Source organism: Emys orbicularis, chromosome 18 (assembly GCF_028017835.1).
Source record: "Emys orbicularis isolate rEmyOrb1 chromosome 18, rEmyOrb1.hap1, whole genome shotgun sequence".
In the NCBI taxonomy this organism is placed as follows: domain Eukaryota; kingdom Metazoa; phylum Chordata; order Testudines; family Emydidae; genus Emys; species Emys orbicularis.
This window is the reverse complement of record NC_088700.1, coordinates 16,121,936-16,266,114: the sequence shown is the minus strand read 5'-3', so window position 1 is coordinate 16,266,114 and position 144,179 is coordinate 16,121,936.

Genomic DNA, 144,179 nt, shown 5'->3' with positions numbered 1-144,179 from the left:
CTATTGCAGCTCTGCTGTTGACCTACAGCAAATCACTCCTTTAGACAGTAAACTCTTCAGGGCAGGGGTTACCTTGTAGGGCTTGTCTACACACAAATTGTACACTCTTAACTATACCAGCATAATAAATTGGTACAACCCATCCCCTGCAAAGTGCAGATGCAGTTTGAACTGGTATAATGCATTTTCCTAAATTTGCAGGAATAAGCAATTGGGATAAACACCTTTCTACCTGTATATGTGTAACCATGCTAGAGATTGTACAGATTTAAGTATTTAGGGGAAATATATCATAACCTTAACTGAAATAGCTCAACTGGTACAAAACTATTTGTTGAACAAACCTCACTGTCTTTGTTCAGTGCTTTTGCACAATGGGACATTGACTTTCGTTGGTGTATCTAGGTGGTACGATCATATACATTGTAATAGGAGAGCTTTCCTTTCAGCATCTCACCCGTCCTTGCTTCTGCTTCCAACTTGAACCTGAACATGTTGGGGCCACCACAAACAATGAAAAAGTTATTTGAACTTTTTTTTGCTACTCCAGAAATGTTCCCTAGGAATCTGGTTTGGGTCTCTTCTCTGGATAAGGTAGTTGGGTTTTGGTAGGGTCTTGGTTTCCAATAAAATTTCTGATTGGAGCTGGGTCAATAATGGAGAAGGAAATCTGTCAAATAGGGTGAAATTCATGCAATAGTTGATTTGATTAATAGTGTTTGACCCACCCCATATGAGGTCATTGAGAGATTCAAGGGGGCCCCAAAACTGGCATGACTCTACCCACTAAATTCTAACCCAATTCGGAGGCAAGCAGAAGATTTGAGTTGACCTTGAGGCGTAGAGTTTACATCCCTGATCTCAAACATTCCAAGGTGTGGGGGGGGTCTTTGGATCCTGGGTTTTGGTTTAGGTCCAAATCCTGGATCCAAGAAATTATCAATAGAAAACAACAATTGGGTCACCTTGTCCATTCCGCATGTGTGCAGAATTGTTCCCTAGTGTGGGCTAGTTATCCAGCTGGTAGAAATTGGTGTAGTGACGTTGAAATCAATGGATTTAGATTCATGTAACCAGCTGTGGACCTGACCTGGAGTGGTTTGTTCAGTCCAGTTCTAAATGTTCCAAATTATGAGGCTTCCACTACTTTCCTTGCGTCACTGTTCCATAGCCTAAATGGACCTCGCTGTTCAGAATTTTCCAAACATGCCTAAGGGATGTGAACATCCAATTTCCGTTCAAATGAATGGGAATCAGGTGTCCCTTAGCAATTAGGAGGCTTTGAAAATTCCTGGGATAGGCTTTAATGTAATGTCTCCTCTAGCAGCCAGGAGTCATAGTTCAGAGCTGCGGTGTATGAGGATGCAGGAGGAGGATGGGGGGTGGGGGAGGAACACTATTACCTGGGATCAGGAGAGGTGGAGGCTTCTGTACACAGAGTTTAAGTGTTGGCTCTGGCGTGTGAGAAAATGTAATTCTGTTTGAGCAGTTTGTAGACATTTTGCAGCTCGTCCCTGTGAATTAGGGGCCCAGTGAAGTCATTAAACCCTAATCAAAAGCAGCTAATCAGGAATCAGTGGGAGATCTTCCAATTAATCAGGGCTGGTGCTCTATGAAGCTGAAGTGCTGGAGGCTGGGAGAATAAAATTAATGAAATTAACGGGAGCGCGGTGCTTTGTGGAAACCCTCTTTGAAAGCATGGTGCGGGGCTCACTTGCCTCTGCCACAGATTGTTCCGTGCCTAGCTATCCTTCAGGGCTGGGATGTGGCCATAGAAACAGCCTGGAGCTCTGGCCAAAGCCGGGGGAACATGGTGGGGCTATTCTAGCACATGCTGCTGCTTGTGAAATGATGGGAAGGAGTGTACAAGGCATCTAAGCCACGTCTGGCTTTGCTTTTGTCCACAGCCAGCCACAGCAGGAGGTCAGGACTGTATTTTACTGATAGAATGGCCTAGATATGTCATAATGGCAACGCTGTGCTCTTCAATAGCATCTTTTGTGGGAGGAGGCGCTTTACACACTTTACAGATCTGGTCAATAGCATTGCCCTTTTTACAGGTGGAAACTGAGGCACAGGGAAGTGCCATGACTTGCTCAAGGTCAAATAGGATTTGTCTTCACTGGAGATGTAACTTGGATTCAATGGTGAGCTTCCTCCTCAAACACATTCCAAGTGCACAAACCGGCACCACTCAGCCATGCCATAGTCTTGCTGTGTGGTGAGGCAGCCACCCGACCCTGTCCTGAGGTAGAGGCCAGTCCCTGAGTTAGCTTATCTTGTGTTTTGCTAACTCAAGTAACTGCAAGGAAGATGCCCAACCACAGCCAATCCCAACAAGCATTAGAAGATGGTCCGCTAGAACACTGTCTTGCCATCTACCTGTGCTCTGACCCCTGACTGGAGCTGCTGCCTCCCTCTTTTCCAGGCAAAAAGCCACCTCTGATACACTGCCACCATTTCTTGATGGCAACTTCTACAAAGGCACACCAAGAAAGACTGCCTCCATGAAAAGCAGCCGTTGTCTGTCCCAGATGCTACAACGAGCAGGATCCATAACTTCAGGGAGCTCACCACCACACTAGGTCCTGCTAGGAGATGAATTTCCTGGGCCTCGGCCATTTCTGTCCCAGCATGGACAGACAAGTTGTCCTGCAGCCCCCTGTGAAAACAAGCATAGGGGCGGTACAGTGAATTGTCATTAGGAACTAGGGGATACATACCCAGATATTGGTATTGTCCCTTGCGGTCCCTTCTTTGATCCTATGGTTCTATAATTCTATGTTGCTATGACACAGTGCTGGTGTGGCTGTGTGGTGTGACAGCAGCACATGCAACTTGACTGTGTGCTCCTGCTCTAGCCAGTTAAATTATTGTGAGGTAACTAAGGATACGTCTACACTACAGCAGGGACCATGCTTCTCCCACTCAGAGTTAGCATGCTAAAAATAGCAGTGTTGTTGTGGGTAGCACAGACAGCAGCTCAGGCTACCAGCCCAATTACATATCCAAGGGGCCTGGGCAGGTTGGTACTCAGGTAGCTAGTCTGGTTTGCCACCCAGGCTACCACTAGCTGTATTGCTATTTTTAGCATGCTAACTCGAGCAGAGCTAGCAGGTGTCTGTCTGAGCTGGGAAGCATGTTCCCAGCTATGCTGTAGGCATACCCTATGTCACTGTTGCTCAACTTGTAATTAGCCTGCAGTGAAGACATACTCCGTGAATAGTACAGGAATAAATTGCCCAGGGGGTGTGTGGAATCTCCATCATTAGAGGTTTTTAAGAGCAGGTTAGACAAACACTAGTCAGGGATGGTCTAGTTCAGGGGTCGGCAACCTTTCAGAAGTGGTGTGCCGGGTCTTCATTTATTCGCTCTCATTTAAGGTTTCGCGTGCCAGTAATACATTTTAACGTATTTAGAAGGTCTCTTTCTATAAGTCTATAATCGATAACTAAACTATTGTGGTGTGTAAAGTAAATAAGGTTTTTAAAATGTTTAAGAAGCTTCATTTAAAATTAAATTAAAATGCAGAGCCCCCCAGACCGGTGGCCAGGACCCGGGCAGTGTGAGTGCCACTGAAAATTGGCTCGAGTGCCGCCTTTGGCACGCGTGCCATAGGTTGCCTACCCCTGGTCTAGATAATACTTAGTCCTGCCTTGAGTGCAGGGGACTGGACTAGAAGACCTCTCAAGGCCCTTCCAGTCCTAGAATTCTATATATCAGTAGGACAACCAGGGTGCAAAACCAAAGCTGTGTGAATCCCGGTTCATAGCATTACACTCCCTCCTGGAGCTAGAGTGAGGAGCAGAACCCAGGAGTCCTGACTCCCAGTCCCTTTGTGTACTGCTGGATCAATCTATTGTGTATGTGTATTTAGATAAGTTAGATCTATTCAAGTCAGCAGGGTTTGATGAAATTCATCCTAGGGAACTTAAGAAGCTAGCTGAAGCAATCTCGGAACTGTTAGCAATTACCTTCAAGATCGCTGGAGGATGGGTGAGGTCCCAGAGGACTGGAGAAGGACAAGCATAGTACCTATCTTTAAAAAGGGAAATAAAGAGGTCTCAGGCAATTATAGCTCCATCAGCCTAACTTCAATACCTGGAAAGAGACTGGAACAAATTATTAAACAATCAATTTGAAAGCACCCGAAGGATAATGGCATTAGAAGGAAGAGCCAGCATGGATTTGGCAAGAACAAAACTTGGCAAACCAACCTAATTTCTTTCCTTGAAAGTGTTACTGGCCTATTGGTTAGGGAGAAAGCAGTAGATGTGGTATGTCTTGATTTTTAGTAAGGCTTTTGACATATTCTCTAGTTTTGCTTATAAGACCATCATGTGGGACCATGGTTTAGATGAAATCATTATAAGGTGGGTGCACAACTGGTTCAAAAACTGTACTCAGAGTAGTCCTCAATGGTTCACTGTCAAACTGGGAGGGTCCTGCAGGGGTTAATCCTGGGTCCTGTATTATTCAATATTTTCATTAATGACTTGGACAATGGAATGGAGAATATGCTTATAAAATGTGCAGAATACACCAAACTGGGAGAGGTTACAAGCACTTTGGAGGACAGGATTAGTGTTCAAAATGACCTTGACAAATTAGAGAATTTCTCTGAAATCAGCAAGATGAAAGTCAATATGGATGCTCCCCGACTTACGCAAGCGTTCTGTTCCAGAACGCCTTGCGTAACTCGAATTTTGCATAAGTCGGGAACGTATACCCGACCATTACGGGGCGGGGGGGGGGGGAACTTTCAAGCTTATGGAACTTTTTCCGTAAATGCGGATTTGCGTAAATCGGGTTTGCGTAACCCGGGGACCATCTGTACAGACAAGTGCAAAGTACTTCACTTAGGAAGGAAAAATCAAATGCACAACTACAAAAAATGGATCACAAACTGAATGAGTCAACAGTGTGCTGCAGTTGTAAAAAAGGCTAATATTCTGGGGTTTATTAACAGGAGAGTAGTATGTAAGGCCTGTCTACACTAGAAGATTAGGTCAGCATAACTACCTTGCTCAGGGGTGTGAAAATTCCACATCTGTGCAGCGTCGTTAAGCTGACCTAAGTCACTAGTGTAGACTGAGCTAGGTTGACCTTGCCGGTGGATTACCTACACCGATGGGAGAACCACTCCTGTTGGTGTAGGTAGTGTCTAACTGAAGAGCTGCAGCTGCACCGCTGTAGTGTTTCAAGTGTAGACAAGCCCTTAGATATGGGAGGTAATTGTCCCCTCTACTTGGCACTGTGAGGCCTCACCTGGAGCACTGTGCCCAGTTCTGGGTGCCACATTTTAGGAAGGATGTGGACAAATGGGGGAGAGTCCAGAAGAGAACAAGAAAAATGATAAAAGGTCTAGTAAACCTGACCTTTGTGGAAAGGCTAAAAAAACTAGGCATGTTTAGTCCTGAGAAAAGATGAAGATGGAGGCTGGGGACCTGATAATAGACCTTCACATATTTGAAGACTGTGGTTAAAAAGGACGGTGAACAATTGTTCTCTGTCTACTGAAAGTAGGACAAGAAGTAACGGGCTTAATCTGCAGCCAGGGAGATTTAGGTTGGGTATTAGGAAAAACTTCCCAACTATCAGGGTAGTTAGGCTCTGGAATAGGCTTCCAGGGGAGGCTATGGAATCCCCATCAGTGGAGGTTTTTTAGAATCGGTTAAACACACCTCTGTCAGGGATGGTTTAGGTTTATTTGATCCTGCTTCAGTGCGGGGCGCTGGACTTTAAGACCTCCGGAGGTCCCTTCTAGCCCTCCATTTCCATGATTCTATGTGGTCTCCAAGGATGCTTTCAAGAGGATCTGGGTAGCAGGAAAACAAAATCCAGGGGAGGGGAAACTGGATGTGTTGAGGAAAGGATGCCCTCTAGGGAGCTGGCGGTGCCATTCAAAGCCTTGAGACTGCTCATCTTCCCCTTCGGATCAGTTGTAAGCTGTGGCTATTATTGTGGATGAGACCAGTCTTGCCTTTTTTTATCTGTTCTGTTTTAAAAACTCGACAATCCTGTCCTACCACTGCACTCACCAGAGGAAAGAGCGAAGATGTGAGAACAGCCAATTCCCTCCCCGCTGACCCCCACTCACTCACCTCCAGCTGCTGAGAAACGTCTCGTTCCATAAATCTTACTGTACTTTTAATTCCCTCCTTTTCTCTCCAGCTTCTGCTCAGCTCTCTCTCTGTCTCTGACGTTGCTGTGCCACTGTTACTTTCAGGATGCTCTATTGAAAAAAATAATAAAATGAAGTGCATTGTGTTTTGGATGCAGCTATAAATTCTCTTCAGGTTGGATCTGGCACAAATTGATTTTTGTTGTGCCTGGTTCAGAGGTTTCCCTAGTACCATTTAAACTTGCCAAAGTGAGGAAGCAATTTAGGCTAAGTAACCAAAGTGAAAGTGAAAAGGCCCATAACTTTGTTGCCGTGCATTCACCTCGGAGGGTGAGGGCTGAATCAGACAGGCCTGGTGCTGAACTTGGAACTCCCCATTGTAAACGATGAATCAGGCAAGCAGCAAAATGTACAGAGCTGGTTTTCATCCCCCTCCCTTCAAGGTTTGCCACTTAGGACGACATTTCCTAGGGACCTCACCTCTCCACTAGGCAGCAAAATAAGTTCCCTGAACAAGCTCAGTGCAGTGGGTGCATGCTGGCTGCTGAGCTCTGCTGACAATTGGGCCATCAGTGTTTCAGCGGGAGCTGCTGGGGGCTGAACACTGGTGCAAACTAGGCCCCTATTTAGGTGCTGAGCATTCTTGAAAATCAGCCTCTGAATGTGGGAGCTGAGCTCTTGAAAATCTGACCCTTAAGGTTTAGTGGCATCACACTGGGGGTCAGGACACCTGGGTTCTACCATTGATTGTCTGTGTGACCACAGGCCAGTCACTTCCCTTCTCTGTGCTCTAGGTTCCCTATCTGTAGCCTGGGGATCATTCAACCCATGTTTGCAAAGTGGACTGAGGTCTATGGTAGCTAATAGTGTTTTATTACTACAAAGAGAGTCTCTTGGTGAAATTCAGAGCCTGGTTCAGATTCTCGTCTCTATCCCTCCCTAATGCTCAGGGGTATTCAGATTTGGTGGAAGAGGTTTCCCATTCAGGCCCGTCTCCATAACCAGCTTCATTTCCTCACCATATCCTCCTCTCCTAAATAATTCTGCTGAAATGTTAATTTCTGGCTTGCTCATTTTGTAGAGGGTTTTTTTGATACCGCAGTGGGAAGGTGGAGATAAATTGTCTCTGCCTTGGATCTTGTGCTCTTTCCTTGAGGTCCCCATCGCTGTCCTCTTCTTGCTGCAATTTCACTGTCAAGCACCATCCTGGCCCTCTCCTCAGCTCCCAGGAGAGCTATTATTTATGGCTGGTGGAAGAAAACCAAATGACGTAAGCTTGTTCCCAGCCTCAGAGAGGACATTCATCAGCAGGGGCTTTCAGAGAAAAGTCCTTTGTTTAATTACTGAGTCACTCAGGGTCTTTCCAATCTGGTTTGATTTGCCACATACTATCTCTGAGTAATCCATGTGGCACTTCATCCTCCATAGGGGGGAGGCAGTTTGCATGACAGCAAGTGATCTCTAGATACCACCTCGCTGTTCAGCTATTGGTACAAATGTTTCTTTGCTGCTCTGAATATTCCAAAACCGGGGAGAAGGATGCAAGGAAGCACGGCTTTATATTCAGAGCAGGTTTGGAAACAATAAATATTGTCCAGGAAAAATGTCAAGACCGGAAAAAGTTAAAGTTTTCTGATCTTTTCCACCAAAATTTTGATTTTTTTTTTAAAGGGGGGAAACCGAACCCCTTTTTCATTCTTAGTACAAATGTCTGGTTTTTCATCACAGAATGGGAAAATTTTCCATGACATTTTCCACTAACTAAAAAAAAGTCCAATTTTCATTGAAATAAAGTTGTGAGGGGAAACGTTTGCCCAGCTCTATTTAATTGACTGGCGTTTGACTGGTGCTCATTAAAGCAAGGAACGATATATCGGTGTCACTTGGAGTAACTCTGACGCAGTGAGGGTAGAGGCTAAGCAAGCTTCATCCATTCAGCTTTGCCAGTCCACCTCTGTCCTGCCCTTCGCGGCTCCCTGCTGATCCCGTCGTAGCTCTTTCATAGCTTGGGTAGAGGGTGGCCATATTTTCCCAAAGGGAAAATGGAACACTGCACAGGACTGGCCCGAGGCCCCCCTGCTGCCGGCGCGGGGCCCCCCCATCCCCTTTACATGGGGCCAACCCAAGACCCCTTGGCCCCTACCCGCACAGGGCTGACCTGGCCTGAGCCCTCCCTCCTGTGCAGGGCTGGCATTTCCTTTGCCCCTCCCTCCTCCACACACATTCGTCCATGCCACACTAGGGGTCGCACCCCACTTCTTTGGCAAAACTGGGCATTTGTCCCGGTTGCTCTTGCCAACTGATGATCACTTGGCAAGAGCAAACAGGACAAGTGCCCAGTTTTGCCAAAAAAAAAAAAAAAAGCCGGGACAGGACTTTAAAAAAGGGACTGTCCAGGCCAAAATGGGACATATGGTCACCCTGGCTAAACTGGGTCACTAAATGGTAGGGTGGTTTTGTCATGTGAAATATCCACGAATGCCTTGGGTTAGGGCTCCAAAACTTATCATGCGCTAAGCCAGATTTGAACATGTTGCTTCAGAGAGAGAAGACCCATTGGTCTCAAACCTACTGCAGCACCTTTGTACCAAGTGCTCTTCTATTTACCATATTTCCTTTGTAGAAGATGTGGCAGGGGTAGTCCAAAATCATAGCCTCACCCATTGGAAACCTATCTGAAGGCGGACTCCAATTTCCCTTCTGTTCAGTAGTAGCCATGGCATAGGAGATGCTAATCCCCTGCCCCCCAATTAAAACATCTGTTTAAAACCATTCATGGTGTAGCCCATCCAGGGGGCGGTTACCACAGAGAATTGAACCCAAGATTTCTAGTGCCCTGGCTTGAGATAAGTCCACTAGCTGTGAGCAGGAGCATGCAGTTCTACTCTGGCTCAGCCCTGGCATGGGGACCAACACCCATGGCTGATGTGCTGTGATGTGATGCAATGAATGGATAAGGCCTGTCCAAAGAGAAGCTATCCGTCAACCATCCGCAAAGCCTTGAGGGTGATCATCAAGTGCCTGGGTTCTTGCTTTACTGGCTCGTAAACTTCAGTATTTCCCAACTCCATTGACTATCCTGCTCTTCTGTGGATCCAGAGCCATTCGGCTGTCTGGGATGGAACCTAATACACTCCTGGAAATAGGCTATCCTAGACCGTCTTGGGTTCTGGGGTGGGCAGTAAAGTCAGAAATAGTAACAAACCAAGCAATTATCTCAGAGTTTGGTGCTAGGAAGAAGAAAGGGATCATTAGCCGGTGGGAAGGATGGTGTGATGCGGTGAAAATGGGTAGTGAGCTAGGCCCTAGGTCAGCTATTTATTAATAAATAGTAGTAATAATGACAGGAATCAATGTCCCAGGACCAAGCTGTCTAGGGTCTTCTAAGGCTCCCATCATTATAATGCCTGAGCATTTCCCAAGCATTAATATATTTCCTCTCACAACGCCTATGTGGGGTAGGGAAGTATTATTCTCAGTCTACACATGGGGAACTGAACACAGGGAGATGAAGTGATTTGCCCAAGGCCACACAGGGAGTCTGTGGCAGAACCAGGAACAGTACTCAGACCTGCTGAATCTCAGAGACCTCAGCACAAAACCACACTAATAAACATGGTGGCTACAGCTGAGCAACGTGCAGAATAGAATCCGCTTTAGCCTTGTCTAAATTTACAAGATTTGCCAGTATAGCTTCATCTGCCAAAGCCACTTTGCCACTATAACTGCATCTACCCTTAGTGCTTTTGCTAGTATAGCTTGATTTGGTGAGCAAAATACCAGTAAAAGGACTTTTTTGGGGTCAATAAAACTGCATATACATTAGGGCTTTTAGCAGCAAAATTAAGTTGTAAAAAATAGTTTAAAAAATCATCCCCTAAACCATCATAACTATGCCAGCAAAACTTTCACATGTAGACTTGGCTTGTGTCCTGGACTACTTTTTAAATACAATCATAGAGCGTTAGCAGGAGGATGTCAGAGAGCGGGGGGTGAGCTGGTGAAACACAGGAGAATTTGCAACCATCTTGTCTTGCATAACCATCAGACACACTGAGCGGTTGTCACATCCACCTATGGAACACGCTGTCACACAAATCAGAAGGGATGGAGCCTGTCAAGCTGTAGAATGTCAATCAAAATGTCTGTTTCCACCCCCATCCCAATTAAATACGGGACAAGGGAGTTCATTCTCATTTGCATAAGGGGAAGAAATACATGTGAAGTACTTTAATGCTTGGTGCATTTTCAGCTCAGAGCATGTGCATGATTTGGCTGTTCTGTACCCACAGACAAGACTTGGTAATGGGATTTGAGGGGCTAACTTACTACACGGTATCTGGAAAATGTAGCCCTTAAAGACTAATCATCTACATCGCTGGCCTTCCAAAGGGTGAGTAAGGATGCCTCACCCCCAGCTTGTCACAGGGTGGTTTGGTTCAAAGCATGTGGTCAGCGAAGGTATTGCCACAAGAGACTTGTGTAGGCAGTGTGGACAACACTTGTGGTTTATATTACAGGGCTTCTGATAAACCCCCAGCTGCTGACATCAAGAGATTGCATAAGAATCTCTGCTTCCATTTAAAAGAAAAAGGAAAACGTTAGCAATCATGCTTCAGGAGAAAAGCTTGAAAAAGTGAAGCAAGGACTCAGAAATCAGAAGGCAAATAGGCTTAAAAATCATGAGCTGTATATACATGATTTTTAAGCCATCTCATGATTTTGAGATGCCTGATTTATTACATTTGAACACTCAGGGTTAGCAATGCTGAGACTGGTGCCATCAAAAACTGTGCAGGCAATCTGATCTCCTGCCCTCTTTCTGGCTCCCAATTGTGATGAGGGCAAGTCTACACTACAGAATTGTCGACCTAAGTCACGTTGATGTATCGCCACCTAAGTTCCCTCTAAGCTGCGTGGCTGCGCAGCAGGCTATAAAGGGCCACACAGGCATGCAACCACAGGGGCCTGGAGAGGAGAGAGGTAGGGGGTGGGTGGGGTGGGGCTACCATGGGGAGAGGCGCCTCAGCCCTGGCCCTGGAGCTGCTGCCGGTGTAGTGGCACAACCTACAACTGGCACATTTATCCCACCAGTAGCAGTTACCGCCACGTAAGGATGGCTGTCTTTGCTTACCCAGCAGAATTTGGTACCCTAGTGGTCCAGGGGTAGTGAATTCTGAGGGATAGGGGTTCTGGAGCTGCTGCTGGCAGGGAGAGGTGCCTCTTCCCCAACCCAAGCCCCAGGGCTGCTGCAGTGAGAGAGGGCTGGGGGAGTTCTCTCTCCCTGGGGCAGCCTGCACCCCAAACCCCTCATCCCCAGCTCCACCCCAGAGCCCACACCCTCCTGCACCCCAACCCTCTGCCTCAGCCCTGAGCCCCTTTCTGCACCCTGAACCCCTCAGACCCACCCCAGAGCCCTCACCCCTAGCTGGAGCCCTCACCCCTGCACCCCAATCCTCTGCCCCAGCCCTTATCCCCCTCCCACACTCCAAACCCTTCGGGCCCACCCCTGCCACACATCATCTCCATATTGGTGCACATAACAAAATGCATACCACACGTGGATGGGAAAAATTAGAGGGAACATTGATCACCACTGCAGTGATTAAATCGCTTTTGTATGTCCATGCTACGCTTCTTGTGTCAGCAGTGCACATCCTCACCGGGAGCGCTTGTACCGATTTAACTGTCAGTGTGGGGCATTGTGGGGATGGCTTCGGAAAGGCAGCAACAGTCTATGTAAGCAACGGGCTGTCTACACTAACACTGCATCGACCTAAGCACTACGCCTCTCACGGAGGTGGAGTTAAGTTGGTGTAGTGGGTGAGTTACCTCAGTAGGAGTGACATTGTAGTGTAGACGCCTACAGAGTTAGGTTGACTGCCTTATGTCGACCTAACTCTGTAGGGGAGAGCAGGGCTGAATGGGAGGTCAAGTTTTCCTTAGAACTCAGGGGTGGATTTCTAAGTGCTCAGAGCCCACAGTCAGGGCTAGACTTCTCCAAAGTGTTCAGCTGCTATTGCAGCCTGAAATAAAAGGGCCCGATTTTCTGACTGGCTCGGCTCCCACTGTGAACCCAGCATGCTGAGCACTTTTGAAAATTGGCCATTTATTTAGGTGACTAAGTGGGAGCTGAACACCAGAGCCATTATGCTGCAATTTTGAGTGATCCTGGATTTTTAGAGGCAGAAAACTCCCCTATAGCGTCAATTGCTGCCTGCAGGTGTAGGATGATCTCACAGCTCAGCTACTCATTACTGGGGGACCTTCCTGTACCTTTTGGACTCTCCTGAACCAGGACCACCCAGCTACCAAAAAAGTTCCCCTAATTGTTTCTTGGTGTGGTCCACTTTCTTCAGCTATAGTCCGTTTTGGCTCTGTCGCAGAGACCCAGGGCTGGGTTCATAAACCTTTGTAGCATGGCCAGGTTAATAGAAATAACTAAAGCTGGTCAGAACATGGACTTGCTAATCCACAGGAACTTCTGACACTTCAAAATTTGTTTTCATTCCAAATCTGAATGAAAAGTTGAAATTTTGAAATTTCCCATGGAGTGAAAATTCAAATAAATAACTAGATAAAAAATTGTTTTGGACCATTGAAAGGCTTCATTTTGACATCTTCAAATATTTTTTCTTTTGTTAAGGTCAAAATGTTTAATTTCTCTAAGATAAAAATATTTCATTTTTGATCATGTCCAAATAAAATATATTGGATATAATGTAAAATTAGTAATTCCCTATAATATATAAGCCAAACCAAACTGAATCACAAATGAGTCGAAATGAAACATTTTGACATGATTCATTTTGACTTTCTCATCAAAATCTTGACATTGACACGTTCCCGTGAAGTGGTTTAAATAATTTCTACAAAACTGCATTTTCTGATTGGAAAAAACTGTTCTGTCCAAAATAAACCTTCAAGCAGCGTTAGAAATATGAAGGCCACAACGTGGAGAGGTCTCTATCAAGAAGTAGGTGGAAGTGTTCTGAGGTTTACACATTACCACTGTAACCCTTCTGCCCATCTAAGTTGGCAGCAACAAGGACCGGGTTCTGTATCTAGGGGTTCCGTTTCAATAACGCAATGCAAAATCGGCTCGAGCCCCCACCCAGTGACCTGGGACAATTATATACCACCCCCCTGGGTACCTCTAAGAGGCAATACTTCCCCTCTCGCAAGCACGGAGTCTGAGTGTAGCAGAAAATGTTTAATAACATGAGGTAAACGACATCAGCAAAAAATAGGAAAAACACCACAAACAGGATTCATAACACAAACCATGAGCAAAACCCACCCCAGCAAATTGGGCTGTGTCCTTTCCCTTTGGCTCTTGAATCCAGCAACCCAAAAATCACCCAGAGTCCCAAAAGTCCAATAACCCCCAAAGTCTCTGTCCCTGGTCAGTGCAGCCCCAGAGTAAAAGGGGGGGGGGGGCACGCAGGGTGTTAAGGGGCACCTTACGTGATCCAAGGCTGGCCAGCCGTCTGTTTCTCCGTGGGGGTTCTGCCGCAGCCTTCACCACGAGCCAGTCCACTTTCCTGCCATCCCACGAACTGCTCCGCTCTACAAGCTGCTCCGCTCCGCTCCCCGACCTGCGAGCCGTTCCAGCCATCCGCGCAAACAGCTCCGCTCGCCGTTCCTTGGGCCACTCCAACCGGCCCCGCAAGGCTCCACGCCGCTCGCTGCTCCTCCAGTCGTCCCCACAAATTGCTCCGCCAGCTGCTGAGCAATATAGCTTCAGGCTCCCCCAGTAGTTAACACAGCACTCAGTGATCTCAGCTCTTAATAACGTCAGCTCTTTGGTGATTTCAGCTCATAGTATAGGGGAGCCCCAGTGCTGGTGCACCGTTGGCCCAAAGTGAATTCAGCTCAGCAGCCTGTAACTAGACTCCTAATAGAATCAAAGTTAGCTCTGACATTCAACAGTGGAGAGAGGAGGTGGTACAATTGGTGTTTCAAACCCTCAGAGGGGGGCCCATGCCATCAGGTACAAACACCTGTCCCCATCCTCTCTCAATTCACTGGGTTTTGTAACCCATGCCCCTTGTCAAGCAAGTGCTACTTAGGTAATGGTGAAGGACTCACTCAGTCCTTCTGTCATACAACAGTTCCACTGGCCTTGATTCACAGAATCAGGGTAACAAAACTTTATTCTTCCTGCCCCAATAATAGAGAAACTGGGGATCCCACACCAGCCAAAGTAACCACTTTCAGTTGCTGTTGTTTCCTGCCAGGCGAGTGGGTGTGCCTATGCAAACAAGATCAGCCCCTGGAGTTCTTTTCCACACTCGCCATAATTCACCACCAGATGTCAGGGTAGAGCTCATCCTGACTCTGCTTACACCACTTTAAACCTTCCACCCCCATCACTCGCTGTCTAGTTGAACCAAATCACTGCAGTTGTTACGTTATCGTAACCTCACTTGAGATCAGGGCCCCCATGGTGCTAGGCGCTACAAAGATACATAGGTAGTCCCTGCCCAAAAGAACATAGAGCTGGTCCACACTTTGGCCTGGTCTACACTGGGGGAGGGGGGGTGTCGATGTAGGATATGCAACTTCAGCTACGGGAATACTGTAGCTGAAGTCGACATATCTTATTCCGACTTACCTCCTGTCCTCACGGCGTGGGATCGATGGCCGCGGCTCCCCCGTCGACTCCGCTACCGCCACTCGCTCCGGTGGAGTTCCGGAGTCGACGGGGAGCGCGTTCGGGGCTCGATATATCGTGTCTTAACGAGACGTGATATATTGATCCCCGATAAATCGATCGCTGCCCGCCGATATGGCGGGAAGTCTGGACGTACCCTGAAACGTTACAGCGGCATAGTTACTTCTCTCGGGGATGTGAAAAATCCACATGCCTGAGCGACGTAGTTAAAAGCCGACATAAGACCTGGTGTAGATGTTGTGAGGTCGATGGAAGAATTCTTTTGATCATGTAAAAAGCAACAGAGGGTCCTGTGGCACCTTTAAGACTAACACGGTTACCCCTCTGATCTTTTGATCATGTCAATACAAAATATTATCTGTAACACATCAGATATAAGAATTTTCCCATCGACCTAGCTCCCAGGTCTCGGGGAGGTGGATTACCACTGCTGACCGGAGAACCCGTTCTGTTGCTGTAGTGTCTACACTGAAGTGCTACAGGGGTGCAGCTGCAGCGTTTTAAGTGTAGGCCCAGCCTTACTGATGCAGGATCTGGGCCTTCGAGTGTAACTTCTGCCAAGGTTTTCAATGCAGGATGGGAGCCTAAAAATGCAGTCTGGGGTTCCCCGGATTCCTAGCTTAAATCTTTGTGTTTCCATCTCCTGTTGGGGTTCAGCCCGCAGTCGCCTGAGAGAGATGTTGGGGAGTGAATCCAGCCATTAACAGAATCACAGTAATCGAGCCAGAACTGTATTATTATTATTAGTTTTTCATTTTATTCTTTCCCGTCTGATTCCATGGCAATAAATCCTCCCTGGGCTTGCAGCCTGCCAATCTCCCCCTCCCTTTAAGTTTAATTCAATTTATGTGCCTCCTCTTCCTTGTACCGCGGTGAAAAATAAACGCTGTCTGTCTGTGTCTCTCTCTTTTGGTTACTGGTTCCCAATCACACACACTGTGTCTATTCTGCTGCAGTCCTCAGAGGAAGACCTATAAAATTTGACTGATGAAGGGAATGGAGGGGGGGAGGGAAGGAAAGAAGAAAAGCAAAGCAAACCCAGGAAGGGAAAGTAATAGGGGCAAAAAATAAAATAAAAATGAAAGATTTAAAGCAGCTATCAATCGGTGGCTGTTTCAGCTTTAAGAGTCTGTTGAAACAACATAATAAAAGGCAATAAAGGTAGGATTTATGACCTACCTAGGGGAAACGGCTTGCTGCATCCATTGTGCGGGGTGAACCCATCATATGAGTCCTGGGGGGCTGTAATACCACCCAGCACACTTACATCGCTGGCACATGCAAAGGACCCAGTTAACCACTTTAAAGGGCTATGAGCCAGTCCCTTGCCTCGTCCCCCTGGCCTTAAGAGGCCCTGTATTTATGGGCTTGGCATTTTGTGTTTTAAAGACTCTGTTTTGTTCAGTTTGACTGGTAAACCCGCTCTGATTCGCAGCGATCAATGGCGCCGTGCTGGAATTTTAAGGGCCAGGTATTTTACCACCGGGGTTGAGCCCTCGAGCTAAATCTTGAAGGAAGGGAAAGGGGAAAGCATGCAGATGGCGGAGGGAGGGCGGGAGTCTCATAAACCACCGGTACATGTTTAAATTGCAGTAAAATCACTGGGGGGAATAAATCTGCAGAAATAGAACAAAACAGGAGAGCGGAGGTTTTTACTGCCGCCTTCAGGGACGGAATGACCCTTTCAAAATGCGGGTGATCATAACAGCCGCTACTTAAGGCAGAGTGTGGCCAATTAGGGGTGTGGGAGCCTTTATGGCTTACCTTTTGGGCTGGTGTAGTTGGTATTCTACAGACAGAGGGAGGAGCAAGGATGCAGGCTGGAGCCCAGGGGAGCAGCCTGTTTTAGAGCAAGAGCTTGGTGATGAAATCCTGGCTCCACTGAATCTAATGGCAACACTCCTGCTGGCTTCAAAAGGGCCAGGACTTTCACCCCTTCTGGGTTCTATTCCTGACTCTGTCACAGACTTCCTGGGTGACCTGGGGCAAGTCACTTGACCCCCATTTGTGCCTTAGTTTTCCATTCTGTATAATGGAGCTAGCGGTGGTCACACTTCTTTGTAAAGAGCTTTGAGAACTAAGTGTGGAAAGCTCTACATAAGTGCTGAGTAATAATACAGGGGGTTGGTCCTGGGAAGTGCTGATGTAACAGAACCAGCCACTTACATGGAGAGGCCAGGGGCTGACAGCAGGGAGCAGTCCTGGGGCTTTCCGCTCCAAGCACACGAGCCCCTGGCCTGAGTTCAGGGGGCTACTTGGCAAGCCACAAGCGGTTATCGTTGATGTGAGTCAGCCACTAGAGGGGCTCAGGATCACGTGCGCCTAGGCAACGTCCTACACGGAGTGCTCACAAGCCGGCACTTTCAAGGCACTTACTGATTTCAGGTGCTTCTATTTTGGGGGCACCTGGGGCCTGAATCTGAGAAAGGGCTGAGCAAAGTGCAGCTGACGTCGACGGGAGCTGCGTGCGCTTGGCACTTGCTGAGCATCAGAGGCCTGGGTGTTGCAAGCTGGCCACCCAAAAGTGGTGGCACCTCATGCCAGAAGGATGGCCCAGTGGCTAAGGCACGAGTCTGGGACTTGGGAATTGAATATAGATCTCCCTGCTCTGCCACGAGACTTCCTGTGTGACCTTGGGCAAATCACTAGGTCTATCTGTCCCTCAGTTTCCCCACCTATAAAATGGGGATAATACCACTGCCCTACTTCTAAGACTAGATGCATTACAGATTGTGAGGTGGTCGGATACTGTGGGAAGAGGGGGTCATATTGGTATCATGGATGGAGGCCTCTTTGGAAAATGTTGGCCTTAATTCCCATTGGCTGCCATGAGAGTTGTGGGTGCTCAGCACCTGCTAGGATTGGGCCCTGCATGCTGTATCCTGAGGTTCTGGCATGGAGGCTTCTCTCATCATTTATCCCCCTGCCTTTCCTCCTAGGAAGGAGTTTTAGCCTTCTCCCTGTCACTCTGCTTTCCGGCCACAAGTTACATGCTTTTGTTTTGAGAAGTACAGTAAATCTTAACTCCGGAATGAAGAGCCCTGCCATATCCGATGCCGTTTGTTCTTTTAGAGGAAGGGAAGAGGATGGGGAGGGGGGAGTGAGGGGGGGAAAAATCAATCTACTATATAAAGAGAGCTGTCGCATGGCACAGCACCGTAATCCAATGGAGCCGGGGAGAGCGAGCGAGCGAGACAGACAGATCTGGGACAGAGGAAGGAGGGGCGGTGGGGACGCAGCAATCTGCAACCCTCTTAAAACCCCAGCGTGGAACAAAGCCCTCATTAGTGGCAAATAAGGCTGGGGGAGTGGCAGTAATAGGCTAAATAAATTCCTATAAAATCAGGGATGATAACTGCAGTGAGCTGACACCAGAGTTGTGCCATAAGCACGCCAAGAGGAGATGGTTCTAATTGTAAAAGCCCAATCAGAGGGTCCAGCGGGCATGAAATGATGGATTAGTTCAGGGACATTAATGCCAGCCTCTCGCAGGGAAGCTGCATGTGCCCCCTACCCTCCTCCTCCTCCCTTGGAAGGGTTTGATTGCGCTTTAATTGGCCACCTTTTTGAAATTTGCACTTAGCGGCGGGGGGAGGCAAAGATCAAGGGCAGAAACCCCCGGCGTCAGACCTGCTGCTTGGCAGTAAAGCATACAGGACCGTGGCTTTCCCCTGCATACGCTGGGGCCTCTCTGGGACATGTGCATCCATCCTTGTTAAGGCCGAGGCAGTTCAACCCAAGGGGGAATGTGGTGCGCATGTGAATGTTTACATGCATACGTGACAGGAGCCATCTGGGCTGATGCACCGGGGCTTGAACTGGGGAACTTCCAGAACTGAAACCATGCGGGGTTACCGCAGCTTGAGCTAAGCTCTGTAGCTGGGCACGGTCCCGGACTTTCATCCTTTGTGGACTGGCACAGAGGGAGACCCACACCAAACACTCATAAGTGGGTCACCCGTGCACCTCTGTTTGGGTGTGTGCACACATGCCTTAGTGTAGGAATGTGTATGTCTGAGCAAGTGACCACAGGCATATTTTCATTATAGTAGCAGTGGCACAGTAGGATCGAGGCGCTCCCGTCACTGTGCTAGGTGCTGTACAAACACGGAGCAGAATAAAAGATGGTCCTTGCCCCCACGAGCTTAAGGAAGGAATAAGCTAAGTAGACACGGGTGCTGCAGCTCTTTGGGAGGGGGTGTGGTACATTCGGTGGGGTGCATGCATGTGTGTTTCCCTGCACATCCGTGTAGACACAGGCACGTACATGTGAGCGTGTGGGTGTGTCCGTGTGCACGTCTGTGAGTGTGTGGGGAGATCCTCTGCAATAAGCCCGAGCACATATGTACATGGATCACGCTTACACAGGCATCACACAACCTACTATTCCATTCAGCACCTGGTAGTGTTGAGCCTTATTCTGAATACAAAGCACAATGGCTTCTGAGGTGCACAAGCTGCAGAAGGCTGTATATGCTGCAGCTGCTTGTCTGGGGAGCTGACCTATCCAGGAGAAGATCCTTCTGGTTTAAAAGAGGGGAAATACATTTCTTTCACATCCAGGAATAGCAGAACTATTCAGGGAGGGGGAGTTTTTATACATGATCGCCAGGATCTCAGAGCAGATCCACTCCTGATTCAGGGAATGGTCACATTCTGCCTATTAGGTCTCTGTAGTCTGTGAGAATTACTAGGTGGGCAAAAGCCAGACCAGGTTTGCACTAAAAAGATTTGCTAGTGTAGCTCTGCCAGCAACACGGCTTAGACTCTTACAAAGGAGTTATTTTGCCAGAACAGTTTATATCAGTTCCCCAAATGGATTAAGCTAAACTGGTAAAAGGATTTTTTTTTGCGGTACAACTCGTGTCCACACAAGGGCATTTTATGACATTTTTATAGCACCAAAGAATCACACCTCTAACTGACATTATACCTACAAACGTTTCTCGTGTAGACCTGGCCCAGACATAGCTTTAGTTGTGGAAAACTTTGGCAGTCAGGCTGGTTCAGAACCAAGTCCCAATGTATCCAGGTCTGAGGATGGGGGAGTCAGGAAGATGCAGGGTTGTTGGATAAATGCGTTTGGATCTATCTCATTAGTGCAACCCCAGAGCTGCCATAACTTCATCTGCATGGCTCCAGTTGGAGAGAAGCAGATGCACTCCTGTGGTGATCCTTTCTAAAATAAAACCAATTGCATATCCCAGTTCCCCTGTGGTATGGCTCCTTTCCCAAGCACTTCACTGGATGGGGTTTGTAAAGCAGCAACTTCTCCTAGCAAAGGAGCATTTCTTTAGTACTGTCCTTTGCAGTTTCTAGGTACCCAAGTTAGAAAAACATTGGCATGGATTATTAAAACTAAAATTATTTTACAATCTCATTTATTTTTCATCCTTTATGCTGTTTGTTTACTTTTGGAAGCGCATTCATTTCTGGACAAGGAAAACTGACTAGTCAATTTCACTTTTGCTCCTAATCAATTTCACCCTCTGGCTCTCATGGTCTCTCACAACCCTGTTGCAAACACTCCAGGGAGAAGGTTAATTTTTTTAAATGCCACGGACACTGGCCTAAAAACCAAGTAAATATGAGATCGTTTCCATTGGGTGGAGGGTTGGTTTTGCGAAAGCTACCTGTGGGACTAGTGCTGGTTAACACCTGTGGGACTAGTGCTGGTTAACATTTTTTAAATTTCAAATTTCGTCAAAAATACAAAATAAAAAATAATCAGAAAAAAAAATGACAAAAGGCTCACAGATGTTGCCCTGTTTTTTTCAACCAACTAAGGAGCTGGTCAAATTTTGTTGAAAATGTTAAAAAAAAAAAAAAAAACCTCCCTACCTCCCCACTTTTCAAGCAGTTCTATTTGGACCATTAGTTGATCTGTTGTCTCTTTAACAACTAGGAAAAGTCCAGACCAGCAAACAGAACAATAGCAACTTGCAGCTGAACTTCAGACTTCTCAATACAGTAGAACCTTCGAGTTACAAACACCTGGGGAATGGAGGTTGCTCGTAACTCTGAAATGTTCGTAACGCCGAACAAAACGCTATGGTTGTTCTTTCCAAACTTTACAATTGAACATTAACTTAATACAGCTTTGAAACTTCACTATGCAGAAGAAAATGCTGCTTTCCTTTCTTTTTAGTAGTTTTTGTTTAATAGAGTGCTGTACTTTATTATTATTATTATTTTTGTCTCTGCTGCTACCTGATTGTGTACTTCTGGTTTCAAATGAGGTGTGTGGTTGACCGGTCAGTTCATAACTCTGGTGTTCATAACTCTGAGGTTTTACTGTACAGCAGAAGATAATCTCATTACTTCTTATCCATTTTATAACTTGTCACAATTTACAATAGCAACGGTGACCGCTAAGTCTGTACATTTTAATTGTTTATCTCTTTAATAATGTTCATGCTTTAGAGCAGTGACTCTCAGCCTTTCCAGACTACTGTACCCCTTTCAGGAGTCTGATTTGTCTTGCGTACCCCCAAGTTTCACCTCACTTAAAAAACTATTTGCTTACAAAATCAGACATAAAAATACAAAAGTGTCACAGCACGCTATTAGAGAAAAAGTGCTGACTTTCTCATTTTTACTATATAATTATAAAATAAATCAATTGGAATATAAATATTGTACTTACATTTCAGTGTATAGTATATACAGCCGTATAAACAAGTCAGTGTCTGTATGAAATTTTAGTTTGTGATGACTTTGCTAGTGCTTTTTATGTTGCCTGTTGTAAAACTAGGCAAATATCTAGATCAGGTGATGCACCCCCTGGAAGATCTCTGTGTACCCCCAAGGGTACACGTACCCTGGGTTGAGAATCACGGCTTTAGAGCCTTACCATCTTGAGGATACAAATTCTGCATCACTTATGACCTTGGGAGACCCTTTATACTCTGTAAATCCCATCCACACACATGTGAACGATGGCGTTTCCAGTGGAATGGAAATTCCAAGTTTCAAGCAACTCTAACATTTCTACATTTGCTTTTGTTCTGAATTGGTAATGAAGCAATTTTAAAAAAAAAAAAAAAAAAACTGTCCCAGAAAATGAAATTTTGTAGGGGAAAAATATTCATTTTGGGTCAATTGAAACATTTTGTTCTAATTTCCAACTTTTTCCCTCCCCAATTTTGAATTATAACTTGAAAACAAAAAGTAATTTTGAAATGAAAAATCAGAATGGTGCGTTCTGGTAAGTTTTCCACCCTCTCTAGTGGGAGTTCTTGTGACTTCTATTGGAAGTCGCACAGCATCTAGCCTTCAGCTCTTAGTGTAAGTTGAGTTTTGCATAACTTTGTTCACAAATATTGGTTTGAATTCCAAAAGGCTGCCTGGTCCAGCTGTGATTGCAGTGTTCATTGTTTGCCACTCATGAATATTTGTGGGACGATGTTTTTGTTAGCACAACTGCCGTCAGGAGGGTGTTTCTGAGCAATGGGGCCTAGTTAGGGTCAATGCTGGACCCTTAATCAAATCTTTCCACGCTTTTCGGCATTTGGGATTTTTTGGAAAGCTGGTTGTAAATTCACTGATTCGCCAATTTACATTTACATCTTGCCTTTCAATATCCTGACTTTCAAATAATATGGTTTTTGTTTGTTTTTTAACATAACTACAGTGTTCTAATTATGTTGTTGGAAATTAATTGTCTATTTACCAGCTAGTTACCACCTTAACCTATTTTAACAAAGATTTTGCTTGGGAATATATTACTAATGGAAAAGCGTTGGCATCTTAATACTCACATGGGTAGATCGTTAAAATAGATTCCAAATGCAATTAAAGGACTTTTTTTTTTTTTTAAATGACTGTATTAGCAGATAAATAGGGGCGGCCTTCCTTTTGAATAATCGTTTACAACTTCACAGAAATTCCATTAGCTCCATGCTCCTTGCTGCAAATGTGTCTGCTGCAGATGGTAATAATGGGGGGATGATGGTGCGAAAAGGACAGGAGCAGCTGATGGAGGGAGTTTGTTTTTTCTGCTGAGGAATGGAGAAAAAAGGAATTCTCCAGAGGCGGCAGCAGCAGCACGGGGGGCTGGAGGGAGGAATATTGATCTGGGCCAGGAGAGTTTTAAGTGAATTGCTGAAGGCAATTACACTACCGGAGAGAGCAGCATTCTGGGAGTCCTGGGGAAGATGATGTTTTTCGGGGGCGTTCATTTGCATTGCTCCTTGCTGCTTTGAGTCACAGCGGCATTGGTGACTGCAGGGGCTCTTGGAAAGGCACGGGGGACACCTGGGTTTTCGCAAGTGGTAACAATTGCATTGCTGGCAAGTGAAGGGACTTCTGCACGTATAGACACTTGAGCCTGGCTGCGTGTACAAGACTCACTAGTGGGCGGGGGGAAGGGCAGATTCTTCCCTCCTCATTCTCCTCCCCTCTGGGTAGAGACCTCATTATCCCACCAGGAGTGCTGCCCCACCCATTCCCAGGGGCCAGGCGTTAAGAAAACAAAAGGCCCTGGAGCACTGACTACCAATGGGGCACTGCACGGAATTCTCCGATTCCAAGGTCATCTGGTCTGGTCTAGTCCGATGTCCAGTGTGACCTTCTGTAAAACACATTTCTGTGCTGCTCCCATGCCCTGTGCCTATCTCTGTACTTGAGACACAAGGACACGTCACAGGGGACACGGCTCAATGGGTGAAGGATGAAGCTTCAAGGAATAAGGCATGTGCACAGCCTCTGACTCCACTGAACAATAGAGAGTGAAGGAGAAGGATGGGATGGCTGGTCCATGGCACAGATGTGTCTGTCCCCGCCCTTTGAGAGAGGCTGATCAAAGTGGCACAGAGCATGGGAGTACGTCCGTCTTTGCTCCCTCCTGGCGGTAGCACCCATTCTCTTGCATTTCCCCCACTCTCTACTTCCCAGAGGTGTGTGTCACTATGGGGCTGCCTGGAAATCGGGCAGTGGAGTGGCAGCCTTCAGATCCCAAACCTCTCCTTTAGGGATAGTGCAAAAAGAGACCTTGGAGCAGGGGAGTTTGGAGCAAGGTGACTGGATTTGAGCTGGATTTGAGCTCAATCCCAAGTGACTGGATTTGAGCTGGAATTTCAGAGTGTTGCCAACTCTTGTGATTTTGAGAGTCTCACTATTTTGGGGATTTTCTTAACGCCCCCAACTGCTGGAGTCATGTTATTGCCCAAGAATCTCAGCTGGCTTTTACATAAAGTAAATGTCTAGCCCTCATGGCAGCAGCAAAAACGTGAACATTTGAATCCTAAAGTCTCCAACACGAGAAGACAAATCAAATGAACCTTACATTCGTTATTTTTTAAAATCTCGTTATTTTTCAACCTGTCTCATCATTACTTGGACTGTAACTCATGGTTTTTGAAATACTTGCAGTTGGCAATACTGTTGTTTCGGGGTCTGGATCCCTCCCTTTGAGCTGGAAATAACAAGTTGCTTTGGAGCTCTGTACAGTTCTGGGCCTTATTGAACCTGACTGCAGCCCTGGGTTGCAAGGATTCATAACAATGCACTCTGTTCTCCTTGCTTTCTGGCAAGCCATCATTGCTCCCACAGATGCATCTTGCATTTGCTGCAGCCCCCAAGATGCCAGTTTCCCTGGAGCAGCTTTCAGAACCAGTTAGTAACAGCAGCATGGGAATTGAGAGGCAGCTGTCCTCTGCAGGGAGCCCCATTCTCCAGGGCAAATTTCACCCTTCTCTCACTGTTGGATCATAAGAACATAAGAACGGCCATACTGGGTCAGACCAAAGTATCCTGTATACCGACAGTGGCCAATGCCAGGTGCCCCAGAGGAAGTGAACCTAACAGGTAATGATCAAGTGATCTCTCTCCTGCCATCCATCTCCACCATCTGACAAACAGAGGCTAGGGACACCATTCCTTACCCATCCTGGCTAATAGCCATTAATGGACTTAACCTCCATGAATTTATCTAGTTCTCTTTTAAACCCTGTTATAGTCCTAGCCTTCACAACCTCCTCAGGCAAGGAGTTCCACAGGTTGACTGTGCGCTGTGTGAAGAAGAACTTCCTTTTATTTGTTTTAAACCTGCTGCCCATTAATTTCATTTGGTGGCCCCTAATTCTTATATTATGGGAACAAGTAAATAAGTTTTCCTTATTCACTTTCTCCACACCACTCATGATTTTATATACCTCTATCATATCCCCCCTTAGTCTCCTCTTTTCCAAGCTGAAAAGTCCTAGCCTCTTTAATCTCTCCTCATATGGGACCCGTTCCAAACCCCTAATCATTTTAGTTGCCCTTTTCTGAACTTTTTCTAATGCCAGTATATCTTTTTTGAGATGAGGAGACCACATCTGTATGCAGTATTCGAGATGTGGACGTACCATGGATTTATATAAGGGCAATAAGATATTCTCCGTCTTATTCTCTATCCCTTTTTTAATGATTCCTAACATCCCGTTTGCTTTTTTGACTTTTTTGACTGCCATCTTTCTAAGGTGGTCAGCTGAGAAGTGCACAGAACCTCCAGCAATTTGCCCTCTGGGTTCTGCAACCCGGTGGGCACCTGATGCCAAGCTTGTTGCATCCAGTTATTATCTGGTCCTGCCCTGCCCTGAGTGTGAACTGACAGAGTCTTTCTAACCGATGGCAGATTAACATGGTGCTGTGCGTGGCGGGGCACCTGTAATAGTACTGGGCATTATCACATTCCAAGTGCTTCACACGCATTGACTCATTCATTCTTTTGGGGCAGGAGGTATTTATCAACCCCTTTTAATGGATAGGGAAACTGAGGCATGGAACTTGTTACTTACTCAAGGCCACAGAGCCAGTGTCAGGTATCAGAACTTGGGAGTTCCCACGCTAGATCCTCCACTGGCGCAAGGCAACGCAGCTCCGTTGACATGTCGATTTACACCAGCTGAGGGTCTGTTTCCCCCAGCTCCGTCCTCACACCATTGGACCATGCCTCTCTCTCTTCTATATGAGGCCCGGCTGGAGAATGACCAATAAAAACACCAAATGCTCCTTACCTATGGAGACGTTTGGATCCAACTGTAGATCCAGACTGTGTGGCTTTATCCCTTCGTTAGCCCAGACACACTGACAGCTGGGCAGTGTCCAGCTGGGCCAGTGACACCGTTTGACCCTGCAGATGCTAAGGATCTCACCGAATCTCTGAGCTCTGCTGCAGGGAGGGGAATTTTAATAAGGAAAGAGAGAGCGGAAAAGGGACACATTGCAAGGAAACTGACCTTATTTCCTGCAAGTGTGTGACTAAATTGTACGGCTAAAAATAGGTGAGTGATTTGCTTTGGTGCAGGAAGGTTTTGCTGATACTACTTGTGTTACACACATAAATATAGAGATTTAATGTAATATTTCCCTGGTTGCTTTGCCTGCTATCAAGATATTGCTGAATTCTCAAGAGTGGCAGCTTGTCTACTGCTTGAAACTGGTAACTACAAGGACAAACTCTGCCAGGTTCTATTCCTAGCCTGCCGCCGACTTTCTAAGCAGCCATTGACCAGACACTTGGGCCAAAGGTTTCTGAAGTGGGCATTGATTTTTGAGTACTTTCATTTTCTGGGTGCCCAACTTGAGCACCTCAATACCTGAGGCAACCAAAATCAGTGGCCACTTTGGAAACGTTTGGCCTTAAACTAATCTGTGCCTCAGTTTTCCCCTCTGTAAAATGGGGATAATACAACATACCTGCCTCACAGGGGTAGAGTGTGACCAGATTCTGATATAGAATATCAGGGTTGGAAGGGATCTCAGGAGGTCATCTGGTCTAACCTTCTGCTCAAAGCAGGACCACTCCCCAGACAGATTTTTGCCCCAGATCCCTAAATGGCCCTCTCAAGGATTGAACTCACAACCCTGGGTTTAGCAGGCCAATGCTCAAACCACTGAGCTATGCCTGCCCCGTGGGAGGTTGATTAGCAGATGTTTCTAAATGGCTGAGCTGCCCAGAGGAAAGGTGCTATGAAAGGGTGAAGTATGAACTTCTGGGGGAGCGCAGGTGGCTTTTTGGGAGAGGATAGACCTAGGATCATGTAACTTTCTCCATCCTCCTGCTGTTCTTATCCTCAGCCTCCCACTTCCTGGATGAGTCTGAGGTTTCCCCATCTCAGCTGGGAAACACTGGTTGAAAAAGATGTGTGGAGGGGACTGAGGACAGAGTCCTGGAGAAACCCAGCACAGAGAGGGATATGGAGGGGAAAGAAAGCCACTCAAGGAGCAGCCCGCAAGCACCTGGAGGATGGATCATGACAAGGTTTCTTCCATTTAGCTGGGTTTTTAGTAGAGCGGCTGGTTTTATCTCTGTCTCCCACAGATGCATCTTGCATTTGCTGCAGCCCCCAAGATGCCAGTTTCCCTGGAGCAGCTTTCAGAACCGGTTAGTAACAGCAGCATGGGGATTGAGAGGCAGCTGTCCTCTGCAGGGAGCCCCATTCTCCAGGGCAAATTTCACCCTTCTCTCACTGTTGGATCATAAGAACATAAGAACGGCCATACTGGGTCAGACCAAAGTATCCTGTATACCGACAGTGGCCAATGCCAGGTGCCCCAGAGGAAGTGAACCTAACAGGTAATGATCAAGTGATCTCTCTCCTGCCATCCATCTCCACCATCTGACAGACAGAGGCTAGGGACACCATTCCTTACCCATCCTGGCTAATAGCCATTAATGGACTTAACCTCCATGAATTTATCTAGTTCTCTTTTAAACCCTGTTATAGTCCTAGCCTTCACAACCTCCTCAGGCAAGGAGTTCCACAGGTTGACTGTGCGCTGTGTGAAGAAGAACTTCCTTTTATTTGTTTTAAACCTGCTGCCCATTAATTTCATTTGGTGGCCCCTAATTCTTATATTATGGGAACAAGTCCTTATTCACTTTCTCCACACCACTCATGATTTTATATACCTCTATCATATCCCCCCTTAGTCTCCTCTTTTCCAAGCTGAAAAGTCCTAGCCTCTTTAATCTCTCCTCATATGGGACCCGTTCCAAACCCCTAATCATTTTAGTTGCCCTTTTCTGAACTTTTTCTAATGCCAGTATATCTTTTTTGAGATGAGGAGACCACATCTGTACGCAGTATTCGAGATGTGGACGTACCATGGATTTATATAAGGGCAATAAGATATTCTCCGTCTTATTCTCTATCCCTTTTTTAATGATTCCTAACATCCCGTTTACTTTTTTGACTGCCATCTTTCTAAGGTGGTCAGCTGAGAAGTGCACAGAACCTCCAGCAATTTGCCCTCTGGGTTCTGCAACCCGGTGGGCACCTGATGCCAAGCTTGTTGCATCCAGTTATTATCTGGTCCTGCCCTGCCCTGAGTGTGAACTGACAGAGTCTTTCTAACCGATGGCAGATTAACATGGTGCTGTGCGTGGCGGGGCACCTGTAATAGTACTGGGCATTATCACATTCCAAGTGCTTCACACGCATTGACTCATTCATTCTTTTGGGGCAGGAGGTATTTATCAACCCCTTTTAATGGATAGGGAAACTGAGGCATGGAACTTGTTACTTACTCAAGGCCACAGAGCCAGTGTCAGGTATCAGAACTTGGGAGTTCCCACGCTAGATCCTCCACTGGCGCAAGGCAACGCAGCTCCGTTGACATGTCGATTTACACCAGCTGAGGGTCTGTTTCCCCCAGCTCCGTCCTCACACCATTGGACCATGCCTCTCTCTCTTCTATATGAGGCCCGGCTGGAGAATGACCAATAAAAACACCAAATGCTCCTTACCTATGGAGACGTTTGGATCCAACTGTAGATCCAGACTGTGTGGCTTTATCCCTTCGTTAGCCCAGACACACTGACAGCTGGGCAGTGTCCAGCTGGGCCAGTGACACCGTTTGACCCTGCAGATGCTAAGGATCTCACCGAATCTCTGAGCTCTGCTGCAGGGAGGGGAATTTTAATAAGGAAAGAGAGAGCGGAAAAGGGACACATTGCAAGGAAACTGACCTTATTTCCTGCAAGTGTGTGACTAAATTGTACGGCTAAAAATAGGTGAGTGATTTGCTTTGGTGCAGGAAGGTTTTGCTGATACTACTTGTGTTACACACATAAATATAGAGATTTAATGTAATATTTCCCTGGTTGCTTTGCCTGCTATCAAGATATTGCTGAATTCTCAAGAGTGGCAGCTTGTCTACTGCTTGAAACTGGTAACTACAAGGACAAACTCTGCCAGGTTCTATTCCTAGCCTGCCGCCGACTTTCTAAGCAGCCATTGACCAGACACTTGGGCCAAAGGTTTCTGAAGTGGGCATTGATTTTTGAGTACTTTCATTTTCTGGGTGCCCAACTTGAGCACCTCAATACCTGAGGCAACCAAAATCAGTGGCCACTTTGGAAACGTTTGGCCTTAAACTAATCTGTGCCTCAGTTTTCCCCTCTGTAAAATGGGGATAATACAACATACCTGCCTCACAGGGGTAGAGTGTGACCAGATTCTGATATAGAATATCAGGGTTGGAAGGGATCTCAGGAGGTCATCTGGTCTAACCTTCTGCTCAAAGCAGGACCACTCCCCAGACAGATTTTTGCCCCAGATCCCTAAATGGCCCTCTCAAGGATTGAACTCACAACCCTGGGTTTAGCAGGCCAATGCTCAAACCACTGAGCTATGCCTGCCCCGTGGGAGGTTGATTAGCAGATGTTTCTAAATGGCTGAGCTGCCCAGAGGAAAGGTGCTATGAAAGGGTGAAGTATGAACTTCTGGGGGAGCGCAGGTGGCTTTTTGGGAGAGGATAGACCTAGGATCATGTAACTTTCTCCATCCTCCTGCTGTTCTTATCCTCAGCCTCCCACTTCCTGGATGAGTCTGAGGTTTCCCCATCTCAGCTGGGAAACACTGGTTGAAAAAGATGTGTGGAGGGGACTGAGGACAGAGTCCTGGAGAAACCCAGCACAGAGAGGGATATGGAGGGGAAAGAAAGCCACTCAAGGAGCAGCCCGCAAGCACCTGGAGGATGGATCATGACAAGGTTTCTTCCATTTAGCTGGGTTTTTAGTAGAGCGGCTGGTTTTATCTCTGTCTGTGATTAAATGGAGGGTGTCTGGGGTTTGAAATATACAATCTGAGAGAATTATTTAGTGCTAAACAATTACTCTGTTGCATAAAGCTCTTACACTTGTTTACTGAGAATCCTGCACTGAATTCAAGCCCTCAGACAGAACTGTCGGGGAGCCGGAGAGCAGAGACTGGAGTTTATGTAAATTTGACGTCTTGTGTTTCACAGGTGACTATCTCTTAGCTTTCGATTGCCTTCTGTTGTTTTCTCCTCTCCTTTATTTCAGTGCTCTGGGAGCCTGGGTGTCAAACTCCCAGCCTGCTTGGTGAGTCCTGAACCACCCGCTGCCAGTCTGGGGTTCCGTCTGCTGCCCCCACTGCTGGTCTGGGGTTCTGACTGTCGCCCCTGCTGCCGGTCTGGGGTTCCGTCCGCCAGCCCCTGCCAGCTGGGGTCCCGTCTGCCGGCTCCACTCAGCCCAGTGCCAGTCTGGGGTTCTGTCCGCCGGCCCCTGCCAGCCGGCGTCCCAGCCACCGGCCCCGCTCAGCCTGCTACGAGTCTGGGGTTCCGTCTGCTGGCCCCTGTAAATGTAAAATGTATTACTGGCATGCAAAACCTTAAATTACAGTAAATAAATGAAGACTTGGCACACCACTTCTCAAAGGTTTGCTGACCCCTGGGCTAGATCCTTCCCAGTTCTGCTTCTGACTTCCTCCTTCCACCACTGGACCTCTTCCATGGGAGGATCTCAACCTTGCCATGCCCCTGACAGGTAGGGAAATATTTTTGATTTAGTTGGGGTTGGTCCTGCTTTGAGCAGGAGGTTGGACTAGATGACCTCCCGAGGTCTCTTCCAACCCTAATATTCTATTCTATTTGTTGTTCCCATGTGACATGGGGAAACTGAGGCACACAAGGAGGACGTGGCTAGTCAACGCTCACACAGGTTGGCTCTCTGTGGCAGAACAGCACACAGAGACCTGGCTGCTAGACGAGTGTTTGAATCCCCACATCTTTGCATCCATCTCCGTTTCTCCTAGGGTGACCAGACAGCAAATGTGAAAAATCGGGACGGGGTGGGGGGTAATAGGTGCCTATATAAGAAAAAGACCCCAAAATGGGGACTGTCCCTATAAAATCAGGACATCTGGTCACCCTAGTTTCTCCAGCTGTCGGGTTTCATTTGCCGCTGCTCCTGGCTGCGTGGAAGAGCGTCAGAGGATGCTGCTGCGATCCCGTCTCTTGCTTCCTTCCCACAATCCAACCAGCCCTTGGCAAAGAGGAACGTGTGTGTGAATGAACTGTGCGCCTTGCAGGATTTTGAATAGATGAAGTCAGGCTGCATCTGGCTGGAACCCTGCTCCAGACAGGCCCTGTTTTGCTGAACCAATTCCTTGCTATGGGCCAAGTTAATGTCATTTATACCAGAGATCTGTATGGCCTGGTAAATCTGCCACCAGGGTAGAATTGATTTGCAAGTGTCCTTTCACAAGGCATTCTCTGAGCACTGGCTCAGCTCAACGCAACGCTCTGTCTCTACCGCAGGCAGCCTGCTTGGCTCAGGGGGACTCTTAGCTACCACAAAATGTGCCATTAAAAACCCCTCCTACTTCAAACGGTCTCAGCGGACTCCCAAGCTAGGCAAACATTAGAGCTGTGAAGAGACGATCGCGCTTTCAGCCTGCAGCTGCAACTCGGCGTTTGCAAATCAGAGCACTAATCCCAGTCAGATGACCTGCGTGCGGCATCCTTCAACCCTGCTGACAAACCAGTTAGCCAGGCCCACACTAATGGGGTCTCTACCATCTCGTTGCTCACCTTGAAGTAGGAAAATTAATTTAGTGCTTCTATACAGCCTCTTGGTCCAGTTGCTCAAAGCCTTTTATAGACACTAATTGAGCCTCACAGTTAAAGAAGACTCACTAAGAGGCCTGCAAGTTGAGGTATGACTTCATTGCACGTAAAGAAGGGGGTGGGTGTTCTTAAATTGGATTAGTTAACTTGGGTTAAAAGAAGAGTGAAGACACAGCAATTGCTTTTAACTAGCTCAGAATCATAGAATCATAGAATCTAAGGGTTGGAAGGGACCTCAGGAGGTCATCTAGTCCAACCCCCTGCTCAAAGCAGGACCAATTCCCAACTAAATCATCAAGGTAAAGCCTATAGGAGAGGTTGGACTTTAATGTGAGTTACAACCTTGCCTTGTCCTCACTGCTATTTTAACTCACGGTAGCTAGACTGATTTAAGAACACACTTCCCCCCCCCCCAGGGACAACTTACCCTCAGGAGTGTTTATTATCTCCATTTTACAAAGGTCATATGCAGAGCCAGTTGAAATTTTTTTGCTCAAAACGATACATTTTTTCATCAAAATGGAAATTTCCATGGGAAGTGTTGTGATTGTAGTGATTTTTTTCACGTTTTCCATGAAAACAGTTGAAGAATTTTGAGAATGAAAACTTTATTTTTCTTTAATCAGAAATGTTCACAGGAACAACCCCCGCCCCCCTGTTTTCCAATCAGTCCAGAGATATGGGCGCACAATTAGAGATGAGTTCTTTGGAGCAAGGATGATGAGCTATTTACTGGGAGGTGCCTGGTAAAGCTAGCTGGGAATTTTTCATTGAAAAATGCTGATTCGTCAAAACTGAACTTTTGGGCAGAAACATATTGGTTTTGACAACGTTTGTTGGGAAGGTTTCTCAGGTCTGGGTTGGAATTTCTGATCAAACCACAGAAGAGAGAGAGAGAATCAGGAAGAGCAGGCATTTGAATCTGGGTCTCCAACATACAAGGTTATTGGCTAGTGAGGGCATACTCTTCCCTGTTCTTTCTGATTTGTTCGTGAAACATTTCGAAAGATCTCATTTTTGTTACAAGGCAGAATGAAAACAAATTTTGACAGCTTGAAATGGTATGTGAAGCAGAATTCTTGTTTTCTGGCCAGCCCAAGTGCCCCGTGTGCTTTTCAGTGCCATCCAATGAAGATAATGTATCAAATATGAAAATGAAGTGATTTTCCAAAGGTCACAGAGTGACTCGGTGACAGAGCCAGAGTAGGAACTCAGGCTCATGGTGTCCTCCTCTACCCACCAGACATGCCTCCTCAGTTGGGGCCAGATTTCCCCAAGAGCTCAGCTCTCCTCAGCTCCTACCAAGGTCCTGAAGTGAGGACAGATTTTCAAAAGGCCTCCGTGCCCAGCAGCAATGGAATGCTGTTGATAATGGCAACTTGAAATGTTAGATGCAAAACAAAGACCAACTAATGTCCCTCCACCTGGGCTGGTCACGGATAGGATCAAATTCTCAGAAGGGCTTAGCACCCAACTTCAGTAGGAACTGAAAATCTAGCGACTTGCCCAACATCATACGGTGAGTCTGGGGCAAAGCCAGGAATTAAACCTAGTCCTTGACCACTAGACCAGCCTTCCTCTCTCGGCCACCTGTCCTACCTGAGTTCCTTTTCCCCTCCACTTCCTATGGGCACAGACTTCGCGTCCTGTCGGAGCTGACCCAGTTCTCATTGCATCCGGCACTCGGATTCCCCTGCTGCTGGATTGCTCTAGAACAGCCAGTAGTGACTTTCCAGTGGTGGGATCTGCTCCTGTCCCACCCACATCTGTTTTCTTCTGGTGGGAGCTTGTCTCCGGTCACTGTGCCCAGCGAACGGCGCAGCTGCAGTTTCTCTTCCACCGCAGCGCTGGCGATGCAGAGACCAGAGATCTCCCTGCCACATGCTGCACAGGGCTCAGCCAGCCAGCCAGCAAGCCGATCCAAAGCACCCCCCTGGGAATCTGAGCACTCACTCCTGCCTCCGCTGCCCCCGCCTCCTTCCAGAGGTGAGGTTAATAATTGCATGTGGAAACTTTGCTGATGTGTTTTTCCTTCTGCGCCCTCTTCAAACGGTAACACTTCCTCTGATCCATCACAGTCGGCATCCTTATCAAAAGGGAACGTCTGCCGTGTGGAAACTCAGATAATCCAGCAGGCTCCCCCCACCCCCACATCCCCTTCTGCAAGAGGGAGAGAGAAATCCTGCTGTCCTTTCCCTCTGCCGTCAGTGGGACATATGCATACTCCTGCAGTGGGAGGGTTTGGGCCAAGAGTTATCACCCTGACTAGTGATTTTGGGGGCCTCTGACTTTGGATGCCTACCTGGAGGCATCACACACCAATGGGGCTAGGTGTATTTAGACCAGCCGAGAATCTGGCCCCTAAGTCTAAATTTGCAAGGCACCAGAAGAGAGTGTGGCAAACAATTAGAGGGAAGCGAGGGTGAGGATACTGAGAAATGGCAGTTCTCCGGTTAGCGATGTGCACAATGGGATGTTCAGTTGCGTCTGCTCTGTACAGATGCACTGGTCTCAATCTGATAGTGCCCAGGCTGGTTTTGGTCCTGGTGGGATGGAACAGCGTTACCGGTTGTGCTAAGGCTCCGGGCTATGCTGAGGGGTGGAATGGTTCGGTAACATGGTTAACATATGTTTTAAGTCCCCTCCATGATGGCAAGAATTAAATGCCAAGGTTAAACATGTTGGACTCAGCTGGGCTGCACATGGGACCAGGAACACGGCAGACTTTCAGGGCATGTCTGCACTGTGATTTTAAAAATGCCACGGCTCAGAGCCCAGGTCAGTTGACTCAGACTTGCGGGGCTCGGGCTGCAGGGCTATAAAATTGAAGAGCAGATGTTCGGGCTCGGGCTGAAGCCCAGGCTCTGGGACCACTCCGCCCCGCCCCGCTCCACCCCCAGATCGTGGCATCTTAGATCCTGGGCTCCTGAGGAATTGTACAGGCTGCATTGCAGGGCCCCTGACATGTAAAGTTTTATCTGTGGGAGGGAGCCAGGCACTCCCAATTCATCTGCCTCTCTAGAAGGGCACTGTGAAAGGTCCCTCATAGCCTCCCACTGGCTCAGTTGGGTAGGGCTGATTTTCACCCAAGCCAAGAATAACAGCACAAGAACGAGGGCGTGTGTGAAACTACCGACGTTGTGTCAGTGCCATGGGATCTCACCGGCCAGGCCAGGCCAGTTCTTTCATCATCCCATGCTGGGGAGGTGGAGGGAGACGAGCGGAGCTCTGAATGGGCCCTGCTACAAGCAACCGTTTCCCCTCAGGGCTTTGTTCTTCACTGCCCCAGGCGGAGGAGGGAAGCAGGGGGCAAAAGGGCAAGTCAGTGCTGGCTGATCCTCGTTCGAATGACAGCGTGAACCTCTTGGGAGCAATCTCAGGGGGAGGAGGCCAGCCCATAGGGATTTTGATTCCCTGGCTTCCCATCAGGCTTGTGGATCCACAGAGCAGCCTCTCTCATGCTGTCTTGACACTTCAGGTCACATCCTCCTGTGATGTAACTTAGTGCAGCTGCTCTGAAGTTAATGAGCTGAGGATCTGGCCCTTCCTGGAGCCCAGAGGCGCAGACCCTCAGCAGCAGGAGAGAGAAGAATTAGCTGACCCAACTTTTTCAAACCTCAGGGAAGAGATTGAGTTTGCCTTCAGAGTCCAAGTCGAGCTTTGGGGACAGGTGCCCACGTTGCCTTAGAACCGGCGTGACCATCTCCCTGGGCTCTCACCGCTGCCTCTTCTAGTGGATCTCAGACTGACGGACAGCCAGCAGTTTGGAGCTGTGAAGATCTTCAGAGGTAAAGGGTCTGTAAACTCCTGCTTGCTGTGTGCATACCTGGCAGCTCCTAGCAGTGGCCTGGAGAGCCGTCCCTGCTAGGATAAGCACTCCCCGCTGAAGGGGTTCTGGGAAGGCTTTTTTTTTTTTTTTTCAGCTGATGACAGTCTCGATTCTGTTGTTCCCATGGATTCAGAGATCCCCGTTTGGTGTGAAAAGGCAGGAAAATGACTCCGTTTCAGAGAGCTGCTCACAGCAGGGGGCGTCAGAGCTCCATGGCAGAGACCCGGGAACAGACTGAATGGAGCTGCAGAAAGGCTGGAGGCGAGCAAAAGATCAGCCTTGAGTAAAGCAGCCTGGCAGGCCAGGAAGTTCATCCCATCCCCAACCCCCAGCACTGGGCGTTCTTCTTGCTTGTCCGATTCTCCTCCTAATGACACTGGCCCTTTCAATGTTGCCATCCAGGCAAGGATCTCAAAGCGTCATACGACTTCATGGAATGGGGAACCCTTGCAGCCGGCTAGTGTTCTTCCCAAATAAAAATAATTGGGGGCATTTCCCAGCAAGCTGGCCAACACCCATATAAAAACCTAACAAACACTTAACTACAGAGGGTGTACAGCTTCCAAAGACTACCGAGAAACAAACAGTTGTTCCCCATTCCCCCCTCGATTCATGCTGCTCATCTAACCTTAACTCTGCCCCCTCTTCTGATCTGCACCATCCACGATGGGGTTCTGGTCCGTGAAGGAGGATCCTTGGTGCTCCTGCGATAGTAATACAAGAAAAAGAAATGAGAAGAAATCATTTCATTCTGCAGCGCTGTTGGACGTGTGCCACTGGTTTTATACATGGTTTATAAAGGATTATCACAGGAGCCTGCAGGAGTTAGGGAGCCCACTCCGGTATGCTCATCTGAACCTCCACATTATCTGCACCCCCCCCCCCATGTTGGGGGACAAGGACGGGATTGGGATAATGTGGAGGTTGGGATAACAGACCAGAGATCCCCAGCCAGGGCTAGGAGGAGGCCAAGCCCCCGGCCACGGGGAGAACACCTTGCTGCTGAATGGCTCATGTGGCTATGCAGGAATCCCTCTGCAGCCCTGTTGTCATGGGAGTGAGTGGGGCTGTGACCGCAGAGCTGCCGAGGGCTCCCTGCCCTGCCGCAGGGGCGGTGATGCCTATCCATGCAGGTGCAAGGAAGGGTGCGGTCCTGGCGGGACAGAGTCCTGGCTCGGGGTCTCTGCTTTGCACCTTGCGCCTGCAGGGATCCGGTGTCACTGGATATGTGGCAGCGCAGAGACCCCTGGGCAGGACTGCGAGGAGGAGGAAGACGAACCCTCAGCCATAAGGGAGGCAACCCCACTGCTGAATGGCTCCAGCCTCTCAATTATCTGAATAAAATCCCTGTCCCCATTTGGATAACGGGGACGGCGCTGTATTTCAATGAGGTATATGCCTTTGAAATGTGTAGCAAAGCTTTGAGAGGGAATGCAGTCTCAATGTGCATTAATGCAGCGTGCTCACAATACAGGGTGTGGGCGGAGCAGAAGAATATTCCTATCACTAGAACTGGACGGCTGTTCCGTCCGGTGTTCTGACACGTGTCGATCAGCTGGTGGGTTGGGTTTGGGTCAGCACATGGGGAGCTGAGTAAAAACGAGGAATTGCCAACCCATGAGAGATCCCCAGACTCTAGAATGTTGTTTTGTTCCAAATCAGAAGGAAAAAAATTGAAATTCAGCATTTCCGGCAAAATAGAATAATGCGAAAAGTTTTGTTTTGAGCTCAGCGAAACGTTTCGCTTCCATCAGGTCGACCAATGGTCATGTTGATGAAATCGAAAATTTTGTTTTGACTTAATTGTTGTAACTCTTATGTTATATTCTATTATAAAAGAGTCAAAAGCAAAATGGAAAAGTTGAAAAGAATAGTATTGGGTTTTTTTATCCTAAGTGCCAATTTCATTGAAATTTCGTGTTTCCACAGAGTGTTTTCATTTAGTCAAATCAACATTTTCTGGTGGAAAACTGTTCCATCAGCTCAACAGTGCCAAGTCCATCTTAATTGAATTGGCCTCGTTAGCACGGACCCCCCACTTGGTAAGGCAACTCCCATCTTTTCATGTGCTGTAATATATATACTGCTTACTGTATTTTTCACTCCATGCATCTGATGAAGTGAGTTTTAGCCCACAAAAGCTTATGCCCAAATAAATGTGTTAGTCTCTAAGGTGCCACAAGGACTCCTTGTTGTTTTTGTTCCATCAGAAGATCTTGACTGGCTCTACTTGCTGGCTTGTATTGGTGATAACCAGCTAGTGGGCCAGCTGGCATATGTAGTTTTCACACTGTGTGTAACCCAGCAATAAATGTTAGTGTTGTAGGGTTCAGTGCTACAAGATGATGACTGCTCTGGCCTTGATCCAGCAAAGCTCAAGTACATGCTTCACTTTAAGCATGTGAGTAGTCGCATTGAAATCAGTAGGATCTCTTGCAGGATTGAGTCCATGGTATGTTGGGAATGGCTCCCTTGAATAGGAAACAGCATGTTATCTCATACAGCTGGATTCTGCTACCCTTTCTCCATGTGTAGACCCCTTGGAGCCAATGGCAGTCCTTGGGGAGGAAGGTATGTGCAGTGTGAATAAGGGGAGGAGACGCTGACCTTTTGGCATTTGTTGTTTTGAACTTGGCAAATTTCTGGGTGTGCAAATTTTGAGGGCCAAATTTAAGGTTGGGTGGGTGGTATAGAACTGGGGAAGGAAGGGGGAAGAGAGGGAGGGAGGGAGGGTTATATGCCAGAGAAGACACTAGCTGGATCCCTTAGGCCTGATCTACACTAAAAAATTAGGTCGACCCAGCTGTGTCACTCATGGGTGTGAAAAATCCACACCCCTGAGCGACATAGGTAAGCCAACCTAGCCCCTGGTGTAGACAGCGCTAGGTGGATGAAAGAATTCTTCCGTTGACCTAGCTGCCTCTTCTTGGACAGGTGGATTACCTACACCAATGGGAGAACCCCTCCCATCAGCATAGGTAGCGTCTACACTGAGGCATTGCTGTAGCATTTCAAGTGTAGGCAGTCCTTAGATAATCATGTCCACCTTTTTAGCCTTTGGGCTTTATTTATTTCAATTCAGAACAAATAGTTACAGGGGAATGGGCCAGTCCAGGGCTCCAAGTGCCTTGACTCAAAATTAAATATACAAGGAGGCTGTAGATTTTGTTTTTGTAAAGAAATTATTCCAGTAGTGCCTAAGGTCTCCAATCAAGGATCCATTCTCTGATGTGTGAGGTGCTGTCCACAGCCTTGTTAAAAAGAGAGTGCCTACTCCCAACAAATTGACAGTCTAGGTTAGTGGAATATAAAAGGTGGATTAAATAGACTGGTGTTGGAGAGGAAGGGGAGGGGAAAAGGACAAGGTAATAAACACGCATATCTTAGGCATATGATGAGCCATGGCAGCTGTTCTCTGTGCTAACTATTGTCAGCTGGCAATGTAGGCATTGTGTTAGCTAGACTCCAATTAACTGCCCAGGAACGCCTCTTCTCACAGTCCTAGCTGCACGTGGCTTGCAGAGTGCACTACAATGCAAAATGTAGCACAGAGCAATGCTGTGTCATTCTGCACAGCACTTTTCCTAAAATCTCTATCCTCACAGGGGGGAGAGTGAAACGAATCGTCCCAGAGGATGCTGGGAATGAAATGATGTAGGGAGGCTGTTCCAAGCAGCAGGAGCTGCAGAGGAGAAGGCTCTCACACCGATAGTGGGGAAAGGAAAGAGAGGCCAGTGCTGGGTGAGCAGAGAGAAATCCCAGCTGTGTCTTCTTTCCTCACACACATAGAATCATAGAATATCAGGGTTGGAAGGGACCTCAGGAGGTCATCTAGTCCAAACCCCTGCTCAAAGCAGGACCAAGTCCCAACTAAATCATCCCAGCCAGGGCTTTGTCAAGCCGGGCCTTAAAAACCTCTAAGGAAGGAGATTCCACGACCTCCCTAGGTAACGCATTCCAGTGCTTCACCACCCTCCTAGTGAAATAGTGTTTCCTAATATCCAACCTAGACCTCCCCCACTGCAACTTGAGACCATTGCTCCTTATTCTGTCATCTGCCACCACTGAGAACAGCCGAGCTCCATCCTCTTTGGAACCCCCCCCCCCCCCCCAGGTAGTTGAAAACAGCTATCAAATCCCCCCTCATTCTTCTCTTCTGGAGACTAAACAATCCCAGTTCCCTCAGCCTCTCCTCATAAGTCATGTGCTCCAGACCCCTAATCATTTTTGTTGCCCTCCGCTGGACTCTTTCCAATTTTTCCACATCCTTCTTGTAGTGTGGGGCCCAAAACTGGACACAGTACTCCAGATGAGGCCTCACCAATGTCGAATAAAGGGGGACGATCACGTTCCTCGATCTGCTGGCAATGCCCCTACTTATACAGCCCAAAATGCCGTTAGCCTTCTTGGCAACAAGAGCACACTGTTGACTCATATCCACCTTCTCGTCCACTGTGACCCCTAGGTCCTTTTCTGCAGAACTGCTACCTAGCCATTCGGTCCCTAGTCTGTAGCTGTGCATGGGATTCTTCCGTCCTAAGTGCAGGACTCTGCACTTGTCCTTGTTGAACCTCATCAGGTTTTTTTTGGCCTAATCCTCTAATTTGTCTAGGTCCCTCTGTATCCGATCCCTACCCTCTAGTGTATCTACCACGCCTCCCAGTTTAGTGTCATCTGCAAACTTGCTGAGAGTGCAGTCCACACCATCCTCCAGATCATTAATAAAGACATTAAACACATCTCCATCCCTCTTGTCTCTTCTCTTCCCATTCTCTCCCCTTCACCTTTCTTTGCTCTTCCTGTCCCTCATATTCTCCTCTCTTTTCTACCCTCTTCCCCATCACTGGTGACTGCTCCACGCAGAACTTCCCCAGCTCTGCCTACTGGATCCCTACAATGGTCCTGGACCCCCTCTATGAACAGCTCCCCAGCGCAGTTAGGCAAGCGGGTGGATCAGCAGCTGGATCAGCGGCTGTGGTGCTACCATGGAAGAGACAAGTCTGGTTTCATCTCCCCCCTCCTCCTCTCCAACACAAATAAATCGAGTGAGGGAGATTCTGAGGAGAGACAGTGAGCCCGGTGTCTGCGATCTAGGAGACAGGTCCTTGAGATATGGTTGGGCCTGCCTGTGAGAGAGACGAGAACAGACTCCATGTCATGCAGTGAAAAGCATTGTGGGAATTGTCGACCCGCAGGGCCTCATGCTGGTTGGAAAACAGCCGCGCTTTGACTGGAAGGGGATTGGCACTGAGCTGTTGAGCCTTTTGGCTCCTGGGTGCTGATTCAGACCAACCCAGCTCATTACAGACCCAAAGTTGTTACTAGCTCTTTGGTGGCTTATGGGAAAAGAAATGGGTCTCTCCCGGATGGAGGGGAACCTGAAAAGGCTTGGAAACCATGAGTGTTTCAATCCCCAAGAGGCATTTGATGGCCCACTGTGACGTTGCCACGGCTCAGTGTGCCAAGGAGGGCTGGGAAGTGTTGCAGGAAGAGAGGGCCATGTCGGTGTGGCTCTGTACATGGGATGGGGGCTTAGTGGAGGGTTCATTTCCAGAGGGCTGGAGCGGCAAGGGGGCTTGAGAGTTTCTGAGGCTGGGACACCCAAGGCAGGGGAGCATCCCAGGGCCATAAGTGGGCAAAACCCAGTAGAGGTTGATTCTGTAAGTCAATGTCCACAATAGCATTGCAGATGTGATGTTTGTGGACTCAGCCCCACGGCTGGTTCTCTCCGTAGTCCCATTTCACCCAGCATCCAAAGCCACTGGAACCCAAAAGATAGCTATTGGGGGCTGGGGGTATTACCGCTCTGCACCTACAGCCAAGGGATGGGTGCATGAGGGGGAGTGAAAAGGTGCAGGGGGGCAGTAGGGATCTGGTACTCTGAAGCAAGGAGCCGGAGAAGCTCAGCTCTGAGAGGTCACCTGGTGGTCATTTGCATCATGTGCGCCGTGTGTCTCATGGCAGATACAGAACTGCCATTAGGCAAATAAGCCAGTCTGAGGGAGGCTGATAAGACAGAGGAAGGGCCGTCTGAGCCTTCCCGGAGAGCAGCTCTTTGAAGGAGTTGTGAGGCACTGGAATTGCTGGCAGGAGATTTGAAGGACCTTGAAAATTAACCAAGTGAAGGTCTGTTCCCTAATACCCTCGAGCTTAACTTTATCAGGGAGGCTGCTTGTGCCGGCAGAAAGCAATAATCATTCACAGCAAAATGCAAATGCACTGGGAGAAGGCAGCTCTCCCGAGATGGGCTAACTTTCCTGTATCGCCACTGCGGCCAACTTTCTAACTGTATGGTCATCTTTCCCTCTGCCTTGCCTTCCCCAGCAACTGTCTGTACCAGAGAACCACACAGCATCTCTGCCATTCTGCCCTTCCTGGGAAAAGGGCCAACGTGAAAAGCATTGGCGCATCTAAATGTATGATGTGGTAGAATGTATATGTGTAGCAATATGTCTGTGTGGCACATATATGTATGCACAGATTTGTATGCGTGCCTTTGTATGGGTCACTTTTCTTGGGGGTGTGGGTGTCTGTATGTATTTGTCTGCGTGTCTTTGTTGAGCAGGAATTCACACATGTTTGTGTGGGGTTGCTCTGTATGTATCTGTGGGTGAGTTGAGTCTGCATGTCTGTGCTCTTGTGTGGCTGCGTCTGTGTGCCTGAGTAATTTCGGCTCCTATGTGTTAGACACAAACTCGCACTCATCACCACCCAAACATATCCTATCTGTGATATCTTTGGGTGTGACTGCGCAGATGTCTGTTTGGGTATTTCTGCAGGTGTCCATGTGTTGTGGGGGGAGTTCTTTCTCTTTTGGATAAACATTCTGATTTTTACCTTGTGATGCAATTTATTTATAACGAGGTCACGGCTGTCAGATGAGGCCGGATCCCAGCAGGATGCTGAAAGGGACTCGGCATTGCAGTGGCCAAAGTGACAGTCATACCAGCTGCATGGGATTGCAAACTTTTTTTGCTCAGGGGGAGGGATAGCTCAGTGGTTTGAGCATTGGCCTGTTAAACCCAGGGTTGTGAGTTCAGTCCTTGAGGGGGCCATTTAGGGATCTGGGGCAAAATCTGTCAGGGATAGTACTTGGTCCTCCTGTGAGGGCAGCAGACTGGACTCAATGACCTTTCAAGGTCCCTTCCAGTTCTATGAGATAGGTTTATCTCCATATTCTCTAGTTCTTTCTCATCCATGCTTCTTTCTGTGCCTGGGACTGGCATGACCTGACATGTTCTGGTTAAGAGAAGGCCTAGAATTTGGAACACCATTCCAGACCCGAGTTTTTCTCACAGTGGTGGAAAACGAATCCAGATGCGATAGAAGCGGCAAGTCGTCCCCTTGAGGTGGAAGTGGGTGAGAAGAGGGAAGGGAGTAGGTGGAAATCCAGCTCTGGATTCGCAGAGACCAGGAGAGGGAGAGAAATCTGTAAGATAGAGAAGAGAGAGTTCTCCACTGTAGTGAATACAAAGCTAGTGCTTTATTTAGCTTGCGGGACATAGAATGATGCCCCAGTGTTTCTCCAAAGCTCTCAACCAGCCATGATGGCTAATGCATCTTGTGATGCCTGCTGTCTCCGCATGGGGCCTGAACTAGGCATTCATGTGCAGTCACCGCCTTGTACAGTGAGTGCATCAACTCCTGCAGGGGAAGTGGAACAGGGTGGCTTGCCCCTGATGGGCTGGAGCTAGCCATGCCTGATTACAGAATGGAAAGATTGGGTGTGATTGTGCTATAAAGAGCAGCAGGAGGCTGCCGTGAAGTGGATGAAGCTGAGGAAATAGCTGAGAGGCTACTGAGAGTGGGGAAGGCTCCTGAGACCCAAGGGAGCTGAGACAGAGAGGACTTCCTGTGATCAGGAAGCTCCTGACTCAAAGAAGGGTTTGGGCCTGGAAGCCAGAACCAGAGAGCTGAGAAAGGCTGAGCTTCATTCAGGGAAAGCCTGGGAGTACTGGGCCCTGCTCCTGCTAGAGACCCTGACTGGAGGAGGCTTTGGGGGCCTGGAAGCCAGATGGCTGAAGAAGGCTGAGCTCCAGCCAGGTAAAACCTGAAAGACTTTGAACTGGAACCGCAGGAGGAGAATGTTTTAATTTACCTGTGGACTGAGAGTTACTAAGGGGCTCTGAAGTGGGAGAAATTGATAGCAGGGCATCACAGAGAGACCTCTAGCCATGAGTGGGTGCTCATTAGGCAGCCATCCTGCTACTAGAAGCACTGCAGGGCCTGGTCAGTAACTGGAAGGCAGGTCTCCAAAGCACTGCGGGCAGTAGTGCTGACTCCATAGACAGATCTTTCTTTGGAGTCTGTGGGACCAATGCCCCAAAGTGGGACTAGTAGGCGCTGGACTTTCAAATGTCCAATGAGCTCCTAGCCACGGGTGGTCATTAAAGACTCTAGGGTACTTTTTGTAAGAATAAGGGTGTTAACCCCAGGGTGTTGGCCAAATTCCAACTCCACTAGTTACATTTTGCTGGCCCCTGCTGCGCTCTGCAGTTTCCATTTGATGCAGCATTCTTCCCGTCCTCTCCTGGACTGTTGTGCATTGCTGGTCTGTGCTGCTTAAACATTCTCTGCATTTCAGGGTGGGTGGAAAGGGTGCCAGATGTCCTTGACCTACCTCATAGGGGGGCTTTGTGAAGCTTAATTAACATTTCAAAAGAGCGTTGAGTTTCTGAGGAGAAAAGTGCTAGAGAAGAGCAAAGCATGATTCATTTATTATTATTTCTATAAATTCCCACTTGAGATTCCCTTGGAAACTGGGACTGACTCTCCTCTCAGGCACGCTGGGTTTAAAGCAGCGAAGCTCTGTTGGTTTCAGTGGGGTTATTCTTGATTTGCTCTGGTGTAAGTGAGAGGAGAATCAGGCCCCAAATTATTTCCTGACTGCCCAATGGGCATTGCTAAATACCTGCTGGTTTGCACCCCTGAGGGGGCAATGTTCCAGAGGGCTATGTGTGTGTGGGGGTGGGGGGTGGGGGGGGGAGGAGCCCAGACTGTATATCCCTTACCAATCTCACTTGCGGGGGGTGGGTTGGGAGGCTGAATTCATTCATATTAAATACGTGAGATGTCAAATGAAAATCACTATAACAGCCTGAGCAAAAGCCCCTTAAAGTCAATGGAAAGAAGCCCACTGAATCCAGTGGGCTGTGGATCGGGTCCTAAAAGAGCAATGTATTATGATTATTTGTATTACTGTAGCACCTAGGAGGCCTTGTCCTGGACCAGGACGCTGTAGTGTTAGGTGCATCCCCAGAACAAAAGGATGATCTAACAGAAATCCAGAAAATCTCTCCCTGTCATGCTGCGGTGAGTTCCAATCCAGCCCCCGTCCCGATAACCAGACCCCCCCTATGATAAAAGGGGCTTTGCTCTTTTATTGTGCTTTCCATTGTACCATCTCAAATCATTTTACAGTCCAACCCTTCATGTGGTGAGTACTAACCCCGCTTCACAGGTAAGGAAACTTAGGCAAAGTGACTCACCCAAGGTCACGCAGTGGGTCAAGTGGCAGAGCTGGGCTAGAGCCTAGGTCTCCTGACTCCCTTTCTGGTGCGTCAAGCATAAGACTGTGTCTTGGATACTGAAGGCTTCCCCCAGCCCCCTTCTCTGTGCATGATACGAGTCTGCTTCAAATCACAGCTGCTCTGATGTCTGCTATAAATCAAACCACTTCTTGCCTCTAGAATGACTTTGCTCCCATCCCTGGGCATGCCAGGCTCCCTAGTTCTACTAGGCTGGGGCGCTGAGTCAGCGTCATTTGCAAACCTCAGACTGTGTTTTACGCCCCCGCCCAGCTTTGCCTTGCGATGTGTCATTTCGCTTTGCCTGCCTGCGTGATGGGAGCACTGGAAATCCACCCTCCCACCCCAACCCGGTTGCGAGCGTTGGTTTCCAAGAGGGAAGGGGAAGATGCTTTACCGGGAGCTCACCCTGTTCATATATCACTGCCTAAACGCTGCCGACAAACAGCGAGATTCATTTCGGTGCCAGCCGACCATAAATTTATTTGCTTGTTAATGCGGCTTCCCCAGTTCATGTTTTCCCTAACTAGGAGCATCAAAATGTCAATCTGTCCTCAGGGGTGTATCAACCTCCTGAACTGAACTCGATAACAAGATTAGAATCTGTGCCATTCAAAAATGCTGCCTCTCTCTCTCTCTCTCATTTTTCCCTTATCTGTTTTTCCCCCCTCTCATATTTTCATTTCTCTTCGTCAGTTCCCAAGGATGAGGGGAGTTGAGGCTCTCAGGACTCAAAGTCTCTTTCTTTCTTTCTTTCTTTCTTTCTTTCTTTCTTTCTTTTCCTCCCCAGGAAAGAGAGTGAGGCAGGAATCCCAAAAGAGTAGCTATGGGGGTGTTCCTACTCTGCCTCAAGAAGCCAGGGCTTGCATCTAATTCACCCTCCCCAGCTGGATGCAAAATAAGTCACTACGAGTTAGAAGGGGTGAGCACGGAACACACTGCAGTAGAACTGGGGCCGTCGAGAGCGGGCACCTCCCTCAGCACCGGGTGTTGGTAACCACGGGGTGAGGAGAAATGCCACATCCACGCTGCTGTAGGTCTGAATGTCTTAGAGCTGGAGGGGGGGTTGAAGAGCAAGACACCTCCATTTAGTGTGGGAGAAAGGGGACTCTGGGGGAGAGGGTGTTACAACCCTAGAGACAGGCCCTTTCCACTGTGTGAGAGAGGGGGCTACGTATGTAGAGGTGGGGTTAGAAGTGAAGGGACCTACATTTCTATGATTCCATGTGGACTCATCTCCCCCCCCAACCTAGTCCTGTTGTGAGACGCAGAGAGCTCAGGGGTGGGGTGGGGTGGGGTGGGGTGCAGGGGTTAGTGACTCAGTGGGGCAGAGTGAAGTCCAGTCATGAGGTCCCTTCTGACCTTAAAGTCTATGAGTTTATGACTCTACAGAGCCCCTGCTAACGTGGGATGAGGGGATGTCTCTCACAACCTGGCCCCAGCCCAATAGCCCAGATCTCTCCACACGGAGAGGAGAGGGAACATTACCTTTCACCACGCTTTATTTTTAAGTTTTATTTCTAGCCCCCTCTTTATTAACTTGTAGTCACCTGTCATGGCAGTGAGCAGCGTGCGTGATTAATGGTCCCTGAAATACTATCGAGTTTGAAAGGCTGCTTGTTTGAAATTTATCCTGAATGTGGTTAGATAGGATTTTTCCAGCCTGGCCTTCATTTCACACCATAATTGCGAGGAGTAGATGATAAGGACTCAGGCAAGAGGTGAGCACAATGCGAGCGGTGCTCCTATGCAGAAAGCAATAACTAGGAACAATCAATACCTTGATCAGAGCAGTGTCCCTCCTAAGCAGCTTCCTACACAGCGGCAAATACTGCTTGGAACAATATCTCCTACCCTCCACCCCGCGCCCATTCACTGCAATGCCCCCTCCCTCCGCCCACTACTGCAAACCCTGCTTGAAATGACTGCTCTGTGTTTGCAGACGTTGCTGCTACCAGAAATTCTGCTCAGAGGAATTGCCTCTATAAAGAGATGGCTCTTATGCTAATGTTAACCCCTTTGGGGAAGAGCATCCCTCACCGCTGCAAAAGGGAGAGCAAAGACAGGGTGGCTGAAGTGGTCAGTGAGAGATGGCTGACTCACAGGCGAGGGCAGTGAGTCTCAGACCTCCACTATGCCTGGAACAGTGTCCCACTCCCAGCAAGCCAGGGCCCCCAGCTTAGAACAAAGCAAAGTCCAGTAGCGCTCACATCCACCTGTAAAATGCTGTTGCTGAGCTGATGTCACTGCCTGGTCACTTACACGACATTAAAAAAAACCCCCACATCCACTCCACGGGCTCGTCTGCATTTTGCGCCAATGTAACTTCACCCAGTGTGAGTGCACTGAACTGGTTTAAAACAGGGCTTGCGGCAGCATGGCTTACACGGGTTTGAATAGGCATCGAGCTGGTTGAAGTGTTTTGGCTGAAAGATATTCAGGACATGATATGAGGCTTTGTCAAAATCTAAAGCTTCCTGTGGGAAAAAAAATATTTTTTTTTGAGGAAATAAAAGACAAAACATTTTGTTTTAACTGAAGATGTGGCACATGTGCATTTTGACATTTCTCAAGCTACATTTTATGGGCACGGCTCAGTCTGTGAAAATGTTGATATTTTGACTTCCCCTCCTGTTTCAGGACAAACACCAATGTCGAAATTAGGTTTTTTGCTATTCATAGTGTGATAGAACCCAAGAGTGGGGACTCATGGACTGGGGTCCAGCGTGCTAGGTGCGGTACAAACAGAAAAACGGTCCCTGCCTCAAAGAAATTACATTCGATGTAGGATGGAAATTCAATTTTCTGAACAGCTCCCATTTTACACTGGCACAGAGTGTCTAGGCAGGGGCTTGCACTGGGGTAGCTATGGCATTTCAAAAATCCTCTGGACACACTGAGTCAACAACATCCGCTGCATCTCCTAGAGCCTTTTGTGCTGTCCACTGTAAGCTCTTTGGGCATCTTCTCCTCCCATTTCCTGTATGCATTGTTGGGGCTTAACAAAAGGGTAACACAATCATCATAAATCAAAACACTGGCTGGGTGTCCACATCACAGAAACCACTGGCACTAAAGGGCATCTTCATGATCAGGGAATCCAAGGGCTAACAGGGCTCTGAATTGGTTCCAGACCCAGACACTGTCCCTTTTAGCAGACACTGGCCGATCAGCATGGGCAAGCTGCCCCCGCTGTAGATAGATAGGACCACAGCCCCTAGGTCTGCCAAGCCAGCACTAGATTTATTCAAGCTATGAGTGGAGACATGGACTGAGGCCAGCAGGGGAGATATAATGCGACCTCGGGGACAGATGGTAGGAAGATTGCCTGTTGCCCCTTCCTTATGGGTGAGAAGGCGTCTTTCTTTTATTCCTCTCACCAGGTTGCCTCATAGGGCTGCCAACCCACCTGCTGGACTTGGAGCTAAAAATCCTGAGACCCTGCATGGCCTCTGCTGGCTGGAATGTTTGTGAGTGTGACTGTAGCCCTCCCTGGTGGGAAGGGGTTTTCCTAGCAGCAGCCCAAGTCTCTGCCTTTTACAGATTGGCCCATTTTCAAGTCAAAGTGGCGTCTGGAGCCTCATGGAGATGGGCTCTTGGAAATCTCCCTGCTGCTGCAGAGAGCGACTTGGTGTGCATGTAGCAGGGCGCTAGACCCACTGTGCAAGCCGGCCTCGGTTCAATAGCAGCGAAAGGGGGCCGGTTGCCGGATAGCAGGCACTAACTTGGCAGCAGCCTTAGTTTCACGTGCTCAGGCTAGCACAGTGTGATGGGGTTCGACTCACCACCACGGCACCTCCTGCTGGCTGGCCTGGGCATTAGCTTGGGAGTTGCCAGTATACCCTTCTCAGGTGGTGTCTTGCCCATCGTCTCGTCTTTCTCCACCTCCAGGACCACGTCGCTCCCCGGACCACGTTGTCTTCTTCTGGACACAGCCCTCCGGCAGTGTCCCAGTCCGTCCGTTTGCCCCTTCCGAGCGACCGACAGTCCCTAGTCCAACCACTTGCCTCAGTGGTGAACTGCAGACCCGATTCTAGCTGCTTGTCTCAGTGTCAAAGTGCAGTCCATTCACTGGCCACTCCCCTCAGTGGCAAGTGGAGGGAAAGTGGGGAGGACCCAGGCCTGCCCACTACTCTGGGTCCCAACCTAGGGACCCTATAGCTGTCAGCAACATACTGCCCCTCCTCCAACTCCACCGCCTCCTTCCCTGGGCCACTCCCCCGCAGCCTCAGCACCTCCTCTGTTCTTGTATCAGGGCCTCAGTTTAGCAGCCATCAGCCCGGCGCTTTCTCATACTCTGCTGACCCGGCCCAGCACTGCTCTGTCCATGGCGCTCCTACCCTCTAAGCAGCTAGTCAGTCCTCCAACTCCAGGGAGTAACTGCCCTCTGCTCTGCTTAGCAACCTCTTCTTATATGGGTCAGCCTGGCCCTGAATGGCTCCTCCAATAAACCTTCCCCTAATTGGCTGGCACTACAAGCCTTTTCCTTATTGGCTGCTTCTTGCGCAGCCTCCCCAGGGTTGCTTTAACCCTTTATATACCAGTGAGGGGGGCAGCCGCCCCATCATGCACAGATACCTATAGATAGAATTGTTCTTTGCAGCCTGTGGCCATGGAGAATCCTCCAGACCTACAATGGGTCTAGGCCAAATGGGGATGGAGTGGAAGAGCAAAAAATTGGTAAGGAGGATAGTACATTTCCCCAATCCCACTATACCTACTTTGCCAGAAGGTCTAGAGGCAGTGGTGGATTAGCCACTGGGCCAACGGGGTCTTTGCCCAGAGGCCCAACTAATTGGGGGGCGGGGGGCAGAAAAATGGTCCCCCCATGCCCTGACTTGTTCCACCAAGTGCTCCTCCTGGGGAGCGGGGTCAGGGTGTGGGGGCTTGCCCTGCTCCACCCAATCGGCCCTCCTGCTGGGGAGCGGGGTTGGAGTGTGGGGGCTTCCCTTGCTCCCTGGCAGGAGTGCCAGGCAGGTGGAGTGGGGCAAGCCCCTGTACCCTGACCCCATTTCCCTGGCAGGAGCATGGGGGTAGGGGGACTAAAGGTAGAAGGGGTTGGGAGGGGTTCCCACTCGCTCTGGCCCAGGGCCCCACAAAACCCTAATCTGCCCCTGTCTAGAGGTCAGTGGGGATTTCTCTGCGCTCCAGTGCATCATCCTACAGACCAAAGAGCATCCTCTGACAAAGCCAATTAAGAGCACTAGGGATGTAGCCTTGTCCGAGGATGACCTGGGATGTCCCCAGCTGAGTGGGAGCTCTCTTGGGCTTGACAGTGCAGGTGGGTATGTCACCCATGCAGTAAGAACCCTGTGGCCCCCCTCGGCTGGCCAGGGACAATCTGACTGGTGTGTTTTCCTCTGAGTAAGAGCTGGCACCAATGACCCGGCTCCAGCCTTTCATCCCTGGAGCGCTGAGTTCGAATATTGCCGAGGGTCAGAAGTGGAGATAAGTTCGGGGGCCTCGGTTCTTAGCGGACTCTTGTTCACACTTCAGAAGCATGATGGGCAGTCAGGAGCAGGGGCTTTCCACTGCTAGAGCTTTAAGCAGGGACTCTGGACTAGACTAGGGGGATGTTCTGGATCATGGCTACGGTGCGTTGCCAGGGATGGGGAGGCATGCACAGAGCCTGCCTGCATTATAGAAGAATTGGCCCAGAGCCCCAGTCTTTGGACATGGGACCTGGTTTGGACAAGGTCTGTGTTTAGAGCCAGGATTACAGTTTGGGAACATCCCTGCAGACCTGGTTTGAGCCATTTCTCCCTCGCTTCCGCGAGCGTGAAATTCACCCATGAAATGAAGGAATTAAGGAACGATCTATCTCAGGGACTGTATGTGATTTGGAGCGGAATAATAAGCTGAAGGCACAGGCTGGGCAGCTGCCTTTCTAACTATCTTTTTGGTACAGACGGGCCTGAACCCAGAATCGTTTACCCAGCACCTCCCTTCCAGAGCCCTTCCACACTTGAACTTCAACAGTTACATGAAAAGGGACCCAGATCTATCTCACCCCTGATTTTTGTGCAAAACCAAACCAGGCCAATCGTTTTGAGAGGCCGCATGGCCCAGCGATTAGGGCATGAGACTAGGAGCCAGTGTAACCCTGGGTGTGTTACAGGTCCCTCCTTGGTGCCCTCAGTCTGTTACAGCCCTGCCTAGGGAGCTTTAGCTCCTATTTTTTTCATCTTTGGAGGTCCCTGGTTCAATCCCCGGTATGTTGGCTGGGTAGGCCACAGTCACGCCAGGACTCCTGGGTTCTGTTTCAGGCTCTGCCTCTGCTCTGCTGGGTGAGCTGGGGCTACATATTTCTCTGTGCCCCTCTCATCTCTTGTCTAGTTAGACTGTGAGCTTTTTGGAGCAGGGACTATCTCTTCTATGAGCTGGTACAGCATCCAGTGCCAATGCAGCCCTGGTCTCTATTCTTTACCCAGCCAATCCCAGGTCTTCCCACATCACCCCCCGCTTCCTAGTCAGAAACAGTCTCCAGTTTCCTTGTCCCACTGGTTCCCAGTCCCAGTCTCCTTGTCTAGCCAGTCCCAGTCTCCCCAGTCCTGGCTTCTCATCTGACCTCTGTTTCCCTCCATGCCAAATGACTCCCAGCCCACCCTTGTCATCTCCCTCCCTAGTTCTAGGTGCTACCATAATATAAATGATAGTATTTCTAAAAACAACTGTTCCTGGTTCTGTCTACGCTGTGGGACCTCTGAGGTGACTGGTTAGACAGGGATACACATAGCCAAAAGTTCTTCTAAACCTGACTGAGGTTCTGACTTGCTCTATGACCTTAGGTAAGTCACTTGACCTTCTTGCGTCTCAAGCTAGCTAGAAAACTACCTAAGGAAACTCAGCTCCACGGTGGGAAAAACAGATGCTGCATCTGAGTTGAGCTTTCCTAGGGTAAATAAATTACAAATTTACTTTAAAATATCTTTTTACTTGCATATAAAAACAAGGAAATGAACGTCCCTTGCCTAATTGCTGTAAAGGGCCCAAACCAGCCGTTTCCGTTTGCGATTTCCTATTTCAATAAACGTTTATTTCTTTCCATTTATAAGTGAATTTTTCTGCTCATGAAAGGACGGGATTCAGAGGGCTGGTGTGTGAAAGGCAGGCAGTGGACTGAGCTTTCCCAGGGCAGAGCTTTGATGATGCGCCTCTCTCTAGACCTAACCTCATTCCCCACTGCTGTGGAGAAGCCACCACTTGCTTGTGGTAGGGATGTTAGGGTACACACTTTGGAAACAATTACTTATGATACCTACCTTTTATGTAGTGCTCTTAATCACTAGATCTCAACGCGCTTCGCAATCTGTATCCTCACTACCGCCCCGGGAGGTAAGGCAGAGCTGTTAACCCCATTGTACAGATGGGGCATTGAGGCACAGGGAGACTGAGGCAGCGCCTCAAACGTATTTAGGCTCCTAACTCCCATTTGATTTCACTTGGATGTGGATCTACATGACTTACCCAAGGTCATACAGAAAGTCTGTGGTACAGCAGGGAATTGAAACCAGTCTCCTAAATTCTAGGTTAGTGTCCTAACAACTGGATCATCCTTTCTCTTTGCCTTCCAGCTTCCTCTCTTAAACTGAAAGCCATACAGAACCCTTTTTGAGTGGAGTTAAAACAATCGTAGGTCTTTCCCTCATTATTGTTCTTTTTTCTCCTTTAATGGAGACTCAAGAGCTGCAGACACCCATCTCTACTTTGGGATGCTGAGTTAAACCAAGCCATCCCTACGTCCATGACACAACCAAAATAGCAACTGGAGGAGATTGCTCCCGCTTGTTTTCACTTCTGGTTAATAGATTTTTAAGGCCCTAAGGAGCCATTATTATGATCGCTACTCTGATCTCACCAAGTAACTTCTGCATCAAGGCCATAACTTCTGTTTGAGCTAGGCTATGCCTACGCTAGAGAGCTTATGGCAGTTCTCTGATTTAGCTGCTCTAAGCCCATGGGAGAGAACTCGGGAGGTGGCTAATTCACATCCCTGAGTGATATAATTTATGTCAACTAAAACTATGGTCTAGCCATAGCTCTCGAGCATCTCATTGGTCCTAGGGAGAGATTTGACCTCAGGTCTCTGGGAATGATTGCACACATGTGTCACTCACATGTCACAAGCAAGGCCAAATCTAAGGAGCATTTGGCATTTGCCATCAGACACAAATCCCCCTGTAGTATAATTAGGCAGGCCAAAAATGAATTAGAAGAGCAACTAGCAAAAGACACACAAAATAATAGCAATTTAAAAAAAAGTAAATCAGAAGCAGGAAGCCTGCCAAACCATCACTGGGGCCACTGGACAATCGAGGTGCTAAAGGAGTACTCAGGGAAGACAAAGGCATTGTGGAGAAGCCAAATGAATTCTTTGCATCAGTCTTCACTGCAGAGGATGTGAGGGAGAGTCCCACACCTGAGCCATTCTTTTTAGGTGACAACTCTGAGAAGCTGTCCCAGATTGAGGGGTCACTAGAGGAGATTTTGGAACAACTGGATACATTAAAGAGGAATAAGTCACCACAACCAAATGGTATTCACCCAAAAGTTCTGAAGGAATTCAAATATCATATTTCAGAACTACTAACTTGGTATGTAACCTATGTACCAGGTGACTGGTGAATAGCTAATGTAATGCTGACTTTTTTTAAAAAGGCGCTAGAGGTGAGCCTGACGATTACAGGTTGGTAAGCCTAATTTCAGGACCTGGTAAATCGGTTGAAACTACAGTAAAAAATGATCAGACACATAGATGAACACAATATGTTGGGGAAGAGTCAACATGGCTTTCGTAAAGGGAAATCATGCCTCACTAATCTAGTAGAATTCTTTAAGGGGGTCAACAAGCATGTGGACAAGGGTGATCCGGTGCATATGGTGAACCTGGATTTTCAGAAAGCCTTTGCAAATGTCCCTTACCAAAGGCTCTCAAGCAACTAAGCAGTCATGGAATAAGAGGGAAGGTCCACTCATGGATCAGTAACTGGTTATAAGATAGGAAATAAAGGGTAGGAATAAATGGTCAGTTTTCAGAATGGAGATAGGTAAATAGTGGTGTCCCCCAGGGGTGTGTACTGGGACCAGTCCTGTTCAACATATTCATAAATGATCTGGAAAAAGGGCTAAACAGTGAGGTGGCCAAATTTATAGGTGATACAAAATTACTCAAGATAGTTAAGTCCAAAGCTGACTATGAAGAGTTACAATGGGATCTCACAAAACCGAGTGACTGGGCAACAAAATGGCAGATGAAATTCAGTGCTGGTTAAGGCAAAGTAATGCACATTGGAAAACATAATCCCAACTAGAGATACAAAATGATGGGATCTAAATTACCTGTTACCACTCAAAAAAGTCATAGTGGAGTCATTGTGGATAGTTCTCTGAAAACATCATCTCAATGTGCAGGGGCAGTCAAAAAAGCAAACAAAATGTTAGAAACCATTAGGAAAGGGATAGATAATAAGACAGAAAATATCATAATGCCACTATATAAATTCATGGTACGCCCACACCTTGAATACTGTGTGCAATTGCAGACATCCCCTGTAAAAAAAGATCTATTGGAATTAGAAAAGGGCAACAAAAATGATTAGGGGTATGGAACAGCTTCCATACCAGGAAAGATTCAAAAGACTGGGATTGTTCAGCTTAGAAAAGAGACAACTAAGGGGGGCTATGATAGAAATCTATAAAATCATGAATGGTGTGCAGCAAGTGAATAAGGAAGTGTTATTTACACCCTTCATATAACACAAGTACCAGGGGTGACCCAATGAAAGTTAAAAACATACAAAGGGAAATACTTGGCAGAACGCACAGTCAACCTATAGAACTGGCTGCCAGGAGTTGCTGTGAAGGCCAAAAGTATAAGTGGGTTCAAAAAGAATGAGATAAATTCATGGAGGATAGATCCATCAATGGCTATTAGGAAAGGTGGTCAGGGACAGACCCTCATGCTCTGGGTGTCCCTAAGCCTTTGACTGCCGGATGCTGGGACTGGATGTCAGGAGATGGATCACTTGATAATTGCCCTCTTTTGTTCATTCCCTCTAAAGCATCAGGCATTGGCCACTGTCAGAGACAGGATACTGGACTAGATGGACCATTGGTCTGACCAATATGGCTGTTCTTATTGTTTTATGTAGAAGTCCCTGTTTTGTTTTTCCTATTGAGAGGATTTTTTTTAGTGCAGTTTGTTCTGGGCTGTCCCTCACGGGCACCTGGATTTTTCCAGGCATCCACAGGGCTGGTATAAAGTAGGCATTGGCCTTGTGAGCTTCCCATAACCTGCCCCACTCAAGGTGAGAGAGTAACTAGGTCTCTGAGGGCTCTGAGCTGAAGCATCCAGTTGCAGCGAAGGGTTTTCCAATAAGGTGGATACTTGTTCAGTTGGAACCTGGACTGAGGCCAGTCCATATTACATAGAAGGCTCAGCGGCCATCAGATGGTAACATCTAGCAGTCATCCCCACCTGAGCTGCATGAAGCTTAGAGGGGAGGGGACCATTCACACCCCCGTCTGCCATACATTCTCTTAAGGAGCCGGCATGTTATTGCCTGAGGTCACTTCACATGTGAGCTCTACGATGCTGCTCCACGCTGGTGTGTGAAGGAGAGGCAAAGGCCGGCTGCCTGGCACAGGAGGATGAGGGGGCTGGCAGTTGGGGAGCGAAGGCTGCTGGAGTGAGCTCCGTCCATATGGCCGTGGGCGTCCCTGCGACCGGCGCAATATGGAGCACTTCAGCTTTTGATGAATGTTGTCATTAGTGTTTACGGCACTTACAGGCCTCCATTTATTCCGATCGACAGTGATTTATGTCTGGGGCATGTGTCTGGGAGGGGGAAGAGAAGAAAAGACTACAGAATCTAACTGCAGTGTAAAAGAGCCAGGGGGCTGGTACGACGTGAGGGAGCCATCCCCACCCTGCCTTCCTTCTCCCGCGTCACACAGCCCCCAGGACACACCGGCCAGCACTCCCTCCCCACACAGCCCTCCCTGCTCTTCATGCTTTCCCGTGAAGTTACATGTTGCTTCCAGAGCTTTGTGCCCATTGCCAGGCCAGCCCATCACCAGTACCAGCTCCCCCTGCCAGCAGTCCCACCTTCACTGTCACCAGAAGCCGCTCTAGCTTTGGAGCAGGGCAAAGCCAAGAATACTGCTACCACCCTGGAGAAGTGGCTTTTAAAGGCTTTTTCCTTCTCTTCTCTCAACTTGTCCCCCTTCCCTCTTGCCATTTCTCTTTCTTTCCCTCTCTCTCTTTCTTTCTCACGCCCCTTCTTTTTTAACATAAGAACGGCCGTACTGGGTCAGACCAAAGGTCCATCCAGCCCAGTATCCTGTCTGCCGACAGTGGGCAATGCCAGGTGCCCCAGAGGGAGTGAACCTAACAGGCAATGATCAAGTGATCTCTCTCCTGCCATTCATCCATCTCCACCCTCTGACAAACAGAGGCTAGGGACACCATCCTTACCCATCCTGGCTAATAGCCATTAATGGACTTAACCTCCATGAATTTATCTAGTTCTCTTTTAAACCCTGATATAGTCCTAGCCTTCACAACCTCCTCAGGCAAGGAGTTCCACAGGTTCTACAAGTTTTCATCCACCTCTCTCTGTCTCCTTCCTCCCTCCCCAATCCTGTGCTTCTCAAAATGGACATCACAAATGCACTCATCGACAAGCTGCCTTTTCATGTTGCCTAATTGCACCATGGTGCCGGGCATCCCCCAGTGGTGAATGCCTGCTGAGAGAAGCTACTGGTCATTGGTCCCAACCAGTGGTTAATATCATCGCATTACAGTCTATGAAACTGGTGTATATCAGGAGTGATTGTAGCGCTGTCGACGTAGCTACACTGGATCCGATTTTTCCCATTGAGACAGCTAAATAAATGGCCAAATTTTGAAAAGAGCTCAAAGCGAAGGGTGCAGGTTGGGTGTGGAGCCCTTTTGAAAATTTGACCCTGATTGTGGGAAGTCAGAAAGTGGGACGTCATTTTTACAAAACTTTTTGAAAGAGAGACGAAAACTTACAGGAAAAAAGCTGATTTTTTTTAATTTTATTTTTTTTAATGCAAACGCCCAAACTGATTTTTTTTGGTTACCTTTTTCACTTTTTGGATTTTGAGAAACTTTTTTTTGTTGTTGAGTGGAAAAAATAACATTTTGAATGGAGTGAAAATTTGAATTTTGGGAAAAAGGCCATTTTTCATGGGGAAAAATGTTTAGATGGAGTATGTTTGACCACATCTAATGCTGTCCCCTTGACAAGCTATCCCTGAGCTCCTGTGGGAAGCTAGCCCATTGGTGTAATACCAATGTAAGTGAGAGGAAAGTCAGGGTCTGAGACTCTAGATCAGGGATCGGCAACCTCTGGCATGTGGCTCACCAGGGTAAGCACCCTGGCGGGCTGGGCCAGTTTATTTATCTGCTGATGTAGCAGGTTCGGCCGATCGCGGCCCCCACTGGCTGCAGGGAAGCGGCGCGGGTGAGGGATGTGCTGGCCGCGGCTTCCCGCCACCCCTATTGGCCTGGGACAGCGAACTGCGGCCAGTGGGGGTCGCGATCGGCCGAATCTGCTGCGTCAGCAGGTAAATAAACTGGCCCGGCCCACCAGGATGCTTACCCTGGTGAGCCTCGTGCCAGAGGTTGCTGACCCCTGCTCTAGATGCTTATTTTTTTATCCTAATATTGATTGGATTTGATTCTAACCAGGGATGCAATATTGGCCTTTCCTACAGAAAGCATGACGGCCTGTTTGGTTGCATTTTCAGACATTTTTTCCCGCATTTCTATGGCATCTTTCATTCAAGAAGCTCACAGTACTTTACAAACATTAATGAAGCTCCAGAGCGCCCTCTTTTACAGGGGCAGATCTGGATTTCAATGCGACCTGAGCACCTAAATGCCTTTAAAAATCTGGCCCTGTGTGATTTATCCAAGGCCGTGCAGGAAGTCAGCAGCTGAGCCGAGGATAGAACACAAGAGCCCTAGTCTCATATCCTGATACAGGCTAGGGGACCATATTCCATCACGAAATATGGTGCCCACCACAAACTGTATGCTGTGAAAAGCTAAATATGAGTCAACAGTGTGATGCTGTTGCAAAAAAAGCAAACATGATTCTGGGATGTATTAACAGGTGTGTTGTGAGCAAGACACAAGAAGTCATTCTTCCGCTCTACTCTGCTCTGGTTAGGCCTCAGCTGGAGTATTGTGTCCAGTTCTGGGCACCGCATTTCAAGAAAGATGTGGAGAAATTGGAAAGGGTCCAGAGAAGAGCAACAAGAATGATTAAAGGTCTTGAGAACATGACCTATGAAGGAAGGCTGAAAGAATTGGGTTTGTTTAGATTGGAAAAGAGAAGACTGAGAGGGGACATGATAGCAGTTTTCAGGTATCTAAAAGGGTGTCATAAGGAGGAGGGAGAAAACTTGTTCACCTTAGCCTCTAAGGATAGAACAAGAAGCAATGGGCTTAAACTGCAGCAAGGGAGGTCTAGGTTGGACATTAGGAAAAAGTTCCTAACTGTCAGGGTGGTTAAACACTGGAATAAATTGCCTAGGGAGGTTGTGGAATCTCCATCTCTGGAGATATTTAAGAGTAGGTTAGATAAATGTCTATCAGGGATGGTCTAGACAGTATTTGGTCCTGCCATGCGGGCAGGGGACTGGACTCGATGACCTCTCGAGGTCCCTTCCAGTCCTAGAATCTATGAATCTATGAAAATACAGCTATTTACCCCAGGGAGAAATGTTGTCCATTTGTCTGCTGTCCCCATGGGCTCATAAACTATGCAGGGCCTGGGCTAAGCATAGCTCTTGCTGGCAGATGTAAGTTTTTCTCCTCCTCTGGTGGCTGGACCACATAGAGAGTCTCCCTTAACTCACAGACCATCAGAGTCTCCTGAGCAGCTCCTGCTGCCATCGCTAGAGACCCCTTTTTGAAGGTCCTGCCATGTTATTGGGGCAAGATAGCCCAGAGCCTAGAGGTGGCAGCCCCTGAAAAGGAAATACGTGTCCAACAATTGGATGGCAGGGGGAGCGCGCTGCTGTGAAAGGAAAGCAAGGCAGGCTTTTGAAGCTTGAAGACACACCCTTCAGAGGCTGTAATGAACCGGCTCTTCTGGGCATACATGACTGTCCCCTACCGGGGGATAGCGCAGTGGTTTGAGCATTGGCCTGCTAAACCCAGAGTTGTGAGCTCAAGCCTTGAGGGGGCCATTTAGGGATCTGGGGCAAAAATCTGTCTGGGGATTGGTCCTGCTTTGAGCGGGGGGTTGGACTAGATGACCTCCTGAAGTCCCTTCCAACCCTGATATTCTACTGGCTGGCATGTGTCATACCACTCCCCAGCATACTCTGCAGTCACTTGGGGAGCTACCTGGGTAGCGAGTTCTATTCCACATGCATCAGTAGATGGCTTAACATTAGCTGTTTGAGGCTGCGGCTTCTTAGTAGGTGGGCTGGCATGGAAGGGTTGAACCCTGGTCTTTGGGGCTGCCTTGAGCGAGCAGGGACTGGCTGGCTTCTCTGCTGGCAGTGCTGCTATTTTGCTTCGGCTTGTGAATGAACAGTAACGATCTCATTCATTGGTTCTAGCTTCTTTGGTGCGAGCGTGGGGGGAGAGGAGGCAGGAGGAGAGGACGAGGTGTGTGTTAAACTGTGCGTTCTCATTTTGATTCACAATGAATATGAAAGGCAAGCAGAAACCCAATTAGTAACCTCTGAACTAGCCCAGTGTTATCTCCTGGAACGCGTACCATCTGCCAGCTGCTCCCCCCGCCCCTGCCTTCTCTTTCCCGGTGAATGAAACAGGTGATGGAGCCACATCCGGAGCTGGAGATGCCCCATAGGGGCCATGATTTCGTGAACTATCTGCATCTTCCTTGGCCCCCAACACCCCACCTTCCATTGTCTCCACACTGCCCTCTGCTCCTGCATTCTGGCTCGGAGTAGGAGAAGGGACCGGAGTGGCTGATCAGCATCTGCAATGAGGTTTGTTGCTGAACACAGACAAGGGGGCTGCCTGGCTTATGCTGAGATGGTGCTACAGACACAGCCAATGCTTTCCTACCTGGTATGACTGGAGCCAAGCTGTCCCAGGCAGCACTCTGGATGGCATGGGGAGGGCACTGTTCTGAAGAAGCTTGCACTGCTAATATGGTCTGGGCATTGCTATGGGGAAATACACTAGCTGGCATGGATAGGAGGAAGATTTCTCTGGTGCAATCCCGGCCCAGGTGGATATGACACTGCTGTTAGGAAGCTCACACTGCCGGCATGGATATAAGATGGCACGGACATCAGAACGCATCCTGTCTGACACAGCCTGGGGGTGAAGCTCATTCTGCTGGCATTCTGGATGCCCTCACTGTGGCATTGCTGTGAGGAGACTCACATGGCTGGGAGTTCTAGCTGACTTGGCCCGGCACTGCTGGGAGGAAGTGCACATCCCCGGCTACTTGCGGGGATGGGGTAGGGCTCTCCAGCAGACAAGCCATGAGGGCTGTCGGGGGGGGGGGAGGGGGGGCTTTGCTTTAAGCTGTGATGCTCAGGGCTCTGCAACTGCCAGCGTGCTGCTGTTCCTTTGTGTTTAATTCCAAGTTCACGTCCGTGATCCCTGCGCTCTCCGAGGCCCCCCGTACGTCAGGAGAAGTCAGCGAGGTTAATAGCTCCGATTCCCAGCTGGGAGGAAGGATTCAGAGAGCCCCATTAAAGCAGAGCAGGAAAGGAGGGCACAGACTCATCAGCCCCAGAGCACCTTGCTGGAAAGGAGTGAGATAACATGTAGCCAGGGCTGACCAGCTCCCCGGCTTGCCCGCTAACCTCCAGGGGTCGGCTGAGCTTTTTCGGCAGCTCGGTAATTGTGTGTTTACAGTAAAATTGACAGATGGGAGCTTCAGTGCTTCACAGAGGCAGATGGTCTGAGAGGAGGGTGGGAAAAGTCTGGCAAGCGAATGCCAACCGGATCTCCTGGTGCCAAAGCCGCAGCATATGTCTGCCTTATGCAAAGCACCCCATGTTTTCCCCCAGAAAAGTTAGTGCAGCTGAGCTGTGGTTTGACAGTGCTTTTGCCTGGGTCTCCTCTGTCTAATGCTGAACGCTGCAAATGATCAGTGAGGGGAGGTGTCCCTTTCCCAGCTGGAGATGGGCCCAGCTTTGACATTCTGCCTTCCCCCCACAAGAGTTGAGATTTGGAGTTAGAGCAGAACTCTGCATCTGGCCTTAATCTGTGTACAGTCAGATTGAGGCTGTAGGTGCCCAACGGGGGAGAGACACTGCAGAGGGGGATGGGAAGGAGGTACGCCCCCATGGCAGCTGCACAGAAGTGTGCAGCAGTGCGAATATTTCCTCTGCAGTCCTGGAGTAGGGTCCATCTGCAATGATCAATTCTTGTGCCAGTCAGACCCACCCCCAAATGGGACAGCCTCCCTGAACTCATTCCCCCAGCCCTACCCTGGCCATGTTGAAGTCTGCTTCACAGACCCATGTGCCATGGTGAAGCAAGCTGACTCAGATACAAAATGCCTAGTGTCAGTCCCCTAACTTCCATCTGCTTGTCCAAATGGCCTTAGATTGTGAGCTCCCTGGAGCAGAGACCGACCTTTCTTCAGTGTTTGGAAAGGGCTGGTGCCACCATAAAGAATACTATTAATAGGGGGAAGAGACAGGCAGAAAGCTACAAACGCTGCTGAAATGAGCACCAGAGTTGTTGGCATCTTCAGTGAGGTGTAGCTCTCACCCACACAGTGTGTCGCTGTGGCCCTTTCTAACCACATATAGATGTGGTTGAGCTCCTACGGCCTCAGCCAACAGAGCTGGTGTGGGTAACTCACGCTTTTAGAGCCAGACTTTCTAGGTTCAGTTTCCACTGCTGGTGGACCGGGTGCCATGCTAAATTCAGCATTACGTAATTGAAGGACCAATAAGAGAAAAACTATACTGGGCATTTCTAGAGCTCTTGACCTCCAAGCCATCGATAAACATGGGTCACCCTTTGTATTAAGGATCCATTCATAGATGGATTGTAAAGGGTTAATAGGTGTTAAAAGCCTGCTACAGCATGTGTTATAGATGGTTATAAACACATGCGTACAAAGCATTATGAGCGATTAACCATTTATCGTCAGCTATGAATCCTTTATTAACCTAGTCCTACTACAAAGAGCGATCCAAGCATGCATGATAACGAGTACATCCTCACAGCTTCCCTGTGAGGTAAATACATCAATATTATTCATCCCATTTTACTAATGGGAAAACTGACACACAAATGGCTAAATGAATTGACAACACTAAAGTTACACCACTGGAATGAAGCCACGTCTGGGGTGGAACGGGGCAGCTGTTGAACAGCATGTGGCAACATTACTTACAGAACAGTGCAGGACAGCAAGTGAAGGATGCTGTACCCATTCACAACTGTGTGGAGAATTTAGGTAGCTAGGTAGGGTAGCCGAGTTGAAATTTATCCAGGACATTGCATTTAATGCCATATCTTTATAAAAAGCAGCCTGGGATAGTTAATGACCACAAATGATCGGGGCCTGGGTTTTACATCTCCTCTGAAAGCTGTTATTCTCCAGCACAACTGTCAGAAGCACAGCTGCTGGAATCCAGTTTTTCAAGATCTTTCCAGGTTTTCAATATCCTCTTCAGAGCCCACGCTATTAAGTTGTCAACACGAAGCCCGTTAAGTGAGGAGGACTCCGCATTTATGAGGAGGAATGGTAGATTTGGGAATTATCAGGCCACTCAAACAATAGATAAATCACAGGAAGCAGTGGCTATTTCACTATTAGGGGGAGACCACACTTGCAAGCAGTAGAGGCTAAATACAAGGGAAATGACAGGTGTAATGCAGTTCAGGGGCTGATCGCTTAGTTCTGCAAGGTGCTGAATGCTCTCAGCTCCCACTAAATCCAGCTGGGAGCTGAAGGCTCTCTGCACCATGCTAGATCAGGCCCTTAGTTGTTGCTTGGGCTGAATCCTTTAATAGGAGTCTGAGAAAACTTTCCTGCTGCGGGGCCCTGAGGGACTGTGTGATTGATAGCCGCCAAGCAAGAAGATTGCATCCGTGACAGTTCAGGAGACAGAGAAGTCAAACGCTGGTGTTCTGTATGGAAACACCGTGTGCCCTGTCACTGCGGACGTCTCGCTGTGACAACGTCGTCAGGTTTATTAACCGGACTTCGGGCAGGAAAGCCTGTAACTGAGTCTTGGTCGCTTGCATCTGAATCGAAGAGACAACACCAGACCCAAAAAGGGCTATGCATGCCCCTTTGCCTTGCACTGGATAATCAATGGAGGTCAAATGAGCTGCCTATGCTGATGCATCAGCTGCAGGGCAGATGCTGAGTCTATTTGTTATATATCTGGGCCACGGCTACTGAAACGTGAGCAAATGGCCTGATTTACTCCATGGTGCTTGGCAGACTTGTGGTGTCCAGAGAAGGTTTCACAGGGGGTGAGGCCGGTTCCTTCTTTCTCATTTTTTGACTGGCGTAATTAACAAAGCAGAGGCACTGGCCCATGAACAGGAGAGTGGTTTGTTAGGGTTACACATGGGAATTGCAGGCAGAAGAGTGAATCCCCTTCTGGAGCATTCATTTCCTTCAGCGGACTGGTTGAATGATGTAGAGAGGATTCCTGGTCCTTGAAAGGCCTAGCCAAGACACAGCATATCTGGGCACTTCTCCTCCAAGCTGCTAATCTGAGTTATGGAGCGTTAATAAAGTCAGATTTAGGGGTACTACCCTTTTAAGAACCCCTTTGTGATTCTGATGGGGATTTTGGAACAATCACAGTTCAGCCAATTCCTGAAGAATCCATCCCACGCTGGGATAGGACTGAGGGAGATTTAGGGCATTCCCCGCAGACCGCTATCCTGCTAAGATGCATTGAACAAAGCTGTAACTTCTTTCCGTGAACAGAGATTCTTGGCATATACATTTCAGGCTCTCTGAGACACAGCAATCCACAGGCATTAGCTACTGCCGGATCCCCACAGCCTCAGCAAATTCCCACAGGATATTCAGACCCCACTAGTTATATTCACAGCTTCCCTCTGCTTTACCTTTACCAGGACTCAGTGATGTCTAGCCCAGGATGTGGGATGCTGGGTAGTATCAATGGAGTGGCTTCAATTTGGCACTGGCCCGACCAAGGTGATGCAGTGAACATCATGCTCTGGACTTGTAACACTGAGGAGTGGAGGAAGCATTCAGCGAGGGTCAAGGACCCTTTCAAACACAACTTACAGGGCTCAATGCATCCTTGATGAAACTCCATTGAGTTACACGGGATGAATCCACCCCCGGTTGTTTTCCCTTTCTGGGTATCTATCTCAAAGCCAGCCAGCTGTAGCACAAGCCATTCATTCCCCCTCAACCCCATGCCTTTAGGAATCGTTGCTCTTAGCCCAGGGCAAGGTGATATGTGGGCATACCACACTGGTGAATATGGAGACAGAGATATCATTCCACTGGCCACACGGGGGTAGATGTGATGTTCCCACTGCCAGTAGGCCAGGGAGCAACTCAGCCAGCTTGGTTGACTAATCTTCTGATAGCCAGAGCTGTTGTCTGTCCTTTCACCTCTTTCTCATCTGCGGGTTTTCCCCTCCCCTGTATTCTCCTCTTCGTGTCCTTATCTGGCAAGGTCCTATTACCTGCTTTTATCTGCGAAAATGTCTAATCTCTGACAGCACCTGGCATTCGGCTAGATATGGACAGAACACGCTCTCTCTCTCTGTCTCTGTCTCTGTCTCTTTTTTTGTTTTGATGCGAGACTTTAAACCATCTCCTAGGTCCCAGGATCTATTTTTTTTCTTTTCTTTTCTGTAACGTTGTCTCATCTCCTTTGCTCGCAGGGAGAGGGCTCTGCGGGAAGGATGAAGGGCTGGAATGGAATGTGCATTGGTAACACTTTCCTTATTTGTATGGATACGGGTCAGCCTTCTGAACCTGCCTCAGCTAACTAAGGGGCTCCAGGGCTGCTTGCTAAGCAGGTGAGGCCTAAATTGAGGTGGCAGCATGGTCCAGAGGGTAGGGTGCGGACTAAGACTCAGGTACCTAACTCCCATTGAGTTCAATGAGAGTTAGGCACCTAAGTAACTTTGTAAATCACACCCTTGGGTTCTATTCCCAGCTCTGCCTCTGTTTTGCTAGGTGACCTTGGGCAAGTCACTTTACCTCTGTGCCTCTGGGTATGTCTACATTGCAATCAGGAGGTGAGATTGCAGCATGTGTAGACATACCCGAGTTTGCCTCAATCTAGCTAGATCAAAGCTAGCTCAGGTGTGCCTACATGTGCTACAATCACACTTCCCAATTGCAGTGTAGACGTACCCTCGGTTTCTCCTCCCATCCTTTGTCTTCTCAGATGGACAGCTCTTTGGAGCAATGACTCTCTTATTTCGTGTATGTTCAGCATCTGCCACAGCTGGGCTCTGATCTTGGTTAGGGACTTGCGGCACTACCATAATAATCGTAAAAATAGCACCTTCCTTACAGCTGTTCTGACAAGGAGCAAGAGTTGATGTTTCTCTGGGTTCCCACTATCAAGGTGGTTTTTGTACTGAAAGTTTAATTCTTTAATTTTTTTTAGCAGGTGTGGTGCTGGGGGACGGTGCCAGACTGAAACCTGGAAAATGACACCCACTAATTATTCACACAGCAGATACATCTCAAATCCTAGCAGTGTAACCATCCCCCCAAACTGTCCTGCACATGTGTCTGAGCTTTCCTCATCAGTTAGGAGTAGGGGACACTTCTATCTAGCTGCACTGTCTATCTGCATGATCTAGTGGACAGGAAACTGGATTGGGAGTCAAGGGAGCTGGTTGCTAATTCCAGATCTGCCACTGACCTTGGGCAAATCACTTCAACGTGTGTGCCTCAGTTTCTTCACCTTTTAAATGGGAGAACAATACGCTCCCTTCAAATCTATGTAATAAGTATTATCTATTGTGCTCCAATCCCCAAGTTATCCAAGTGCTGCCACAATCCCATTCAGTCTTTGACATTGCTTTAACCAACAAAGAGGCAGACAGGATCTGTATTTTATGGCCCTTTGAATCACCAAAGAGTCTGACCCTTACCTTATACTAATGCATTATTAATGTCTCCATTACTAAAGCCAAACCGCAGGAAGCGGGGTAAGTTTTGAGTCTGTCCAGTGCATGGACTTTGGTTCAGAGCAGGTGGGGGAAGGCTTTACGCATGGGCAAAACTTTTCACCGCCCCATGCCTCAGTTTCCCCAGGTATGGTATTATTATTATTATTTATTATTAAAGTTCCTTTTCAGCTTCTTTCCTCTTAACTCTGCAAAATAATACTAAATTAATTAATATGTGTTGCCAGAGCACCTAGGAGCCCCAGTCCTGGACCATTGTGTTAGGTGCTGCACAAAACCGAAAGACTGCCCCCGCCCCCCTTGCTTCATTGTTGTTTGTGAGGTGCTCAGGTTTACAGTGATGAGCCCCGCAGCGGAGCCGATAAAGAAACAATGCAGTTTTTGGACGTTCACCAGGTGCATCCACCTCTTTAAATTTGACCCGGGGTCTTCAGAGATGCAACAAAAGCCCCGAATGGCTGCTGTCTCTGTAGCTGGTCCCACTGGAAAGAAATGTGGTGAAAGCTGAAATGAATGTGGAGGTTCTTGTTCAACCTGGCAGCTGCAGCAGCTGTAAGGGAGCCAGGGAGGAGTAAATCTGCCACTCTGGGAAGAAAGGGTGGTTTAGAGAAGAGCTCTACTGTTTGTGACTCGACTAGGAGAAGAAGAGAAAGACAGGAAAAAATTTACACTACCTCAGTGGTGCTAGAAATTCATCTTTCTTTGGTGGGTTCCTGGGCAAATACAGAGCTTCATTCAGTGACTCAAAACATCTGAATTCAATATAATGTAATACTGGGGATGGCAAAGAGATTTAAGGGGGGACAAGCTGAAAAGGAGCTTTGATCCACTGGATGATGGAGTCAGCAAATTGATTGACATGGGGGCGCACAGATGGACACACATACTAGATCTGATTGGTTCCCTCCTCCCCCAAGGCAAAAGTCTGCTCCCATGTGACTTGATGGGAACGATCTAAGTGGTGAGAGCATTAAAGCAAACTGAACAGTAGGAGGGAGCAGAGGGGTGAAGGAAAACAAGCGAGAGGGAGGGAAGGAGGCGTACACAAGCCAGCAAGGTGGGCCGAGAGGCCTTGCCATGGTAGACGAAGAGGAAGGTTAAAGTGATATTGATCCATGCAAAGAAAACATATTCTCACGGCTTTTCATCCTCCTTTCAGATGATCCTGCATCAAATAAAAACGGGTCCATTTCCAAGGCAGGCTTTAGAGATCTCTCCAACGATACAGCAGATAAATGGCCGTTTGCTGATAGAGAAAGTGCCAAAGGGATTTTTGATGATACAAGCTGAGCGGAGGGAAAAGAGGATGCTGAACATGATAAAATGCAGAGAAAGGTGATGGGCAAAGCAGGAGCCAAGGACACCAGCCCGATAGGGAGCAAGGCAGCTGAGCTCAAAGTGAGAGGGGGCAAGGACGCAGGTGAGAATCCGAGCAGTAAATTCAATGAATTTCTGCTGTTACTTCTAAGACTGTGTATACTTGGGAGTGTCATGAGGACTGCTGAATGTTGGAGTTTCAGTATAACTGCACCTGTATTCCCCCTCCATGAGCCACCCACTTAGGGATTTCCAGCTCCCAGTTGTCACCTCTCTTGGGCAGAGACCCTTGTCTCTCTTCCCCCCCCTCCCCCCAAACCAGGCTTTTGAAGGCTGTGTAGTTCCCTGTGTTACACTGTGATATTCTCAGCAAGCCAGACTGCCTAAACAGGCTAGCGTCCGCACATTGCTGTTTCTCTGAGTGTGTTGCCAGCAGTTACAAGTTACGGCTCTTACTAAGCAAGCACATTTATTCTTAAGGTGAAAGCATTACAAAGAAAACATATAAAAACAATAAAAGTTCCTATACAGATGCTAGAAAGCTTACCAAAGATCAGTCTTAAGGGGGGCCTAGTAGGTCAAGCCCTTTCAACTCTTCCACAAGTATTGATTGCGCCCCCTCCCCCCCAGGATCCTGTGTGATTGCTGGATCAGAAAGCAGGCCCTGATTCCATTTAAACTCAGGCAGTTCATCCAAACTTCATTTATCTACCTGTTGGTCTCTGGAGAATCCAGTTTGAACTAGTATACATGAGCGTCTCCAGGGGGTGGTTCCTCTTGGAATGGGAGGGGGTGTTACAACCTGGCTGATTGCCTGTAATCACTCCCCACTGTTTTTAGTTCCTGGAGGAACTGGGGTAGCCCTCTCCAATGGACTAGAACACAATCACACATAAACTATTCATTTAAACCAAATGACCACAAAGGTATTGCAGAAATTTGCCCTGTCTATCACACTGGGTATCCAGGAAAATGTACAGCGCCTAGCACTGCACAGCAATGACCTTGGTCTCTAGAGCTGGTTGAATAACTGATCTTTTGGTTTGGTGGCAATTCAGAAAAAATAAAAAATAAAACCACTAGCGTTCAGGTCAAACCTAATCTGACAATTTAAAAAAAAAAATTGGTGAATTGAAATAGTCTGTTTTGGATCTCTTTCAGAGTGGGGAGTTGAACCTGGGAGATCTCCCAGAACCCATGTGAATGCCTTAGCTGCTGGGTGAAAGGTTATAGGATCAGGGGTGGTGTGGGGGTTTTCAAGCAGCAGCAGCTGCCACCTCCTAATGCTGTTTTATGAATGGGCAAAACTATTCATGTCAAATTAGTAAACAGTTTTGGGTAGACCCAAACTGTACTTTTTGGCAAGTAAACTATTTGTCCAAGGTTTTTTTTGCCCAGCTCTCTTGCTCACTCATTTTAGCAGCAGTGATTATTTGGCTGCAAATTCACCCCAGACAGGGCAACGGCTCATTTGTTTTTGTTAGTCTCCTTTATAAAGAATTTTCAGTCATCCAATCAGGGAGCAGAATCAATACCACGTGATAAAGGTGGCCAGCCGTACATCACAATTAGTGAACAGTAGAAGCAAATGGTTTGTGAGAGGCCGCTGTAGCCCCATGCTTACAGCAGCAGCTCCATGTGCCTCTCCAAGGAGAAGGGACATCTGGGAAGTCAGGCTCTAGCAGGAACTGGAAATGAAAGATACCACCAGCTAAAGCCAACAAGGCCAGCCCATAGGCCAAAGCACACCATCAGGTAGATGAAGCCAGTCCCGCTAGTGATACCTTCCATTGCCCTGTTTCTGGTGCTTCTGCTGGAGGGTAACAGCCTCAAGCTCTTGCTGCTGAAAACAAGATCGATCATCAGTAAAGCCACCACTATGTGACTTTGGGCAAGACCCCTTCCCCCTCCAGTTTACATCACTGAGGCCTGGTTGACTGTCACCTCTAGCCCAACTGGTCCTCGGAGGCTACTCAGTCCAACACAAACAAAGGAAGACCCCAGGACAAGGCAAAAAGCAGAAAAGAGGAGACCGAGTAACAGAGCCATTCCCTTCAATCTCAGATGCAGATGGCACCCCACCCCAGACACAAATGCCTTTGAATGTCACTGCATGATCTACACAGTGAAGAGCAAAAGGAACCTTTGATACTTAGTGGGCTAAAGCTACTCAGCAAAGACCCTGTCTGGCACTTTTCTAGAGGAATTAAGGGACCTATTGCCCAGCAGGCTGTTGGAATCCCTTAGTTTGTCATCTTTAGTAACCAATTTCCATGTAGACAATACCATGGGCACCCCAGCCTCCAATCTCCTATCCCATATGAAAACCAGGAGTCTCACTCAGCCCATGTCCAGACTCACACACGTAGCTGCACATGGACACTGCAGCCGATCTTCAGCCAAGAGTGGGTACTGGGGACATCACAAACTTTCCTCTACTTTCAAGTAATCAGCACCTTTGAGAACGCTCTTCATGCCTTCTACATCAGTTGGGAGAAGGACCCAGGACTGAGCCTTGCTTTTTTCCCTTCAAGCTGAAGGTTAAACCCTGGGTTTCCTTTGAAAGATCATCTGTGCAGTCAGGTAATGGTAAAAAAAAAAGGGGGGGATAGACTCATAGACTCATAGACTTTAAGGTCAGAAGGGACCATTATGATCATCTAGTCTGACCTCCCGCATGATGCAGGCCACAAAAGCTGACCCACCCACTCCTGGAATAATTCTTTCCCTTGACTCAGCTGTTGAAGTCCCCAGATCGTGATTTAACGACTTCAAGTCGCAGAGAATCCTCCAGCAAGCGACCCCTGCCCCATGCTGTGGAGGAAGGCGAAAAACCTCCAGGGCCTCTGCCAATCTACCCTGGAGGAAAATTCCTTCCCGACCCCAAATATGGCGATCAGCAGAACCCCGAGCATGCGGGCAAGATTCTCCAGCCAGACCCGCATTGACCATTTAGTTTTAATTTAGATGGAATATATAGGCCCAAAGAGTCAAAGGTGTAAACAGAACCCAGTCACGGTTATACAGCATTAATGTATAAACAGCCAATGTTATACAGCATTAAACAAGGTTCAGGGTTTGGGGTACAGAGCTCTCAGCCTGCTTAGTACCCTGGCAAACACACCATTAAAAATCCTTTTAACCGTTTATTAAAGATACAGAAAAGAAGGAAAACCAAGTAAAGCATTAGACCAGGGTTTTCTTCTTTCTAAAAACTCCCTCCAGCTAAAGGGAAAGGGAAGAAGGGATGTTGTTAAAACAAAAGCCTTACTGAATACTTTACCTTTCTGACAGTCTTTTGGCTGGTATCAAAGGTGCCTTTGAGGAAAAGAGAAGTTAGTTGAGATGGACTGGAGCTGTTGTTATTGCTAAAGTCCAATCTCGTCACCTAGAAGACAACACAAGACAAAGACACACAAAAGGGGAGTGAAAAGAGCAGCAAAAGTAGAAAACGCAGCTTCTGTTTCTGGTGTTGACTCTCTCTTGCAACTTCACAGAAAAACACAGGTACAGCTCACGGTCTTATCAGCCACTCAGAGACATGGCAAACTTATACCAGCATCGGACTGGTTAGGGCATTGCTTTCAGCTGCTTCTTTCTGGTCACAGGCTCACAGCAGTGCTCCAAATATACAATCTTGGCCGGCTATGCCAGACTCTTATTAGACAGAAGGGAAACGAGGAACAATAGGAAAGAGAAGAAATAAGGTAGGGAAGGAAAAGGACACACTGGGGAGATAAAGTCTCGCATTCCAGATGGTGTTCGGGATTTAGCCAGAGCTGGTGGAGGGGACGATGTTATCCGGATCTTTCTCTCCCAGTCTAGTCAGGACACAGCTCTCAAGATCAGGATGACGAAGGCCTGAGGTCCCAAGAGAGGGTGGGAGTGGCAGCCATGATGGTGAAGCTCACACCAATTGCCAATTTTTCTCCCAAAGTCTTTCTTTATGGACCCAAAAGGGAGTGGTGGGCGGAATAGCCCACTCCCTCATTATTTTCTCCACCAATTAAGCCTAATTCAGACCCACCAATTTTGGATCCCTGATTTCCAGTTCCACGCTTTTCTTGTTTACCAAGCATGATCTGAAAGCATACCTTGAGGCCTATTTGTTTGGAGTCATTCAGTCTTTCAGTCTTGTTTTTGCACTTGTTCCCATCTACATTTGTTGTCATAGGTTATTGTGACATTTTATGAACTTTCACTCACTTTTCCCAGTCGAGCTCACAATTAGGGTAACATTGTAGGCCCAATTATCACAAAGTCCCTGAGCTGTAGTCATGCTAGAGTGTATGTAGACTGGAGCCAGTCTGGTGGCTGTCTATTAATGGTCACGAGCTGGGCATTGCAGACGCTATTATGGGGAGACAAATTCTGAGTGACTCCCACTCAAGAGCTGTGGTAGCTGTGTTGGTCCCAGAATATTAGAGAGACAAGGTGGGTGAGGTAATATCTTTTATTGGACCAACTTCTGTTGGTGAGAGAGACAAGCTTTTGCACTCACACAGAAGTTGGTCCAATAAAAGACATCAGCCACTTTGTCTCTCCCACTGAAGAGTGCAGTTTCCTGGCCGCTGGGCTCTGTCATAAGTTCTGCTACAGTACTGTGCATTTGGGCAATCCATTTATGTCTTCTCTTGTGCCTCAGTCTCCCTGTTTGTAAAGCAGGGATGATAGTGCCCGTCTTTATAAAGCACTCTGAGGTACTCACGTAAAAGGCGGTGTTATTATTGCACACCTTTTGGAAAGTGCCTTGAGATGTCTTGGAACGATAAGGTGCTGTAAACTGGAGAAGTTGTGCAATAAATTCCCTGTGAAATGTGTTTTGCTAGGGACATTGATGTAGCATATAATCTTATCAAGGAACTTTGCCCAAGAAACAGATTGAAGCCCCTTTATACAGGTGACAGAATCGAAATATTGGCTCACAGTTTCGGGAACAGAAATCCTGGGGAGTTGTTAAGGTTCTCCTGCCAGGAGCTGAGGTGGAATATAATCAGCAATGACACAACTGTCAGCCTAAAAATATAGACTTAAAAAAAAAATCAATCCACCTAAGCCAATGCTGGAATAACAGGGCGGAGGTTGACTTGCAAAGCAGATGGCTGAGACTTTGTAGGTCAGAAACTGTTGGATTGGCTGGATCAAGAAGGTGTCTGGTCACCATATGGATGAAGGGTAAGGAAGACCGCACATCCAGAGTGTGGGATGCAATCCATTCACCCAGACAAGTACCTGACACTCAGAAATAATAATTGTTCTGGTTCCGGATAATGTAAACTATACCTGAGAACAATTTACTGTGGACCCAGAATAAAACTGGAGCTAATTCAAGGTTAGATTGTGACTTGGATTACAATACTCATCTGAGAGAGGAACCCCCTCTTACACCACTGCCCAGACTCCCACACCCCCTCCTGTCCCTAGCACACTCCCTCGCATGCTTGACCTGGCCCCTCGGCGTGCCCCTGTGTCAGAGCTTGCGAGGAGGGGACCACACACCCTACTTCACTGTGTCTAGGGAGTTCTCCCCCCAGGCACTTGCAGGCTGTTTATGGTCCCTTTACACAACCCATAGCAGAGATCTATCGCCCATCCACCAAAGCAAATCCCCCTGCCCCCAGTGTAGATTAGTTTCAAGCAGCGTGTTAGGTGCCTGATGGCAAATTTCTGTGTAGGGGTTTGCACTGGTAGAGCACTATCAACTACTGATGGCTGAAATCCCCCAGCCCAGCCAAGGCCTCAGTTCCCAGAGGCCGGGAGCCGGCTGAGTGACTGTAAAACAAGACAATTGCTGAGCAGGAACCAGTCACCAGCTCAAAGGTTGGGCCCATGCTCCCGAGTTGCTGGAGCTGATCTTTATTTTCCTTAAACTCTACAGACAGCATCTTCAGAACTTAATTTGATTTTGATTGATTTTTGAAACTTGAAACACTTCTAAACTAATTTTCAGTATATTACTCTTGTCAACGCTTAAAGATTTTGTCAGTAAGAATTTGCTGAACAGACACAGTAATTTTGTTTCTCATTTTGGCAGCTCACCCCTAAAGAGGAAAGTGGGGTGGGAGGGGTGTTATTATAGCAGCAGTTATTAGAATATACATTGCAATTATTCTGCTGCTATTTATGGGATGTTTAGAGCAATTTCTCACGGCAACCACTAGGAGATGGATCTGAGCTGACACACAGAGCGAGGGGAAAGGAAAGGAAAGGAAGCAAATTCCCTTAATGGCTCAGGCTGTGCATCCCCTAGACAAAGCAGACCTTTACCTCTGGGATGGGCCCACGTCAGACCCCTGGGATCTGAGCTCCTCCAAACTTCAGATCCAGGTTTGAATGGCATAGATATAATATATGGAGATATACCTATCTCATAGAGCTAGAAGGGACCCCGAAAGGTCATTGAGTCCAGCCCCCTGCCTTCACTAGCAGGACCAAGTTTAGAGCAATTTGCCCCAGATCCCTAAGTGGTCCCCTCAAGAATTGAACTCACAACCCTGGGTTTAGCAGGCTAATGCTCAAACCACTGAGCTATTCCCCCCAACATCTAGCCTACCTTGATAATAGTCTGAATCAGAAGATGCAGGGGTTCTCAATCCAGGGGTTGCAGCCTCCAGTACGGTCATGAAAAGATGTCGGGGAGTCACCACCACCCTGCTTTCCCTAGATCGCTAAATGGGACAGGAATCCTGGCTTGATCCAGGTTCATGTGTAGGGGCGAGCTTGGGGCATATGTTTCTAGTCCACCCAGTATTTATGTTGTGCCTGAAGTGCTAACGGTGGGTGAATTGTGCCAAACAGATAGCAGGTTCCTGCCTCGGGCAGCTTACATTCTGTACAGCCCAGTGCAATCCAAAACGAATGCAGGATGGCCTGTATGCTTCATGGAACATGGGTATTTAGAAGACAGAAGCAATGGAGCTTATACTTTCTTTTATGCAGCCCTGTCTTGCTGACACAGTTTGCCAGTTAATATAGGGTAAGCCTTGAGTCACCTATCACCCCCTTTGAGAAGTGGGGGCAGATTTCAGGGCCTTGCAAGTCAGTTTCCCATTGGAGAAATCAGTGGGGTAGAAGCTAGGTATTTTCTTAGTGTATATTGTTTCATTTACACTATATACACCAGTCCTGGAACAGAGATGGTCAGGCAGCATACAGCCCAACCCTTCTTTCAGGAATCTCAGCAAAAACACCAATACCCAAGTCCCAGGGAGCAACTTTTCTCCGAGAATTGACTCTAGTTAGAGAGATTAAGGCAGAGAATAAACCCTCCAGCCGTTTGCAACAGGTCCCCAACCATTCTGCAAAAAAACCTAACAACAATGCAGCATTTCTTCTAAGAGTGAACAGTGCTCACAGGCTAAGGAAAATCACTTGGAAAACTACATGCAATAGTGCCATCTGGTGACTCCCACCATACACAACAATGCCCTCGACCTTAGGGAGTCGTTTAACCAGCGTAAAATGAGCATACAATGCTACCAAATCACTCATGTTACATAGGTGTAAATGGCTACACAAAGTTGCAAGACAACTGCAACCAGGGCCCACAAAATCTAGTGTGGGCAAAAACCACAAAAAGAGTGGTTACAAGAGAAGTATGGCCAAACTGAGAGAGGTATATGTGGAGGGAAAGGAAGAAATGTGTGTGTTACTTTGTGGCAATGCAGCCATCTCTGAGGAGGGACTTGACAGCTACTGAACAGCCCAGTGTGCATTAGGCCAGGAAATTAAGAGCAGCCCAGTTGCTTGGTCTGACGAGATGAATGGGTTGTATTTTATTTTTCCCTTTGATTTGCGGATGTTCTTCCTCGTTTGTGTGTTTAATTGCATGGCACTGCTAACATATGAAATCCTATAGATACAATGACCTCCCTGACCTGGCCTGCATTTGTATTCATGCGCTCCGTTTCCTCGCGGCTTCCGGCAGCTCTCAATTCAGCGCCGTGCCTGGCGTTCCGTGGGAGCCGTATCTCTTGGGCTCCTCGGGGATGGCGATATTAAAAGTCCATCATTGAGCAGCAAGAGAGGAATAACATTAGGGTTATAAAACGTGTCTCCCTTGCTGGCTCAGGGATAAAGATGAGCAATGGCGAGAAAAGGAGCACAGGGCGAGAACTCCGTACTGGCACCACAGAGACGGCTGCAGTCCCAGACAGCAGAAGGCCCGTTTGATGAAGAGCTTAATGAAGGCGACCTTTCTGTGATGCTTCTTAGCCTTGGACAGCTCAGTACATCCATTGCTTCTACTCCTGCCATCTCCTCAGGCCATTTATCTCTGTCCCTGGTTTCTCCAGTTGCATTCCTACCTGGGGGAGATTGCTTTAAACCTTTGCCTCTTGGGCTGCACTTTTCTTGCTATGTTTTGACTAATGCCTGATTTAATACCGGGTCGTCTGGGAGAGAGATTTTTTTAAAAAAACCCTACAATCGTTAGATTTGCCTGCTTAGAAGATTTTTATATCTCACCAGCATGCACCGTCCCCTCATTCGCTCCCCCTTCTTTTTCTCTTTCAACTTGCTGCACAGGCAAAGACTTTTAGACTCAAGAGAAACATTAAATGCCCTGATTTGCTTGGACTGTTTGCTCAAACTGGCACTTTTAAACCATAACATGCAGAAAATAAGTTGGCTCATTTTTTTTTCTCTCTAAACAGCAAACAAACCAATCGGCAGGGCCTGTGTTCTGCACAGCTAAGGACTTCCCTCTAACAGGGCAGAAGATCTGCTTGATATTCACCTCCTGCCTCTTGCATCTATCATGAATTACCATCATCTGAGGGATCGATATTGAAATGAAATGGACGAGGGATCGATAGGAAGTAGAATAATGGAGGAGTGTTCTGTATGAACAATATTTGTGTCATTTCGGCTGGAGGGGGCCAGGGTTTGTGTGGGGAGGACGGAATGAGGGAAGGCCTTAGGAACTGCATGTTAACAGCAGCACTCATGAAACTATTTTTAGTGTAGAACTACAGCTTTATTTAACCTACTAACTTTCAGGCAATGTGTTGCATTCATATGTGCCTGCAGATGGTGCCCTTCCTATTAACCAATGTAATGGAGAGGAATAGAGTGGGTATCTCTAGCTGGGAGCCCTCTGGTGGTGCTCAGGTTGGTCTGTGTTTTCAGGCATTGACAGAGACCAGTGGGAGCATCGGGATTTATACTATTAGGCCTGGTGTGTTTGCAAACAGTTAGTAAGGCACATTTGGGTCCCAAATAACCATGCTATGTAGTTTCTTCATATTATTTTTGTAGCAAAAAGAACAAAAAACACAACAGCTAAGTAAACATATCCCGGGATAGCTCTTTTAGAGAGCACACTTGTAACAGAGTGTGTGAGTGGGAGGGATGGGAAGTTTAGGCTCTTGAGCACAAATGTGAACCAGCGAAGTGTAATGTCCTAAAACACGGTTATAAAGTAAGTGTGTGTGTGTGCGCGTGCGCGCATGCTATGATAGTCTATACAACAGTCCATAGCATTATACTGTAGCTTACCCTAGTGTTCCTGTGGTGAGTTGGGCCATTACTCTGCAATACTGTTATTTTTTCTTAAAAGCAGCTTGAGGAAATAACCATGGTATGTGGAAGTTTCCCAGGGGATGTTTTTTTGTTTGTTTTGGTGAGAGTCAGGTGAGGTAGTGGGTGGGGTGGGCTGGGGTGAGGGGCTCTCTGGGCCGTTAAGCTCCTTGCTCTTAAAAAAAAAAATCCCCTACAGTCCTGAAACAAAACGCTACAGCATTGAGCTTGCCTGTGAGAACCGGGAAGTGAAACTTACTAGAAACGGGTGTGAAACTGAACAGCAGAGTTTCCCCAGGGGGAGGAAAGCAAATGGCGCAAGTTGAATGAATGGAATAATTAATTAATATTTATACTGCGGCAGCACTTAAAGACCAAGCTGAGGGCCCCATTGTGCTAAGCGCTGTACAAACCTACAAGGCCAGATCTGCACCAGAGCTCAGCTCTCAATGAAGCACTTAAATGTTTAAGTCTCTAGATTTTCAAAACCGCTTAGCCTGCAGCAGCTCCCCTTGCTCTCAGTGGGAGCTGGAGGTGAGGCTCACTTGTGCAAATCTGGCTCATGGTGAATGATAATCCCTGCCCCGAAGATCTTACAATAGTACTCTCCTTCCAGCTGCCTATAATGTAAGCCATGGAGGGGGGGGGTGTTAAATACAGGATCATATTCATTCCTGAAACCACTCCCCAGAGTTAAAGCAGGGATGAATTTGGCCCAGAGTGTTTCATTTTTATTCTGACAGTTTCCCTAGGTGTCCTTCATCCTGGTTGTCCCAATGTCCCTCCCTTGCGAGGGACGCTCCAGCATCTGCTGTGTCTGTGTGACACTTACACCGTGTAATTATTTGAAGCTGTTTCCTCTAGTGCTGATTTTCCCTTCTTCTCTGTCTTCATTTTGTTTTCAAGGGCTCTCTCTCTCTCTCTCTCTCTTTCAGGGAGCTGGAGACATGTGGAGATTTGAGCTCACTTGAGTTCTATCCCTCTATTTTTACAATACTTGGCTGCCGTTGTGCTCAGGGCTCCACGCTTCTCTGCCCCTTGGAGGGGGGAAGCAAAGCCTCCTCTCCCTTGCCCCCTCCCCACTGGCTCAGGGATGCATTATTCTGAATAACCATTAACCTCCCAACGATGGGGGCCAGATTCTTTTTATAACTCAGTAGGTTTACTGCAATATCTACCTATCTGTCTCGTTTTCCGTCTCCTCCTCACGCCTATTTTTTAGTTGACATATATACTCCCTTCCCCGTGAGCCTAATATCCCCTCTGCCTTCCATGGCCCACTGGAAGATGATGGCAGTAAAGCAGTTTTTTATTCTACCTGCCAACCCCTATATCAGGAATGTGCATTCAACAGTGCCAGCTGACCCACCAGTTGCATGGACTCCCATGCACCAATGCCCTGCCCATGCCATCAGTCCCTCTAGGTGTGAACAATGCCTTGCAGCAATGGCCTACCCGTGTGGACTAACGCTCTGAGCAAAGCGAGTGACCGTGCATCAGAGCAGGGTTGCCATGAGATGGGTCGGCCACAGCAAAGGAAAGGGTGAGGAACGTTGTCTCAGGGATCCTGAATCTGCTTCGGCGGAACCAAACTTTATGCATCAAAGACCCTGCTCATTGTGGACATCAGCAGCTCCCATTGCAGGAGGGAAGTCGCTGCGACTCAGAAGCCAACTTTCCAAGTTAATCACCCACATGTCGGGGATCACGCAGCCGCAATGTACATTAAGCGACACCGATGCCAGTTAAGGAACCATAAATAGTGATAGGATGTCCCAGTCCAAAGGGTCAGCCCGGATCACCGATGATCACTATCTCACTGTGCCAGACACCCCCACCCCAAGAATAACCCCATTCAAATACCATCTGCAAACTCCCTTCTTTTGTGAACCCCCCAACACCAACACCTCTGTAAAAACACCCTCACGCACCCATTGCCCCAGAGTTAAAACCTTCCCGGGGTCGCTTAGTGCCGTTACGGTGCGATTTGTGGTGTCCATCCAGTGAGATCAAAAGGTTCGTGGGGGATGGTCCTTGTCCCCCTTTTGTCTATCGCCAAACATGCTCTCAGCACTCAGGGGTCTGCTGGAAAGCTCACTGAAGTCAGTGGGAGTCTTTCCATCCACTCCAATAGCCTTTGGATCAATCCCCGTAATCAAGTGATTGAGATTGTCCTGGGGTATATTTGTACCCCAAGCTCACTCAGTATGTGCTCTCACGGTGCGAAATGCTGACCCTTGGCGTGAATCTGAGCATATTCATCCTGAATTAACTTGCTCCCTGGGTCCAACTGACACGGGTCTTGTGTGCAGCCATCAGGGTGCTGTCAGTGAATCCCATTCCCAGCCCTTGTGTGAATTCTCTCTGAAATCCGGAGAAGTGTGTGACAGCAGCAAACCCTTTGAGTGAATCCGAGCCCTGTATTAATTCGCTCCCAGGTCCAGCTCTCTGATCCTCTCTCAGCTGAAAGCGATGCTAATGCCAGGTTTCCATATGCGGCCTCCTGCTGCTCCTCCCGCTGCAATCTGAGTCACGCTGGGAGGGAACAGCTCAGCCTGAGATGGGTGAACCAAGTGCTTTATTTCAAACTGAACTGAATAACTCAGGGGCGGGGGGGGGGGGGGGGATTGTATTGAGTGGGGCAGTTCTGCACTTGTCTTCGGGTGGAGTGGATGGATAAGAAGACCTAATGGGTCATTTCTAGCTCTAGTCTCCCTGAGTCTGTGGTACATTCTTGGGCTCTATTCCTCCTAGTTGTCCTGCCCTCTCCCTTCCTATTTCTTCCTGCAAGTTCCGAGTGTCTTGTCCAGACTGAACCCGGCTCTGGGCTCTTTGCAATACAAGGACAAACGAATGACAGTGCCTGTGACAGTCTAGGCTTTGGGAATAAGGATGGCACCGTTTGCTGCAGGGCTCAGTGCTTTGTTAACTACAAGTCTGACTCTCTGCGCTACCCCTCACAACACTGCCTGGCCCAGGAATTGCCAGGTATTTGTAAGGCCCAATTGTCATAACAACTGCCTGGCAATACACAGATTGGGCAGGCTGTACAACTTCCCTGTAGGCATCACTGCTGGCCTCTCACCAGGGGACTGGAGAAGGGACTAATCTTGTTCCTAAACATGTAATAGCATCTAACATCCACCCGAGGAGGTGAAGGGAGAGGGCTTTGCTCTCCCAGTCCTCCAGGCTGCTTTAATGTTTTGTGGTGTATTGAGGATTGTTGGAATTGCATGCTATCACTTTAAGACCAGGTGTGTTTCCTGGTCTTGTTTGCAAGCTAGGGGACTCTATACCAAAGTGGGCAGTGTGAGCAGAGAAAGTTACTCTGTAAAAAGCCAGCTTAAACAAAGTGAGGTGAGTTGTGCCTTGCTTCGAGAGCAGCCTGTTTTCTCTCTCTCTCTCTCTCTCTCTGTTTTGGGGTTCTTGTGTATTATCATCCTAAGACATAAAGTAGTGGTACACTGCAACCTTCTAGCAAAACTAATTTTTAAAAAAATTTCTCTCTCTGAATGCTGTAAATATACCATTTTTCACTCGAAGAGAAGAACAAACATAACTTACTGTAGAGAGCACTGCTCATCTAAAAAGATCCCAAAGCCCATTACACCCCCACAGCCCACCAAGGGGCAACCAAGAGGAACGTCTGAGCCACACAGGAAAGATTTTGGCCAAGGACCTGAGGAAATAGCCCTTCTCTTCCACAAGCAGACAGAGGTCTTTTAGTGCTAGGCAGGGCAGACAGGGGCTCTGCTTTTAGCAAATCCACATGACATAATGCCAAGATTTCCCCAAGTGATTCATGATTTTGGGTGCTTTGTTCTATTTGTGACACCTTAAAGGACCTAACTTCCAGAGGGGTTTGTGCTCATCACTCTCTAAAAATCAGGTTTCTTTAAGGTGTCCCAAATTGGGCTCCCAAAAATGGAGGCTCACCCAAAACGCTGGTCACCTTTGACAATCTTGGCCGTAGTGCTCAGTTTACCTACTTGGGAAGGGTGAAGAGCTGAGATAGGATCAGGGCCTCTGGCCAGAGAGCCGTAAGCATTTCGAACTGAACGCTTGGGGCATGGAGAGCCTCAATCTGCCACCCTTATTCACACTGAATAGTCCCTTACTCCTTGAGTCGTCCTATTGGGTCTACTCAGTGTGAGCAAAGGTGGCAGAAGCTTACAACATTGTGACTGTCCCTCCAGGGCCGAGAAAACATCTGCCACACTTTTTCATTCCACCCGGTGCTCTACTTTGTAAATGACAAGAAATCAGCCGCTACCAAATGCTGGCCCTGAATTTATTTGGCTTTAATTTCCCTTTATGACCCCTTTCGCTAATCTCTAATCCATAGATAAAGAAAGGTAACCCAGGCAGCAGGCTGCCATTGATGTGGAGGATTTTGTGCAGTTCAATTATATCTTTTTTTTTTTCTTTTGCGTCTGGAGCAACAGAATCTCTCTCCCTTTACCTTGTTCTCATGTTCCCTCTTGCTCTCCAGATTGAGTTAGATGCCTTTGCAATGTGTTCTTGGCCAAGGTGTGTGTAGAAGTCAAGGCAATTGTCAGTGGAGCTGAATATTCTGTTGTATGCATGTGTTACTTAATGAATTTCTGGAAGGTGCTACTCCCAAAGGAGTAGTATACACCTGTGAGGGGTTGGATCACAGAAACCCCCTTGGGAGCTGCCAACTGTGCCAAGACTACTTCTATCCCTGTTTTCCCTGCCAGCTCAGGACTCCAGCTCCCTGTCTTGCTGAGCCAGACACTGCCGTCTGCTCCAACACAGACCCAGGGTCTGAATTACTTGCCCCAAAGCTGCAGGTTTACCTGAAAACAGTTCACAGAATTGTGCTTGTCTTTAGCACTCAGACGCCCAACTCCCAATGGGGTCTAAACCCAAATAAATCCATTTTACCCTGTATAAAGCTTATGCAGGGTAAACTCATAAATTGTTCACCCTCAATAACACTGATAGAGAGATATGCACAGTTGTTTGCTCCCCCAGGTATTAATACATACTCTGAGTTAATTAATAAGTAAAAAGTGATTTTATTAAATACAGAAAGTAGGATTTAAGTGGTTCCAAGTAGTAACAGACAGAACAAAGTAAGTCACCAAGCAAAATAAAATAAAATGTGCAAATCTATATCTAATCAAACTAAATACAGATAAGATCCTCACCAGTTCCAGAATGCTCCCTTTTACAGACTAATCTCCTTTTAGCCTGGGTCCAGCAATCACTCACACCCCCTGTAATTACTGTCCTTTGTTCCAGTTTCCTTCAAGTATCCTGGGGGGTGGAGAGGCTCCTTCTTTAGCCAGCTGAAGACAAAATGGAGGGGTTTCCCACGGGTTTAAATAGACGTTCTCTTGTGGATGGAGACCCCCCTCCTCACTCCTATGCAAAGTCCAGCTCCAAGATGGAGTTCTGGAGTCACCTGGGCAAGTCACATGTCCATGCATGACTCACAGTCTTTACAGGCAGAAGCCATTGTCCACATGGTATCTTGCATGTCTCCAGGAAGACTTCCTATGTGGATTGGAGCATTGCAAGATGCATTGTTCCCCAAGTGCTTCCTGATCAGATACTTAACCTTGCAAATTCCTTCCTAAAGAAGCTGACCAAATGCCTCACAAAGCTTACTTAGAAATCAAGCAAGTATACATAACTTTGAACACACAAATGATGCCTGCATACAACTAAGATGAACATAACCAGTAGTTCATAACCTTTACATAGATATGTTACATGGCATATGTAGCAAAACCCTATTCCAGTTATATCATACATACATTTAAAAGCATCCCCCCATAAAACCTTATGGGGTACACTGTCACAACACCAGCGTGTAAGACTCAACTCAGGATGACCACTTTTCTTAACACACAGCACTTAGCTATATATACATAGCGAAAACAAGAATAAGTTTATTATCAAATAACAGAGATTCACGTAACAGAGGGTGAGAATATTGGAAACAAACTGTTACATCTAAAACAAAATCCTAACATGCTTTCTAGAGACTAAAATTAACCAACCAGTTATCCTCTTTGAAGAAATTTATCTCACCCAAATTTCTTCCCAGCATTTTCAGCCAAGCCTGGCTGAGATCCCTTTTCCATTAAGCAAACCCACTGTCAGTTTACTTCCTCAGTGAAGGATGCCAGGGTGTCTCTTTGCACCCCCAAATATACCAGAACAAGCCGTTACTGTTCACATGAAAATAAGGCCCCGTCCAGCCCCCACTGTTTACGCCTTCCTGTCAATTTCTTTCTCAAGTCTTCACCAGCTTTTCATTAGCATTTGATTTAGTATGCTAATAGACACCTATTGTATGACATATCCACCATGCGGTCTCAAGACACACTTCCTTTGAGTAACCTGCTTTTCTCTACAAACCACCAGAACATAATTCTTTAGTTTATCTACTGTGAAAGCAGAATGGATTAAAGAAATGCTGTATGTACCTTTAAGCATAAATAAGGAATGTTGAAATACAGGTGTCAGGAAAAAAAACATTAAGGCATAAACAATGAGTCCACTTAAGCTAATGGTGGAACATTAACCAGAGATCTGTAAAAGTTAGTAAGGAAATTGAATACTTATGTCTAGCCTCAGGTAAACTTGTCAGTTCTGTTTTCTTTGTCCTCTTGTTAAGTTCGCGCCCTTTTTATCTGTATAAAATAAGGTAGTGTGGGTCTTGCATGGTGCTCACATTATCTGAGTGTATTAGCAGAGCGCTGTGCTAACAAACAGAGTGGTCTAACAAATTGTGAGTCCTGAATCTAACTTTGACACTACATAACTCCTCACATAGACACACCCAAACATTATGATGACCAGTGTGACACAGGCTTTCAGTAGAGATCTTACGTGTCATTCTTTTGGTGAACCCAGGGGATCCATGTACAGTAGAACCTCAGAGTTACGAACACCTCGGGAATGGAGGTTGTTCGTAACTCTGAAATGTTCATAACTCTGAACAAAACATTATGGCTGCTCTTTCAAAAGTTTACAGTGACTTCATACAGCTTTGAAACTTTACTATGCAGAAGAAAAATGCTGCTTTCTCTTTTTTTAGGAATTTATATTTAACACGGTACTGTACTGTTTTTGCTTTTTTTTTTTTTTTTTTTTGGTCTCTGCTGCTGCCTGATTGCTTACTTCTGGTTCCAAATGAGGTGTGTGGTTGACCTGTCAGTTTGTAACTCTGGTGTTTGTAACTCTGAGGTTCTACTGTACCTCTATATACCTCTGTGCCCTCTGTCAATTGGCACCCACAGCTTCTTGGGTCACCTGTGGCTTGATCCATCTCTAGTTGGAAGAGACTCTGGTCTATTTCACCACATTGCAGCAGGGTGGCTTTAGTTATTCCTGAATCACCCCGATAGGCAAGTATTAGCTCTACAGCCCAAGTCATAGCCATTTGGTGGGGACCCATTACCACGTAAGGGTGTTATATCTGTAAGAAAACAAAACGGTCTATCTAGAAATAAAACTCTTGCATTCTCTGACCACCTCATTCTAGGAGTCTCCCGTGTTCAGCAGTAACTTTTACTGTAGCCAGCTTTCACAAACCCACATGCCAAACCTCATCCTCAGGTGCTTCATCCAATTTCATTGCAGGATTAACTTCTTTGCCATGAGATTGGCCTATAACATCTAATTCTTCCATGCTTCTGTGAAAATTTCCCCTTTCCCAGAACCAAAACAAAGAGACTCACTATGCATCCTATCTCCATATCTGTTGCAAATGACAACAAAATGGCACCCTGAATGGCATATTTGTCAGCACTGAGAAACTAGGAAGCAGATTAATCTCGACATCATGAAGACACCTCTGGAAAAAAAAACATTTGGGCCTGATTTTTGCAAACCTTTCATGTCGGACTTTCGTTTAAGTCAGTGATAAGCCCATGCATGGAGGCTCTTAGGTACTGTTAGGATCATAAGTAAGTGTGTGTGTGTGTGTGTGTGTGTGTGTTCCCCTGCAGTAAATTTTAAATACTGTGGGATATTCCTTCCTTTAGTGTCAATGATTCCTTCTATAATGTTATGCTCATGAGTCGTTATTTCTGATGCAAAGTATTTTCAATAGAAAAAGTGAAGGGGACACTAAATATGTGAGGAACATAGATAACAGAGGGACTAAAATGAGTGATGTCCCTTGAATTGAAGGAAACCGGAAAGTGTGTCTATGCCTGAGCCTTATGCTCCCTTTCTTCCATGCAGGGAGCTGCCCTTTTGGGACAGAAAGACATGGGTTCTAGCCCTGCAATTACCAAGTTATTATTATTATTCTTTATTGTTACTGCAGTACTGCCTGGAGACCCCAACCAAAAGCAGGACCTCATTGTGGTGGGCACTGTCCAAACATAGGGTGAGAGACAATCCTTGCCTTAAAGAACCTGCAAGCTAAATAGACAACGGGTCGGAGGAACAGCCAGAATACACAAGCAGAGTCAGTGCAGCCATGGCTTGCAAATGCTGTGTTGGTTCCACATTATTTTAAGCTTTTTGTGTTTGTTTAATAATGGTTGGGAGGGTTTTCTTGGCCCCAGTTTGCAGCACGGTGACTGTTGTGAGGTCCTAAGTGGTCACATATTCTTGACAATAACGCATTTATTAGAGCTAGTTGACAAATTGCAAAATTAAACTTCAACTACATTTTTGGTCCCACTTTTGTATTTTGGTCCAAGAAGTGGATGAAATTTTTGCAAAAAATATTTGTAAAAATTGCAGATTTGATAGTCTAAGGATAACAGTATCCATGAATAAAAATAGCCTGCTTGGGATTCAAGTACCTGCTGAAACTGCTCTCAGCTTTCTGCCCATGGACTCTGCACTCCTCAGTTCATCTCTTGGTAGTGCTGCCTTGTTAAATGTAGAGCCAAGGAGCTATTTGCAATAATGACTCCAGTAACTAAGGGTGGATAGGCTCCCACTGGAGGCTCTGTTTAGCCACTCCCTGCTGGCTTATGAAAAAGCACTGAAGACAGCTTTGTTTTGTAGGTGCTGTGATGCTGGTGGATTCATCTGGACTGCTGGGTTTTTTTGTCTTTTATTTTAACTGATTGCTTAAACCAGGCCTCACTGGCCAGCCACCCAAGGGACCAGCCAGGATCAGTTGTCTTGTTGAGTTGGTTCTTTAATGAGAGGTCAAACAAGATGATAACAAGACCCCGGGAGATATTTAAAAGTGGACTCTTAGCATAGAAGGCTGCCTATTTGAGAATGCTCCTGAGGCAGGTTTTGCTATATATTTTGCTGGGGTTGAGTTTTATCCCACTGCAGGCTGTACATTGGGGTACAATGCCACAACCACATTGTCAGCACATGGGTGCATAGCACCCATTGGGCCCTGGACTATATACCCAAGGAGCAGAGTAAGGGTGGAAGGTGGAATAGAACCTTCCATAGAGACCTGCTGGGCCGGGGCTGCCTGGACCAAGCTTAAGTGGGCTTGCCCCGGAGCTGGTGGGCGCGGGAAGTGGGAGAGGGATGGACAAAGGGACGGAACCTTGACTCAACTTATGCCAACCCCCAAGTGCAACCAGCGCAGTTAGCTCCCTTTCATCATGCGGGCACATCTTAATGGACTAGTGATATAGGCCAACAATCACGCATTAACATCCCATCGCTTTGAAGCAAAGGGATCGGAAATTGTGTCTCACAGGGGTAGCGCTTAGGTTACATCTACATTGCACACCCTTTGAGGCAGAGCGTAGGGCACGGGTAGCGACACGCCGCAGTGAAAAGCCAGCTGCGTCCACACTGCAGCCACGCATCAGTGAAAAGGTATGGCAGTGGGGTGGCAGCGGGACACTACACCGCTAAAAATAGCAGTGTATGTGCGAGGCAGGGCTTAGGTGTGTAGAGAGCTGCGTAAGGTACATACCCACAGTGGTCAGTCAGGTCTTTATTCACCTAAGCAGTGCCTCGCTGTCTACATTGGTATTTATACCCGTGCTGTGGCAGGCAACATCGATACTCTCCACACCGCCATAAGGAGCATGCAGTGTAGACACACCCTTAGGCACAGGGCCTCCCAGAAGCACACTCCAGCCCATAATTAGTATTTATTATTAATTATCATTAGTAATCATGCCTAATGATATATACAGAGCAATGCACAGCACCATTTTTCTTCTTAGGCAGACATTAAAATATTCTAATAGGAAAATAAAAGAATCATCATATTTCACATACACCAAACGATGCCGGGATGTGTGCCACAAGATCCCAATAGTAATCTTTTAATTAATAAAACTGAAAATGGATTCAAGATTTGTACTTAAAAAGTATTCATCAAGGCAGTCTCTTAATGGGCTATTAAGTGACTTACGGTGGAATTTGCAGCAGCTGACATGTAAATATCTAACACCAAAAACCACAACCCAACTCTTTCCCAGATATATACTGGTCTAATAAATATTGGAAGGGACAGTTTTGCTTTCTCTGTTGCATGTGTCTTTCAGAACAGATAAAGCTTATAAAACAGAACCCTATCCACCATATACTGACAGCTCCCAGAAACCAATTTTTCAAAAACTGTCATTGAGAGTCATTAATTATCTGCAGGTCCCATTCATCCTGAATCAATGGCAGACTTTGTGGACTCTTTGATAGCTTTAATTAATTCATGAATATGAGTTGTAATATACTTCCTGTTTGAACAGTTATTAAGCTGGCAGAACCCGTGAATTAAAGGACTGTGAAAAGCATAAAATACAAGTAAATATGATGCTACAGATGCTCTGTCTAGAATCCACCCATAGAGGAACAACTGTTCGAGACTGAGCCCTGATCCTGCAATCAGACTCTTACATCTATTCAGAGCCCAACTGACTACGCACATCCCATTGTAGGACTGCAGCCAACTGAGGAAACGCTAGCATCACATGAGGGCAATCAAACATTTTCTGCTGGATGATTCGATGCCTAAGGTCTCGTGCAGATGTTTTTTAAATGATTGAGACAAGTAGCTTAATTCAATGAAAGCAGCATTTTTATCTAAACATTTCCCCAGCATGACTGAAAGCATAGATGCAATAGCATTGGGCTAGTGAAACAATGAAGAAGCAAACCTCACCAAGCTGAGGACTAAGTACCAGTTTTACCAAGCTGAGTATAGTGGCTATTTGTTCCTGTTTTACTGGACATTCCCAGTTTTTCAGATGATGCCCCACTCTCCTAGGACCTTCCTTCAGGACACTGTAAATGTCCCGATTCTTCGTGGCAGCTTTCAAAATGTGTGGGGGTTTTTATAACCACAAAACAATTATTCATAATGGTCTGCGTTTAACAGTCACGGACAGCCCCGGGAAAGGAAACGCAAATATAGTGCGATGAACAGCATTGGAGAGACGAGCTGGATGGGTGTAGACTCAGAGCCGCTCTTTTGTTTAAAATTAATTGTAATGACACTTGTTTGGTGCTTTATGATAAATGGAAAAATCCTCCACTGAGGCTTGGGCTATGCACTGTCTTTAACCAACATCGTTATGCTGGCACAGAGATGCAATTTTTTTTTCTGATCTGGGCACACCACATCCCCAATTAAATGAATGGGAGCTTTGCCCTTGATTTCAGTGGGGCCAGAATTTTACCCATCTTGACAGCACCATTATCCTTCTCCAGCAGGATCCTGGATCTTGTTTAATTTTCAGACCTTATCTTCACCTGCCACATTTTTGTGACTGGGCAGGACCCACTGAATGCTCACGAATAAGGGATAACTTGACTATGACTCGCAGACGACTCAAAACCTAGCGCTTTTGTTTGGGATTTTTTTAATATTATTGTTTTATTTTTACATCCCGCCAACTGTTGTTCTCAATCATTTGGAATGCATTGACCGTGTGTGCCTTTGTCACCACCTAGCGGATGAACTTCATAAGAGGTTTATAAATCTGTAGCCGTGACAAGGCTAACGGAGGGGGGTTGTTTGGCTCAAACAGTGCAGCCCATGCTTTTAAATGCAGCGATCAGTCACAGGTTCACTCCCCATTAGAGATATTGTTATAAATAAATGATAATCAAAGACAGAAAGCAGGTCAAACTCTTTCTCTCCTGCCTTGATGTACTTTCATGGGTTTCCCCCCTGACACATACGAGGAATCCTTAGCTTCCCCCGAGGAGCATGCTACCATTCTTAGCATTATAGCTTTGACCAGAGCATAATGTTTTTTACAAATGCAGCCCTTCCGATCGACAAACTGCCCAGCTCTCTGTGTTCTTCAGAGAGCCTGGGGAGAGCCAGGCATTGCACATGCCTTGACATGTTACACGCAGCCCATTGCATGTTTCACATTGCCCATACGGATGCAGTTGAAGCCTCTCCCCTTCGCGGCAAGAGCCAGGCATCAGGGGATGTCTGGGTACATGCTGAGCGTCGGTTTTTCTGGTAGGCAATGTGCAGTATCACACCAGCCAGCTGTTTCATGCCAGCAGACAACCTCATTCTCATTCAGAGCTCAGACGGCGGTTATTACCAGCCCGATCCAATCACCGAGGCCTGAGCAATACCTGGCTTTTCCTTTGCAGCCCCTTTTCGGCTGGGTTCGCCTTCTGCCTGTGCATCCCCCGCTCTCTCCTCTCTGTCTCTCGCTCCTTCATTTGTTGGCTTTGGGATTTCCAGCAGACCTTTCACCTCCCCGCTCCAAGCACCTCTCGGTTATTAAAATGCAGCTCAGGATGGTTCACTTTGCCTGGTACATTATCATTCCTCGTTAGAGACCCCTCCAGGGCCTGTGATATGCCTGCACCGACTTTATAATTACAAAGTCAATTTCTAAACAGACATTTGCAAATAAGTCAATTTAAATACCGAGATTTGCAAACAATAATTAAGCAGTAGCTTCTTTTTTTAATATCTATATATATAATTAATGCCTGCGGGCTTTTCATTTTACCTTGCGACTGTGTAGTTTGCAATTGTTTGTGGAGCTAAAGCGTTCTCGGAAAGCAAATCAAAGCACTGATGGGTTTTAGACGCTGTTTAAGGAAGTGCTCCACCTTCCCCACCTCCGCCTGCCACTTTCTATGCAATCTTCTATCCCCCAAACAGCTCACAGCAGCGCAGCTGACCTGATGCCCCCGGGGTTGGAGAGGGGGGTCTTCCTCTATCCTTTGAGATCGCCTCAGAATTTCCTTGGGGTGTTCTCAGGTCCTGGTTGTTCTTTGCAGGCAGCTCCTGCCCCATGTGTGGTTTCTCCCAGGCCAGGGTGTTTATCACTCGTGACTATTAAGGGCGTGGCCAGATTGCCAGTCAGCACTAGGAAAGGCAGTACAAGTGCCCTCTTGAGGTCCTACATTTTGGGGGTCTCCTGTGGTCCTGTGCTAGCTTGGGAGCTCACAGGAGGCCTGTTCCTTCCCTCCAGCAGGAGGATTGGAAGGGGAGACACCTCACTGCTGATGCTGCTCTACCCTTCTGGCAGCAGGGTAAATCACAGCCCAAATGACATACCCCTTTTCTCACAGCTCGGGGCCTGCAAAGCACAAGCCCCACCCTGGCGGTGGTAGTGTTGATGGGATCTCCAACCTGTTCCCACTCCCTGCCTCTGAGGCTGAGATGGAGAGGATCTGCTCAGCCATCGGCAGTGACTGCCCCTGAGGGGCCAGCGTGGGAACCGTATGCACTAGCATGCCCATATCACGAAGGTGTCAGCTTTAGAGCACCGGGGGAACAAGAGCAAAGGATTGTGGGATGCCTCTTGGGAGGAGTGGGTGTCACTAGCTGACCGTGCCGTTGTGGGAGTGAGGCTGAGAACGCCACTTCTCGGCACCTCTCTTTCACGGGCTCCTTGGCTCCCAGCTTGCCCACACTGTGCTCCTCTCACCACAGCCTGCAGCCCTGTCCTCTTTGCTTCCCTCTGGAGCCCCTGCTGGGCTGCTGTCAACCCTCCGGTCTCTTTCGATGTTTGACTTCCAGACTTGCTCCAGCAAGTTTCCAGAGTCTTGGCCTTCCCTCTAGGGCTCCTCTGGGCCTCAGGCTGCTCGGTGAAGCTGCCCTGTGCTCTCACGAAGCGCTTGTTCTTCATTTCCCCCAGCAGGGCCCCAATGGCTTTCCAGCTGAACCAGTGACAAGATGCTGCTGGTCCTGGAGCCTCCCTCAGCACTTGCGACCCACTGGCCAGCAGGCCAGCAATGACTATGAACAACCCGTTTCTGTCCCTGCTTACTAGTTCCCAGCCACTTTGTAGGCCTCCTTCCTTTCCACAGCACCTGGCCCAAGCCAGCCTCAGCTGTCCGCTGCCACTCGATTGCCTCTCCTGCCCTAAACCTTCCACCCTACTGAGCCTTCACAATTCCCTGCTTGGCTTTTTCTCTCCAGCTCTAAGCCCACCAGGCTGGGTCAGAGCTCCCCTTCTGGCTCAGCTCTCACATGTCCCACGTGCTTCTCAGAAGACTCGGTATATGGCTTTGTTGCATGGGCCACCCATAGGCCTGCCTCCCCCTTGGAGCCTACAGCCTGGCAACCGTGGCTTTCAATGGCGTGAGACAGCACGTGCTCTCCCACACCGCTCGGTGAAGGTGCCTGACCTGCAGCACCCTGCTCAAGGCTTGAAGACGTGCTCTGTGCCTCTGCCCAGGTATCCAACCGCTTCCCTGCAATACTTGCTTCCAAGCCTGTCCTGACGGGAGACTGCTGATAACAATATGACTGAAGTATAGGTCTATGTTTGGTGTGGACAAAAATCCACTGGGGATCAGGCTGAGATAGAGCGTGGGCTTGGCAAGGAGAAGAGATCAAAGCTCTAGTGCTGGCTCGCCCAGACGTGTTCCATCATTTTATTTCATTGTGCCTCAGTTTCCCTATCTATGACATGGGGATGATGACTGAGATCTGACTCACGGGGAGTTCATGAGGATAAATGAATTGATTTTGGGGAACCAGTCCGAGAACCATGGATGGAAGTTGCTGCAAGTCATGCAAACCTTTACCATTATAAACTCAGTTCACTTGTGATGGGAGGTAGAGACGCATCTTTGGCCTCATTCTGCCTTCACAGCAAAACCCCAGTGATTTCAATGGGGTGACGCCTGATTTACATTGACCCCAGATCACCGAGTCTTCTTGTGCCTTAATTCTCCTAGTTCCCAATGCTAGCCCATGGGGGGCAAATGATCCCTAGTGTAACTCAACAGACTCTACAGCAGGGATGCATTTTGCCCACAGCACCTTATCCAAATATTACCACCCCAACAGACACTAGCGGCTAGCATATTTGCAAGCGGCACAGACCCTGATGTCAGCTCAGGCGAGATTGCTGATAGCAGACCCACTGGCACCTTGCAACCAATCGCTATAAATACCAGTGACAATTATATAACCCTCCTTCTCCCTTTTTATGGGTGTGTGAGGCCGATAACTTAAAACACTTGCTGCTGTTCAGCACAAAAACAAATAACAGAACAACTCCGGCTGTGATGCATTTCACCGGCGTAACTTGGGCTTGCCACCGGTCTATTAAATTATAAATATCTATCACTTGACGAAGCCAGGGCTGTTCGGCGTGGAAGGGAGCGTAAAAAAATAAATAAATAAAAAGCCCAAACCCTGAACTGCAGTTGCTATAGCAATTAACAATGGGCATCTTTCTTCGGGAGCCAGAGATGCTGATGCAGCTAAAACAAATGTTTGTGTACGGCCGTGGTGGGGATGGAGACGGATTAGGGAGTGCTGGCCTTGAGCCTCGATGTAATCCAATTCTAAATAAATCATAAATCTAAGTGCAGACTGGCAAGCAGGTGAGAATACCAATGTGAGAAGGGTGATGGCAGGGCAGCATCCCTTAGGAAGGGAGAGCGGAAGCAGGAAGGGAGCCCAAATGGGCAGGTCAGCGGTTCGGTTCTGCAGGCCCATCCAGCACTCGCTCCTGAGGCTCTGATCCTCTCCTGTAGCAGGATGCAGATAAGTCCCACTGAAGTCACTGAGAGCTGCCTGCATCTAGCAAGCCCCAGAGTCTAGCACTCCCCTTGTCTTAGGGCCCTTCCATTGAGGCCAAGAGCAAAATGTCCATTGACTTCAGCAGAAGCAAGATGCATGGGTTTGCAAGCTGCTTCCCTTGCCTTCCAGCAGGGGACCCTATTGACCAGCTACTCCCTCGAGTTGGACTAATGGCCCCCAAGCCCCTAGAGCAGACGCTGCCTCTGTGCTTGGTCTCAAAGCACCAGCTCTTTTCCATGACCATTTAGTGGCTGAAGCTGCGCAGGGCCCAGTTTTCAAGGCTGGTGCTCATGGGCCACTGGGTTTCCATTTGGAAATGTGGGTCAGTTGGAAGGAGTTTTCCCTCTGCTTCCCCTCCCTACGCTGCTTTCAGGAGCGACTGTCCTCACCTTACACCTTTGCTTCCCCTGCTGCATTCTGCCTTCCCTACCGACCCCCTTCCCGGAGTGCCCCTCCCCATCATAATAACGGAGGCAGGGCATGCTCCAGAGAGGCACCCTGACAGGGAGGGTAGCGGGGAGGGAGAGCGATTGTTGGCCTGCAGCCGTAGAGCTTCCTGCATGCAGAACCCCAGGAGGAGCAGAGCCAGAGGGAGCAGAGGAAAGAAGATGGGGCCCTCATGCTTAACCTGGCTTGCAGGTCACACGAGGGAAAGGCCTAGGAGTCACCTGGGTCCATAAACCAGGATTCATATTAGCGCCTCTTGTCGTTCCATACACCAGTGGCTGCTTGGCACGCCCAGTGCCATGAGCTCACCCGATGGACGGGGTTCCGGGCTGGGTTACAGACCAGAGCTGCCGTCTCTCTGGAGAAACCTAGAGCTCTCCGGCTTCCTTCTACCCGCACTGACACGTGGAGTCAGCCTGGATGGGGAGTGAAAAATTGAAATGAGGACAGTTCAGTCAACAGTATGTCTGTGAAATTAATGAGCCCTTTCGCCTCCAACACCTGATAATTACATCTTTCAATTAAATGAACTCTCTCGCTGTCCAGGATCTTATAAATTAACTCAAAGTGCTGCATCTTTGTGGGCTGCCAAACCGTTCTTACGGCAGAGAGCCTCCGGATCCTCACAGCGCGGGAAGGCGAGAGCCTTAGGGGCCGAGCCCGTCCTTGCTCCCAACCCCAGAGGAGCAAAGGGGGAGGAAGAGCCACTCTCCTGTTGAATGCAGCATGATAGTGCCAGCAGCACATTCCAGTTGAGTAAAAGGAGTTTCATCTACTAGCCTGCACTGTCTTTCCCCTTGGAGAAGCATGTGGTTCACTGGCTCAGACAGCGGACTACGACTTAAAACACTTGAGTGTTATTCCACTCTGGCTCTGCCGCTGACCTGTTATGTGACCTTGGGCAAGCCATTTCCCCTCTCTGTGGCTCAGTTTCCTCTCCCCAACCTTTCTCTGTCTTGTCTATTGAGACTGTAAGATCTTTGGGGCAGGGACTGTCTTTCACGATGTGCATGTACAGCCCCTGGCACGATAAGGCCCTGATTGTAGTTGGGAGTGCTAATGTATTATAAATGATAAGTACTGTGGCCTCTGCTGCTGGGACCCATGAAACCTGGCCCCTCTTGGCCTTTACTTGGGAACTACAGAAGGGTCATAAAAGGTTTAGAAAACTTGGCCCCTGAGGAAAGATTAAAAAAAAAAAACTGGGCATGTTTAGTCCTGAAAAAAGAAGACTGAGGGGGGAGTCGATAACAGTCTTCAAATATGTGAAGGGCTGTTCTAAAGAAGATGGGGATCAATTGTTCTCCATGTCCACTGAAGGTAGGACAAGAAGTGATGGGCTAAAGCTGCAGCAAGGGAGATTTAGCTCAGATCTTAGGGAAAATATGTAACTGTGAGGGTAATTAAGCTCTGAAATAGGTTTCCAAGGGAGGTTGTGGAATCCCCATCACTGGATATTTTGAAGAACAGGTTAGATACATACCTGTCACATACCTACACTCGGTCCTGCCTCAGCGCAAGGGGCTGCACTAGGTGACCTCTTGAAGTCCCTTCTATCCCTACGTTTCTGTGAGTCTATAACTAAGCCCTGGCTGATGATACTATCTGTCACCCTCTTCCTCCGCCCTTACTGCTTGTTCTTGCCGTGAGATGGCTACCCTGTGGAGCTCAGCTGGTGGGAGGCCAATGACTGGTTGAATATCTGTGTCATGAGGAGGAGTGGACTCGTCTGAGCTGGAATGCTGTTACTCAACTTGCCTGGATCCTGCTAACTGGTGGGAGACTCATCACTGACTCCAATTAAAGAGATGTCTTTTACTTAGATACAAATGATTCCCCACAGATACATGTTGCTTTGCAACAGCAAAATATACACAAGGCCCAATGCACTGCTAATTCTCTGTGCCCTGGGGTACTGGGAAGGAGACCTGCAGCTATCCACTCCGTCCCAACTCTAGCTGTCCGGCCGCCCATTCTCCTTGCCTCATGTGGCAGTGTTTGAAGTACAACAGTACTTGCTCTTGACTACTTAAAGACACAGGGTCAGAGTTGCAGCTGGAGTATATCAGCTTAGCTCCATTAGCTTCAACACAGCCACATCAATTTACACCAGCTGTAGACCTAGCTAAATCTAGTATTCATTCATTCATTTATTTGTTTGTATTATCCTGGCACCTCGAAGCCCCAGTCACGGTCAGGACCCCACTGTGCCAGGCGCTGTACGAGCACAGAACACAAAGACAGATAGACAGTCCCTGCCCCAAAGAGCTTACAGTCTATCCATCTATAGTATGTCTGCTGCTCCTGTCACTCTGATGTCTGATGGCTTCCAACCAGTTAAGGAGGACGGGGTCATTGTATCATGTTTAAGCATCTGCCGCTGCCCCGCTCCAGCCACAATCCACACCCACAGCGGAGGGGCTGGCGAGGTGATGGAGCTGCTGCTTCAGGAAGAATGTTATAAAACAATACAGTCTGTCCGCTTTCTTTCTATTTTTTCCCCCTTCCCCTAGGTAGCCAAATGCATCCAATGTGGGCTTTATAAGCTCTCCGTAAATCCAACCACCTTCTCTAAAGCACAGCAGGCGTCTGCTGTGACTGTGTAATTCAGCACCAACAGTCGGATAATGGCTGAAAATGCCGAGGCTGTATTTTCCTCTTAACCACACACACACACGCAGGCTATTTCAATTAAGACAATTAGTGGTGGCCCGACCAAGGTCAACGGCAAAGCTCCAATTAAACCAGTGCAAAGTCTAACATCATCCACAGTGTCATGGAGCTGGTTGGAACATGTGACCCTGGCAGCCTGCGTCTGCCGGATGAAAGGGTTTAAACATTCTCTGTTGTCCCTTTCCAGACCTCCCACAATCTCTTCTGATCTAATAAACCCGAGCACTAATCTCCAGGCTTTATAGCTCCTCATTAATTTGCCCCATGCCAAGGGACTCAAAGGGAGAGTGGGGCTTCTTTGTCTTTTACAGCCATCCGGTCTTTCTGTCCCATTCACCCGTCAGCCTTGGTGCCTGCCCGTCTCATCACCTTGGGGACAGGGCAAGATGCTGATTAAGCCTTCGATGTCCTTTTCACTAACTGCACCCAGATCCAGGCTGCATGTTGTCTCTTCCATTGTCAGCCTGTAATAAAAAAGGGAAAACAAAACTTTAGTAGAGGAGCTAACGAGGCACCAGACCCTCCTTTCTCACACACTGGTTTACTGCCAGTGCACCTGAAGTTACTCCTGTTTTTCACTGGTATAGGGGGAAACACTCAGGTACTCCAGCTGGAACATTTCCAAGATCCAAACTCTGGAAAGGTTTTATTCTCTCATACATCCACACAAGGGTGTTTTCAACCCTAGATTAGAAGTGCCTGCAAAAGCACAACCAGCACCCAAAGTTTACCTGTGATCTTTCCAGGCGAAAAGTGGCAGCTAATAAAATCTGCTGTGCATTTCTGTGGAACAGACCCACCTGCTAACTCTCTTGGGAGAAGAACCTGAGCTGAAGGTGTGCGCCCACTCCCAATGATCCCTGGGTGCAAACTGCAGAAAAGGAAGAACTTGAACTGGATTTCTGTCCTTACCTCTCAAAGACTCTGAGAGTAACCCATGGAAGGAGACAGCCCGGAAGCAGCTTAACCCCAATTAATCCCCATCCCAGTGGCTTGGTCGGACATTTCCACCCAGGCCAGCTGGCAGGAAGTGCTTGGGCTCCAGCATGTAAGCTGTTGTGTTGATCTGTAGAGCAATCTTGGTGGGTGGTAACATCAACACTCGATAGTCCACCCTTCCTTAGTAGAGGCGTATAACAGTGGTGCCTCTCATCCAACGGGGAGGGACAGGGCTGTGGAATGTGGGACTGCTAATGAAAGGGGAACATGGGGTGCCTCCATGGGCCTGGATAGCACCAGGCATGGCCCACCTGGTCACTGGTTCAAATCTACCCTCTCTGGAGAATGATTTTCAGTCTGGCAGCTGTTCAGTGGCCTAGCTAAAATAACATGGTGGTCCCAGCTCCGTTGCTAGTGGACTGCTATCCATAGAGCAAAAAACCACCAGCACAGTTAGCACTAATTGGCACCCTTGTTAGCAGTCACTGCTGAGAGGCCAAGTGCTGAACTGAATGAACCTGGACCCTGAACTACCTTCTTTAAAAAGTGATCCCTCCAATTAAGGGTTGAGGGACAGTTCGGGGGAAGCTTGTCCTGCTGTATCTGCTCTGTGGATAAGCAAAGACTTCAGAATCCAGCAGTGTCACCTGACACCTTTCAACAAATGCTACCCTGAGCTTTAAGAAGGACAGTCTGGTTTGCCCATGGGTATGAGAAAAGTCTCACTGTGGGCTGGGGCGAAGGCTGAGGGGGCTATTTATTACAGGAAACTTTCCATACATCTCTATCCTTTTGTGGCACCGGCACCTCGGAGCTACACGCAGCTTGTTTATTTTATTTTTTTTAGTGGCAGCATCTAGAATATTCCTCCCCCTTCCCCCCGAGAGGCCCCATCTCAATTTTTAGTGGGCTCCAAGCAGCTCCGGTGAAGGGCCTGTTGTGGGCTGCAACAGAGGCAATTAATTTTAAAAGCATCACAATTTGTCACTTTCATAATGAGAAAATGAGCTACCGCCTAACACAGAATTATTACAGCACGATCTCAGAGCACAAATAGTATGTGCCCACCACCCTACAGAAAATCACCGGACTACCTAGTGCTTTTCGTCAGTAGATTTCAGAGAACTTCACAAGCTGCAATCCATTTATCCTCACAAACACCCCACTATTATTATCCCCATTTTTAGAACTGGGACCAGAGAGGCTAAGTGACTTGCCCAAGCTCACACAGACAGTCTGTGGCAGAGCAGGGGAGGGACCTGGGTCAATTCAAAGTCCCAGGCTAGCGCGCTAACCACTGCAGAGCATCCTCCCTCTCTTCCACGTGCAATCATGCCACCCCCTCAGAGGGCTGGTCTAGGCTAGGGCATTTGCAATGGAGTGCTCGCAGCAATGCAGCTGACCCCAGCACAAAGCACTAGTGTGGGTGAACTGCGGTGGGGTTGTTGCCTTCCCAGGGTCAGGCTGAGACAGCTGGGAGATGGCTGAGAGCAAGTGGGCAGAAGCTTTGTCCAGAACAGACAGAGTCTGATGGCAGGTGCTCAGGCACCGGAGTGCTGGGCATGGTATGAAAAGCGACTTACCTTCAGTGTTGGAAGCAAGACACAAGCAGTAATTCTTCCGCTCTACTCCGTGCTGATTAGGCCTCAACTGGAGTATTGTGTCCAGTTCTGGGCACCACATTTCAGGAAGGATCTGGACAAATTGGAGAAAGTCCAGAGAAGAGTAACAACAAAGGATTAAAAGTCCAGAAAACATGAGCTATGAGGGAAGATTGAAAAATTGGGTTTGTTTAGTCTGGAGAAGCGAAGGCTGAGAGGGGCCATGCTAACAGTTTTCAAGTACGTAAGAGGTTGTTACAAGAAGGAGGGAGAAAATTATTTTTTTTTAACCTCTGAGGATGCGACAAGAAGCAATGGGCTTAAATTGCAGCAAGGGAGGTTTAGGTTGGACATTAGGGAAAACATCCTAACTGTCAGGGTGGTTAAGCACTGGAATAAATTGCTTAGGGAGGTTGTGGAATCTCCAACATTGGAGATTTTTAAGAGCATGTTAGACAAACACCTGTCAGGGATGGTCTAGATAATACTTAGTCCTGCCATGAGTGCAGGGGACTGGACTAGATGACCTCTTGAAGTCCCTTCCAGTCCTATGATTCTATGATTTGGGGACAGGGCAAAGCCCACCTGTCTTCGCAGGGCTTTGTTTGTACCCTCAGCAGCACTTCAATCAAGGCGATTGTGCTTGGGGAATAATGTTAATAAAGAGACCTTCCCCTTGCACATTGGAAGCAATAACCCCAACCCTACATACAATATGATGGGGGCTAATTTAGCTACAACGAATCAGGAAAAAGATCTTGGAGTCATGGTGGATAGTTCTCTGAAGACGTTCACGCAGTGTGCAGCAGCAGTCAAAAAACCAAACAGGATGTTAGGAATCATTAAAAAGGGGATAGAAAATAAGACGGAGAGTATCTTATTGCCCTTATATAAATCCATGGTACGCCCACATCTTGAATACTGCATACAGATGTGGTCTCCTCATCTCAAAAAAGATATACTGGCATTAGAAAAGGTTCAGAGAAGGGCAACTAAAATGATTAGGGGTTTGGAACGGGTCCCATATGAGGAGAGATTAAAGAGGCTAGGACTTTTCAGCTTGGAAAAGAGGAGACTAAGGGGGAATATGATAGAGGTATATAAAATCATGAGTGATGTAGAGAAAGTAAATAAGGAAAAGTTATTTACTTGTTCCCATAATACAAGAACTAGGGGCCACCAAATGAAATTAATAGGCAGCAGGTTTAAAACAAATAAAAGGAAGTTCTTCTTCACGCAGCGCACAGTCAACTTGTGGAACTCCTTGCCTGAGGAGGTTGTGAAGGCTAGGACTATAACAGGGTTTAAAAGAGAACTGGATAAATTCATGGAGGTTAAGTCCATTAATGGCTATTAGCCAGGATGTGTAAGGAAGGGTGTCCCTAGCCTCTGTATGTCAGAGGGTGGAGATGGATGGCAGGAGAGAGATCACTTGATCATTGCCTGTTGGGTTCACTCCTTCTGGGGCACCTGGCATTGGCCACTGTCGGTAGACAGGATACTGGGCTGGATGGACCTTTGGTCTGACCCAGTACGGCCATTCTTATGTTCTTAGACAGAGAACCTGTCAGACACAGCTGGAGAATAATGACATAAATCCAGCTGTGGGTCCAGCTGTGCAAGCTAGGCAGATCTAGCTGTGGCAAGTCACACAGACCCAGCTGTGGTTACTGACATGGTCCAGCTGTGGCGCGTCACATAGAACCAGCTGTGGTGGCTGAGATGGGTCCAGCTATGGTGAGCTAGGCAGATCCAGCTGTGGTTATTGACATGGTCCAGCTGTGGCGAGTCTTGAGGGTCCAACTGGGGCAAACGCACACCCAGGTGTGCACACAGGACATGTGACTCAGAAGCAGCGCATGAAGTCCTTTGTTCTGAAACAATCTGTGTCACCTATTGCCCTGCAGAGAAAGCTCTGTCTCTAGAGGAAGGTGTGTCTCATACTGAGCTGGGAGCTCCATTCAGAATCGTGTCTGGCATCCAGAGGAGCTCATTAAACTGAACATAACCCTTCGTCCTTTTCAAAACTTGGTGGAATGAGTTAAAGGCCCCATAGCCCATCACAGCCATTCCCTTTATTAGCATCTTATCTCTTTCCTTTCCCCTTCCTTTCCTCCTTACACACATCTACTGGCTCCCCCCCAGGAAGCCAGCTAATTATTTCCTGAATGCCCCCAGTGTTATTTTGCCTTGAGAACCTTTCCTGCTGAGACTTCTCACACACTTATGATTCTCTGTGTGACAAAAGGTTTCTCAGTTTGCCTTTGAATGGGTATTTCTTTAATTTCTACATCTAGTCCTTTCGCTTCCTCATCTGCACTTGGGCTGAGAATAGAAACTTCACTTGACATTATCTAAACTATGATCAATTAAATCCCTTCTTAACTATCCTTCCCCCCCTATTTTTGTGGATTTCCCCCCCTGTCTCTCTCTCCATTCTCACATACCTTTCACAGGTAAATAAAGCCCTTTGCCCTTTGTCACAGCACTATTAAGCAAAGAAAACAACAAAAAAGAAAGTTTTCCTGCTTGCAATAGTCACAAATGCAGAATTCACTTAACTTCAAACCTGAGAGTCACCTTGACCCGGCCTGAACCTGGCCAGGCAGCAGTGCCCTGCTAGATGAGGTCATCCAAGTGTATATGAAGGTTGTTCTCATGGCTGGGTGCCAGAAATAGGCTAGTGTTATAACAGTAGCACCTAGAGCAGAGGTGGGCAAACTACGGCCCACGGGCCACATCCGGCCTGCGGGCCCCTCCTGCTTGGCCCCTGAGCTCCTAGCCTGGGAGGCTAGCCCCCGGCCCCTCCCCTGCTATTTCCCCCCCCCCCCCGCCGCCTCAGCTCACTGCACCGCCGGCGCAATGCTCTGGCAGTGGGGCTGTGAGCTCCTGGGGCAGCGCAGCTGCAGAGCCGCGGCCTGACCCGGTTTCTGTGCTGTGCGGTGGCGTGGCTGGCTCCAGGCGGGTACCGCGGCTGCCTGTCCTGGTGCTCTGGGCAGTGCGGTAAGGGAGCAGGGGAGTTCGGGGTGGTGGTCAGGGGGCGGGGGTGTGGATAGGGGGCGGGGCGGTCAGACGGCGGGGAACAGGAGGGTTGAATGGGGGTGGGGGGCGGGGGGGGCGGTCAGGAAGGAGAGGGGGGGTTGGATGGGGTGGCGGGGGACAGTCAGGGGTGGGGGGTCCGGGTGCAGCCAGGGAGAAGGGGTGGTTGGATGGGGCAGGGGTCCCGGGGGGGTAGTCATGAATGAGAGGAGGGGTTGGATGGGGCGGCAGGGGGTCCGGGTGCAGTCAGGGGACAGGGAGGGGTGGATGTCCCGGGGAGGCGTCAGGGGACAGGGGGGTTGGATGGGGCAGGAGTCCAGGGGAGGGTGTCAGGGGGCAAGAAGCAGGGGGGGTTGGATATGGGGCCGCAGCCAGGCCACGCCTGGCTGTTTGGGGAGGCACAGCCTCCCTTAACCGTACCTCCATACAATTTTGGAACCCCGATGTGGCCCTCAGGCCAAAAAGTTTGCCCATCCCTGACCTAGAGGCTCCAGCTGAGATCAGGGGCCTGTTGCTCTACATGTTGTACCAACACCCACAGTTACAATCTGCTCGGACAAAGAACTGAAGAAAGGCAGCTGCATTATCCCCAGTCACAGATGGCAACTGAGGCACAGACAGATTAAATGACTTGAACCAGGCTACAGAGAAATACTGAGCTAAAGCAAGATTGTGAAACCAGATTTCCTCACTCCCAGCTTGGGTGACCAGAGGTCCCGGTTTTATAGGGACAGTCCTGATATTTGGGGCTTTGTCTTATATAGGCGCCTACTTCCCCCTACCCCGTCCCACACTTGCTGTCTGATCACCTTAGTCCCAGCCCAGTGCCTTAACCCCAAGACCATTCCTCTTCCTGCTGAGCCCCCAGCTATGGAAGGACCTGACGCTCTGATTAACATTAAAAATGATCCACTTTTGGGGGAAACAACAAGGAGTCTGGTGGCACCTTAAAGACTAACAGATTTATTTGGGCATAAGCTTTCGTGGGTAAAAACCTCACTTCTTCGGATGCATAGAGTGAAAGTTACAGATGCAGGCATTATATACTGACACATGGGCCTGGTCCCCACTAAGCCCCCACTTCGGACTAAGGTACGCAAATTCAGCTACGTTAATAACGTAGCTGAATTCGAAGTACCTTAGTCCGAACTTACCGCGGGTCCAGATGCTGCAGGCAGGCTCCCCCGTCGATGCCGCGTACTCCTCTCGCCGAGCTGGAGTACCGGCGTCGACGGCGAGCACTTCCGGGATCGATCCGGGATCGATTTATCGCGTCTAAACCAGACGCGATAAATCGATCCCAGAACATCGATTGCCTGCCGCCGGACCCTCCGGTAAGTGTAGACGTATGGAGAGCAGGGAGTTACTTCGCAAGTGGAGAACCAGTGTTGACAGGGCCAATACAATCAGGGTGGATGTAGTCCAGTCCCAATAATGGATGAGGAGGTGTCAATTCCAGGAGAGGAAAAGCTGCTTCTGTAATGAGCCAGCCACTCCCAGTCCCTATTCAAGTCCAGATTAATGGTGTTAAATTTGCAAATGAATTTTAGTTCTGCTGTTTCTCTTTGAAGTCTGTTTCTGAAGTTTTTTTGTTCAATGATAGTGACTTTTAAATCTGTAATAGAATGACCAGGGAGATTGAAGTGTTCACTTACTGGCTTATGTATGTTACCATTCCTGATGTCCGATTTGTGTCCATTTATTCTTTTGCGGAGGGACTGTCCGGTTTGGCCAGTCTTTTGGGGGAAAGATTTTCCTTTGATTTTTAGCAGCAAAGGTATTGCAGAGATACTTGGCACTTACCTAGCACGTTACATCTTCAAATGGACAAACATTAACTAATGAATCATTCTCTTTCACAGCATTTCCCCCAGAAAGTGCTTTGAGCCAGGAGACTTTAAACAGTATGAAGAGACTGGGATATCAGCTATGACACCAGATGGTAGCCTTAAGGTGGGACACCCTTGTAAAAAGCACTGCAACAATTTAATCTGGAAGGGGGAAAGGGTTGTATCGCTGTGGTGAAGTCTGCACACAACAGAAGAAGCTGCAACATCCTGACCAAGCAGAGATGATGGATACATAATAATGTAGGCTGCTATTATTATTAAATTGTACTGCAGTAGCACCTTGGATTCCCAGCCCTGGACCAGGGCCCCGTTATGCTGGGCATTGTACAAACACAGAGCAAAGAGATGGTCTCAGCAACCACGAACTCAGAATCTAAGAATAAGACAAGAGATAACAGGGGAGACAGACAGACTGACAAAAGGAAACAGCAAGACAATACTGGTCAGCATGATAGGGAGTGGGCTCGTCAGCTGTCTAATTATTGTCAAGTCTTTTTGTAGGCATCACAGCGAAGGAGCGGTTTAAGGTGGGATTTGAAGGAGTACAGTGAGGTTGCTTTGTGGATGGTTGTCTCTCATACGTGAGGGCCAATATGTGTATTAGGAAAGACCACAATGCCACATCCTCAAGCAATAACCCCAGGCTGACTTTGTACGAGTATCCTGTGCTTATCAAAGTTGCCTCCTCTGATTTTCTCATGTGTACCAATTTGTTTGGTGAAGGTTCCTCCTGACCCCATCTTCTCTTGATAGCACATCCCATGAGATGGACAAATCAGTCTGGGCAAACTAGACCTGATTCAGATGTTCGACCCAAGCTCAAAGCTGTAATTTAGAATAATCTCTGAGTTTGGGTTTTGTTCAACTCCCCCCCCCCCCTCTTTTCTCAGGTGCCTCTGTGCTTGCTGATTGTAGATGGAAGGATAAATTCTGAAATACCCATGAAAAAGGTTGGCTTCATGGCGCTGTCACCATAATTAGACATAGAAAAGATGGTGTATCCCCCTATTTGAGAGAAAGGAGATTTTGCCATTCTGTTGTCTGTCCTCTGTACCTTTCAATGTAGAGGTGTTCCCCCTCTAGGTTGCAGAAGCAGGGGCCATTTTGTGTGTCAATTCACATGCAGAATGCTATTGGGTGAGGCACACACTGTTCGCTCTCTCTCTCTTTTATCATAATTTTTCTTTCTTTTATTGTTCAGTTTCTTAATCTGAAATTAAACTCATGGGAATCAAAGAACATATTCCATGTGTGGAAAGTGTCAGAGAAAACGCCACAGAACTTAAAATGCAGAAGGTCCTGAGACCCTCCCCACCCCCACATAGTCCAATTTTGAAGACCCAAGAGCACCAGAAAAGGTGCAGAAAAACAAACACGCTGCTGGATTCAGTTCTGACCCAAACCTCCAAACCTTTGGAAGTTGGTCCATTGCTGGATTGCAAGAGCAGGGACTTTAATTGGTTGCTGTTTCACCTCTTTTCCTTTGTTGGATCAGCTGTTAATTCAAGGCCTGCAGCCATGTCATAACCACTTTTATTGAGCCGTTTCAAAACTAGGCCCCAATGAACCTTTTTGTCATTCAAGCAATGAAGGAGACTGCCTCTCAGCTCTGCGAAGGCTGCTGAGCCCAGCCTCAGAGCACCCGAAATCCATCAGCACTAATTAAGGCCTAGTTAAAGGCCCCAAGGCTGCCTTTATTGGTCTGGAATACAGAGTGGCATGTGAAAACCCTAAGACTTGGCTCCTGACAGAAGCAAAAGCAAACAACAGGCCCTGCTGTGACCTCCATTTACAAGACTCATTTACTGCAGTGAAAGCGTCAACTTCTTGGAAATCAAACGGACAAATTAGTTTTGAACCCCTGTTGTTTAAGATGGACTTCTCACCGGGACGACGCTGCCGCCTGGCTAGCCTAATGTTTCCTTAATCTTTGTGTCTGTGGTGCTTCTTTGCTGCGATTCGACCGACGAGTTAGGAAAACACCTCTGAACGTGGGCAGAACACGTTACTGCTAGCTCTCTAGTTTCCCACTGCTCTCGGAGTTCATGCCTCTGGGTCTCTGGCTGATTTGCTGGAGAAATAGGGGCTGTGGTGGTCTAACTAAATCAATGTCAGGCTCAAATCGTCAATGTTTTCTTGTCCACCTTTCAGCAAAAGCAGAGTCCTGAGTTCTATTCGATTCTATTTAGGTTTTCATGCCACCCTCGTCCCCGTAGTATCTGAGTGCCTGCCAGTCGTGCAGTAAGCGAGGTGACTAACATCTGTCTCATGCGGTTCATTTCATTCTACATAAGTCCAGTGTTTGCTCCTCTCTTCCCTGGGGCTGGATCCACAGTCCATTCCTGATTGACACAAAGTCCATCTCAGGGTCCTCTCCTTCCATCAATTTTACCCTGGGTCCGCCCCAGATGATGGTGGTTCTTCCTTTTGGCCAGGTACTGGGCAAAGGGCGTGAGATAAGAGAGACTCAGCATACAAGTCTTACAGCATTTTCACTGGGAATATTAACATGTTTAATTTTTCCTCTCTGGGGAACATTCAGTCCTTACGGTGGTAATGCCATTACCTCTCTCTTCCTCTCAGTCCCAGCACCATCCACTCCTTCCTCTACATGTCTCTCTTAATCTCCTCGGGACCCAAGCGACTCTGTCTGATTATACGATATTTATCTTTTCCATTCTGCTGGCATATGGTTCTCTGATCCCTTCTCAAGCGTTTAAAGGGATTGTTGAATGTAGGGAACGTTTCTTTCCCCCCTCCTCTCCTGTAACTGAATTACATGGTTATGGGCTAGTTTCTGCCACCTTCGCTTAGGCTAAACAGTCCCTTAACTCCACAAGTATTAAGGCAGTACTCAGGGTGGCAGAATCTGGTCCTATCTCAACCCCAGAAGGCAATGAGGGGTGATGGTGGTGGAGCAGCCTTAAGAAGAAGAGAGAATAATGGAGAGGGAAGCTTCTTATTCATGCCAGGGCCATAATTTATCTATTTTAGGTCCTTACGTGCTCCCCCGCCCAGGGCCGGCTCTAGGCACCAGCAAAACAAGCTGGTGCTTGGGGCGGCACATTTTTAGGGGCGGCATGGCCGGCGCCAGAATGCCGCCCCTAAAAATGTGCCCCGGCCGCCCTAGCTCACCTCCGCTGCTGCTGCTGCCGCTCGCGCGCCGCTACTCGCCCTCCCTCCCAGGCTCTCAAGTCTGGGAGGGAGGGGGAGCAGCGGCGCGCGAATCGGCTGTTTCACGCGCCGCGGCCGCTCGGGATCTCCCCCTCCCTCCCAGGTTTGAGAGCCTGGGAGGAAGGGGGAGATCCCGAGCGGCCGCGGCACGCGAAACAGCTGATTCGCGCGCCGCTTCTCCCCCTCCCTCCCTCCCAGGCTTGAGAGCCTGGGAGGGAGGGGGAGAGTCCGAGTGGCCGCGGCGCGGGCGCCGCTTCTCCCCCTCCCTCCCAGGCTTGAGAGCCTGGGGGGAGGAGGCAGGGCTGGGGATTTGGGGAAGGGGCGGAGTTGAGGCAGGGCCGGGGGTGGGGTAATTAAAAAACGGGGGGGCGGCCAAAATTGGTTTTGCTTTGGGCGGCAAAAATCCTAGAGCCGGCCCTGCCCCCGCCCCATCATCTCAGCACTGCCCTACCTCCCAGGGATGCTTTGAGGAGAAATACATCAATGACTGTGATACTATTATCCCAATTATGCTCTGTGCCTCACTTCCCCCTGTGTATGACTACACTGCAATTAGACACCAGCAGTGGGCCCGTTGCAGCTGACTCACGGGGCTCTGCGTAGACTTCCCAAGCTCTAGGAACCTCCCACCTCACAAGGCCACCTCGCAGAACCTGGGCTCCAGCCCAAGCCCAGAAGTCTACACTGCAATGAAACAGCCCTGCCGCCGATCCCCATGAGCCTGAGTCCGCTGGCACAGGCTAGCTGCGGGTTTTTAACTTCAGTGTAGACATCTCCTGACAGGCTAAATGGCTTGTCCAGGAAGTCTGTGGTGTGGCAAGGACTCAAACCCAGGTCTCCCAAGTACTCAGCTACTGACCATCCGTGGCTGCTGAAAGGCTGAGGTGAAAGCAGTGTGACATGGTATGTGGAGCCTCATTCCCCTCTCACTCAGGCTGGTTGTAAATCAGGAGCGACTTTTTCTGTGAAGCCAGTGCTATTGGGGAATCTGCCCCACCTCTGACTTATGCCAGTTTGACATTGGTGGCGTTATTCCTGATTTACCCCAGCCTGAGTGAGAGGAGAATTGGCTCCTTCCCATATACCCCCCCCCAAGACCTTCTCAGCGCGTTAAGAGAGCAGAACCCAGTGCAAAATATTCCAAAGGACCTGAACAGACACATTAAGACCCTGCTCCCGCCACGTCCTGAGGAGTCTGAGTTTCCCCACATCTCTCACCAGCCCGGCTGCCCTGCCAAAAGATGCCTCCTTGGCACTTTAAACTGCAAGCGTCAGACTGTCCGCAAAGCGAGGGCAGAGGAAGCAGGATTGATGTCGCCTTTTTATAGCATTCCCGGCTCGAGACGAGTGGTTAGACTTTTAATGGACTTAAAAGCTTGGCCCTGGTAAAGCAGCACTTAAAGCAAATTAACAGGACAGATGGATGAATGTCAGAAAAACAGCCTTTTTAGTTGTCTTTTGATAAACTCACCAAGTTGGGAGCAGGAATGGCAGCCAGCCGAGAGAGAGGAATTAGTCACAATAGGCAATGTCCCTGGGACCTCTGCCTCCCAGCTCAATCCGGGATGATTAAGCACCCCTTATATTCCAGCAGGGCATTTATGCTGCTGACAGTGAATATTTGTTATTTGTATCGTGGTAGCAGTTGGGGGCGCCAGTCAAGGATCAGGACCCCATTGTGTGAAGTGCTGTACAAACACTGAACAAAATGGGACTAACTCGAAAAGGAAAGCACATTTAAGAAGCTATTTATTTGGCCAGTCATTTTCTGTAACTGTTCTGAAGATATTTTAAATCCATTAGCTCACAGATGTTGGCAGGGAGGAAGGGTTTTGTGAGCGAATGTAATGCCAGAGAAAAGGGGCAACTTTATTATCTGTAATATAGTAAAGCCACCTCCTGACCAGGGTGCTGTTGTGCCAGGTGCTGTGCAAGCTGAAAGCAAGAGACAGCCCCTGGCCTGGCCTGAAGATCTTACAGTATAATTAGATAAAGCAAGTATCATCCCCATATTGCAGATTATCAAAGGGGTAGCCGTGTTAGTCTGAATCTGTAAAAAGCAACAGAGGGTCCTGTGGCACCTTTAAGACTAACAGAAGTATTGGGAGCATAAACTTTCGTGGGTAAGAACCTCACTTCTTCAGATGCAAGTAATGGAACTCTCCAGAGGCAGGTATACCTGCCTCTGGAGAGTTCCATTACTTGCATATTGCAGATTGGAGCTTGTGCTGGGCACCAGACCCAGACCTAAGATCCACCTAAGTCTCACTTGGCTGAGCAGAGGGCTGTGCCTGGCCTTGCTTTCCTGCTTCTCCTGAGGAAGACGAGGGCATCATGTTATGCTTATGAGAAGCACATGGGATCTTTTTCAGGGGAAAAGACAATACGCTGCGTTTATTGAAGATACAACAATTAGCATACGCATTCAATCTCTCTCACACATACACATTGTCCTGCCAATGGATGTTATAGTTATCAGTCCAGAGTCCGGATCAATCTAGTGACCAGGTAGGTTGATCACTGGTAGGTAGGAGCCGGGTTCTGTCGGTCGTGATACGATGCTCCGGGGAAGTCTTGGAAGGACGAACCCAAAGTTTCATGGCAAGGCACCCTGTTTATATAGTGATTTTCCTTCATTGGGACCAATGAGTTTCGCACCGTCATGCTGTAATCAATCGTTGTTTGATGAGTGTTTGTTTTCTTAAATTGTCCTTCTCATTCTTTCATCAAGTCTCTCAGGGAGTTACCCCATGCTGGTTTTGATCACAGCTATCTTGTTCCGATTGATAGGTGCCTGCCTCATCTTTTAGAGTCATCAATCTGCCCCCTTCTGACATTTCAATAGGGGCGTGTTGTAATCTTCTGGCGCCCTTGTGTTTGGCCTCAGTTCCTCCCTAGAACATCTGGTTCGGTGATGCCCTTCACACTTATCTCTTAACACGCATATTCCTCATTCACACACAACACAGACTTGATTTACACAGAGCATTTGAACAGGAACATCAAATTGCAGTGCAAGAGAAAATGCATTCTTTTACTTATTTTAAAATACTAAACCTACAACAAAGTGGTGACCCTAAAAGGTCTGTTACTGCCTTGAAATCGGCTCAGATACAGATTCTGGCTGATGCATTAATGCTCCATTAGGCCATTCCTTTCTGCTTTTAGAAAGGGTGGCTGGCAGGATATGGTCAGATCACACACCAATACATTTAATACATGCTATATTATTATTCTTTATCCTTTATTTTAAATTATACAAAATATAAACATAAAATCCTACTACTACAATCACGGGGTTCACTAGCAGCATCCTGATGTCACAGTTTTCAGTCAGGCGAAAGGGTGGTGATGTCTATTTCTTCCTGATGTAAGACAGGGAAGAAGATTGGAAACTGGGGTGCCAGGGTGAGGGCAGAGCACAAGGTGGCGAGGTGGGGGTGGGGGGAGCCAAATATCTGATGTGTCTGGCAAGGACAGCGTAACGGCAGGATCCCTTATAGTCCGTGGTGAAAGAGTTAACTGCACGTTTGTGAATAAGACGTCTAGAAGTGGTGCCTCTCATAAACCCCTGGCTATGAGGTCAGAGGTCCTAGCCCCGAGCCGTCAAGACCAAAGGGAACCTCAGTTCCCTGCCCCCAATCCCTTCCAGTCCCGCTCCCTTGCGCGAGCAGGTTTATTGGGTATGCGCACGTGGTGGGGATTCATAGCACCAAACAGCTTGCTCTGTTGTGCTCAGAAGATGAATTATGACATAGGCCCCGTGTGCCTCTCACAAGCTGTCCCCTCATATATTGAGACCCGGCCTAAGCCGGGGGGGAGTGCGGAGGAAGCAGATGGCAAGCTGGCAGAATGACTAAAGCCTTGGATATCTGTTTTAATGAATTGCCCACCCAGCAGATTAAACATTGCAATAGTCAGTCCCGTTCTACATTGTCAGTAATCTCAGCCTTATTTACAGCATGTGTGAAAAGCTGTGCATTTTCCTCCGTGGCACGGTGTGTCATCTCAGGCAGAATTATAACGGAACGGAAAAGGAATCGGTGGATTTTATCTGAAGCCCATCGAAAGGACTCTGCAGGCACTGACACCACAATGACTACCTTGCAACATGATTCAGGGAGGCAAATGGGCAACAACTGATCCTCAGGTTCATGAGGATTTTGACATACTCAGGGGACCCCCATTCCTATGTCCAATCGTTACTTTTACATCCATTTGCTCAGGAAACGGTTGCTGAGAAATCCTAGGTTATTTCCTTACATGCAAAATGTGCACCAGACACCAGTGTGCACTAATCAAAAGCCCTCTCTAGTGCCCTGATACGCTGCTTATCTTGTATCTTGGCAGCCAATCCAGTTTTGATTCACGCTGTTCGCGAGGCTGGGCACTGTGTTGCTCAGGACATGTTAAGTTGTTAGACGACCTTAGAGATATAGGCTGTATTACAGTTAGAGTTGTGTCAATAACTGATTTTGAGTTTTTGGTTCAGTGGCTGAACTGAACAAGACAAAAAATGTTTATTTTGGGTCAAAAGAAACATTTAGATTGACTTGAAATGTTTTATTCAGTTTTTGAGTGTTGGGGGGTTTTTTAAACTTTTTTTTTGTTTCAAAAATTGGTTCAATTTAATTTGTCAGTTTATAAAAAATCAAAAATGTTTTGTTTCAAAAATGTCAAAACAAATCATTACTTTTTTTTCAGAATTTTATTTTCAACCAAAACAATTTTACAAATTTGAAACAAATTTGAAAATGTTACAGTTGACCCCAAATCTGCATTTTTCCTTGAAAAGGATTTTGGGTGAAAAATTTCACCCACCTCTAGTTAAAGAGGCTATGCCAAACTCTATCCTTACTCACAACTGCATGTGGTGTTGATCATAGAATATTAGGGTTAGAAGGGACCTTAGGTAGTCATCTAGTCCAACCCCCTGCTCAAAGCAGGACCCATTCCCAGATAGATTTTTGCCCAGATCCCTAAATGGCCCCCTTGCGGATTGAACTCAGCACCCTGGGTTTAATAGACTATTGCTCAAACCACTGAGCTAACCCTCCCCCCATCACTAGATAACGATTGTACCTTTGATTTCTGGGCACTACACCTTCACACCTCTAGTCTACACTAGAAGTGCAACATTGGCGCAGCTGCGTTGCTGTAGCGCATCTGGTGAAGATGCTGTATGCTGACAGGAGAGAGATCTCCTCTTGGCATAATAAATCCACCTCTGTGAGAGGCGGTAGCTATGTTGGTGGGAGAAGCTCTCCTGTGGACATACCACAGCCCACATTGGCACTTAGGTGAGTGTAACTTATGTTGCCCAGGGGGGTGGCTTATACCACTTACCAAAGTAAGTGGTAGTGTAGACCTGGCCTAAGGACTGCTCTGTCTGCAGACACTGGTAGCCATTTTGTGTTCATTTCACTGCAGACTGTTAGAGAGGACACAAACACACCAAACTCTTCACTGGAGACTTTGAATTTGTCCGTTCTAGTTTTGTTGTTCTCTTAGACCCAGATTCAGGAAAGCACTTAAGCACGTATTTAACTGCGTCCATCTTCAGGAGAGTACTTAGGCACATGCTTAAAGTTAATCATGTGCTTAAGTACCGTCCTGAATAAGGATGCTTTCCTGAATTGGGACCTTGATGCTAAAAATATCTGCGTGTTGTCTGCATATAGAGAAACATGACACTGTGCAATTCCACTGAAGTCAGTCAAATTGCATAGGTGTAAGTGAGGGCAGAAACTGCTGCTTGCATTTGAGTCGTTATGTGCAGCATTGGAGATTGGCCTGGTACTGGGGATGCCTTTCATTTCCACGTCATCAGACTCAAATCTAGCCCAGGGTGATATGTTATTATTTATTATTTGTATTACTATAGCACCTAGGAGCCCTCGTCACGGACCAGGATTTCATTGTGCTAGGCGCTGTACAAACACAGCACAAAAAGATGGTCCTTACACCAAGGAGCTTACAATCTAAATATAAGACAAGAGATAGCAGATGGGCGGGGGAGCACAATGAGCCTGTAGTGGTTAGGAAGACGGCAGTGGTCTTTGCACACCGGCAGGCGAACTGTTGTCAATTTTTTGTAGGCATCATGGCAGTGGAGGGTTTTGAGGAGGGATTGGAAGGGGGATAAAGAGGTCGCTTTGTGGTTGTTTATGGGGATCACATTCTGTGCACTATGTGAAGTGGATTATGGCACCTCAATCCAGCGCTCTCAGTCCAGTTCTTAGAGAGGATGCGCCCCCTATTTAGCACCTGCTTTGCTTGCGCATGGGGATGAAGGTGGAACAATACTCTTACCTCTCAGGCTTGCCTGATCTAAGTTTGTCTCTGAAAAACACAGCACTGTTGCTAACACAGGTAGAATCCCTGGGGTGACCATGAACAAGCCGTATCGGCAACCCAAAAATGTTCAAAAATCATGAGTCAGGCTCACCAAAAATCATGAGATTGGCTTTAAAATCATGAGATTATGTAAAAATACTAGATGTGGTGTTCTTTTTATTTGCCTTCTGCTTTTTGAGCCTTGAGGGTGCACTGGGGTCACATTCTGAAGCGTTCTCCACAGCCACAAGGGCTAGAAACTTACTTTTTCTTTAAGACTGACGGCTGAAATCATCATATATCCACTTGACTCCAGGAGCTGGGGCTTTAAGGAAAACAATAATTATCATCAAAAATAACAGGAGTACTAGTGGCACCTTAGAGAGTAACAAATTTATTAGAGCATAAGCTTTCGTGGGCTACAACCCACTTCTTCGGATGCATATGCATCCGAAGAAGTGGGTTGTAGCCCACGAAAGCTTATGCTCTAATAAATTTGTTAGTCTCTAAGGTGCCACTAGTACTCCTGTTATTTTTGCGGATACAGACTAACACGGCTGCTACTCTGAAACCAATAATTATCATGAGACTCATGACACAATCATGAGAGTTCACAACACTGTCACTTAGCTGGATGCCTAAATATATTTGAGGGTCTGGGCCAGAGAGGTTGTCATTGAAATCAACCCGATTCAAAGCAAGGACTTGAAACTCGGTTTCTTACCTCCTAATCACCAAGCTATTCCGCGGCTGGTCTCACGCTCTTTCTGCATGACCAGAAATTCCATCCTAGACCTGAGACCTTTCCAACAAAATGGTCACCAAAGAAATAAGTTTCTGTGAAGCATTTTGGTTTTCAAGGAAAAAAAAAGTTTTGTCAATTTTTTTTTTTTTACCAGCTCCACATTTTACATCCACTTGTCACGACTGTAAGTGATGACAATAGTTGCAGGATAACAGAGAATCTAGACCATGGTCTCTGTTAATTACAATTCAGAAGTGTATCTGAGGAATGCTTCTATAAATTTCCAGGCAATGGCTATTTATATTTTGCCACCCCCCGGGTTCCGAACTTTTGTACGTCTTGGTAATAATATCCCATTACTAAACTGTAATTTATGTGTGCATCATTTGCATTATTGAACAGCTGTTATCCTCTCTAAACTGCTTGCCTGCCATATTGCGTAGATAATAATATCTAATCCATATTAATTATAAAAACACAAATCGTCTCCTAAGTAAGGCAAAGTCTGTGAACAGCACAAACGAATAGGTGCCAGGACATGTTAACATTAAGCCTGACACCTCAGCCTCTCACTGTCACGTCAGGAATAAAGCAGAGCGAACAGCACAAGTTAAGAATGGCATCTGAGCTTTAATAGCCTGCAGCCACTGCCATAACCCCGCAGGCTATGATTTCATCATATCTCACTAGCTAAACAAGGTTGAATCAATAAGAAACCTCTATGGGAAACTGCTGCAGGAAGTGCGACTGAAATTATTCACTAGGTGGTGGGTTTTTTTTACTGCATCTGTGGGTACTTCTACATTGGAGCAGCTTGAGTAGACATACCTGTACTAGCTTGATCAAGCGAGCATGCTACAAATAGCAATGCAGCTGTGGGGGCACAGTGGGTGAGACAGGCTCGCTGCCTGAGCATGTACTTAGGGTCTTGGATGGGCTTGTACTGGTTGTACCTGGTGCTGGACTAATGCCTCCTTGTGATGCTAGGTGAAAGGTAAATCTAGTGTCTGACCACTTGTGGTCATTAGCATTCCCCTGGCTCTTTATACAAGAGTGGGAAGCCCTTTGTGCTGATTAGATTCCAATTTGGGTAGTTACATTCTACCTCCCTAAATTCCCCTGGCAATTTTGGCTGGATATAGCACTCTTCTTCCATAGTGTCCTATAGTGCTGTGTAATATGGAACTCTCATCATTTTTCTGTGAGAGTTCATTCTATGTAAGACAAAAACACCATATCACCCATGGGCAAACACTTTTCACAAAATAATCACTCCATAGCTGACCTCTCAGTCCTCGTCCTCAAAAGAAACCTGTACAACAGCTTCAACAGACGAGCCTGGGAACTTATATTCATAACTTTTGCTAGACACTAAAAATCACGATCTTCATAAACACACTGGATTTTTGGCTTGTGACAACAATCTGTAACCCACTATCTCCGCTTTTTAGTCTTATGACTGGAGAGGTGTGAATGGGCCACCTCACCTTGAAGGGGCCCTAAGAATATATGTTAACTACTTATGTAAACAATCTGTTCCACCTTGTATTTAGCCGTGACATTTACCTTTCCCAGATCTGAAGAAGAACTCTATGTAGCTCAAAAGCTTGTCTCTTCAACCAGCAGAAGTTGGTCCAATACAAGATATTACCTCACCCACCTTGTCTCTGTAATAGTCTGCGATCAACACGGCTACAACAACACTGTGTAATATTGTGGCCGCTGAACAGCTATTCCGTTCCCCCTCAAAGGCAGCTGGACTGTAGTGGTGATTGAAAAGTTTGTCAAGTGTTTTCTGATCATTCAGTGGTGAATTTCCTAATTTTGGTCAGTGGCTCACTCAAAAGCTCAACATTATAAAGCTAAAAGAAGGAAACTAAACCCTTCTCCTTCAGTTTTTACCTGTATTTAGAGATAAATGCCAATCAGATCTTTTCTGAGTGTAACCCAACCTATTTGAAAAGCACCATGCCCAAATCAGCAAAAACAACAAGGAGTCCTTGTGGCACCTTAGAGACTAACACATTTATTTGGGCATAAGCTTTCGTGGGCTAGAACCCACTTCTTCAGATGCATGGAGTGGAAAATACAAGTAGGCAGGTATAAATATACAGCACACAAAAAGATGGGAGTTGCCTTACCAAGGTCAGTGCTAATGAGGCCAATTCAATTAGAGTGGATGTGGCCCATTTCCAACAGTTTGGTGAATATCAACAGAGGGAAAATTACTTTTTGTAGTGCTAATGAGGCCAATTCAATCATGGTGGATGTGGCCCATTTCCAACAGTTGACAAGAAGGTGTGAGTATCAACAGAGGGAAAACTATTTTTTGTAGTGACCCAGCCACTCCCAGTCTTTATTCAGGCCTAATTTGATGGCGTCAAGTTTGCAAATTAATTCCAGTTCTGCAGTTTCTCGTTGAAGTCTGTTTCTGAAGTTTTTTTCTTGAAGAATGGCCACTTTTAAGTCTGTTATTGAGTGTCCAGGGAGGTTGAAGTGCTCTCCTACTGGTTTTTGAATGTTACAATTCTTGATGTCTGATTTGTGTCCATTTATTCTTTTGTGTAGAGACTGTCCGGTTTGGCCAATGTACATGGCAGAGGAGCATTGCTGGCATATGATGGCATATATCACATTGGCAGATATGCAAGTGAATGAGCCCCTGATGGTGTGGCTGATGTGGTTAGGTTCTATGATGGTGACCCTTGAATAGATATGCGGACAGAGTTGGCATCGTGGTTTGTTGCAGGGATTGGTTCCTGGGTTAGTGTTTCTGTGGTGTCTAGTTGCTGGTGAGTATTTGCTTCAGATTGGGGGGCTGTGTGTAAGCAAGGACTGGCCTGTCTCCCAAGGTCTGTGAGAGTGAGGGATCATCCTTCAGGATAGGTTGTAGCCCAAATCAGGCTCAGATGGGAGCCCCAGGGCACCATAACATATTATCATCATCATCTAGCCAGAGCTATCAAGTCCTCACTTCCATGAAGGCTAAAATTTACCAAGTTCAACCTCTCCCCACAAAATATAATGTAATTTTTCAAAAAATGGTGTTAATTTCCTCTAAAATTGCCACCAAAAAGAACAGTAATTTCAAATTAAAACTAATGACACCAAAAGACCCTACTAGTTTACAGTAAAGATGATTACAAGACCCAGGAAGCAGTCACACTCTGTCATATTTACAGACTTAAAAAGGCAGATTCTTAAGCAGCGAGAAAAGGCTAGTGTATTTAGAAAATGGCTAAAAGCCATGCCATTCAGCCAGTACCTGGCCCAAAGGACCCAGGCAACATGGTTAATCTGTAGAAGCAAATATCAACAATTTAACACTACCTTGGCTTCTTCAGCAAAAAGTCACAGACAATGTAAGGTTGCAAATGTGTGTGTGTTTATATACAAAGTCCAAAACAGTCCTGGAAACTGGTAAAGTGGCAGAGTTTTCGGTATTTTGATGGGAAATGGTTTGCACTTGCGTATTTTAAAAAGCAATTTAAAAAAGGCAAACAATTGCTCTTCAGCTGAAATCCTACGGTGGTAGGTTTGATTTAAAAACCTAGGCCCCGATCCTGCAATCTGATCCATTCATGCAGACCTTCACACCCCCCCAAGTCCCGTCGATGCCTTCAGAACAGCTCCATGTGGACAGAAGTGTCCACCGATGTGGATCCATACTCAGGATAGGAACAGAATAGAATAGCGACACGGCATGCTGAGTTTCAGCAGTTATTATGGTGAAGTTGGGGTGTAAACTGGGGTTTAGGTAGAATGGAAACACTCAAAGGGAATCCCATTGTCTGACACATTTCAAATCAGACCAAAGAGAACACTAAGAAATATACAATAGATAACAATGCTGTGCTGGTAGAGGGATGGACTAGCTGACCTACGTTTATTCTGTCTCTGGTTCCAATGCACAATAATAGAACCTTAATGAACACAGGACATATTGTTCTTTCACCTTCCCTCAAACTCTCTTCAAATTGCCCCTGCTTTTCTCCTCTGTGTGTGCGACTGCAAAGAGAGTGTCAAAAAGATGCAGTGGTGTCTGTGTCTTTGGTTGTTTTTTTCCCCTTGCTCTGAAACAAGTTTAACTAGGGGAACTTTCTTCGTTCTTGCCCAGTAGAGGGAGACAATCCTCTGAGTTTACTGTGTGAGTGTTTTTTTCTTCTTCTTTCCAACAAGTTCTGGGGTGTTATTTTTTTATTGTTATTATTGTGCTTGGAATACTGTTTTTATGAAAAATAGCTGTAAATGACCATCACCTCACAATTCCAGAGAAGATTAGATTAAAAATGCTGCAGGGAGGGTGAACACACGGAAACAATCTACGTGTGGTGAGGAAGAAAGGAGCAAATTGGACGGGGTAGGGGCTCTCTGTAAAGTGTGTGTATGTGTATGTTTGTGAGAGAGACAGACAGTGGCGACTAATGTATCACAGTTTACAGTCTGTGTGTCTGTATTTTTTACTGTGATGAGTGTGAGCTAGGGGAGCACATGCGTTTATCTGCATGTGGTAGGCGTTTTACAGATCTAGTGGAGTGTGTTCACATGTGAGGTTACTTCTGGGTGTGAATGTGAGTGGCTCGCTGTGTCTATCTATCCCAGGCCACGTGGCAGGAGGAGGTGAGAAGAGTAGAAAAGAACCGCATCTATGGGAGGTGCTCGGAATAGAGCTGTGTGAGTCAGGCGTGGGAGGGGGTGATTTTGAGTGCATGCGTGATAGTGGAAAGTGGTTTTTAATTGTGGGCTCATGTGCGTAGGAGGGGATGTGTGGGTGGCTGTGTGTGAGTATAGGGAGGCAGGGAGGGGTGTTGTGTGCCTACAGGAAATGCTTATAGGTGCGCAGTATGGCCGAAATTGCCCAGCCCACCTGTGGAATTTGGATGTCTGAATTTCATTAATTTTAATGGGAATTGGGCATGTAAATCCCACAGGCAGCTTGGACAATCTCAGCCTGTGTGGGTGAGGTTCATTTTGGAGTGTCTGTAGGAGTGTGTGTGGGTGGCTGTATGAGTGAGCATTGCCTGCATGGAAGTGTGAGCATACAGAGATGGTGTGTGTGTGTGTTCCCAGGAGATGTTTGTAAGTGCACAGTATGTGCATAAGATTAATTTATGAATGTCAGTGGGAGTGTAAAGGCAGCTGAGTCCATATTTGTGAAGGCTTTGTGTGTGTGTGAGCATATGGAGATGGAAAGGGTGTATGTGTGCAGTTCGTTTCTGAGTGTCAGTGGGAGTATACATGGGTAGCTCTGTGTAAGAGCTGTGTGTGTATGAGTGAGGCTATGGAGGCTACGGAAGGTATGTGTGTTATACAGGAGAATATTTGAGTCCATGGGAAGTTATGTGTGTAAGGTGCCTTTGAGCGTGCGTGTGTGTGTGTGTGTGTGCGCGCGAGCGCTTAGGAGTGGCAGCGCTCAAGTGTGTATCACAATTGGATTTTGCCTGGGCTGGCTCCAAGTCCTTGCAGAAATTCGAGCCGATAAGGCTGGGTAGCAGTTGGAGTCCAACACAACCAGGGACAACAAAGGATGAAAGGAACCAAGCAAATGAAACAAGCTTTTTGAAGTCCCTACAGAAATAGCCCTTCGCTATATTTAGTGAATCCCATGGCTCCCGCAGAACAAAGCTGTCGTCATCGGAGAGAAAACAGAAGTTGCCCTGAAAGAGGATAACACACTCTGGAGTGGCAGAAGGAAACATGGGATAGAAGGCCAGCCATTTAAAAAAACAGCTTGTTCTGGGCCCAATCCGATGCCCATTGAAATCCATGGAAGGCTTCCTACTGTCTTCAGTGGGTTTTGGATCAGGTCCTCGTTTGGCACGTTGTCAGAGCCTTTGGCTCTGTCTATTCTTCAAATGTTGGGCGCTGTGGTTATGTTCGCTCCCCAGCCTGGATTGGAACATGGTTCAGCGGAGTGCAGATCAGACCTTAACCATGCTCCTTGGGGCCCGCTTTGCCTCCTGCTCACTGTGCTCCCACGCTGCTGTAACTCTGGTGACCTCTGAGGAGTTGAGCGAGGGGAGACCCAGACCCTTGGTTATGAGGATTTCCTAAGCAGGCTCCCTGAAGTATGTGTAGTGTAGACAGAGGGGCCAGATCCTAGCCATGCTTTGAACCATGCCGGCAGCACAAAGCAGCCCCGCTTACTTGACTGTTTAGCGCTCTCTCATGGTGTAGCAGCGATCGCATCACGGCATACAGCACAGGAGTGCCTAGGTCACTCCCATCAACACCCAGCGTGTTGTGGGTATCGTCAGGGAAATGGGGGTGTGGCTGAGAGCCACTATATCTGGCTAGTCTTGACTGCTGCATGATAGCTCCTTGGGAGAGGCTGGGTGGGTGGAGCTGGGTAAGGCTACGATTTTTTCATGGCCGTCACAGAAGTCATGGAATGTATGAGTCCAGCCACCTCCGTGACTTCAGCCCGCAATAGCGGGGAGCTGCAGGGTACCCCTGCTGCCTGCTGGGGGTACCCTGGAGCTCCCAGCCACCGCGGGCAGCAGGGGAACCCCGAGCTCCGGGCCGCCGTGGGGAGAGGGGGGCCTTGGAACTCCAAGCGGGCCCCGCAGCTACATAGCCGCTGCTGGCGGTGTGGGGCCCCTAGCTGAGCTCCCTACTTTGTCATGGATATTTTTAGTAAAAGTCAAGGACACGTCACGGGCTTCCGTGGATTTTTCTTTATTGCCCATGACCTGTCCCTGACTTTTACTAAAAATATCCATGACAAAATCTTAGCCTTAGTCCTGACTCTTATGCCAGAAGTGGGGGAGAGCGGGCCGCCTCTAGATTAGGGGCATTGGTTTAAAGTCACTTGTATCCTCACACCAGCTTCATAGAGCAGCAAGGCCAGTAACAAGGATCCGTGCTAGTGCCTTAGTCCATCCCCACTCCGGTTAGTGAAAGTCTCCATACACTAGGAAAGTGGGTCATGAGATATGAAGAACTTGAGGCCGCTAAGGATTCCTGAGGGGAGATAAAACCCAGTGCCATTCATTGGCAGAGCGGGCCAAATCCATCCCTGGTGTAAGCAGGGATTTGACTGCCATTGCACCGGAGTGCGCCAGTGGATGGAATCAGACCGGTCTCTGGTTGGAGGTTTACAATACAGGGCTCTAGCGCTCTGACAGAGAGGTTCCTTCAGGTGTTTTTGGAGAGGACATTTTGACCTCGCTTCTGCATGTAAAATCTGAGGCTAGTGGGGACATCAATGCCATCTGTATGTGGTCATGGAATCATTGGTCCTGATTGCAGATTCCCAAGATGGTGGGTTTGAATCTGGAGTGGGGGAGTAGATACTGTAGGACAGTGGAGGCCCTTACAATGAATAAGGAAAGGAACCCACATGAACTTCAACAGCACTGAGAGGTGGCTTGGCCTGCCGGATAGGACATTAGCCAAAGACTTGGGTTCTATTCCCATCTCAGTCACTAGTGTACTGGGTGACCTTAGGCAAGTCACATTGTCTCTCTGTGCCTCAGTTTCCCCACCTGTGAAACCGGGATAATGCTATTTCCCTGTTTTGATGAGAAGTGCTATATTGGAACTAGGTGTGATTCATTTCCCAGGTACAGATACCAATTCTGAAAAACTTTGAGCATCTTTATACAGTTTTAAACCTTTTCCTTTCTGGGCCACACAGATCATGCCCAAGGCAACATTGCTAGAAAAACAAGACTACTGGTAGTTTCGTTGCCTGGGTACAGAGCCTGAATGCAATTTTCTCTCACAACATACACACAGAAAGTAACTGCATGTGTATGGCTAGTTACAAAGGATGTGGTCAGATCCTCACCCGGCTCATTAAATCACGTCTGTGCCAGGGCTCTGGCCAAGAGCTTAGGGAACTGTGATCTCCAGGCTCAGTCTAGAAGAGTCTCGTCCCTTATAAAATATATCACGTACAGTGTAGACACAAGAATATAGGGAGGATAGGTCTATATATAAGTAGCCCAGGTCTGTTGGAGTACACAAGCTTAATATTTGCTGTCTCTAAACATTTGTGCCAGGAAAAAAATCACTCCAATGTGTGCAGAAAGTTAACACAAAGGGGCATGAACACTGTCAAAGGAAACTCATTTCAAAATTGATAATAATAATAGTAATAAGACCTGGCACTTCTAATTTAATATTTATAAGCTTTTCTGTAGCTCTTATCACTGTAGTATCTGGCCACATCCCAACCATAAATGAATGATCTTCACAACACCCTGGTGAGGCAGGGAAGTCTTAGTTTCCCCAGCTGTCCCAGAGGGATGATAATGTACAGAGGGGGTAAGTGGCTTACCCAAGGTCACAGGAACGGGGGAACCAGGGGTGGAACCCAAGAGCCTCAATTCAGTGATCTAAGCCAGCCTTTTTCAACCTTTTCAGGGTGGTAACCCTTTATCTGAAGTCAATAATTTTCACCACCACTTTACATTTCCCATGCAAGTAAGGATAAGACATGTATTAACGCTAAGTCTATAACATTTCTTTGTGGGTGTGTCGAGATGTTAACAGAGAACACTTGACCTTGAAAGGGAAGGGTGTGTGGGAAGTGGAGGAGTGAGATTTTCTTTGCTTTATTTAGCTGGTAATAATATTTTCAGTGCCGTGTGCCTCCCACCCCAATTGCCCTCCTTCCTTGGGGTCACGACTTACCGGTTCAGAAACACTACCTAACCAATAGCCCACCCCCCTTGCACCAGTCCCTGTGCTAAACAACCTCTGGTGACCACATTCCAGTTAGCTGGCAATGAGGAGCTAGGCATCACTTTTGGAGTTTAACTCCAGATACTTGAGGCTACAACAGAGAACAAGCCAGTGAAGTAGCAAGTGTGTGGTCCAAAGTCTGAGCCATCACTGCAGAGCAGAGATCTTGGGAGGCGGTTTGTATCTGCCACGCTGCTGTTCTTTCGGGCACTTTTGATGCATCCCAGGAAAGACAAATAGACCTCTGAAAATATCTGTTCAGGAAGAGGTTTTCCACAGCACCTATAAAACATTCATAACTCCTCCATTGTGCTGTAAATCTTTAGCAGGAGTTGATAACAGTGCATGAATTTTTAATGTAACATTTATAAATGGTTATTAAAACTATCCTTAAAGTAAAGTGTCAGTTTATTTTTAATTAACTGTTGGCTATTTAAGCTCCTGGATGGCCCTGGGGCAGTCTAACAATCCAACAAATTAATATTCGAGATTAACCTTTTGTTTGCTGCCACATCGGAGGGATAAGTCAATAGCTCCACATACAAGAGTCACATGCATGGGGTCACGTATGTTCATCCCTCACTCATTGGGTGGGAATGTAAGTCATCCAAGGGCTGGAGTTTCTTAGTATTCCACATTGCAGCCTTCTTCTGAGGACTTATGGGAGTTATTTCCTCAGTGTTTAGCAGATCCACTAGGTGAGTTGTATTGCTGCACAAGTTCTAGATGGACACAGATTTGTTACATGTTATTGGGCACCAATTTCCATTGTGGTCAATGGGCTTTGATCAGATCCTTAATGACATAGCTTGAGGAACCTAAAGCAAAAGACACACATTTCAAATTACACATGTGATTGGGACACTGGCCATTTATAATTTGCACTGATCGATTGCATAAATCACCCAATCAGGAAATAGAAGCAACATCACGTGACTGATGAAACTAAGCACCTTAGGGTGAGTTGTGAATTTTACAGCAGACTATGTCATTTGAAATTTAGTTTTTCTAAATGTTTTCCTGTTTATTCTACAAAATGTGCTCTTCAGGGAGATTCATCCTAGCAAGGCCTAAGCATGAACAGGTGTGGAAAGTGAACTTGAAGTAGCTGTGAAGTAGCTATTTCACTGGTTTGTTCTCTGTTGTAGCCTTAAGTATCTGGAGTTAAGCTCCAAAAGTGATGCCTAGCTCCTCATCGCCAGCAAACTGGAATGTGGTCACCAGAGGTTGTTTAGCACAGGGACTGGTGCAGGGGGTGTGGACTATTGGTTAGGTAGTGTTTCTGAACCAGTAGGTCGTGATCCCAAGGAAGGAGGGCCATTATTATTATCATTATTATTTGTATTGAAATAGTGCCTAGGAGTCCGAATAATGAACCAGGACCCTGTTGTGCTAGGGGCTGTACAAACAAAGTACTTACATACAATTGAATTCAAATTTGCTCTCACATCTGAATGAATAATCATGGGAATTGTTTTGGGGCTATTTGCTCAGACGCAGTCTGCAATATAGTCACAACCATACAGTCCTTATACAACCACAGATTTGTCACAAATGATACCCCCAAATTATGTTCATTGTTTGTTTGTTTGTGTCACTTTCCTTAAGATTGTTTGGTATTATTTTGGAGGGATGTTTTCAGATGAAAGAAACAAGCTCCACTATCATATAGTCGACCTAGATAGGTTTCAGAGTGGTAGCTGTGTTAGTCTGTATCAGCAAAAAGAATGAGGAGTACTAAATAGTTACTTGAGATGGTTTTTGTTTATTGTGTTGTTAAAAAAATTAAAATTCAATATTTTGAAATTTTGACAAAACAAAATGTTACACACAAAAATTACAGAATTTCAATTTTTGACCAATTTCCATGATTATTCATTCAAATATGAGAGCAATTTTTTTTTACTATAAAAGGTTAAAAAATGAAAAACATTGTCATGAAAACATAGAGGTTTGTTTTTCTTGACATTTGAAATGTAGACAAAATATTTCATTCGTAATATCAAATTTTAAAACATTTCAACCAGCTCTGATAATTAAGTTCTTTACTGAATACTGAAAATATTGGCCTGCCTACTGTATTTTGAAACAAGAGCTAGCCAGAATATTCAAAACGACCCAGATTTCCAGCAATGTATTTGCTATCTGTTAGCGTTCATTGAAGAATTTTGGCAAAGCAGTAAAATTTGTAAACTGTGTTCTTCTGCTGTTTGGTATCCTCGTTGTGAGACTGGTCCCGTAAGTGACATGCATTGTTTTTGCTGTCTGATTTGATGACTGAAACTTTTAAAGCAGGAGAACATGTTTGTTCCAGTCATGTAATAAGCATTTCAATTGTGCTAAACTGTGTGGACATTTTGGGACTCATGCACATTTTCACAATTACCCACTGGCCATCCAAACACTTACAAGTAATGGATAACATCAGTATGGCCAACCCCAAATGTTCAAAAAATCATGAGTTAGGCCCAAAAAATCATGAGGCTAAAAAGAAACAAACCTTGTATTCTTTTTACCTGCCTTTTGGTTTCTGAGCTTTTAGAGTGCACTTTATATTTTCAAGCTATTTTCTGCATCCATGAGAGCTAGAAACATACCTTTTTTTAAATGAAAGCAAAAATTCTCACATAATCACTACATGAGAATGTAAAAATGGCTATTATAAGTCAGATTAATGGTCCATCTATCCCAGTAATCTGTCTCTGACAGTGGCGAGTATCCAAGCTTCAGGAGAAGTATACAGAATGGGGCAAGGGATCCACCCATCTTCCACTCCCGGCTTCTGGCAAGCAGAGATTTAGCATTGTCCCAAGATGGGGTTATATCCCTGACGATCTTGGCTAATAGCCATTGATGGACCTATCCTCCATGAATTTATCTAGTCCTTTTTTTAACCCACTTATAATTTGGCCATCACGAGATCCCATGGCAGTAAGTTCCACAGGGTAAGTGTGCATTGTGTGAAAAAGTATTTCCTCTTGTTTGGATTAAACCTGCTGCCTCTTAATTTCATTGAGTGACCCCCTGGTTTTTGTATTGTGGGAATGGGTAAATAATACTTCTCTAGTCTCTTTTTTTCACACCATTCATGATTTTATAGACCTTTGTCATATCACCTTTTAATTGTTTCTTTGAACAGCCTTAATCTTTGTAGCCTCTTCTCACATGGAAACCATTTCATATGACCCTTGATCTTCTTTATTGCCCTTCTCTGAACCCTTTCCAGTTCCACACTCTGCTTTTTGAGATGGGGTGACCAGCACTGGACTCAGTATTTAAGGTGTGGGTTTATATAGTGCCATTATGATATCCTTGTTGCAGGCTACCCCGCCCCCCCATGCCTGTTACACTCCCTATGTCTGGGCCTCTAGGGGCTTTAAGAAAACTCATGCTAATATCACCGGAGTTGTATGACCGCACCAATCACAGTGAACTGAACTCGATGCTTTTATTTGTGAATCAGGTTCCCTGCTCTTCTACCAGCTGTGGCTGAATGAAACTTCACAGCATCAGCTTGTGCCTGAATGATGTCTCTGAAATGTTCATTCCAGTGACTGTGGCTGAGAGCTAATCTCCTTGGAATCTGCACTTCCTGATCTCTAGAGCCACTGTCGGAAGTTTTATGACCAGCTCTGCTGCGGATCTTGCAGGAAAGGACCCTGCAGAAACAAAACCTCGGAGTGGTGGAGGAAAGATGATCTCGTCATTAAAACAAAGGAATGGGGCATGGGAGATCTGGGCTCAGTTCTCTCGGCTCTACCTGCACAGTTGTTCAGATCTTCTAAGCACAGACTTCTTGTGCAACCTTCAGCACATCCCAGGGGCCAGAATGAAAAGTGGACCCGCACTGCGGGTGCTGAGCAGTAGCCAAAGGAGCTCAGCACCTATCCTGCACTCAGAGTGCTGAGTTCCTTTGCAGCTCTGGTCCTGATTATAGCTGCTCAGTTCCATTGCATATTTGCCCTTTATTTCTGTGCTTCAGTTCCCCGCCTGGAAAATGGGGATAATGCTACTTCCATCTTCACACCCTTTGTCTGTCTTGTCTAGTGAGAGTGTCAACGCTTAGTGAGAGACAGACTCTCTGCCAATGGGTTTGCACAGCTCCTAGCGCAATGGGATCCTGAGCTCATTGGGCCTCTAGGCTCTCTGGTTGTGCAAATTCTAATTAGTCTCATTGCCATGCCAGCACTGGGGGCTCAGTGACTGTGAGCTAATCTCCTCGGTGCACCCTGCTGGGTTGCCTGTTGATTGCAGGCTAAAATTTCCATGGGCAGACAGTTTATTTAAACTTTTTTTTTGTCTTCAGAAGCTCAGCTGGGGCAGCGGGGAAGCGTGAACTTCAATCTTCAGATCATGCAAGCAACAAGGCATCAGCCGTCAAAGTGACACAAGCAACGATTTCCTTTGGTAAACGTTGTTCAGCGCACCGCGGTTTCCTAGCGATTAAAGCAGTCTTGGAAATGTCACTGCCCCGACCAAATGAGATAATTTGTGTCCATTGTCACTGGGAATCAAGCCTCTTTTTTTTTATATTTTTAATTAACTTGTGAATAGGAGGGTGGGGGGTGAACGCGGTATGGGTGCCCTGGCTGCGGTATGGAAATGAGAGCTGGGTAATTGTGCTCGCTAAATGAACTTGACTCTATAGTTGGTGTCAGGTTTGGCTAAGTGCCCTGGGCCAACGAAGACTAATTAGGAATGCATTAAATATTAAAGCGCTCTGACACCAGGGCACTGATGGTGACAGAAGAAAAGAAATTCCATAACCTAATCTGTACCCAACAGGAGTAATTTATGTTCCCTTCTTTTAATGAAGGAAAATCCAATTAGATGGCCTGCCGGAAAATATATGTAAAGGAAAAGTTAATTTTAAAAAAATACATATATAAAATAACACAGATGCTGTCAGCACAATCTGTTAGTGTCAGTCTCCCTCTGGTCTGGCTCTGTTTGATTGTTTCCATTTACATACATGGGCTGGAAAAGTAGATGGTGTTTTTGGCAATTAAAATATTGTTGGCTGGGTTCATCCCTGAGCTGGCATCAGTGCGACAGGACAATGCAAGAGCTGTGGGGTGCCGGTGTGGCCCAGCCAAGGTTAGAGCAGCCGCAAAGACTGCTCTAAGTTGCACCCCTACTGTAATGCCACTATGGGCTAGTGCAGGTATGCAGCATCACCAGGTGAGTCCTTGCTGGCCACCCCTACCCACCCTTTTCTGACGCCAGCCCACTCCTACTCCATTCTCTCCCCACTCTGGTACACCCCCATTCCTAGGACTCCCTGAGTGGGGGAACTCTCTGGGAGAGGCGGGTTTATGCCTGTCTTGAACCCTCTGAGAGCCAGCCTAAGCATTAAATGGGCCCCTGTGTGTGTATATATGGTGGGGGGAGAGTGGGTTTAGGCTGTGGTGTGTTTGTCTGTGCCGGTATGGTGGAGGTGTAGGCTATGGTGTTTGTTTGCCTGTGTGGTGGGGGTTTATGGTGTGCTGGGTGAATGCTGCAGTGTGTGTGTGTGTAGTGAGGGTGTGTGTGTACAAAGCACTTTTTCTGTGAGGCTCCCAAATTGCTTTTCAAACTTCCATCCATTAAACCTCACTCCCCTTGTCTGCCTCAGTGAAATTGCCCAGTCTGTGTTACCACTACTCTGTATCCACAGCTCTTCAGTGCAATTTTGTTTGACCTTTAGTTAAATACCCTGCTCTGCTAGGCGACTCACTTTTCATGGTCTGTCTATTTATCCAATCTAATCAAATCTAAAATAGAATATATTGGCCTGATCTTGCAGCCCCAACTCACGTGGGTGTCTGTCTCACAGTCTGCATTCCTGTCTATGTCAAGCTAATCTAATCTATTGGCTTGACCCTCTAATTATTAGCTGTGGGCGTCTACCTGTCGTAGTGCCTATGTATTTGCAAGAGGATTATTTCTAGTAGGATATACTAGCATACACTGTGTGTTTGTGTGCGTATGACAGTTATCCCCCATGTACCTGCCTATACACCCACCCCCCACACCCACTCCCTTCAGCCTTTTTTCCTTCTCTTTTTCTTTCCCCCCCCACTCCAGAAAAAAACTGCATTTATGAAATTACAGGAAGCCCATTTTTCTCAGGGAAGTTGGTTGCCACGGGTTACCAGATGCTTATCTGTCCCCGGCGCTATTTTGCTAACTGCAGCCATTACAGGGAGGGGCTAAAGAGACAAGGCTGAAATCTGCAGTGGACATCAAAGCGTTGACTCCCCAGCTAACCCTCACCTGTGCAGAGCGAGCGAGAGAACCGCAGTGAGCGACAGGGAGTGCTTTCTCCAGCGGGGCTGGGAACCAACTATCTCAGGGCTGCTGAGTTCATGCAGTCTGAGTAAATACATGTAATGTGTGCTTGGAGTCTATTAGCAGTTCCTCTCCGCAGCAGCGGCTTACTCAGGCCTGGCCCTGAATGTAAAATTGACTTGAAGTTTGTTGAATAAAATAAAATAAAAATAGGGGGAGAATATCTTACATACCCAGAGAAAGAATGTTAGCATTTTATTTTGACAGCGGGATTGTTTTGAAAAGGTCAGGGCATGTGGAAAAAGAAAAATTACAGAATGAAGCTATTTTGTGAGCATGCTGCCCTCTGCTTTCCTGGCATGTTGCTCCTCACAGAAGCTGATCACAAATTCCCTTTCTCCGATGCTTCTGAGCAGTGTTGGAGAACGTGGGGAAGCATTGCGGAAGGGGTGCCTCCAGGGATGAATCAGCTGGGAAGAGCAGAAATCTTTCTCCCTGCTAGAAAAGATAAATAAAACAAAGGGAGCTTAAGAAACCCATCTTTGCAGGCCCTCAGGGATAAGAAAGGTTGGACAAGACCCAGGAGTTGATTTGGGGGCTTGCTTTTGCAAAGCAAGAGCTAATTACACTCTGGCTTAAATGCCTGGTTGTGCTGACATCAATCTTACATGATAGGATTTTGACCCTAAGATCCAGTGTCTCCATGTTATGATGGTCACTGAGCCCCAAGACCCTATATTATGATGAAACTATGTCCTTATATTGAGCCCCGTCTCCAGATAGGGCCCTGTCCATATAATTCCAATTTCCCATGCTGTCCTTGGTCCTGATGCCTTCATGCCCCATGGATTTCCTCTTTCTCCATGCTGAGCCACTTGTCCGGATGCTTCCCATGTTGGTCACTATTTTAGATCTCCTGCTTGTCCCCAATTCCTGCAGTTCCTGTTTCCCATATTAATCCTTGGTCCCCACGTCCTCAATTCTTCATGTCCTCATGGTTCTCCATGTTACATCCTGGTCCCCATATCCTAATGGTTCTGTCCCCGATGTTCCAAAAATCCCTGGTTCCATGGCCATCCCTGCCTTTGTCTTTTCCACCTCTTCATTCAGTACACAAAGAGAACACTTTACTATTACAATAACAAAAGAAAAATAAGCTAAAAACAATACCTTACATTTCAAATACCTCCTGACATTTCCTTTATCTTCTCCTAATGGAATGACAAGTGACTTATCTCCAAAGGGAAGCCAGTCTCCTAGAGCTGTCTACACCGTGTAAATAAATAAATAAACAAACACATAATTTGTAAATTCTCTGATTAGCTTTGTCACTGTGAGACTCTTCCCTCGTTGTCATGCCCTCACCCCAAACTCTTTTTATGCGCTATTTCACAAAGTGGTTTTCGTACTTGAATGTTTTCTGCCAGACAAAAGCTCCTTCTTCGCATATGAAAGGGAAAAAACCCAAATATCTCCCCCCAAAAAACAACAAAAGCAGACCAGAATGAATTAAAATGCCGGTATTTCTCCCTTTTTCCAGTCCCTGCATCTAGGGTGTGAATTTTAAAAATAACTAGATTTTTACAACTAGTTAAAAATTATATAAAAAAGAACCATAATGAGAAAGACAGAGAGCGAGAAAGACACAGAGAGAGAGAGACCCTGACAGCAGGGTTCAATGCAAGACTAACTAAAATATTTGCTAATGAGAGGGAGAAAGGAAAGTAATTTAAAAGATTTAAAATAGTTGGGGCTTTTCATTCATGCCACCTTCCCTTTTCATTACATATTTCAATATTTGCCTACCTTTCTGCAGAAAGATTTACTTCAAGTGCGTACAAATTACCTGGCATTTGGCTAAGGACAATATGTCTAATTATGGTTCTAAAGACCTGAAATATTTCTGAGCTTAAGCTAAAAGTCAAGCGCACAAAAAAATATTACTAATCCTCTTTAAATTCATTTCCATGTCTGTTTTGGTGTAAGAGAACACCAAAAGAGGAAGATTAAAACAAAGGAGAGAGAGGGGCGGGAGTGGTGGATTTTACTGTGAAAGGGCCTGAGCCAAACTCTATTGAAGATGATGGAAAGACACCTGTTTACTTGACACAGATCTTAGTGCTCGCCCTTATGGTTTGTGACAGGAACAGGAATGAGGGGGTGGGATGGGAGGCCACGCTAGAGACTGTGAAAGGGCTTTATGGCAGGTGTTGCATTGACTTGGCTGGAGTGGGCTCAGATTGCAGGCACCAGCACTGAGGAGACCCTGAGTGCTGAGGGCCCCAGGACTTCCCAGACAGCCCCTGAGCCTACAGGCTATATGGACAGGAAGGGGAATGCCATTCCCCTCACACAAAGTAAAGATGCCAGTGCTGCGACTAGTGGGTCATTCAGCCATGGAGTCCCACATGTTGCTGTTCTAGGCGCTGGCCAGGTCCAGAAAGCTGGGCAAACCCTGCTCCCAGCCAAGCTAGGTGTAAATCCGGAGTAACTCCCTTCCTGTCTAACTAATGGCTTTATGGACAGCCTGTTACTGAGCTATCTAAACCTTGGTCAAGAAGTTACTCTGGATTTATACTTGGCTGGCTGCAAAATTTGGCCTGTTGACTTCAACAAGAGTTAAGGGGGTCAGGGCCCCGACCCAGAAAAAACACGTAAGCAAATGCTGAACGTTGCCTCCATAAGTACATAACAATGGCCATACAAGGGCCAACCAATGGTTTATCTAGCCCAGTATCCTATCTCTTGACAGTGTCTTGTGCCAGATGCTTTAGGGGGTGTGAACAGAACACGGGCATTTATTGAGTGATCCATCCCCTGTTCTCTGGTCCCAGCTTCTGGCAGTCAGAGGTTTAGGGACACCCAGAGCACGGGGTTGCATCCCTGACCTATATTGCCTAATAGCCACTGATGGACCTATCCTCCATGAAATTATTTTATTCTTTTTGGAAGCCAGTTATACTTTTGGCCTTCACAGCATCCCCTGGCAAGGAGTTCCACAGATTGACTATACATTGCATGAAAAGTACGTCCTGATGTTTTTTAAAACCTGGTTTCTATTAATTTCATTGGGTGACCCTTGGTTCTTGTATTACACGAAGGAGTAAATAACCTTTCTTTATTCACTTTCTGCACACCATTCATGATTTTATGGACCTCTATCATATCCCCTCTTGATGACTCTTTTCCAAGCTGAATAGCCCCAGTCTTTTTGGTTTCTCCTCATCTGGAAGCTATTCCATACCCCTAATAATTTTTGTTGCCTTTCTTTGTACTTTTCCCAATTCTTTATTTATATATATAGTTATTTCCCTCCACTCCTTTAAAACAAGACTCAGCACTTAAAACTCCCAGCAGTACACTGAGTCCGCAGAGGTCTCTGTAAGTCCAGCAGGAATGGGTGGAATGCGCTCACATCCCAGCATTCAGCTCCTAGATCTGGGAGAAGGTGCTCTCCCTACCTTCCCAGCCACCACCCTGTCACTTCTTCAGCAGCTGCTGGGCTGTCTGACTCCTGGCAGTCTGTTGTAGCCATGTTAGGCCCAGGATATTAGAGTCATAAGGTGGGTGAGGTCATATCTTTTGATGGACTGACTTCTGTTGGTGAGAGAGAAAAGCTTTCAAGCTGACACAGATCTTTTCTTCAGGTCTGGGAAATGTACTCCTGGGTGGTCTGGCTTTATCCCTGAAGGAGACAGTGAGGTGCCTTGTGGATATAGGGCTGCTGGGGACTAGTCCTGAATGCAGAAGAGGGCAGCCCAGAGCAATCCTCTACCCCTGGCTGCTGCAGTTGCCAGGCATTTTTTGCACTGGAGATCTGTCATGTGGCTGCCCCCAGAGGGGCATTCATTGAATGTTGGCCTTCCCCCAGCATTGGACCTGGTTTCTAATGGGTGTGTAGAGATCATCCCCTGTAAGCATGCAAGAAGGGTTTTCCTTCCATGGTAAGTTAACATGTGCTTTCTGCGTACAGTGTGGTCTAGTGGACAGGACACTGGCCTGCCATGTGGGAAACCTGCATTCTGGTCCTGGTTCTACCACTGACCTGCTGTGTGACCTTAAGGAAAAATTACTTCCCGTCCTGCCTCCACTCCTAGCCTCTTCCCTTCAGAAACTGCAGAGTCCAGCAGGTGTGCGCTCAGTTAAGCTTTATTTCAAGTCCCCTTCACCAGTATCACCACAGTCCCCCACACTCCCACCTATTTCGAGTGCTTGCCAAAGTTTAGGCCCTCTCAGCAAGACCTGAGGGGAACGGGTCTACTCTGAACCCTCTGTTTGGCTAATCCAGTCCCCTTCTCTCTCCCTCACCTTGCACTTCCTTCCTGTACCTCTTTTATCAGCTGTGGGCTGATGGGGCCAATTGAATGTTTACCCCCTGTCCAGCCCACTGTCCTGATTAGATCATTACCCCAATTAGCATCTCCTGGGGCACTAATTAGCCTCCAAGTAATCAGAGTGCAGGCTCACCTACTTGCTCCCTGCACTCCGACATCCCGCCCTATACCTCTGCTTCTCTGCCTGTCATGTCTATTTACGTTGTAAGCCTTTCAGGACCGAGACTGTCACTCACTATGTATTTGTACAGCACCTGGCACAATGATGCCCCATATCAGAGTAGGCAGTACTCAAATAGGAAGAAATTATATGCCAGCCTGCAGAGTGGAGATAGATAAACTTCCCACCCTTTGAATTTATATCAAGGGATGAAGTGTGGAGCTGGATAACTATTTCCTGACATAACCCCCATTTGCGGAGGGGGGGGGGATAGTGGCAACGCTAGGGGTTGCCTCTGCAGAGAGCTCTCATGAAAATTCATCTGTGGAATTAGAGGGCAGAGTGACCAATTTTCAGGGGGACTTATGGGTTGCAGGTGGCACTAGTTTCCTGAAGAAGAAATGTGTTGCCAAAAAAAGAACAGATGGTTCAAGTCACCAGTTATATATTTCTATAATTAGTAGCAAGCTGTGATCTCGGGCCTTAAAGAAATTGTCAATGTCTATGAAATTCCTCTCCTCGTTATGAGAGGAGGGAGCATGAAAGGGGTGCCAAGGGAAGGCTCCTGGCTGTTGAGCGGAAACTTGGTGGTTACGGCAACAGGTTAGTATTCATGCAGGTCTTGGGTCCTTGAAGAACAAGATTGAAAACGTTAGAAAAATGCTGCGGGCACTTAACCATCTTCTGTGCTCTGTGCCTTCCCACCAGCTCCGTGGGCTGCAGCTGATTACTGCCGTTGAGGAAAATGTTCCTGGATCAAATCTGGGTCAGCTTCAATTCTATTATCCTCTGGTGGTATCCTTTCCCCTAGTTCTACCTCAGCCTATTTCTTTCTCTCTTTAGCTTTTTGTTTTCTTGTCTCATGTTTCAGTTCTTTGGGGCCTGATTCTGCTCTCACACGGCTTTGACATAGGGGTAACGCCATTGATTGTGGTGGAGCGATTTCTGAATCAGTCATGTGTAAGGGAGATTCGAGCCAGATCCTTTGTATTGAATGCATTTTGTACACCCTCTGCAATGGGTGCTGTCTCTGACAACATAACATATTTGTTATTACAGAGTATATAGCCTATCTGTTCCCTAAAGCATTTGGGTGCGGGACTAGGGGAGGGCATCCATTGGGTGAGTTTATTTATTTTAGTTACTATTGGAAGCATCAGGCAGGTTAGTATTTTCCTTCCTATTATGGGATGTTCCATAATTAACTATTTTTTTATATTAGTTAATGATATAAGATTGCCAATAGTTACTCAGCTACCATGGTGATGGATGCTTATATAAAAACATAGATAGATAGACATCAAGAGCACCCCACCTGTTGGTATCCATCTATCTATCTATCTATCTATGGAATAATCTCTTATAAGCATAAGTTTTACATGTGTGAAGTGGTTCTGTAATTCTATTTATTTACCTTGTGTATTTATAACTTTAAAAATGGTTTTATTACTTTTTGTCTGAATATGTAAAAACAAATATATAAATTATAAAAAAACCATGCAACCCTTTTTCTTTTTGAGATTTACTGCTGATTTTTTTTTCCATTTTAAGGAGGTGGAAAAACATTTGCCCCTATTGTAAAGAAGCAAATGAAATCCAATCAAATCCCAGCTGAAGGAACATGCTGTGGTTGCTCTGGGCATAAATCAGAGATGGAATTAATTTTGTTCCTTATTAACTCCCTTGAGCAGGGAAAAAAGAACTGAAAAGAGGGCACCGTGTGCCCAGGAGTGCTGAATGGATTGAGGTGATGTCAATGGACCTCCAGCCCTGGAGTCTAGACAATGACGTCTAAGAACAAAATCAATATGCATCCCACTGGCAATGAAATGCCTTCAGATGCAAAGATCATATTAGATCCTGTTGTGTTTATCTGGAATATACTTGGAGTGGGAAAATTAAATTGTTCAGTGCTGAGGGAGCTGGGTGGCAAGAAGGCCAGGTGTAATGAGTATGCGGTCATGGAGAATGTAGGAGAAAGCCTATGGGACTATATCAGACCTTTACTTAGTGGACTCATGGACAAGGCAAGGAGAGCTAGACTATGATGTTCATTAAGAACGAGAGCGTAGCCATAGCAACACAGGAAGCACCACCCTGGATCAGACAGAGGTCCATCTGGCTCAATTGTGGTCAGGACCAACCGCTTGAAAGGAAGGTACAAGTACCCTGTCCAGAGGTAAAGTTTCTTCCTATCTCCCATTAGTTAGAAGTTGGTTAAAGTTGTTTTTGTCCGAAAACCAGGTGATGCAGGAGCCTAACTGGCAGACCACTGGCCAAATACTGGTCAAAAACACTGTTGCCAACCCACTGAGGTCAGGTTTCAGAGTGGTAGCCACTGAGGTCAGTAACTGAGAGTAGAATTTTACTTCCTGCTTCTGTTCTCATTGGTTCTTTGTTCACTGCCATCATAAAGGATAGAGCTGAATGAAATTCAGAATTTGCATCCCATGGGGAGTTCCAATATTTCAGAGTTTGTCTTCATCCCAAATTAGGGCAAAAAGTTGAAATTTAAAAATGTTTCATGGAATGGAAATTGTGAACAATTTTGGTTCTGAAACATAGAAATATTTTGTTTTTAAATTTGTGATTGATGCTATCCAAGGACCAGGATCAGACCAGTGCTATGAGGATGAGCATAGAGTGATGAAAGTCCCCTGGAGGAGGAGGAGCTTATTCGTCTGTATTCTGTAGGCAGAGTAGCTAGAGCAGTGGTTGTCAACCTATTTACCATTGTGGGCTGCATATGCAGCTCTCTATGTCTTATGTGGGCCACATCCACACAATATATATACTACCTGTATGGCCCTGAGGATATCACATGGGCCACAGCTGTATGCTGATTGGGCCACAAGTTGAGAACCACTGAGCTAGAGGAGTTGAGAAGGATACAAAGAGACTCATATTAACACATAGCGGGACAGACTCTGTGCTCAGTTAAGCTGGTGTAAATTTGGAGTAAGTGCACAGAAGCAATGGCCCACCAGGGGATGCGAAGAGGAGAGTGTACAAGGCCGATGCCCAGCCAGTTTTGCTGGTCTTTCATAAAGGCACCAATGTTGAGGCTGACTGCTCTCAGGGTGTGATGACAATGGAGAATGTTGGGCACCAGATGGGGAGAACATAAGAACGGCCCTACTGGGTCAGACCAATGGTCCATCTAACCCAGTATTCTGTCTTCCGACAGCGGCCAATGCTAGGTGCTTCAGCGGGAATGAACAGAACAGGTAATCAAGTGATCCATCCTCCGTCGCCCACTCACAGATTCTGGCAAACAGAGGCTAAGAGATACAACTGCCCCTCAGAATGCCATTAAGGGATTCAAATTGGCGGATTCAGCTAGAGAGGAACTCCTATTGACTCCAATGGGCTTTGGAGCAGGCTCTAAATGCCAAGAAGGCAACTGAATTGGGTCAGATGGCCCAGGTCCACATGGAGAGTTGGAAGCTGTAATGATAGGTTCCTTGTGAGGGGGAGATGGGAGGAGACCTGGGTCAAAGAGAGAGCACTTTTGGGGAAGGATGAGAGCCAACACATCTGGCACATAGGATTAAGTAGGACTAACCAAGACTAAATTCTCCTGAGAAGGCTGGGCCAGCAGGACTCCTGGGGGATGGTTTGTGGGTGGCTTTCAAGACTGGGAGAAGACAGTTCGGACTCTGACCCATTATTATAGGTCATATGGAGCCTCGTCTAAAAGAAACGGGCTAGATTTTAGGCTTAGGTGGGAACATTAGAGCATTAGTTCTCATTAGCTGCAGGTAATCACAATGAAAAGAGTCACAGCAACGAGGCCAGCACTAAGCACCTGTCCTGTGCAGTCCCCTTGAATCCCCTTTGGTCTGGGCTCGGGGCTCATGCGCCATCCCTGAAAGAAAGGGCTGTGCCGCAGCTCATTCCAATCCCCCGGGACATGGGGAGGTTATTAAAGGTCTCTCTCTCTCTCCCCCGCTGCAGAGTTTGCCACGTTTTTTTTATTTTAAATTAATTTTGTGAGACAGGTAGAAGATGCTGCCTTAGCTTTGTCCTTGGGAGCCGCAGAGCTTCCCTTGATTGAAGAAATATTTTTATAGCCTAAATGTGCAGGTTAAAGTAATTTTTTGACAGGTAAAATACTTGGCCATGGCCTGTAAAGAATCTCTCTCCCCCACCCCCTTTCCCGGCTAATATCTCGGTCTTTTCATCTAGAGGGGCATATCTGTCACATGCTAGCAGGCTACCTCTCTTAGCTACCTACTCCTAGTCCTTAATGATGAGACCCAGAGCTTCCTGTGAGGACACAGACTGCTAAGGGCTCTGGCTGGTCCAGTCACGGCATTATGAGTGCCACTTGGATGTGTGGCAGCATGGCCCCCAGCCCTACTGCAACCTATCGAGTCCAGCAGGGACCCACCAACGGTGTCAACTCTCGCCAACCAATGCCCGGCAACTATTATTATTGTGATGATTTGTCTTGCGAGAGCAGCGAAAGGCCTCAGCTGAGATCACGGCCCCACTGTGCTAGATGCTGTAAGAGACAGTCCCTGACACAAGGAGCTTGCCATCAAGAAAGACGAGACGGGCAAAAGGATCGTTGTCATCCCCCCGTTGCAGACAGGTAACTGAAGTGCAGGGAGGTTAAGGGCCAGATACTGTTACCCCACCTTGGAGTGAGTGGTGCTCTACTCCGTCAGTCACCCCATTGATTTGAAAGTGGCTACTTGTGAAGTAGTGGACGATTTACTGTAAAGGTGACAGAACCTGGCCCTAAGTGACTTGCCCAAGGTCACCGAGGGAGTTGGTGGTAGAACCAGGAACTGAACCCTGGCCTTGTGCAGCCCAGAGCATTAGCCACAAGAACAGCCTCACTATAGAAGTATTCCAACAGTGCCGGCTATGCAATAGCACTGCCCCTGCCATATCACCCGGGGCAGGTCCTGACCTCCTTCCATTACTTGTCACCCTTAGACATGGAGACTGCTAGTAGTGCTGCCTGGCAAACAATTTCACAGAGTGAGACACCCCAGAATTACCCCACTGGTTAGGGCACTCACCTGTGATGTGGGAGGCCCAGAGTCAAACCCCTGCTTTGCTTGATTCAGAAGAGGGACTTGTACCAGCGTGTCCCCACCCAGCCAAGTGCTTCAACCATCAGGCTATAGAGTGTCTCATTTTGACCAGAAATTCCATCCTGGCCCCAAGGAAATGCCAACAAATGAAGGCGGTAGAAGGACAGCTCTTGCTGACATTTTGGTTTTAATGAAATGGCATTTGGGCACAGGAAAATATTTTGTTGAACATTTTTTGACCAGCTCTAAGCACTAGGTCTCCAGTCTGCCACTCTGGCAGGACAGACCTATCCCATCTCATCCCTGGAGAGCTGGACTGTGTGGAAAGAAGAGAAACATTGGCAAAGAAATACATGTTGGATTATTATTTTTTTAAATCCCCATACAAAATGCAATGTCCTTGGTCATTAGCTTTCAGTCAGCTGTCACGTCAGTGAACCCTTGCATAAGCCATTGCGACAGGACCTGGAGGGTAAAGGGCTGCATGCAAGAGTCAAGACTCCTGCAAAATGGAACAGATGGCTCCTCCACATGTCTAAATAAAGCTGTAATGGTGTTTGGCACTGTAAGAGCTGTAACGTGACATCCATCTCGCTGGAGCAGTCTGGAAGGAAGCGTGGAGGTGGGAATGCAGAGAACGGGGTCAAGCGGGAAGGCTGGTGAGGCAGATCCTGGACACTGGTGAATGACAAGCTGCGTGGAAGCAGAAACTGGGGTTAACCAGGGGGAATTAAGTGGGAGATTAACTTACCCAGCCACTGTGCCACCTTTAAACGGCAAGTAGAACCATGGATCTATCCCCCGGGGTGTCCATCAGGACCACACAGTGAAATTATGGTTACGATTACTGTTAGGGTAGAATTTAGAGGTCCCAACTGTTGGCTCCACTGGAAGGGACAGACCCTGTGCCCAAAAGCTGACCATCTAAATAGGCAGGCAAAGGGTGGGAAGGGAAATGACTTGCCGCAGGTCACCCAGTAGATCACTGGCAACATTGGGAATAGACCCCAGAGCCCTTGACTCCCAGTCCCCGAGACACTAGACCACACTGACCAACCACTCTACCCCTTTAAATAGGAGCCAGGAACAGGGATATAGAACACATTGCAGGTATATAATCAATAGTAATACTTTACCCTTCTGTAGTTCCTTCTGCCTCAGCAGCTCAAAGCCCTTCACAAAGGTGAATTGATCCTCACAACATTCCTGTGAAACAAGTGGGCATTATTATCACCATTCTACAGATGTCAAAACTAAGGCAGAGTTTGAACAACATTAGTAATTATTACAGCACTGCGTGGGAGTTATATATGGGTACAGTGCTTAGCACAGTGGGGATGACTAGAGACCATAGCTGCTGCCATGATAACAATCGTGATTTCCCTGGTGGCTGCAGCATCTAACTACATCATACCAAGGGTACTATGGCCTCTGCATCAAAATCCCGGGGCTTGTACAAGCTCTCTCAGATCCCATACATTCTGTTGGACACATGCATTGGACCTGATCTTCTGCCAACAAGCAAACATCAGTATGTCACAAGCATTGCACTCACATGGGCCGAACAACACCAGGTACAGGCAAAGATCATGATCTTTCTTTGATCTTATCAGGGAAAGGAAACGATAACGCTATCTGGGCCATGAAAGCATCTGAATCCTTCAAGTTTTCAGTATGCTTTAGGTAAACAAACCTCCCAACGACAAGGCCAAGGAGCAAGAAGAACACGACAACCATCTCATCACCATAACCATCCATGCCTTCTCCCTGAAGACAACCCCTCCCCTTACGCCGGGCGTGAACCAACCAACTAACTCAGAGGAAATGCAGAGGCAGATGATTTGACTGTGGTTGGAGTAAAATCCTGCCACATCCATTCACCAACAGAACAGAGATTTCTTACAGGATTATGGCACTGCAGTAGAAGCCCTTCTACCACAGCTGATCTTCTCTTCTACCTTCACAGCTGATACTGTGGAGATGGGTGCTCTAGAAAGCCCAGATAAATAGATAGATACAAAACCAGGAACAGAACTCTGGCATTCTGACTCCCCCTGCTCTAATCACTAGGCAGTGTATCCTCTCTTGTATCATGCATTCCTTGGCATAATACTGATAATAATCCTTATTTCCATGCTGGCTTTTAATCTTCAATGTACTTTGCTTTGTAAATTCTCTAAGGGAGAGACTTTGGCTTTTTTATGTTTGTGCAGCGCCGAGTGCATTGTGAGCACTTCCAGAAAGAATATGTAATAAATAATCATAGAAATTCACTACTTGACCCGTTTCTCCATATGGGGGAACATGCTCTTGCGATGAGTCTAACCAGACACTCAGTGTCCCTGTTCCTTTGCCAAAACACATCTAAAAGAATATTTTCCCTCTGACAAGTAAGACAGTAAGTGTGAGCTTGTGTCTGACAAGTTCAGGGAGGAGCTTGCAAGGAGGCAATTAGACAAGAAAAGTGCTGATTAAAAGCATGGCCACCCACGGCAATGGAAAGATACACGCGTGTGTGTGTGTGTTTGGGGAATAAAAGGAAGCACTTGGTCAAGCAGCAGCTTATACCATGAAGTAGCTTGTGATTGACATGTTCTCATTTAGATGTTTAACTGTCAGACTACGGGGTTTCTTGGATCTTCCTAGGAAATATCTGGACTTGGCCACTGTTGGAGGCAGGATGCTGCATTAGATGGACCATTGCTTTTATCCAGTCTGGCAAATCCTTCGTTCCCATGTAGAGAGAATCAGTCATGAGCTGGGAAACATTGAACAGTTCCCCCCACAATCCAGACCATGTTGGAATAACAAAACAGAGGCAGTCATCAAAGAATCCATTCCATGCTGCGGTAGGACATTGTGGGAGGGCATTTTCTGTGGACATCCAGACTTGATTGATGCTGCCAATGAAGACAGATTGTCAAAATGGGATATTGACAAAAATGCTATTTTTTTTCAAAATCAGAATGTTTTCTTAAAAGTGTCAATTTTGACAAAATGTTTTGAGGGGAAAAAAAACTTATCAAAATGCTTCATTTCAGTGTCAAAATATCCTGTTTGGACAGTTTTGGAATAAAATGTTTTGATTTTTTGTTTTGAAATGTCTTTTTAAAAATGTTTTCATATAACAATTTTTTATTTTGTTTCAAAATACTCAGAATGAAATGTTTTGCTCGACCCAAACCAATATTTTTTTCTAATGTCACTTCAAAAAGGTTTTATTTTTGTTCTGTTTCAGAAATTTAAAAAATGCAGAATTTCCCACAAAATGGGAAATCCAGTTCCCACCCTGCTCTGCCCAGTAACTGGAGACACAAAGACAACCTCAGTTTTGCCTGCATGGTGCATTAGTCCACATTAGAGGGATGTAAATTCTAGTGTGCACTAGGGTCTCGTGCTCTAACTGGAATGTGTTGTTCCTGCTGGTGTGCATTAAATGCCCTAGTTTGCACTGATATAGTCCTGTTTCAAACAATACCATATTTCTGGCATGCACCAATAGTTCACTAGTGCATGTTAGAGTCCACACAGGCCAGTTTGTGCTCAACATCTTAGTGCACAATAGAATTTACAAGGCTGTACTGCGGACTAAGGTCCCATGTAGACAAGTCCCCAGCGTACCTGCAGTCAATTGCATTGGAAGCTTCATGACCAGCGCCTCCCAGCTCAGAGCGATCTGCTCTCTTTCCTCCCCACTACCTCTCTGAATGAGAATCCAGCATCTCCCCTGCTGCAGCGTTGTGCAGCCTCCTCCCATGCAGGGGCACTTCCAGCTCCTTGCTTGCATGATGCCCCCATCCCAGTTTCCTCGTGGTCATGAAGTGGTTAACACTGGGCTGTCTCTCTCAGTGGAGCCTCTCACTGGAGGGCACGTTGGAAGGCAGTAAAGGAAGGCAAATCACTTTATGCAAATTAGCTTTTAATTATTCATTGGCAATTTGACTGTAATCGGGCAGGTGCCCTGATAGGATGCGCACGAGGTGATAAGTAGGTTTCTCCTGTCAGACGCACTCAACACGTCCCTCGACAGCCCTGCAAGGTGCCTTCAGCAAGCCGAAATTACCCAGCGAGAGGCATAGGCTGCTGGGAGGTGCAGTCAGCACCACTCCAGACATGTTAATTTCAGCAAGGATGTTTTAAGAGTTCTCTCTCACACCCTGTAATTCACCCTGAGCTGACAAGTGGAGAGCAGGGAAAGGGGGAAAAAAAATAGACCAGACCTCTGTTGAATAGTTCTCTTTAATATTTTATATTTATGTTTATACGTAGCCCCCCCTCCTCTTCTCACTAGCAATTTTTTTGCTGCACCAAATTGCCGTGATGAGAGCCCAGTGCAACCATTGCACAGATATCCCTTTCTGGTTCTGGGGGTGGGTAGAGGACTGCGGGCAACTCAGCTTGGATGTGAGGCACAGGGAGCTGAGCCAGGCAGTCAGAAGGGGCTGTTGCCTATGGGCAGTAAAATATTAGCGACAGCAAGGTAATAATAATATTATAATTCATAGCCATCTAGGAACGCATGGTTGTCACCGTGATTCACGCTGTGGCTACTTTATGGCTGTAGCAGGGAAAGAATTCAGATCCAGATGCACAGGCCTCTAACACTTGAGGTAAAGAAGAATGTCCCTTAACTGGCAGCAGTAGAGGGCTTACGGCACGCAGGTGAGCAGTCCTGATGCCGCACAGTAGGGGTCAGTGACACACACATACACACTCCCCAGTGTATCACAGCCTTTTGCCTTTGCACTGTGTATTGTACTGCCCCCTTTCATACTTAAGTACCACAAAATTTTTTAACAGTAATCATTTCTCCCATCTCCAAAATGCAGCCACCTCTGGGTGGCGTGTGGCAGCTGTTTAACTGCACCCAGCAACAATGAGCAACCGTTTAAGGGCAGGAATCCCATGAAATTCAGGAAGTCAGACTGTAATTACTCAAATATTATGGGGCTCTCTTTGTCATGTAAGTGACTGCAGGCTTGTGAGGAGGCAGACATTTCTGGTTTGGCTTGGTGGCAATATTTGGGCTGAGATATGGGGTTGCTGTATCACCCCCTCCTTAGAAAGGATCATCAATTTATTAGGCAGCTCACACAAGACGGCTCCGTGGAGAAGACAACTGAAAAATGCTTTGCAACCCCCAATTCCGTAAGCATTTGTCTCATGTCAAGTACTGCTGGGCCTTTCGGTCTGCTGGATGGAAAGGCGAGAGTGAATTCAAATAATCCATTCCTCCCGAGTGTCGGGGAAAATCAGCTCCAAGCAGCACAGCACCTCAAGCCAACAAACGCCAAGCAAGGGCAAATCGCCTCAAGGAAACCATGCCTCCCAGGCCCCTTCTTGTGTCACCTTCACCAACCTTTGACCCCCTCTCTCTTCTCTCCATAGGCGGAGATCAAACACTGTGAGAGAGTTAGCCAGAGGAGAAACAAAATTGCCTCAGCTCTCTGGACAGATTGCAAGTGCCAAAGAGGAGGGTCAAGGCAACTATGTTCTGTGTCAAAGCAGGCATCAGATTGAATTAGGAGCGTCGGACATGAATTAAAGTGAAATTATCCCACATGGGACTGAGGGGAAGCAGAGATGGAAGTGGCAGGAGAGGAAAATGAAAGGCCAGGGGTGGAGAGAGAAAAATGGACATAAGAACAGAGAACCAAAAATGTAGTGTCTGGGAATTGGGTCATATCCTTTAAGTAGTTTGTGAACCCTCTAGGGGTGCTCACTGTGTGCTTTGTTTTCGAAACCAGCCAGACAGCGGTGTGTGTATGTAGTTAGGAATTACATGTTGTGTGTCTGGGTGTATACATACACATGCATCTATGCCAGCGAGAGTCTTTCATGCTGTGATTGTTGTGTAAAGAGCAAAGGACACAGCAGGAAGGCGACGGGGAAAAACAGGAGATTAAGAACAGGCAGCACCAGGGAGGTGAG